The sequence below is a fragment of the Sinohyriopsis cumingii genome, chromosome 14, assembly GCF_028554795.1.
Source record: "Sinohyriopsis cumingii isolate HCF-2022 chromosome 14, ASM2855479v2, whole genome shotgun sequence".
NCBI lineage: Eukaryota > Metazoa > Mollusca > Bivalvia > Unionida > Unionidae > Sinohyriopsis > Sinohyriopsis cumingii.
Genome location: NC_142974.1, coordinates 3,393,310 through 3,537,488, shown reverse-complemented (window position 1 = coordinate 3,537,488; position 144,179 = coordinate 3,393,310). Strand labels below are relative to the sequence as shown.

At 35.0% G+C, this 144,179-nt stretch overlaps 2 protein-coding genes across 6 annotated transcripts; one reads left to right on the top strand and one right to left on the bottom strand.

Annotated features, from left to right (window-relative positions):
- Nucleotides 1–22,865: 22,865 nt before the first annotated feature.
- LOC149783108 (dual specificity protein kinase CLK2-like) lies at nt 22,866–109,169 on the bottom strand. Of its 5 annotated transcripts, none has more exons than XM_089931327.1 (15): nt 109,027–109,169; nt 101,763–101,872; nt 88,725–88,992; nt 73,472–73,577; nt 70,322–70,388; nt 64,616–64,732; nt 56,920–57,010; nt 56,325–56,400; nt 54,205–54,299; nt 50,777–50,906; nt 48,422–48,504; nt 47,508–47,587; nt 44,114–44,201; nt 32,249–32,631; nt 25,971–26,107 (listed from the first exon to the last, which is right to left on the bottom strand). In XM_089931327.1, exons 1-14 carry the CDS (start codon nt 109,117–109,119, stop codon nt 32,293–32,295), a joined length of 1,743 nt encoding a protein of 580 aa, XP_089787453.1. In that variant the 5' UTR covers nt 109,120–109,169; the 3' UTR covers nt 25,971–26,107; nt 32,249–32,292. The 5 variants fall into 5 exon arrangements, with proteins under 5 accessions (XP_089787455.1, XP_089787454.1, XP_089787453.1 ...); XM_089931326.1 differs by lacking the exon at nt 44,114–44,201 and adding an exon at nt 43,324–43,414; XM_089931329.1 differs by lacking the exon at nt 32,249–32,631 and having other exon boundaries at nt 22,866–26,107.
- A 167-nt stretch (nt 109,170–109,336) lies between these two features.
- On the top strand, nt 109,337–130,343 carry LOC149783107 (large ribosomal subunit protein mL53-like). Its single transcript, XM_089931331.1, has 3 exons — nt 109,337–109,495; nt 115,341–115,453; nt 129,682–130,343. The coding sequence occupies exons 1-3, from the start codon at nt 109,347–109,349 to the stop codon at nt 129,840–129,842; spliced, it is 423 nt and encodes a 140-aa protein (XP_089787457.1). The 5' UTR covers nt 109,337–109,346; the 3' UTR covers nt 129,843–130,343.
- Nucleotides 130,344–144,179: the final 13,836 nt, after the last annotated feature.

Below are 144,179 nucleotides of genomic sequence, written 5' to 3'. Positions count from 1 at the left end.
ACCAGGTCTTTGAATTAAGTGGTATGGCCAGGTCTTTGAATTAAGTGGTATGGCCAGGTCTTTGGATTAAGTGGGATGACCAGGTCTTTTCTTATTTAATATTTAAATCTCTCATTCATCACATCTTTAAGTACGCAACATTTTAGATAATTGTGTTGCGTGCAATGTAGCTGTATTTTACCAGTACATTCTCGTGTTTCTTTCGCCTTGGGATGAAGCCTATCGATTTTGTTCCTATTGTTCTTTTCTCCTTTTATTTCTTTTTTTTTTTTTTGCTGCTCTTTTGCAAATTTCGATCAGTATGTGTCATCTTTTGTCACAAAATCTCACATAAGATGTAAATCTCACATAATTTTAACAATCGTATCAATCCTTAGAATTATACGTGGCAGTATACAATCCTTAGAATTATACATGGCAGTATACAATCCTCAGAATTATACATGACAGTATACAATCCTTAGAATTATACATGACAGTATACAATCCTCAGAATTATACATGGCAGTATACAATCCTTAGAATTATACATGACAGTATACAATCCTTAGAATTATACATGACAGTATACAATCCTTAGAATTATACATGGCAATATACAATCCTTAGAATTATACATGACAGTATACAATCCTCAGAATTATACATGGCAGTATACAATCCTTAGAATTATACATGACAGTATACAATCCTTAGAATTATACATGACAGTATACAATCTTTAGAATTATACATGACAGTATACAATCTTTAGAATTATACATGACAGTATACAATCCTTAGAATTATACATGACAGTATACAATCCTTAGAATTATACATGACAGTATACAATCTTTAGAATTATACATGACAGTATACAATCTTTAGAATTATACATGACAGTATACAATCCTTAGAATTATACATGACAGTATAAAATCCTTAGAATTATACATGGCAGTAGGCAGTATACAATCCTAAGAATAATAACAACAGACTCTTTAAAAATTTCAAACTATCTTTATTTACCCGATATGTTAGGGCGTGATAACACAAATAAATGTACAAAAAACCCAGACGAACACAATATATCTAGTCGAATGTAAAATGAAACTTCGCTGTTAAGAATACATATCGAGATTCTTGATTTAAATATGAGACATATTTTGGCACTTTTGAATAATCACCCTTTATTTTACCGATTTCTGGTAATCCTACAAATATAGTTCAGACATCAAAACAAGTGAATGCACGTTTTGTAGGTATAAAACTGATGAGGCCTCACCATGTTATCCATCAACCCAGACTAGGTGACAAGGCACAGATCGCAAATTCACTCAGATCCAGACTACATGATAGTCACATTTACGTATTCACTCAGACTAGACTACATGATTGGCACATCTATGTATTCGCTCACATCTTTGTCTGGGTTCGAGTCTCAGGCTCGGCTAAAGGGGATACGTGAGAAAGCCTGTCAGTAGCTTCTCGTGGGTCGGTGATTCTTCCTGGGGTTTTCCAGGATTCTTCATCCACCAGTTATACTGACCGCCATGTATAGCCTATCTTGTGCTGAAAATGGAGTTAAACCATACAGCAACAACAACAACAATAACAAAAACAACAACAACAACGTATTCACTCAGGCTCAGACTACATGATAGACACATCACGTATTCACTCATACCCAGACTAGATGATAAAGCACAAGTTATTCACTCAGACCCAACATACATGACAGGCACATCTACGAATTCACTCAGAGCAAGACTACATGATTGGCACATCCAAGTATTCGCTCAGACCCAGACTAGATCATAAAGCAGACTACGTATTCACTCAGACCCAGACTACTTGATATGCACTTCTACGTATTCACTCATGCCCAGACTAGATGATAAAGCACAGACGACGTATTCACTCAGACCAAGACTACATGATAGGCACATCTACGTATTCACTCAGACCTAGACTTCATGATAGGCACAGACTACGTATTCACTCATACCCAGACTACATGATAAAGCACAGACTACGTATTCACTCAGACCCATAATACATGATAGCCACATCTACGTATTCAGTTAGACCCAGACTAGATGATAAAGCACAGACTACGTATTCACTCAGGCCCAGACTTCATGATAGACACAGACGACGTATTCACTCATACCCAGGCTACATGATAAAGCACAGACTACGTATTCACTCAGAACAAGACTAGATGGGGAAAAGGCAGAGACTACTTATTCACTCAGACCCAGTCAAGATGAAAAGGTATAGACTACGTATTCATTCACACCCAGACTACATGATAGGCACATCTACGTATTCACTCAGAACAAGACTACATGATAAAGCACACACTACTTATTCACTTAGACCCAGAATACATGACAGGCACAACTACATATTCACTCAGACACCGACTACATGACTGGCACATATACGTACTCCCTCTGGCCCAGACTAAATGATAAAGCACAGACTACGTATTCACTCAGACCCAGACTAGATGAAAAGGCACATCTACGTATTCACTCAAGCCAGACTATATGATTAGCACATCTATGTATTCGCTCAAGCCCAGACTACATGATAAGGACAGACTAACCAGACTACATGATAAAGCACAGACTACATATTCACTCAGACCAAGGCTAGATGGGAGAAAGGCATAGACTACGTATTCACCCAGTCCCAGTCTAGATGAAAAGGCATAGACTACGTATTCACCCAGTCCCAGTCTAGATGAAAAGGCATAGACTACTTATTCACTCAGACCCAGACTGGATGAAAAGATGTAGACTACGTATTCACTCAGACCCAGACTACGTGATAGATACATCTACGTATTCACACAGAACAAGACTACATGACAAGGTACAGACTACGTATTCACTCAGACCAATACTAGACGAAAAGGCATAGATTACGTATTCATTCAGTCACAGACTAGATGAAAAGACATGGACTACGTAGTCACTCAGTGCCAGACTACATGATAGGCATATATACGTATTCACTCAGAACTAGACTATATGATAAGGCATAGACTACGTACTCACTCAGGTCCAGACTAAATGTAAAGGCAATACTGCTACGACTATATGGTCTTAAAAGAAATAACAGAAAAGAGCGAATACCAACAAGTTTTGTAAAATGCAAAACATAATTTGTTTCCCTAAAATACAAAAAAGAGAAAATTTAAATAAAAAAAACTTATTGAGAATTCAATCCCAAATAATCTTAGAATTTTTAACACAAGTTCTAATAAATAAAGTTATGAATAAACTTTAGTGGTATTCCAAATAATTTCCAATGCTACAGGTATTGGTGTGCCTATATTGGCCTGTAGACCCTAATGTACAAATGTTCCTATGGCCTGAACTGTAAAGATGTGCCAACAGTCTTTTGATGAATCACAATAATGCAATCCGAGAAGTCTTTGTTTAAATTCACTAATATCTCTACGAATATTATAATAGATGGGCATTTGTATTTCCAGTGAATAAATAGTTAGAATAAGTAAATAAATTCCAACCCAAATGAAATACTGAACACAACAACATGACTGATTATGCTTCAAGATCTTACATTACGAATAAATAATTTCCCAGTAAACAGGATTATAAAGCCCTTTACTTGACTTAAGTCACAATTACCGCTTTCTAGAAACAGTAATACTACTTAATGGAAACTTCCATTCTAGAGGTTGCTGTTACTAATATTACAGACCGCTCCGGTGGCTTAGTGGTTAGTAATGTGATGTGATGTGATTTTGATTTTTAACGCAGCTTTAATAATTTTTCAGTCATATCGCTACGATGTCTGCAGTGTGGCAGTTTATAGTGATGTCTAGCACTGGGGCATCATGCCACAGATATGTAGCATGATGTTCCACCCAGTCGCATTATCCTGACACCAGGCCGACCAGTCCTAACACTCAGGGGCGTATTAACCATTAAGCAGACTAAGCACGTGCTTAGGGCACCAGGGCCAAAGGGGGCACCACAAAGTTGAGAAAAGGGTGAAAAGAAAAAAAAAAACGAATGAAGATTTGTAAAAAAATTGATAAAACTAGTGCAAATTGATCATAATGTTCTGTTTCTTGATCATGGTGCACCCTAGGGTTATCTTCCCTGGGTCAGCGTGGAAAGGAGGGGGGCACCAAGATTTGTCATTGCTTAGGGCACCAGTGAGCCTTAATCCGCCCCTGCTAACACTAACCTCTTAATGCTGAACGCCAAGCGAGGCAGCTGTAAGTACCATTTTTGTTAGTATCTGGTATGACTCGGCCGGGGATCGAACCCACTACCTTCCGCATCCGAGGCGGACGCTCTAACCACTAGGACACTGGAGCAGTGGATTAGTGGTTAGAGCGTACGAATCAGATGCGGATGTAGCGGGCTAGAACCCCGGCCAAGTCATACCAAAGAATGAGAATTGTATTTCCAACAATGGGTTGGATCAAAATAATAACGATAGTTAACCTCAACTATGTTCCGCTGATGTTATCAAAAGAAAACCTATTTTAAAAAATAATTATAAAAGGTAAAATAACATGCAAAAAGAAAAATACAGAAAACGAGAACTGTTCATAGTTTGTTAATAGACTAGAAGTAGATGATTTAGAATTTTCATAAAATATATTATTTATTGTATTTTGATTTTTCAACTTTACTTTTTTCTTTTTGTGAATGTCGTTTTCTTTATCGAGCTTCGAGGATTCGGCTCCAATATCCAGGAGGGTATTGTCACTATCGATTTTTTGATGAATTGTTTTATAAGGTTGGGATTGTAATTAAATTTGTATGATTGTAATAATTTCTGTATGATTGTAATAATTATTATATTGTGTAATTCAAAATTGTATTCCTTTAATGAAGTCTACCATTCTTTCCATTTCTTTATGTTTTGAAGTGGATGTTTGTTTTATTCCCGACCCCACCCCCACCCCCGCGGACAAGAATGGACTGAGTGGGTTTTGGATAATGCAAGAGTTATAGACCATTTATGAAAATGACATTTACTTACAACGTAGGACGGGTATTTTGAAAGTTTGGAATATTAAGTTGTAGTTTTTATGTTGTTTTGAACCTGTCAATATATCGAAACCCGATAAATAGATATAAAATGATCTGCACACGTGCACGAAGGGTCCGTCTATTCAATGGCAATGCGCTGCCTTTCAGACTTTCTGAAGGAGTACAGCATCTAAAGGTTGCCACATCCTGCATACAGCCCTGATTTGCTGCAAGTGAAGTTTTTAGGAAACTCCTGTTATCAAAGATTCCGTGACAGGCGGACTATTAGAAAGCTACCGTTCAGTTGGAAATGGTTTTCCAGTGTGTGAAAAACGTGCCGAAACGTGACAACAAAATGGTATTTAATAACTGGAAACTCAGAGTGAGCAAGCATGTAAAGGTGAATAGGGAGTAATTCTAGGAGATGCATACCAATTAGCTTGTGCATATTATTCAGTTTCGATGGAACAGAATATGACGCAATGGTCTTAAACTAAGAAATAGAAAAGACCCAGAAAACCAGCAAGCTGTGTCAAATTCAACAGATAATTTATTTCGCTATAATACAAAGTGAAATTTAATAAACTTACATTAGTGCGAATGAAATCCCAAAATAGTCCAAAAGACCTATCAATAATCTTAATGAATGAAGTTCTAATTAAATTCCAGTGGTGTTCGAAATAAGATCCAGCGCTGAAGGTGTTGATGTGCCTGATGTTTTGAATGTCCTAACGTACCAGTGACCTGAAGTGTGACGACTATGTGCTAACATTCTTCAAATTAATCACAATAATATAATCCAAGATATCCTTGTCAGAATCCACTATAATTCCATGAATATTCTTTACAAGTACTTTACATTTCCATTGAATAGATAATTTGAATATATAATTTCACCCCAATAAAAACTGAACGTAACAAAACAAATGAGTCTGCATCAAGATCTTACAGAAAGAATGAATAATAATTTTTCATGTAAACCAGATTATAAAGCCTTGACTTATATCATAATTAGCATTTCCTATGAATACTATGACTAAATGGTATTTCAACAAAGTAAAATCTATTACAAAAGTTATAATAATAAAGTATGGGGTAAAAATCAGTAGTCTAGGTATGGTTATGGGAATACCAATGTCTTTGACTCAGATCCAAATAAAATATGTTTACCTTTATCGGTAATGATCTTAATATTTGACCCACACTTCTAGGGAGATTAGTGTCTCCAGCTAGAAACTCAGTGAAATCGATTTTGGACAGAGTCAATTACAAATTACAATTAAACATAACACAATGATGGGACAAAAAGCTAACTCAAATACAAATTCAGTATATAAATAGCTGTATAATTTGTCGACGCATGTACTGCATAACGCTATTCGAACTACATACTGAATTTCAAATGATGCATTAGCACGTTTTTTTATCAGCATATACATCGCACACTAGCATGAACTGTAATATCAAATTGTTCAGTTCACTTTGACAGAAACAAAACCGTTCTGCTTATTTAACGACACTGTAGTGTTATTTAATCAAATTATATATATTGCACTATTCCAAAAAGATATGAATATAAGAAAATTCACCGTTCAATAACGAACACGAAGTTATGTGATCTTGTTGTTCATATAACAAAATAAAATTATGATAATCACGTTGTTCATATAACGTAATATACGTACGGATAAAACAATATAAAAAATATGAATTGGGGACACAACACAAGCATGTAATATACGTACGGATAAAACAATATAAAAAATATGAATCTGACACAACACAAGCATGTAATATACGTACGGATATAACAATATAAAAAATATGAATTTGGACACAACACAAGCATGTAATATACGTACGGATAAAACAATATAAAAAAATATGAATTTGGACACAACACAAGCACGTAATATACGTACGGATAAAATAATATAAAAAGTATGAATTTGGACACAACACAAGGAATAGTCTGACGAATACATGTCCTTATGGTCTTCCTAAAAGTTTGACAGAACCTCATATGTATGCCGATACAGGTCAGCGCATGACCTTGACCTAGCCGTTGGTTTCAATTTACGTAACTGAAATTCAGATGGATATATACATACAACTGAACAGTGTAAAACTCGATTTGTCAAGCCTAGCGTATTATGTATGGTACACGTACACAGCACAAAATACCTGGCTACACACAGAAACTGCTCAAACATAAGAAGGGCTATATGAAATTACATAATATCCATGTTCCTACAGTAACCCGTCTGCAAGAACAGTAGTCGAATGAAATTGTCCCAAAAAACACATAAAAACTAGAATGCTTTTCATCCTTTGTGTTATACATCATACTTCATTATACCCAACTTCTCCATTCAAATGAAATACGACTCCAACCTGAAACTGGCTATATCAAATCTGATAGCATTGAGTTATCAGAACTTCGTCTGGCTTCATGGAAATAGATAGTTCCCGAATGACGTCATCAGCAGCCATATGTTTTGGTAAGCTATCAGATTTACTGTCGAGTTTTTGTGGTGTTTGAAAGCTGAAATAAATTCATTGAATCTCCAGATACTGTTACAAAACCATACAAACAGAACGCGAAGAAGAAATTCTGTTAGTATCTATATCTGCAATTTAAAAGTTGATTTTGCCTCAGTGTACCTTGTCAAAAATGGTCAACTTTGGTGGTCGCGCATAGGAGAACTGCCTCGTTGCCCATCGTCCAGGTAAAATGGGCAGAATATCGTATGCTAGTAACCTTATCGGGAACATGTATTAAGTGAAAAATCCCTTAATCATCTAATCTAATAAACTAATCCATTATCAAAAACAGATGATAGAAAGAAAAGCTGCATTGCTATCGTAAGAAATGACGTTTCCTGTCAAAGCATACAGTCAATATAACTATACCGTAAGATTAGAGCTCCGTATACTGGGGCAAGACTGGTGCCACATACGAAAAGCATGGGTCAAGTAAATTCTGGCATTCACTTTTCCACGAGCCAAGGTAAGTCGGTCAACAGAGTGGGTACAACTTAGTATATGGAATAAGGTCACAATTAGTACTTCCAGTTCAGTTCCCACGAATGTAGTTCTAGTCTCTTTTTAGAACATTTTTTCCTCTCTCATTTTGGTGGTGATAGAAGAGTTATATTTGTTCATTTTTGGTAGGTATTTAAAGGTAATTGTTTATTCTTGAGAATATGAGCTCAGGGTGTGGTTTTCCATGTGTATTTCGGCGACAGAGCACAGTGAGTAATAAGACCTTGGTGATGATCCGGAAGTTGACAGTCCAGCCTCTCAAAAAAAATGCTGGTCAACCTTTGACAAGAACTTCACCGTGAAGTCATCTTTAAAGGTATTTTAGATTAACATATGATTTATACTGATTGTCACACAGTGGAAAGATCACTATTGAGAAACAACTGTAGAGAACATACAGCAAAATTAATTGTGTTCTATGTCCATATAGCAATTGTCTGAGAGAACTAAAATATACAACATGTGTAATGATGTACGCTTCAGTGGGACACATACTATATTTGCATTAAAGCCACAAGGTCGTCTTTACGTGTAAAAAGTAGTAATAATTCAGAATCTTGAAAGATATTGGACCTAATCATCGTTGGGTGCCATTAAAACTAGATAATATCGTCTTTACTTCACATTATGAGCCATATTATTTCTCCCTCGAACTGAGAAGCCCCGCCATTTTTTACATGCCTACCAATGTATCATTGTTGATTGGCGACGTCCACAGTTTGACTGATTCAAGTCGAAAGCTGGAACACAAGATTGGATGACGTCACTATTGTAAACAGAAGACGCCAATAACACGTATTGTTGGATAAAGTTGGTGGTCCTTATGTGACACGCTATTATCATTTTGTGCTTGATATGACGCAGTATTCTTCCTTGCATTTACGACTATTTTGTATTTAATGGCGTAACTAACGTACAAGTCCGTGTCGTATGCTTACTAAATAAGACGAACGAGTCCCTGTCGTACGCTTACTAAATAAGACGTACAAGTCCATGTCGTATGCTTACTAAATGATACGTACAAGTCCGTGTGGTACGCTTACTAAATAAGACGTACAAGTCCCTGTCGTATGCTTACTAAATGATACGTACAAGTCCGTGTGGTACACTTACTAAATAAGACGTACAAGTCCCTGTCGTATGCTTACTAAATAAAATGTACAAGTCCCTGTCGTATGCTTACTAAATAAGACGAACAAGTCCCTGTCGTATGCTTACCAAATAATGAAATGCGCAAATGGGATTGGATCTTCAGCACAAATACGCCCTTGAAGGTGTACCAGCCCCCCCCCCCCCCAGCTGATCACCAGTATTCTCCCGAGTCTTATTTTTTCTCTAATAGACGCGTTTCCTTATCAGATCCGCTTAAAATAGATGGCCTTCCTCTCAACACTTCCTCTCGAATCAATTTGTCCACAGAGTGACAAGATGCGAATGTTGCTGTTATTAGATTTGTCACTAGCCGAATTTGTTGAATGTATAGCATCACTACTTTTGGAGCACCCCTGTAAAATGAACGGAATTACGAGCTACTTTGGCAACTAAATTAAGAGGCGGGGCCTCCTAATTCTAAACTGAATATTTGGAGGTCATTTACACCTTACATCTTGATTATTTCAAAGAAAGGTTACAATCAGATATATCTTTGAACAAATATTTTCCTTCCTTCCAAACTTTGCTTAGATTGGAAGGATGGTGAAATTTATGAAAAACAGCGGCATTGGGGCATTAAAAGACAATTGTTACGAGTCTATGCTCTCAAAATAAGTAACGTAAAAGATTGAAAGACAACAAGCTTTGTAAAATTTAACAAATAATTTATTTCCATAAAATACAAAGTGAAAATGAGAATAAAAAAAAGAACTTAAGGTATTGCGAATTAAATCCCAAAGGAAGCCAAGAATTATAGACACAAGTCCTAATAATTTAAAGTCCTGAATAAAACTCAGTACAAGTCCCGAAGAAATCCAAAAACTGAAGGTGATGACGTGCCTGTTATTGCTTATAGAGTGTTAATGTGTCAACAGTATTTTGATGGAATCAAAGTAATATAATTCAAGGTTTGAATTCAGTATAAATTCTAGTGAATGTCTTTATCCAAGAATTTTATCGGAGCACTTTTGTTTTCCCAGGGAAAATAATCACTTGAATTCAATAATTTAAACAAAAAAGATTCCAACCCGAAACTTCTGGTCGCAACATATATTATACACATTGAAAGTGCTAAATGCTAAAGCACGAATGACCAAGTCCTCACAATCTCAAGATTATATAGTTTTCTACTTGACCTCAGGTCACAATTAGCATTTTCTGAAAAAAAAAATTACCTAATGGAAAATAATCTTCTAGAATGATCCTGATGTTTACAAAACAATAACCTGGATTATGTATAATTCACTTAGGAAACTTCAAAACTTTGACAAAAATCAATCAACATATTTACCTCTTCTATTAATAATGATGATCCCGATATTAAGGCCATACACAGAGAGAATAATTTAGAAATGTTTAGTTGTTTACAATGAGTAAATTAAAAATAAGTCAACTAGTGTCAAGCGGAAATTTACCAGGTTTTGGACAAGGTCAAGTCCAACATACAATGCTACATTACAATAGCATGTAATGAAATAAGAAATATAAAAAATAACTAACAAACAATGAAATAAAATATACTTAACACAATTTTAATGTTAGTTTTAGTACTAGTTGCTTCCCAGAAATTTGATGATGCGAGGGTATTGTTATGCCTATTGATAAGTTCTGAAAAATAACGTATAACATTACAGCTGCATCACCGTCATGACGGAGGATCATCAAGTAGTTGTCGAAACTCTGTCATGTTGTAGAAACAAGATGTCTACAACAGACTCATTTGTACAATACATATATTGATGTTGCATTATATTAATTCAGGTAAAATCATTGTGTTGTTCTTTTGTAGATGGATCTGAAGCATTTGATTATATTACAAGGGATACTGTATGGTACAAAATACTCAGGTTAGGAATAAAAGGTATTAGATTTAATAGTGTATATTCAGCGAATGCAAATGTCTAAAAGAGAGAGATTCCATAATACTTTGTCGGAAAAACGTTTTACGTGTAACTGACTGAAATTTTCCCTTTCTTATTTTCCATTCAAGTAAATGCATTTATAGTAGTGTTCAAGCAGTAGACATTTGTATTCGACAAATGTTTATGATTTTATACGGAGATGAGTTAGGTATATTTTCCGAGTCAAAACATAGATTCCAAAGGGCTTATGTCCTCTGAGTAGATAGTATAACTAGTGGCGCCTTAAAGTTAATGCAGAGAAAAAATAGTATTGTTTTCTGTAAGGGATGATCACCAGCAGATGATAATGTATTCTTCTATAAAGGTTTACAGTTAGAGGGTTTTAATAAATTTTTATTTCTTCGAATTGTTTTTACAACAGGGGATTCTTTCAGACATTCTTAACACACTTTAGGTGCAAAAGTTTCAAAGGCATTATTTGCAATGGATAAGTAATTATACCAGTTTTAGTGACAGTGGTCAGTGGACAAGTGGCGTGATAATAGTGGTTTTATTGGTTACTGATCTAAGTTCAAGTCTTCTTTCCCACATGACGTTCCTCTAGCATGGACGTCTCATGGTAACTCTGCTTGGAGGTGCACATTACAATCGCCCATGGGTCGTATACCATGTGAGGACAAAGTTATGGGTGGGTAGGTGGGTAGAAGGATTTGACCTAGAGCAGTAACAAAATTCTAAAACAGCTATTATCACACTACTATACGTGCAACTGCAGTTTATTAGCATAACTTGATTTTGGCTATCGATTTGGGATACATTTTTATTGCCTGGTTCATAGATACATCAGTGCTGTAGGAAATTAAACATTTTCCAACGCCTCCCGTAACAACTGGATAAACAGACATAGAAAATTAGCAGAGGTACATGGGAGTACTACGAGTGGATACACTTGCGTACTGATTATTAATTTAAAAAACTTTCTTGTACAGCGCACTAGTGTTCAGAACCTTTTTAAATTACCATCGTGCTTCTCACAGTTGGATGAGCGCTAAAAAAAGTATCGTAAATACCTGGCTTGGCAGTGATTTCAAATCTGCACAACAACGATAACAAAAAACAAATAAATAAATAAATAAATAAATAAATAAATAAATAAATAAATAAATAAATAAATACCAAGTTTTATTTAGTCTAAATCTGTGATTTTCATGACTGCTAGATTGGATGTACGGATTTACTGTTTCAGATGCATGCTGCACATTATGATGTGAAACACAAGAACTCTAGTTAGGCTTTGGATGAAAAGATGGTCTAGCATTTTTATTAGGATGTGTTTTCTTATGGCTATCCATTATCATCGTCGTCTTCATAATGATCATCGTCTTCTTCTTCTTCATCATCATCTTTTTTGTTGAAGCTGCTGATTTTATTCTTAATTTTGGTTCTATTCTAAAATCAGCTAACTACTTCTAAAACGTTCATTCTTTATTTTTTCGTTTCACTGTTCCTTTTTATATCACCGCTCCGGTGGCCCAGTGGTCAGAGCGTCCGCCTAGGATGCGGTAGGCCGTGGGATCGAACCACGGCCGAGTCATACCAAAGACATTTAAAAAATGGTACTAGCAGCTGCCTCGCTTGTCGCTCAGCATTTGGAGGTTAGTGTTAAAATTGATCAACACCGCCATTGTCGGTCCCAAGCGAGGGTGTAAAAGGAGGAGGGTTGGGCGTGGAGTTAGACACCCAACCCTGTAAAACCCAACTTGTTACAAGAAGGCCAACAGAAGAAAAACCAGAAACTGAAAGCCTGAGAGAGGAAGGGTCTTCTTCTAGAAGATTTATGATGCTATGTGGTGAAAGCCGCGAGTCCGAGGAAGCTATAAAGCAGACCACAGGAGAATTAACATCGCAACATGGAAGGTGAGGACAATGTATGAGGCAGGAAAAACATCACAGGTAGCAGCAGAGATGAGGAACTACAACCTATTCTACTGGGCATTAGTGAGAAAAGATGGACTAAATCTGGACAAAGAAGACTGATGACAGGAGAGATGCTATTGTATTCAGGACATGAGGAAGATAATGCGCCTCATACACAGGGGGTGGGGTCCTTGCTGTCAAAGCAAGCATATAATGCACTGATAGGATGGGAACCACATGGGCCCAGAATACTCACGGCAACGTTTAGGACCAAGAAGGAGAAAATAAAGATGAACGTCATACAGTCCTACGCTCCAACAAACGACGGTGAAAAACAAAATAAGGACCAGTTTTACAACAGACTACAGAATATAGCAGAGAACTTTCCAAACAAAGACATCAGCATCCTCATGGGTGACTTCAATGCCAAAGTTGAGCCAGACGACACACGATATGAACAAGCCATGGAGATCCACGGCCTGGGCGAGATGAACGAAAATGGAGAGAGATTCGCAGACCTGCACCGAACAACCTGGTCATTGGGGGTACCATCTTTCCCAACAAGAGAATCCACAAGAACACATGGATATCACCAGACCATGTGACAGAAAAACAGACTGACCACATCTGCATAGCCAAGAAGTTCAGAAGATCCCTGCAAGATGTGAGGGTGAAGAGGGGAGCAGAAGTGGCATCTGCCTAGCCAACGCAGATCTCCCCATAAGCTGCGACAATCCAACCAGAGACGATATCAGGAAAGCCATCACCCAGCTGAAGAACGGCAAGGCAGCTGGACCTGATGGCATCCCAGCAGAAGCCCTCAGAGCAGACTTAGATGCTTCAGTGGAAATGCTATACCACCTCTTTGAGAAGATCTGGGAGGAAGAAGAAATACCCACTGACTATAATGAGGGACACCTCATCAAGATCCCAAAAGAAAGGCGACCTCAGCAAATGCTCCAACTACAGAGGAATCACACTCTTATCAGTACCAGGGAAAGTCTTCAACCGGGTCCTCTTGGAGAGGATGAAGGATGCCGTTGACCCACAGTTACGAAATGAGCAAGCGGGCTTCCGGCAGAACAGATCGTGTACGGACCAAATAGCTACTCTTCGCATCATAGTCGAGCAATCGTTGGAGTGGGATTCTTCACTCTACATCAACTTTGTCAATTATGAGAAGGCATTCGACAGCGTGGACCGAGAGACACTCTGGAAACTTCTTCGCCACTACGGCATCCCAACCAAGCTGGTGAAACTGATCAAGAACATTTACATCGGAATGTCCTGTAGAGTCATTCATGCAGGACAGCACACATACAGCTTCCTAGTGCAGACTGGCGTGAGGCAAGGCTGCTTGCTGTCGCCGTTTCTCTTCCTTCTCTCCATCGAATGGATTATGAAGACGTCCACCAATGGGCGGAGAAATGGGATCCAGTGGACATTGTTGAGTCAACTTGAGGACCTGGACTTTGTCGATGACCTAGCACACGTGTCCCATAGTCAGCAGCAGGGTGGCACAGACGCAGATGTCAAGGCAATGGTCGGAAAGGGGAGAGCAGCTTTCATACAACTCACGAACATCTGGAGCTCCAAAGAAATTTCCTTGACTATCAAGATTAGACTGTTCAACTCCAAGATGAAGCCAGTCCTACTGTATGGAGCAGAAACCTGGAGAACCACCAAGTCGACCGTAAAGTTAAGACCTTCATCAACAGCTGCCTAAGAAAAATTCTCCAGATCCGCTGGCCAGACACCATCAGCAACACCATCCTGTGGCAGAGAACCTCCCAGATTCCGGTAGAGGACGAGATCAAAAAGAGAAGGTGGGATTGGATAGGACACACTCTACGTAAGCCGCCAACCAACATTATCAGACAGGCATTGAAATGGAACCCTCAAGGCAAGCGGAGAAGGAGACGACCAAGAAACACCTGGCGACGTGACCTTGAGGCGGACATCACTAAGATGAGTCACACCTGGAGTTAGCTTGAGGGGATGGCACAGGACAGAAACCTCTGGCGATCTTTTGTGGGCTGCCTATACCCCCGCAGGGGTGACGGGCAAAACTGTTAGGACTGGTCGGCCTGGTGTCATGATTCCGCAATGCTAGACATCACTATAAAATGCAACACTGTAGACATCGTAGCCATATGACTGAAAATTTGTTAAAGCTACATTAAAATTGCTATGCTTGATCTATCAGTGCAATACCTTCTGTCCAAACATTTAGGGTTGATGTGATGTGATGTGATATGATTTAGATTTTTAACGTAGCTTTAACAATTTTTCAGTCATATTTCTACGACGCCTGCAGCGTTGCAGTGATATCCTGCACTGGGGCATCATATCACGGACCTAACGCATCCTAGGCGGACGCTTTAACCACCAGTCCACCGGAGCGGTCGAATTTAGGGTTGAACACATCTTAAAGTGAACAATAAAATCCACCTAGGATGTAGTTATTTCGTATGACATTGGAGTAACGACTGGCCTTTTCAAGGGTCTCCGCGGAAGATCAGTCGCCTCACCGCTTTCTTATGCAACTGCTCCATTGCTCTCAGACCAAGAGCTGTCTGTGAATGATGCCTGTACCGCATCCTTTGTTGATGTGGTATCAGCTATCTTCTTAATCTTCGGCTATTCCGAGGGTGTCGACATAGCTTGTCCACTAAAGTTGATCTGTCATCTGGGTGCGATTCCTTCTTTCGACGACGCCCCTTGACTTCCTGGCTGTTTTCGCACTCCTATTCAGTCATCTTCCTCGCACTAAGTCGTTTCTCCAAATCTTCTCATTCTTTTGTTAAGCGCCTAAATTCATCGTCGAAAGAAATTGCTGTCTTCATGTTTATTTCGGGAGTCACCATCCAGTCGCCGCATTTTAACCCTTCGCAAGCCATAATAATTATTTCTGGTATTCAAGGACTTGTCCCACCGCTGGCACCAACTTCTAGACGCATTGATTCGGCTACTCTACCCCTAGTTAACCTCCTCGGGTTCTTTAGGATAGGTTTCCATATTGGTGTCATACGTCCTTGTATCTCTTTGAGGACTGGCCTTCCAGAGTGACAGATTTGTACACCAGCTGAATACCGTCGTATTCCTCGCTGTTTGTCGCCAACTGAATCATCGACTAGGTCGTCTTTTGAATCGCTGACTGGGCTATCTTCTTGATCGCAGACTGGGTAGTGCCCTGAGTCAATGACTGTCGTCTTTAGAGTCGCCGACTGGATCATTCTTTTGGGTCGCTGATTCGTCATCCACTCAACATCAACAGAGATGAATAGATCAAATTAATGAAGAGAAATCTTCAGTTACTATGTGTATTCTTGCAATGCCGTGATAACAAGATTTCCATGATTCTTGAACTTCTTCACGTAAAATTTTGTAACCTCAACGCTTTTTGGGGTTTGGGGTGGGTGTCTTGTCTCTGTTTTGTATTTGCCTTTGAAAAAGACACAAATGATGCTTCATCGAAACTGGCAATACAAGTTTTGTGGAACTGATCCTAAGGTCACATGGCCAAGCGAACATGTTTAAGATAGTATTGCCTTAGTGTCATCCTAATTATGAAGACCAAAAGCTGATTATATAAGAATACACTTCATGCCACTTTATAAACCCCGCCTCGGATGCGAAAGGTCGTTGGTTCGATCCCCGGTCGAGTCATACCAAAGAAACTTTAAAAAATGGTACTAACAGCTGCCTCGCTTGGCGCTCCGCATTAAGAGGTACGTATTAGGCCTTGTCGGCCTGGTGTCAGGACAATGTGACTGGGTGGGACATCATGCTACATGTCTGCGGCATGATGCCCCAGTGCTAGACATCACTATAAACTGTTAAGATTGCATACATCTTAGCGATATGACTGAAAAACTGTTAAAACTACGTTAAAAATCCAAATCACACACACACCACTTTACAAACCTGTCACACATTTAATAGTCCTATCTACAAATACGTTGACGCAGTCACACTTGACTATTAAGCAACGGGTGGTGCGTGGTCAAAGCTAGTGAAGACTTAAGACTTAAGCTATAGATCACGCAGAACAGTAATGATGGGAAAAGCAGAAATATGTAAAAGAGTGTCATGCACGTTTTTGTACCTTCATACCGAGTCCGATTCGGCTACCGTAGCGACGATGAGATAAGGAACCTCGACCAGCATAGCCCTGAGAATCACTAGGTCTTACTGATAACTAACTAGTTTTCATTAGAACGTGATTTTGGAAAGCTCCTGCTTGTGAGATACCAAGTCTGGAGCTTCTGCAGTTATTGATGGTAATTTGTTCCAAGTCCATATTGGGAAGAAGCTGCGCTTGAAACAATTTGTGGATGTACATAGCGGAATGAGTTCCTTTCTTTGCAGAGTTGCCTGGACCTTAGACCCCAAAATCAATAAGCTTCGTTCAACGCGCCAGTTACGATCAAATACTGGGTCAGGTTTGTTGATTTATTGATTGTTGCTGGCTCCGACACATTTTTTTACAGGCTGTATCTTGCTGAGAAAATGAAAGTTATATATGCCTTTCAAGACGACACACCTAGGCAGCCAAGACAAAAAAAAAGACTACTTCAATGAAATCTTTTAAATATCGATGCTTCTTAATGACTTTAACTCTTACAGTACTGATCGTACATATTCCAATCTTTATAGAATACAGAGTATAGTCATAACACAAAAAATGTACAGAATACAATGTATAGTCTTTGGTATGACTCAGCCGGGATTCGAACCAGCGACCTCCCGCATCCAAGGCGGATGCTCTAACCACTAGGTGACCGGAACAGTCCAATCAATAGTCTTAACATAAAAGTATGCAAAGTTTCATGAAGATATCTCTGAGGGTTCAGAAAACATTAGGTATATAAGTACATACAAAGGTGACAGTGGGCCAGACAAGTATATAAGAGAGTGACAGTGGGACAAATGCATAAGAGGGTGGGACATAAAAGTACATAAAACAGAGACAGTGGGACAGACAAGACAAGGATCCTCCTCATCTTTATCTGCTAAGAATATCAAAATAATATATTTGCAAACATCGTCATTTTATTAATCTCCGATCCAACCCTGTGATTCCCTGCAAAAATCACATGGAGTGATTACAGTAGTTCCTCCAGGTGAAAATCAAGTTGGCATAATAATGCAAATGTAACAAGCTTCCATTTTGTACATCTGAAATACCTGTTTTTTTTTCAGATTCAGCAGGTGTTTGAATGAAGGGAGATTCAGCCAAAGTCCATGCAGGTCTAATCTTAGCTCTCCCCCTTTTCCAAATATTTTTTTTGCTATAATTTTTACATGTTCTAGTTGCACCTCTGTAGCCCTGATCCATATGCATGGGAGTGTCACTCATTCAAGCTTGATTGTTTTCTAATACTTTCACCCCTTTTCTATATTCACGTCACACGTGTGATCTTCAAGTAGAGATGCACCAAAGATACCAAAGGCTGGGGATACTGTGACCATATATCCTACACATTCAAATTTTCAAAGGGACTACAAAAAATTTTAAAAATACTTTGTGCTGTCTGGACTGAAATGATTTGTAATTTTAACATTTTCATTACCATTTGTCATTTTGATTTTTATAGTGTCTACATGGATCCAAAAGTACATTCACACATGATGACAAAAAGGCCACCCATCGGACACAAAGTCAAGATTTGAGAGACATGGGCAGAAATCTGCAACTGACAGACACATGCCATTATTTTGCAGGAAATCTGCAACAGACACATGCCATTATTTTGCAAGAAATCTGCAACAGACAGACACATGCCATTATTTTGAGGAAATCTGCAACAGACAGACACAGAGTAAAACCCTTTTAATCTCAACCTCCTTAAACTATTCAATTAGTATACCTGTATAATGTTTGTGGATTTCACTCTGCAGATCTAGCTGAACCAAAATACATTCATCTAATTCCTATTGAACATTCTTCAGTTTCCCTGAAAAGTCTGGATAAATAAAATTCTACTGTACAATATGCTCAAAGTTAAATAACCATTTTCACCTAAATCAGACAAAACTACTAAACCACTGGGTCTATCACTAGAAACAATAAACTACTACTCTAATTCATAAAAATTTGTAACGTGTGGGTACAAAAATGCTGAACTACACATTAGTATGAAGATTATTTTTAAAAAATGGTCATTTTAAATTCTGACATGAAACCTTCAAATATTATATACTTTGCATAAAAAGAGCTGATGATTCTTGCTTTTATTTTAATCCATCTGTACAGGTCACAATCGTCCATGCAGCAAGCTGCAGCAGGTATTTGAGCAAGTCACTACTTTACTCATGATGTTACATTTAAATGTATTTCTACATGTGTGCTCTTACTAAAAAAAGGCCTGGCATCGTTATGCAAGTTTGATACCTGATGGATTCTAAACCAGCTGTCTTGGAACATCAAATCTTCTTCATTTTTAATCCATTTTAGTACAAAGTCTGAGTAAGCATTGTAAGCCTACGTAAATAGCAAAAGCTAGCTCCCTTTGGGACATGGTCGGGCCTCAAAAAGTGGACAAACTAGGGCAAAAGCAATTGATAAATGTTAACAATGATTAGGCTCCGAGATTGTTACCAGTAGAAAATGCACATATTTTCAAGGTGATGACCATGGATGTGCAAGTAGTCAGGTTTCCTCAGCACAACTTTATTACTGTCAGAAGAGTTCAAGAGGATGTCCAGCACTATGCTTATGTAATGTTGGTGCCTAACCTTAATTTCTATGTAATCTAACAATAAACAGTAAATTAATCCAACAGCTGGTAGATTTCTACATATTTAACACCATGTTCCCTGAGCAACCTAACAAATGATAAAGATTTATCGTAATAAAATTTCATGGACTTTACAGATCTAGAATTTAGAGGACACAAGATGCAGTAGCATAGTTAGACTGGTTTTCTTATCTTCAACATAAGAAAAGATAATAGGCACAATCCACCTTACAAATCGAAAACACCCAAGTGCTTGGAATGACTAAACATTTGGGGCAAGCACCCAAGTGATCATTAAAGCACATGTATCTCAATGGAGGAGATTTGCAAAATCCAAAAACTGCAGTCAAGCACTTCATAAATTTTACTTGCAACGAGTTCAATCAAGCATCAATTGTGCATTTTTTTACTCAATAGATGCTGAAAATTTCAGGGTTTTTTTTCTTCTTCCTTGACTGTGATCACAACTTGCGAAATAAAAGGCTTTTCCCAGTCAGAAACAAACCTATTATACCTCTCCCTCAAGATCCTCACTGGCCATCGAGAAAACTGCCCGGGGAGGGGGTGGGGGTGTAGTGAACTGTTCTGTTTAATGACCGAATACTAGTTTTAAAATCGTGTTGGGAATACTTGTCAATAAAGTGCTTTTTCTAAAAAAGTTATTCATGTTTATGTAAAAATGACAATTCATTTTCAAGATGCCGAAAATTATTCCAACTGCTTTCAAAAAGCCTTCATGTGTATGCAAAAACATCACTGCTTTATGTTCTCGAGTAGTCTGGTTCCCTGAACTGCATGTTCCTTGCATTACTCTCTACTATAATGGAATGAAGTGAAAGATGTACAAAAATCAGGAACCAGACTAATTACTGATTCAAATTCACAATCAAACAAGATACCTTTTAATATTAAAACCCCCACAACATTTACTGTGCAAAATAGCTGTGAAATGTTGAAATTTCTTCAAATTGTTTTATTAGTAAAATACTGATGCATGATTTCATTGCAAGTAATAGTGAAACTTCTTCTCAACGATGAGGAATCCTCCAAGTGCCGATTCAGAAATTATAACTACAAACTCGGAAGAAAGCTTCTCATTAATAAAACCAGAATTTTATTTCAAGTATTGCTTTTGATTGGTTGTCTTGCAATCTTTGGTCACATTTGTGAACGAGTATGCTAATTTAATGCAGCTTAATTACATTCACCAACAATGTTGTAACAGTGTTCGATTGAAATAAATAGACTTGACACTCGACCAGGGCTGCTAGCCCTTACGCAAGTTGGATTTGCAGCCTTTTAACTTTTCATCTAATCCACTCCATTTGAAGAAGAAAAAATTTAACGTGCTAATACAAGGTCAGATTTTTTTACTTCATTGTGTTATGATTTAATTCACATTTATTTTAATTGTCAGTTTTAAATTTGTTACTCTATTATATGCCATTATAATGTAAATGTATTCACTGGAGAAATTTTTCTAGAAAATTGGTTGACCTCAATCATTCTTTTCATAAACATAAGGTGTTGGCCTGGATGCTGACTTTGATTCAAAAATAGGAAACAAAGTTCTATTTTTATTTTAAAATAATTGGTTGTTGTCAAGGTCATGATGTGGCTTTGGGTTTAAGATGTAAACAATTTTTTTATTTTTTTATTTCTTAGAGAAAATTATAGGTCTAATCAAGGCCATATTCTGTGTACATGATATAAACATGATCACGTGACCCCCACTTCTGATTTTGCAACTTGGGGGAATTTCAAAACTGCGTCTTATAATACAAAATAACCTTTGTTTTAGAGAGAGAGAGATCTGTTTGGAGCTTTTTATACTGATGTCATGTTAGTTTGTTGTAGCCAGATTTTGAGATATAATTTTCTTCAGATCACTTGGATTTAAAAAGGATTTGTTACTAGGACTTTTGCAAAAATAATTCATGAATTATTTTTGGATTTGATTCTTGAAACTGTCAAGTTCTTTTCTTTTTTTTTTTCATTTTTACAGAATTTTTATAGGAAAATAATTTGTTAAATTTTAAAAAGTTTGTTGTTGTCACTCTTTCTGTGTTACTGTTTATTTGAGCCTAAACACATAACAATTGTAATAATACAGCAATTACTTGTGCAAATAAAGTATTAAAAAAACACCGCCAGCACTTAATTAGGTTCTCAAAGAAATGCTCACAGACACTACTGTTACAGTAGAATGACAAATTTCACATTTTATTACAAATTGGCACATTGTATTGATAATCATTATATTTAAACCGAACTAAAAGATAGAATACACAAATTTCATTTGATAAGAAAACTTCTTTAATTGGTAATTATTTATAAATTACTGCCTCAAATAGTGACATTGTCCTTGATTAAAATTTCACTGCATAGTTATTTACAGTGTACCAAGAATGCTGTTTGGACAGAAATTCTGAACTAAATATGTGACTTATTAAAGGCAATAATTTTATCATGTTCATTCATATTTCCAGGTCATATCAACTGTTTTCGATGATAAAAACGAGCAATATATCAAGGTTTCAGTTACCATTTTTTATTGTGATTTTTTTCATTTTCAACAAATACGGGCAAGGTTCTTGTTACTTTCTAGTAAATGAAATGGGATCTGCTATTCACCCCCCACCCATTATAAGTGGGTTTGTGAGTTATCAGGAGAGTGGTGTATTTATCTCCTCCCTCACCCCACCCCATTTGTGTGGAAAACCCCATTACTTTGTAAAATCTTTTATTTCATCAAATATTATATATATACTCCAATGGTCTACATACAATCCTGTAGTACTGCTCCACTTGTAGCAAAACAATCAAGGCAGTTATGGACTAAACATTTTTTGAAAAAATCTTGTGCAACAAATGTCCATTACATTTAATACCTGTATCTTTTATTTCTAGTTGCAGTAGCAAGAAGTTAGAAAAAAATGCCCAAAATAAAAAGTCAATCTGATTTACACAATAAACCAGACATCCATTTTTTTTTCTGAAAATGACAGAGATCAGAAGACAAACATGTTCATAAATAGATGCCTAAAGATCACTCAGGAGGTGCAAGTGACAATGACAAAACAAGATGCATTTGTGAAGTAAGAATTTTCTAAAATAATTAAAAAGAAAATACTGAATGGAGGCAGATTTATTTATTGTTTTGCACATAATTTTTACACACAGTGCCAACAGTACCTGAAAAAGTAACATTCTCTCAAAATCACATGCATACACATGAACAGAAAAAAATCTGAACTTGGGCTGTGGTAAAATCCATATCTTCTTTGACTTCAATGATCTAGAAAACTTTGTATCACACAATAAAGTGCATCAGATACATGCAAACCTAATGACAACAGATGGGCCATTACAAGTTGCTTGCTGGTGCTTACATTTAAAGGACTAGAATAATGGCCATGGTGATCAGAGTTAAAAACTGGTGATCAAAATATTTTACATTTGAATCCAAACATGGATCAACCCAAAAACAGTGGTGTGTCCTTAGGCAACACACTTCACTCCAATTACCCTGGAACTCAGCAACACATTTCTGATCAAACCAAACCAACTGAGTACTGTAAGCTACATTTGTAGCCAAAAGAGAATATAAAAAGGAAAATATTGCATGGCTAAAAATAATGTCAGCTCTTTACCAGAAGCTGTGAAGCTTTCAAGAAATGCCATGTCACAGTAATGATATTACCTGCTAAAATGCTTTATTCAGTTAATCAGGTATTAAGAATTATCAGTCACATAAAATCTCAAGGAGTCCTTGTCATTATTTCATTTATAGCATTCTGCAGCAATATATCAGTAAATAATAAACCATGTGGCATTTTATTATCTATATAAAATATCTTCCTTATGCAAACTTCGAAAAAGATATCCTGAGCAAAGCCACGGTTTGTCCTATACAAGACAATAAAGAACACAAAATGTATTTGATAAAAAATAATGCTTACAATAACAACACATTTTTATAATCCAGGGTCTAATCTTGGATGCAAAATTGCAAATTCATGCTTATTTCTAAACAAATTTTTTTAAATCACACTGAAATAGCAACCACTTGCAAGAAACTGCACTTTATATATCCATGCCTGGCTACTATTTATTCCTTAGATCCCGTTTTATATGCCAAATTTTTCTGCCCTTTTCCTCAAATGGAGGGTGGAATTCCCTCCAAATTTTTTAGTTCTAGAATAGACCCTGGTTTTCACAATGTACAGTGTACACATGTCAAGTTTACAAAAACCTATCTTCACTACCAGTAAAGGTATCATTATTCCTTTCACATACCAACACTAAATTTTAATATAATATAATCACATGTACTATTTTAATAGTTTCACACTTCAATTTTCATTATCATATACCAACAATAAACTGTAATGATTTTAATATAATCACATAAACTACTGACATAAATAGTTCCATGCTTTGATTCTATGGCAACATGGAACAGATCTATGACTGACTTTTTATTTTTCAAAATAATACAGAAGGCCACAAGCTATACCCAAAATTTAAGTTTTAATCATTTACATTTTCTTTCCAAGTCATTATTTCAGCATGAACAATTGGTATGATAACTTGTTTCAGACAAAGTATTCCTTTACAAGTCTTTCAAAAATAAATATCATACACAAAATCTGTGATACTGGTGAAAATATTTTTTGATTAATAAAAAGAGAATAAATATTCATGTCAATACTATAAAACCTAACACAGGGGAAAATGAACTTTTTTAAATGAACACTAATATTCAGTCACACACGCATACAAATCAATAATTAGATCTATCACTCGATCCAATACCAGGCAGTTTGTTGATTTCGAATTCTCATGAGAAGTTGGACGGTATGATAATGATGAAAATGAATATGTGGATGTAGCCAAGTGTCAAATAACGTGTCAAGAAAGAACAGCAGACAGTTATCATAAAAGTAGCCAAACTACTCAGTAACAAGCTGCATGCAAAGACCGACTTTGGTAAAATGCAGATGATACTGGCTAATTTGATTTCAGAGAATAGGCCCCTCTAATCCAGCAGATTAAAAGACTTCTTCCCTTTAATCCTTTTAAAAAAAATCTATTGCTGTTTTATTGTAAGCTTGACCAAGCTAAGAAACTTGTAGATTTTAGCTTACCACTTTCAAAGATCCTGCTGTTAATATGACAGTTTACCTATGACTGTTTAAGATAGAATCAATCTATCCAGCAATGTCCCAACAGACAGATCTGGATATAAAATCTTGAAACCTAAATTTCCATTGCAAATGAATCTTCTTCACGACTCAACAATAATTCAAACAAATGAGTGTCTAATGAAGACTACAAAATAAAATAAGCTACAAGGATGATAAATGACAATTAAACAATCCCACAGATAGACAAATCAGCTTTAGATGTAGTTCAGTATCATATATGAAGACCTAAACAAAAACACAATTATTTTTGACAATAGATTTCTAGCAGACTTGCCACAGATGCCCAGGTACCAGATCCAGATTTCCAAAGGAGGCCAAGATAAGAATTATATCTTCCTTGTCCACATTACTTACTAAGAAACTTGTGGCTTCAAGACACATTTAAGTTGGTTTCAAAAGCAAAGAGCATTTTTGTGTGAGCATGTGTGTGCGTGTGTACTTTTACAGTACCCAAATACCTAAATCAGAAAGGACAACCTGAATATATTTTCTATTAGTTTCTTTTCGCTTTTTGAACGTCATATAATGTCACATGTTGTTCAACTGACCTCTAATGTTAATAATACACTAAATATATTAATGGAACATTAATTTACAATCCCATCAATGACAATGCAATACAAATAATGACAAATTAAACATAACGGGCAGTGCCATGTAACAGAATCCCCGCCCCCCCCCTTCATTCATCAAGGTAAAAATTGACACCCTTAAACTGTTTTTAAATAATCATGCAGCTGATTAACTTTTACACGACTGAACATTACAAATGCTTAATTACTCGATTCTCCTCACCAGGCTGAATGTGAAAAAATCCGAGCAATAAACTAGCTTTCTTGCAAGGCAGTAATCTATTCCAAAAAGAAGCCACACATTTCTTTCCAGTCTGCAAGCAAGTCTTGAAAAAGTTAAAACTGGACAATTAAAATTCGAAGTCAAGCTGAAATTTACTGCTGCTGTAGTCATCTGCTGAGACTGTGAGAGCGTTCTCGATCGCTGTCCTTTTTGTCTGTATCCTGTTTTTCTTGTCGTCGTGAAAACTGACTAATGAAGGGGTGCCGTAGAGCTTCCTGGAGATTGATGCGTTCTTTGGGGTCATACTCAAGCATTTTGCTGATGAGATCAAACAGGTCACGGTGGGATTCACTTTCAGGCACTTTTAGATAACGCTGTGAAAGAAACAAGAAACCTTCTAAATCACTATGGTTATACAATTTTCTTGAGCTATGCAACCTCTAGATTTGTACTCTTCTGATGTTATGAATATCAATTTGCTTTGGATGCTTTTAATGTAGACACTTTGCAAATGGCTGTTTCAGGAACAGTTTGCTACTTAAAAGAGATCTATCAATTGATACAAATCCTAGGAAACTGATGAGCTAAAACACACATTTAGGATACAAATCCCAGTAAACTGACGAGCTAAAATACATATTTAGCTTTCTAAGTGGTCACCTGATATTCCACATGCCTACAAGTTCTTTGTAGCTTCTGCCACTTCAATCATTGTACTCATTATCATAAATATGTACCCTGTTTCCATGGTCTTGTACCCTGTTTCCATGGTCTTTCAGTCATGAACAAAGTAAGAAAAAAGATGACTTTCAAAGCACCTCACTCACCCATATGCAATGGTAAAGCATTACTCAATTATTTTATTAATACCAATGTTTAATTATTTTAATACAAATGGTAGTTTCAGTGCACACACACGTTTTAATACCAATGGTATTTATAACGTTTATATATATATATATATATATATATATATATATATATATATATATATATATATATATATATATGACATTTTTTTTAAGGATGAGAAACAATGGAAATTTACAAATTACAATTTACACCCAAAATTTCATCAGAGTTATGCCCTAATGCAACGATACTACAATAACAAAAGTCGTGTTCTACCTACCAAGGAATATTTTATCCATTTATAACACTGAAGACACAATAAAACTAGATGCAATCCAATAAAATCTGGAAACATCTAAAAACGTAACAACATTAAAATTTAAGGACATTAAATGTCAATTACTATTTAGTCATGAAAAAATCAATATATGGATCATTGTTTCATTAGACCCTGTTCTACAATGTATATCAATATGACAGACCCTGTTCCACACTGTATATCAATATGACAGACCCTGTTCCACACTGTTTATCAATATGACAGACCCTGTTCCACACTGTTTATCAATATGACATACCCTGTTCCACACTGTATATCAATGTGACAGACCCTGTTCCACACTGTATATCAATATGACAGACCCTGTTCCACACTGTTTATCAATATGACAGACCCTGTTCCACACTGTTTATCAATATGACAGACCCTGTTCCACACTGTATATCAATGTGACAGACCCTGTTCCACACTGTATATCAATATGACAGACCCTGTTCCACACTGTATATCAATATGACAGACCCTGTTCCACACTGTATATCAATATGACAGACCCTGTTCCACACTGTATATCAATATGACAGACCCTGTTCCACACTGTATATCAATATGACAGACCCTGTTCCACACTGTATATCAATATGACAGACCCTGTTCCACACTGTATATCAATATGACAGACCCTGTTCCACACTGTATATCAATATGACAGACCCTGTTCCACACTGTATATTAATGTGACAGACCCTGTTCCACACTGTATATCAATATGACAGACCCTGTTCCACACTGTTTATCAATATGACAGACCCTGTTCCACACTGTATATTAATGTGACAGACCCTGTTCCACACTGTATATTAATGTGACAGTAATTTAATGTATGTTTTTTGTTGTTGCTCATATTTACTTTTCACTATTCTACTGAGCAAACTGAACACGAACGTAGTATTATTACTAAATACATCGCATACATACACACAACTATGTACTCAATACACTGCATTAACACAACTATGTACTCAATACACTGCATACACACAACTATGTACTCAATACATTGAATAAACACAACTATATTAAATACATTGCATACACAGAACTATGCACTCAATACATTGCATACACGTAACTATGTACTAACTACATTGCATACACACAACTATGTATTAAATTCATTGCATAAACACAACTATGTATTAAATACATAGCATACACACAACTATGTACTCAATACATTGTATGAATATACCTGCAGAATAAACAACAATCAGCAGATCAGTCCCCCATTTTAATCACATCAGTTGAATTTGACACTTGTCTGAAGATGACCAATTTCATGCTAGTGGGCTAAAGGGTACAAGTGTTCTGGGTTAGTATGTTCCAGTTAAACATTTTCTGTATAGATGTGTTCAGGTTATATTCTTGGCAGATTTGTTCAGGGTTAGATGTGTTCAGTTAAACATTTTCTGGATAGACAAGTTCAGGTTAAATGTGTTCCAGGTAGACCTGTTCAGGTTAAATGTGTTCTGGGTAGATCTGCTCAGGTTGATTTAGACATTTTTAGGAGTACATTTCCTTTGTCCTCTAGTTTTTCAAATGAACAATAAATCAGACCAAGACAGATCAATCCAGAGGTTAGAACTTCTTCATGTAAGCAGCTGGCACAAAAAGTTTCCTTTTAATGACAATTTAGCCTTTCCCAGTATGTGCTTTAAAAAAATCAAGGGGCTGCCTCCCTTGATCACAATGATTAAGGTGCTTTAAGTCTTGTACATAATGGTCAGAATCTGGTCAACAGAGGACACTGCAAGATCATGCAGGTCCACAAATGGTAGATTGATTATACTTGTAGTTTTCCATTCTTAGACCACTGTGACAAAGACATTGTTATAACTTGTATATGGAAAAGATCCAATCTAAAAGCTTTGTTTGCAGTCTCAAATGTATTAACACTCGTATCAAATTTGTCAAAATTTCTACAGTTGTCTGTCTTTATAACCATCAATCAAGATAACTGCAACCTAATTACAGCTGTTTTATACATGCAAGAAAATCAAGCACTAGAAATGAAAAGCTTGCCCAATCAACATAATTACCGCAGTAGAAACGAGGAGGGTTTTGTCAAAAATGGATGGAAGCAAATGTCATCTTTCATTGAGAAATATACCTTCTGGCTCAATATTTTTTTCTTCTGTAAATGACAAATTCAATTATACCCATCAAGATATAATTTTTTGCAGGTATGTTTTACCCGATGCACAAGAATGTTATAGCCAAGAACTATTAATGATTCAAGTCCTTTATGTCAGCATAAAACTATCCCAGTGATTAAATATATTGCTAAGAAATGCATGTTGCAGTTTTAAATATATGAATGAGGTAAACTTGTAAACCATTGGCATTAATGAGGTAAACCTGTAAATCATTGGCATGAATGAGGTAAACCTATAAATCATTGGCATGAATGAGATAAACCTGTAAATCATTGACATGAATGCAGTAAACTTGTAAAACCATTGGCATGAATGAGGTAAACCTGTAAAACCATTGGCATGAATGACGTAAACCTGTAAAACCATTGGCATGAATGAGGTAAACCTGTAAAACCATTGGCATGAATGAGGTAAACCTGTAAATCATTGGCATGAGGTAAACTTGTAAATCATTGGCATGAATGAGATAAACCTGTAAATCATTGGCATGAATGAGATAAACTTGTAAAACCATTGGCATGAATGAGGTAAACCTGTAAAACCATTGCCATGAGTGAGGTAAACCTGTAAAACCAGTGGCATGAGGTAAACTTGTAAACCATTGGCGTGAATGAGGTAAACCTGTAAACCACTGACATAAATGAGGTAAACCTGTAAAACCATTGGCATGAATGAGGTAAACCTGTAAAGCCAGTGACATGAATGTGGTAAACCTGTAAACCACTGACATGAATGCGGTAAACCTGTAAACTAAATACATAATTGGTGTTTTAGGTATATGAATGAGGTAAACCTGTAAACCATTGCCATGAATGCAGTAAACCTATAAACCTAAGACATAATTGCCATTGTAAGTATATAAGGTAAACCTGTGAACACAATACATAACTGATGTTTTAAGTATATGAATGAGGTAAACCTGTGAACCAATGACATGTGGCATGCTTAATGATTTACTAAAATGTACGGCACAAACTTGAGCTGCATCCTTTTCATCATTTAAGTTTTAGAAAGTGACACCGCAAAATTTTAAGTAAAAGTTAAATTTTACCAAACACTAACCAACTAGCCAGAGAGAGAAAGACAGAGTGAGAATGAGAGATGGAAAGACACAAACAACTTTCAAGAAATGCTAATGCAAAATAATGCTACTATTTTGTGAATACATAGCTACAATTTATATCCATTTTGTGCATCCATAGTGACGATTTATATCCATTTTGTACATGCATAACCACAGGTATCAATTTCATGCATGAAAAGACCTAACTCTTCTGTTATGGGGTTGCTGTTTAAATCGGAGTCTGAGTACAAGCAAATGTAAGACAATCAAGTATTCATCTTTGCAAGTATTTACTAGTGGAATTTCAATAAATAAATATCCTTGACAAAATTAAATTTAGTTAGAAAAATATTACAGGGAGAACATTGCAGAACCTTTTCACATATTTAATGTGTAATTTCAAAGATGAAAAAAAATCCCACCACTAATTCTTGCTATAAAACCTTGGTTTGGGTCATACTTCTATGTACATCTAGCATTATATAAATAATTGATGGAAAGGGAAATTACTCTTACAGTATTTCTTCAGTTACTTGAATGCAAGAACCAGACCCTCTGGTTTTCTGGAATTCCACCTGCATCAAGGAAATTATGATGTCTAATAACAGTAAATTTCCACTAATATGAACTTTTATTCAGGTTAAAAAGAATCAGACCAAAAACAAATAGGTTAAAAATTTGGGAAGAAAGTTATACCATCTAACTGCCATCTACAATGAAAGAAATTAAGATAAATATAATTGTGGTAAATGTGGTTTCTATGCATCATCTGCTCGTATTACGTTTATTACAATGTTTGAAACAAATGTGTTCAGTCTTTTGGGGTGTTTTGTTTAAAACTGTTATAAATGAAATCAACATCACCATACTATTAATATTATATCCTCTTAACCTACCTGCTTATACATATTTTATTTAGGTTGATGGGATGGCCTACCAGGTCATCAACTAGGGAAACCTATCAACTGACTGGTAAGTTGGAACACCTATGTCTAAGGGTTGTACAATTTGTATCAACTGACTTGTAAGTTGGAACACCTATGTCTAAGAGTTGTACAATTTGTTTCAACATACACATCTTTCACAGTGACATCAAAGCATGCGACTTCCAATCCAGTTTGTACTGCATCACACCTTTAGGTTTACCTTATCCCAAACCTCCTTGTACATTAACATTGATTTCTGCCATATGTATTTCTCAGAATTTACAAAAAATGACTTTCCAAAAGGAATCTGGATGCATGAGGATCCAAATCAAGTGAACAACTGCCATTTAAAGGTATGACAGAAATTTGCTTAAATGCAAAATGCAGATACCCTACTTTTACGAGACAGAGTTGTACTGAACAATATCTACATGCCAATGATCTAAATGTAAAACATAAGTGATTGAAGTATGCAACAGTGACCTACATTTGGTAATATCTTGTATTTCATAACAGTGACCTACATTTGGTAATATCTTGTATTGTATTTCATAACAGTGACCTACATTTGGTAATATCTTGTATTAAACATTATTCATCTACAAAGTTTCATAATGCTGCGACCAATAATGCTCAAGAATCTGACACAAAACATGACTGAATTCACTAAAGCATAAAATATATAGGTTATTACATCGAATTTTGGTAGAGGGATGTACTCGGCAAAATGAACTACATGCAAAACTTGGCCATGGAGTATAAAAAACCAGTGACCCATTCTTGGTTGATACATATCTACAAAATAGTGTGGATCTGGGACATGCTAGAAACTGATATAAATACAGAAGGTTTGACCAAAGGATGAACAGACAGAGGGACCCCAAAATATGCTACTTCCATATAGACAGTAGGGCACAAAAAGTTTTAATTAGAAGGCAGCACAGACTTGATGTAAAAATAGCTAACAAAGAATCTGGTGCATGAAATAGGAGCAAAAAAGAAGCATTAGGAAACAAACATCGTGCACAGTGGAGAAGTTAACTAAAAGAATGTAAAGCAATGCAAAGCAACTGTGGATACAGCCTTGGATAAAATGAAATTAAATGCAAACTTAAACACCAAACTCTAAAGAAAGTGTTAAGAGTTCTTTCTGAATAAGGTGATAGAAGGCAAATCACCTGGTAATAGTATCGGCATCAGTTTGACCTTCTTCAGCAAAGGTTCATTCGTTATCAGAACTTGTGGTATCATTAATTTGCCTAACATCGGAACCACATGAGCTTGCCTCGCCGACTAGGGGTTCGTGAACAATGTTAGCTTTGGAAGCTTCGTGGAAACATTCGGGGGTGGTTCCATTTGGCGTGGGGTTAGGGTAGTGACTGCTAGAGGTTGGTTTGGAATCAGGGACCGAATCCAACTTCTCTTCTGTACAGTTAGGCATGAAGAATGAGTGTTGCAAAGCCTCTTTAAGGGTTATTCGTTCCGAAGGGAGAAATTCCAACATTTTTTCAATCAAGTCAAAAAGTTGCAGGTGGTCCGTGCCCTTATCCCTTAGATAGTGCTGAAAGTGTAGCAAAATAATACGGATCAGGTTTCAGCACACCCAAAACTTGAAAGAAAGTAAAGACAAATAAAGCTGCATCGATTTTAAAAGCCAATCACATGCAAAAAACTAGGAATTTACAATACCTGATGAAATGGCTATCACTAAATATGTAATAACGAGATTCTGCTTCATAAATTGTTATAAACAAAACCAAACTGCCAAGTTCCCCTTGATGTAATTTTCTATTTCAGTAACATACTTCTTCCATTCCAGGCTCCATTTCATGTTATATGATGTGATGGACAGGAAATCTGGCCTCTAAATTTGTTTAAAAACAGTTACCAAATTAAGGCCATTCATAGCAAATCTTTCGGTGGTAAAGCGGAGTGAGTGGTAGTACTGATACTGGTGCCTCTACTTCATAGACAGGGTCACGATCTTGTAGCTTGGTGGGTGGGTGTTGTCAACACTGACAGACAATATTAATTTATTCTTTAATACCTAATGTTAGTTAATACTGAATGACGATTGGTATCATTCACCGAGTATATTTGATATTCCCATATAAATTGATCATCCTTTTAACTCTAATTTCACGATGTTATTATTCCAGGAATGCATGTGTAACTTTCCTAGGTATTAGAATCACTTCCAATTTTGGGCATATCTGGAATACTCTCGTCGTTATCTCTAATAATAGTTATGGGTCGCTTACAACATGATTCATTTTAAAGCTAAAACATACATTCATATTGCAAATTTTGACCAACTGAGACTGGGTTATATAGGTTTTTAGTTCAAATTTTTAAATTAGGTGTAGTTTTGTTGCTATCAGTAGCAGACTATCGTTTCCACTGCAAGCGTGTGCTTGCAGAATGTTTCCCTGCGGTCGCTACTCTGTGAACGGCAGAATTTTCCCTGCCAAGTGCAGAATTCTGCAGAATTTCGCAGAAGGCATAAAAGGCTTGTCAGCATCTCTACAGGGGCCTGTTCGGGTTTCCGAGCATCATGTTAAGAGCTTACAGAGCATGAGAAAATCTTACTTAGGAAGTGTGCAAGGAAAAGTTAACTCTTTTGCTTATTACTTTCCGCAAAATAGAATTCATAGTCGTTTCACTATATCTACGTAAATAAATGCCAAGAAATAATGTTTCTTGTATAGTAAATTTTGGATAGCTCTAAAACTAAGTCATAAAATCTACATCTACATACTAAAACCTTCAATGACCTTTATGGCAATTTCAGCTTAAATATTTGCTTATTAGTTAATAGCATTCCAATGGTATTTTCATGATCCTGTGAGGTCAAGTCAAGTGTTTCTTGCAGACCTTGTTTGAATAATGTTTATTACAAATGAATATCAAATTCTAATAATAATAATAGTAAGTGCATATTTGAATATAGAGCAAATGAGTGTTTCTCAAAGCTCTCTCCAATAGCTATTTGTTAGATTGTAAAGTGTTGTGTGTCTCTCAAGGCTCTGTTTGAAATTAACTTGTATGAGTTTAATGAAAGTCAATGTTTCAAAGTTGTTGTGGGGTTTAACGCCATTTTTTCAGCACACGATAGGATATACATGGCGGCCAGTGTTAATGGTGGAGGAAGAACCCGGGAAAACCCCGTGAAGAACCACTGACCCACAAGAAGCTACTGGCAAGCTTTCTCACATACCCACATTGGCCGAATCCGAGACTTGAACCCATGCAGACAGAGGTGAGATGGCAGTGATCCGTAACGGAGCGTGCTTTAGACCACTCAGTGCCCCCAATGTTTCAAAGTCTATAAGCAAACCATTATTTTAAAATAACATCTGAACACAAAACTTTGACACTGATAAATGTAAATATCAACTTCTGTCACAAAAGATGTTACTGAATTTGCTTGTGTTGTTCCAACTGCATACAACCACTGTGATGTAAAATAATCAATGAGTTTTTTGGAAGTGAGTCTTGTAACTTTTAATATAAGTCTGTGACTTAATAAATCACATGTAACTTAAATTGGAGTCTGCATTTCATCACTAGTCCCATTCTTATTCAAAGGATTCCCCACTTCATCAGAGAATCTGAGTTATGGTCTAAGTTTTACTCTAATGAGAGTTTATCGGCCATAGAGAACATAGGGAGTCATTGAGTGCTCACCAGAAGTTTGATGCTACCCTGTAACAATGAAATTCGTGTCAATTTGTAAACAATCATGCCAAAAAAAAAAAAGCCATCATGCACAAACATCATGCATCATATTCACATTTATGTTCAATTCCTCATTATTTACAAAATCAGACTAATTCATTTTTGTTCATCGTTATCTCCCAAAATGTTTAGCTCCAGAATGGATTCTGAAGACCACTTGGGTAACCATTTGAAATCTGAATATGGTTATTTTAGCAGGTGGTCTTTATATTCAGGTTTAAAGCATTTATGCATAAATCAGACCATTTGAATGTGATCTTTACTAGAAGGTTGTCTTGTCATTCAGTTACTGAAGTAGGTTTGACTGGATATAATTAAAGAAAATCTGTCTTGGCACAGATGATTTTGCATGGCCAGACTGATTTAAGTGTGGTTTATTATTCAGACCGATTTAAGTGTGGTTTATTAGTCAGACCGATTTAAGTGTGGTTTATTAGTCAGACCGATTTAAGTGTGGTTTATTAGTCAGACCAATTTAAGTGTGGTTTATTAGGCACACTGAGAGCAAGATACACAAATTTTTATACTGACCTTCAAATACACATACCTTTAATTAAGTGGCTGTCAAAATGAACTTTTTTTAAAGGAACAAATTATTTTAAACACGTGAAGTCTTATCAAGCTATAATTTCTGAACTCTCAATCTATTCTTGTACAAGAATACTTGTCTACTGAATTGATGACCACAATTATTGGCACTCCTGCGTTTTTGTGTGGAATGAAAGCAGTACAAAGCTGAGATGTGCACATAAGCGCAAGCAGAAGAGTAATTTTAAACAAAGAAATCTCAATCTGAAACCAAATACATGAATACATACATGCCAACCCCCAAAAGATATAAGCATAATTTTTGCTAATGTAGCAAAAGAGCATGAAAAGTGTAACATATATATATATACATATATTATTAGTACTAATATTAGTACCCATAGTTTGAGGCTACGGCATCGTAGCAAATATATTATATGCCATAGTTAACATCCACTGTATGCCCTAGTTAACATACACTGTATGCCCTAATTAACATACAATGTATGCCATAGTTAACATACACTGTATGCCATAGTTAACATCCACTGTATGAAAAATGCATTTATTTTCACTACTAACCTGGATCTGCAGATCAAAAATTCGGCAAAATCCATTTGGATTACAACCAGAATACAAACAAAAAAAAATACTGAAAAATTATTCATATTCAATATTCACTAATCTATGTGTCTAACTGTTGCTAAATGATTAAGTCCACAAATGCATCATTCTCATATATGTGTTCTTCTTTACAAACTTGTAAAGTGGTGCTGATTTGTTCTTTTCCTGATCAGACAAGTTTTTAAGTTTAAATCGACCCATCTACTCTAAGAATGTTTTTCCACAAGTCAAACGCTTCGTTTGCTTCATATCTAGCACCATTTTCTTTAAAAGTACAAACTAACTTTATTACCAATATAATGAATCAGCGAGACTAAGTATTTTCTTGGGAACGGGTCATATACAATAAAAAATGGGGAATGTACATGTCGATCATTGATTGACAAATTAGCTCTTGTACTAGTTTTAAAAGGCAGTCTTTTTTTAAAGAATAATCTTAAATTTTTATTAGTATTAGAAATGATAATATAAATGAAAAAAAACCCCACTATTTCTGTATATATTTTTATATGAATTTTTGAAAAGCATAATACATGTACAGCTGAATATAATATGTAATTTGGTGAAGAAAAACGATTATGGCAAAAGCATAATGATTATGTATGGGAATGCGGTATACAGAAAAGTACTGACAGAAAAGATATTTAGTGGAAAAGTAAACTAAACTGCAAAACAGCAAGATCTGCCATTGAAAGGAGTTGAATGGCTTATCTCAATGACAGAGCAACATGCTGCAAACTGTACAAGTACTCCCTCATTATAATGGTGTAAACGTCAAGACAAATGTGAATTATACGGAGATATTGATATATAATAATGCACATAATACCAGTATAAAATAATGACACAGCCTTATTATGGCAAAAGCATAATGACTGGCATGTATGGGAATGCGGTATACAGAAAAGTACTGACAGAAAAGATATTTAGTGGAAAAGTAAACTAAACTGCAAAACAGCAAGATCTGCCATTGAAAGGAGTTGAATGGCTTATCTCAATGACAAAGCAACATGCTGCAAACTGTACAAGTACTCCCTCATTATAATGGTGTAAACGTCAAGACAAATGTGAATTATACGGAGATATTGATATATAATAATGCACATAATACCAGTATAAAATAATGACACAGCCTTATTGTGATGCATCTCCGGATGTGATGTATGCAACAAACATCCTACTGCAAACAGTCATATATGCCAACAGCTAACCGTTTTTAAACAGCATTGACAGATCTGCCTGTAGGCAGTTTTGACTTTAGCCTGTTTCGGGAGGGCACTGAATCCTTCCTTATCTAGATAGTACACTGTCTCCTCTTTGTGCTACCAGTCTTAAACTTACTTAAGTTACTTACATTTAGTACAAACAAGTGTGCTTTACACGTGTAAAAAAAGGGACATTACCACACTTACATTATTCTGAAAGGCAACCAGCACCCTGCCCTGACCAATAGTCTTGGGAAAACACCAATGTACAATGACAGAAACAGTGCTCATTTCTGTCATGTTTTCTCAAACTCTGCTTTACAGACATGGGTTGTGTAATAAATAAAAGATTGATATCAATCCTGTGTCAAAAATAAATTAACTTTGTCAGGAAATTACAGTTCGATCACAATGACAAAACATAATTTTCAGGGAGATTTCAATTATTTCAGGCAGGATTTCAACACAGAAATTTTAATTGTACTTCTTGCAAAATGCTGTATATGAATCACTTTGAGAAAGGCAAGGAAACTCCTGGCTATAAGTAGCTTGGAAAGATTGTCCTAATCTTTTTCATATTTATAGACATCGTAGAATAGGTCACTGAATACAAGATTAACTTTGCAACAACTTTAACATGCTTTTAAAGAACTTCTGCACACTTTCAGTATTACTCTCTGTAGAGTTTTTAATAGTTTTTTCTTTAACTCATTCAGCCCCCGAGGTTTTTGTCGTCTTTGCCTGAAATGTGCGTAGGAAATACATTTGGGGGGCTATTTCTGAATACATCGTAATGCATTGGCTTTCAACAAATTTTCCATGAGACTAATGCCTAGTTGTATTAGAAACATCATTTTCCATTGGTTATTTTGCTTGCGCATGAGCAGAAGGGTAAAAGTTGGATTATTTGTTTTTGCCTAATGGACCCATCATTTTTGTATGGAGACCGCAATTTATTCCAAATGCCCACCTTATCCTAGTTTTTGAAAAGGTTCACCTGTCTGTGTGCAGTTAAGACCGGTATGCCTTACATGCGAGGACAAAATAGGTTTTCCATCTGTATTTTGTAGTGCAACTAGAACTTCCAGTTTATTTGGTATCATTTTATAACTATATCTGTCAGCTGTTTTTCAAATACCACCCACACTGGTGTATCTTAAATCACCTTGATGCTGCAGAGCTCGGAAGTAGGGTACAGCCTCATCACACCAACAGACAGAATCGGGGCTGAATCAGTTAAAGGAAACACATTATTTGGGAGGGGGTTTGGGGGGATGATAAGACAATTTTTTTTTTTAAATGTGGGTGTGTGGGAGGAATGGTCCGATTTCTTGAGTCTCCAGCGGGAGGATTGGCAGGTCTGACAGGACAAAAGCAAGAGTTCTGTAGAATATTCTATACCAAATATCGTCAAGAAGAGGGAGCATAAAAAAGCAAGAGTTCTGTAGAATACCAAATATCGTCAAGAAGAGGGAGCATAAAAAAGCAAGAGTTCTGTAGAATATTCTATACCAAATATCGTCAAGAAGAGGGAGCATAAAAAAGCAGGTTGCCGTAAACACCTTTTGCTTATGATGAACAGTAACCTTCCTGATGATTCCATCCATCAGATTTTAGGACAAGTCAGAATTTAGGACTAGTCAGATTTTAGGACTAGTCAGTGTCAGAAAAACCTACGGTAAAATCAGAATCTTGAATTGGACGTCTGTGCCAACAAAGCTGTTGCAAAATGATACCCATGTCTTCCTTGTTGGCAAGTAAAGAGGTTGAATGGGGATATATTAGAACAAGCTCTGGTGAATATACATTACTTGGTAACAGAAGCATACATTCCAAAAGTAATTACATGAAATTCAGTATTCTCCATACTGGAATTGGTGCCAGACTATTACGAACAAATCACAGAAATGCAGCTAAGGAAGACATAGATATAAGCAAGATAAATATAAGGAAGACACAGATATAAGGAAGATAAATATAAGGAAGACCTAGATATAAGCAAGACATAAATATAAGGAAGACATAGATATAAGCAAGATAAATATAAGGAAGACAGATATAAGCAAGACATAAATATAAGGAAGACATAGATATAAGATAAATATAAGGAAGACAAGATATAAGCAAGATAAATATAAGGAAGACAGATATAAGCAAGACATAAATATAAGGAAGATATAGATATAAGCAAGATAAATATAAGGAAGACATAGATATAAGGAAGATAAATAAAAGGAGGACATAGATATAAGCAAGACATAAATATAAGGAAGACAGATATAAGCAAGATAAATATAAGACAGATATAAGCAAGATAAATATAAGGAAGACATAGATATAAGCAAGACAAATATAAGGAAAACAGATATAAGCAAGATAAATATAAGGAAGACATATAAGCAAGATAAATATAAGGAAGACATAGATATAAGCAAGACAAATATAAGGAAGACAGATATAAGCAAGATAAATATAAGGAAGACATAGATATATGCAAGATAAATATAAGGAAGACATAGATATAAGGAAGATAAATATAAGGAAGACACAGATATAAGCAAGACATAAATATAAGGAAGACATAGATATAAGCAAGATAAACATAAGGAAGACATAGATATAAGCAAGACATAAATATAAGGAAGACAGAGATATAAACAAGACATACATATAAGGAAGACATAGATATAAGCAAGACATAAATATAAGGAAGACATAGATATAAGCAAGATAAATATAAAAATTATTCTCAGCCGACAGAAATTTACTAATGTAACACTGTGACTGACAGTAACCAAGGATTTGTACATCATGTTTAGCTTGACAGAAATTTACTAATGTAACACTGTGACTGACAGTAACCAAGGATTTGTACATCATGTCTAGCTTGACAGAAATTTACTAATGTAACACTGTGACTGACAGTAACCAAGGATTTGTACATCATGTTTAGCTTGACAGAAATTTACTAATGTAACACAGCGACTGACAGTAACCAAGGATTTGTTCATCATGTCTAGCTTCCGTCAAGACAGACTCGAACATTACTAATATTGCCTTTTTCTACTCCAGACGGAAATAGCTTTCATGATGTAATAACAATGTAAACTGACAACGTTAATCTAATTTTCACACTGGATTGATATCAATCTTTTATTTATTACACAACCCATGTAAAGCAGTTTGAGAAAACCAGACAGAACTGTGCACTGAGTTTTTAAGCATATTCCAACAGATACACCTCTCCCTCAGTAACATGGTCAACTGAGTTTATAAGCATATTCCAACAAATACACCTCTCCCTCAGTAACATGGTCAACTGAGTTTATAAGCATATTCCAACAAATACACCTCTCCCTCAGTAACATGGTCAACGCTTACAATTGCATGGGCAAGCATGGATCACATTTTTTCCTCTCTAGATGATCTTCAATAAATTAGACCCTAGCCAGGTTCAAACAACCTGAATTTGCATTTTATTTTTTTATTTTGCTGTATAAAAACTCTGAAAGTTTTGATGATTTATAGTTGCCTTTTCTTATAAACCAGACTTAATTCCCAAGTAATATTTTCTAAGGCAAATCAAAGCAGGTGACAATGAATTACAAGTCCAACACTCCACCAACTAAGTGACCATGACTGCCACAAAAAACATATATCATGAGTGACATTAATACAAAAAGTTTTATGTGATTAGAAACAACTTTCAATATTCTTTCTCTCAAGATATTTATTTACAAGTGTAAAAATAATCTCAAAAAAGGCTCAAATACCAAGCCAAAGAAAACAATAACAAGAACATTGAGTGCCTAGTAATAAGTCCTACAACTAAGCTAAACACTTGAACATGAAATTAATTTTTCACATATTCATAAAACAAGCAGAGACCAAAAATACAAAACAAGCAGAGACCAAAAATACAGACGAAAACAAGCAGACCAAAAATACAGACAAAACAAGCAGAGACCAAAAACACAGACAAAACAAGCAGAGACCATGCCAAAAACATGGACAAAATAAGCAGAGACCATGCCAAAAACAATGACAAAATAAGCAGAGACCATGCCAAACACACAGACAAAACAAGCATTTTCTCATTACACTGAAAAACTATTCAAACAATCTATAAACATGTCACACTGTTGAACAGCATTGTGATACATCCTTCTATAAACATGTCGCACTGTTGAATGGCATTGTGATACATATTATTAACATGTCACACCGTCGAATGGTATTGTGATACATCGTTCTATAAACATGCCACACTGTTGAATGGTATTGCGAGACATCATTCTATAAACTACAGTAGCAGAGTAGAACGAATGGATTTCATTCAGCTTTGGTCGTTTTGAGTACAATAACCAAGCGATCAATTTCTGATTCAGTTCTGTGACTATCTTGTGGCTTTAGGACTTGGGCAACCCTGGCAAGACAGCTTTTTTATCAGGATAAACTGGTAAAAATCTATGTTATACACTAATAAATGATAAGCAATCTCAAACGTATCAGTTCAACAAATCTTTTAAAATTACCTTAAACACTGGTCTTATAATTCAACATCATGCTCAATAATGTACAAAAATAATTTTTTGACAGTTTAAAGAAAACAAAAGAAAGGAGTTAATAATGGGCACATGTGGTTGAATAGGAGCAAAATATGCAACATAAAATTTGATAGTTCATTTGTTTCTGGTAAACTATATAGTCAACATTTAGACATGCAAACTCCTACTGATATGTATAAAAAAATGACCCCCCCCCCCCAACAGATTCTAACAATAATTGGAATGCTTCTGTTTGGAATAACTGTAGTATATGGGTTTTTTTTGGTAGAGATGTTCTCCTCGCTGGCCATTCATTTCAAGATCTTTCTTCGATCTTCTCATCTCAATTAGTTCAGTAAGCTGACATGATTTCCAGCTGGTCGGTGCTTTGCAACTGAAGCATCACCAACAGAAAGGCAGAGATTGCTTCAAGTGAATTTCTTTTGTGATACATGTGTTTAGATTTCTATTATTATCATGCATTAAGGGTTTCCATAAACTGAAAACTGATGTTCAAGTTTTGGTTTGCTCAATTTGAATTTGACAGAAGTGATAACAATTGTGTAATTTTGAAGAAAAATATCAAAATGATTTGGTTAAAACTGGATTTAAAATCATGAAAATAATTGCTGAAGAATGAACTTCCCTAACCAAAGGTAAAGAAACATTTCTAATGTTTCATTCAAGTAGTAAAAGTTTAAAACTAACATTTCAAATTGAACCTCTGCAATATATACCTTAGATGCTGTGTTCATTTTGTGCTAATGATTAATCACAAAATAATCTGGACTACAACTCAGAGTCCCACTTGAAGGGAAGGCATAAATACAACTTTGGTAAAACTTTTCTCATGCAATGTTATTTTTGCTGTTTAACATTAAATAAAAGCTCAAATGTGTACATATTAACATGTCTGTGATCAGTGCCTTACGGTATTTCAGCTTCTGCTATATTTTAATTTGTAAAAAAAAATAGTACATTAGAATTGGGATGAGTCTTGTATTTTACAATTTGAGATTTGACTGTCCCAAATATCTTTTTACAGACTTGACTATTTGTGACAGTAACAGCAATATTAACATCACCAAATCATCAAATACAAGACTTCTCTCCTAATACAGTCAGCTTTTGCAATATACACCAACTACCAGCTAAATTACCATCTACTATTCTACTAATACACTTGGCTTTTTCAACATAAACAAGTTGCCACCCAATTAGTCACTATTCTCCTAATTTACTCCGCTTTTTTCAATATACACCAGCAGCCAGCTAAATTGCAGTCTGCTATTCTAATTCATAGTTGGCTTTCTCAATATACATCAGCAACCATCTAAATTACAGTCAACAATTCTAGCTATCTACTTTTACAACACTGTCACATACTTTTTTAAATTGCTGAACTGAATCAGCCTTGTACTTTCAATTTTGAGCTGGCTGCTGCAATAAGGAGGCCACACTGTGCACCAATATTGGCAAAAATATATATGGAATTTTCCAGAAGTGTTTATCCAAGGACAACTTCATAATACAGAACTAGGTCCCCTTCTGTAGAGGTTAGACTTGGTAAATGTTAATGGCTCAGTAACTAGACCAAGGTGAGCATCCTACCTTGAAAGGTTTACAATTTTCCCTCACATATCGGCCCGCTGAATTCTTCTCATCCCAGTCAAGGCGACCATGGTAGAAATACTTGGTTTTTCTTCACAAAAAAAGATACAAACCAAAATGAGACATCCATGCAGTTTTTAAGCCATGCAATGACTGTACATTTAACGACACAAGATTGTTAGTAATACATGCTATAATGTTGATGTCTGCTCAACAAAACTTTCAAAGGCTTAGTTAGAAATCTCCAGCTGTAAGATGTACAATAGTGTACAAGATCATGAAACCTTGTCCATTCTGAGTCATACTGTATTTTTTTTTTCATCTAAAAGCTGGAGTTTATTAAATGATGCGAGATCATATCACCTAGAAAAAGGCAATTCTTTGAATACCAAATAAACTGGTGTTGTTTTCCCCTGAACTTTAATTATGCCCAAATTTTGGGAAAATGCGGCTGGAAAAAGAATTTTGGGGGCCATCTTAAAAACAAATAGTAAAAAAAAAAAATTAATAAAAATTCAAAATATACAAAACCCAACGTTAATGGCTTCTGAATTTTTAATAATTACTATAAATCTTTCTTTACTGCAGTCCTCAAACAATGATTAAATATTCTTTAATACACCGAAAGTATGAACAGACATCAAACTGAGCCATGCCACTGTCAAACAAAAACTAAAAATGAGATTACAGTGTTTATGCAGGTAATGTATAAAAGAACAGACAGTGTAATTTAGCCAAGACTACTCAGTGACATGGACAAATGGCCACTGGCATGGGATGCATTACTTACGTAGAGGGGCCGACAGTTCTCGCGAACATAGCGCCCTGCTGACGATGTTGGATCCCAGTCCAGGCGTCCATGCCAGAAGAAACTGGTTCTTCAAAGTTGAGAGAATGAGGATGATTTGATATATGTAAAACTATTTTTTATTTTCATACATTTCTTTTGATATATTTTTGTACTGTTCAACCAAAAATAGATGGCAGAGATAAAGATAATATTTCAAGTTTGCTTCTGAATCTGAGAAACTAAACGTTTTTTAACATACATTTATTTCTAATTAATGAGATTCCATTCGATCATCAAATCAATATTTCTTAGTAGTCTAAGTTTCTTTAGAACTGGCATTTAGTCCATTTCTTCAATATGTATCAAGGTGTATATCCAAGTTTCTTTAAAAAAAGGCATTTAATTAAAGTATTGTGTATATCTATATAATCAAACAGTAAATCCAAGTTTCTTTAAAAAAGGCATTTAATCAAAGTATTGTGTATATATAATCAAACATTAAATCCTTTAAAAAGGGCATTTAGTTGATTTATTCAGTATGTATCAAGCAGTACATCAAAGCTTGATTAAAATGGACATTTAATCCATTTTTTTAATGATTAAAGGCACTTTAAAAAATATGGATCAATCACTGAATATGCCTGCGTTTATATTTATGAGGTACCAATAATTATGGACATAAAGGCACAGAGAAGCTCTTTTTTTTGCAAACTTGTCAACATCCTGTATTAAATGATCAATGGATTATAGTGATTGCAGGACAGAAAGAACATTGACGTCATGGAAATTTTGAAATGAAGATCACACTGTTATTCAGTATAATTGTTTTTCGCCAAATTCTATACTGAATATCAGGGTGCACAGTCTACATTAGTACATGTTATACATAACGAAACATGGTACATACCAAGTTGTGTAATTGCAAAGAAATGATTTTGTTGGAGAAAACAAAATCAACGTAAAATTTAACCAAATATACTGAAATCTGAAATATAGGTTATAGTAACAAATTTGTACGGAACGTTTTACTACAATGACAGATCTAAATATCAATTTATGTGACTCTTACAACAAAAGTATTTGAGAAAACAACCGAACCCCAGATACTACAGAGAAAAACACATTAACATATCTTACTCAAATTGACTAGACATGTGAAACCCAATCCATGCAACCAAAGATCTTAATCTAAAGCAAGTTGTTCAAATAAAATACCTGATTAAACTTTTGTCTAGAGATCTGCACTAACCAAAAGAACTGTGCTCAGTGCAAAAAGGCAAAAGGTAAAAATCACTGACAACCAAAAAAACAGGTCAGTCACCATTTTGACTCCATAGAAAATAGTGCAAGACACAATAGGCTAAATGCAGACATTAACCAAAATCACAGGGAAAAATTTTAAAAGGAAAGTTTTAGAATCAAGTGGTCAGATCAGCACCAACTTGTATGATTTTAAGGAAAATTGTGAAAATGGTCTAAACCTAATTTGAATCTTGAATCCAGACAGAGATATCTAAAAGTGAGATTTGCCTTAAACCTGGCCAAACATTATCAGTGCCAAGTGTTTGACACAGTTGCCCCTCCATGTAATGCTATAAGGAATGACCATATCTTTTGTAACCTGGAAAAAGGAAGCATCTGTTACAACAGGAATTTCAAGTGTTCATCTAACATTAAATTTAAAGAGAAAAAGTGAAATGTCTGCCACAAATTCTTTGCAGTGAGTAGCATTTTGTATTACTAAACAAATTTCAGACATTTCATGTCAAATTAACAAGACACTGAATTTCTGTTTATTATAAAATACTTAGAAATTTCCACTGCTTTTGCATGGCCATGTCTTAGAGCAAAATAAGGATGACTTAGAAACAGATCCTTAGTTAACTGATCGAATCAGACAAAATCTAGTTCTATTACATGGCCATTTCTAAGTTCTGTGAGAAGTCATCCAAATACAGCACACATCGAATAAAACAAAGCTCAAGGGACCAAAAAAGGCAGTTATATCTGAATGTCTTTATAAATGAGAAAATAGATCAAACAGGAAGGGATGTTCTAAAAATCCGATAATTTGTTACCTCTGACTTCTTTCTAAATAGAATTCAGAATGCGTGTGTTTTGGATTTTGAACATGGCTTCATCAATTTCATTCATACCTCAATTATGTCTCTTGTGTGGCATTTTACAGTGATGTCTAGCATCATGCCACAGACATATAGCATCATGTTCCACCCAGTGACATTACCCTGACACCAGGCCAACCAATCCTAATACTAACCTCTTAATGCTGAGCGCCAAGAGAGGCAGCTGCTAGTACCATGTTTTAGAAGTCTTTGGTAGGATTCAGCTGGGGCTCGAACCTAACACCTCCCAGATCTGAGGTGTACGCTCTAACCACATAGGACACCAAAGCAAAATTCATTGCATTTCAAATTTGTAAAAATACAAATGTTCCCATCCTTAAGAGTTACAACACAGGATTTTAATTATGTTACATCATGATGATGATGATGAAGGGGAAAACTTCATGCAATAAAAATATATTCATAATAAAGAAAGTAACCTCAGTACCTGTCACAATGAAATTATGAATTAAATATTAGTTTCTCTTGACATTACAGTCTACTTTGTTAAAAATCCAAATTTTGATACAACTTCGTACTAATTTTAACCAGCAAGGTAATGATGATTTCAAAGCGATATATACGCATACACAAAAAATACTGTTCATTCAAATAGATGATTGTATACATTAAATTCATTCTAGATACAAAAATATCTAATTAATGCATACATCTAATCTAAAGCAATACTCATATTATTTCTACAGTATAGTTTGCAATTAAACCTATATATAAAATTAAACACATTTTAAAGGAACAATAAAATGAAGCAAAGGGCTACAAAATCTGTAATAAAATGTTAAATCAAGACAAAATTAAGAAAAAAACATTTCATGTTCATTTCGGTGAAACAACAATCTGTCCATAATTTTACTTTAAAATTTTCAAGCGAAGTGTTATTTAAAAAATATGGCCACACAATAGTTCTTGATAACAAATTTCTTCTGAAATTCTTGAGCAATAAAAAAAAAAAGTATACTAAATGCAAAATTCTAACCTTGTTTGATTTACAAATATTTTAAGAAAAAAAAAAATCAATGGTCAATCTGATCAGCTTAAAGTAACAAAGCAAAAAGTAAAATCAGTTGACCTGACCTTGTTTGTTTTTTTTATTTAACTTTAAATATTAATTTTTTGCATCCTTAACACATACCTTACCATTTTAATGAACAAACTTAAACGACTCCCAGAATTTTAAATAATGTGGAGCCATCATCTTGAAATCAATCCTACTTTATCTTCCGAGTCAGCCTTTCCAATTAGAAACTTACTTGGTCTTCTTGGCCATTCTGTATGGAATAGTACCAAGAATCCTCTCCATCATTGCCAAGTGTTCCTTGTTGTCATGTGTCTACAATTAAAAAAAAAACAAACAAAAACAGATGAAAATTTAATATCATAAAATATAAAGTTTTGAAGTTAGTTCCTGTGGTGCACATACTGGATGTGAGATTGGCACCATTTTCATTTAGGACAAAGTAGATATCACAAGAAGTCTTTTGGTCAAACCCTACACCGTAATGATTATCCATTCAAAGAAGCAGTGACAACAAGATTTTCACAACAGCCTTCATTGCAGCCATACTGGATATATGCCTGGCAGCATTTTCAATTAGGATCAACTAGATATCGTAATATTGCTGACATAGCCATCAAATAAATGTGATAAATAAATTTTAATTAATAAAGATAAAACTTTCAGATGTTTATTATTTTCACAGTGACAGTCTTATGACACTGACTATGACATATGCATTAGAACCGAATGTAACTGCATGTCTACCTTTTTTCAAATTCAGCAAGTATTTGAAAAAGTGCTTACAATAAATGAATAATCAGTGAAATTATTTCATTGATCCATTGCAAAAAGCTTTTAGTGAATTATAACTATACTTGCTCATTTTTTAAAAGGGGATTCAGTCAATTTGGTGGGAATATGCATACACTTCTGATTGCAGAAATGAGACAGGAACTACCTGGTAATCTTGAAGATAAATATATATTTATAGTACTACCTTACCAATGTGTCAGGTATGAAAAGCAACTGACTTAAAATGTGATTTTTAAAAACATGGCACCTTTACATTGTAAACAATGCTAATACTATCATCACGGGAAAACATGCAACTCTGTCTCACTGTTCTTGACAGTAAAGTCAAAATCCAACAAGATTAACACTACTTACCTGAAATAATGTGAAGCCTGTGTAAAGTTCAAACATGATACATCCAATACTCCAGACATCACAAGGTTGTGACCATCCCAATTCTGTAAGAGAAATTTTAGTCCTGTAAATGTCTAGTGATTTTCAATGTTGGAAATCATGATGAAAATTCAGAAAAAAATTCTGGCATTTCTCATACACAGTTTAATATCGTTTCAAACTGTTGTTATCCTATTATTGGCTTTATACAACATGAAGCAGGTCATTTCAAATTGTTTAGGTATCATTATGGTTAATCCACATCAGGCTATGGTATTTAATCTGTACTTCTGTCTGACCCCAAAACTGACAGGGCTCTTGCTTATCCCAAGCCAGCCACAAAGTTTAGTAAATGCAGATGCTGGATGTTGTAAGGAAATGAAAAAACCTAATGGACGGACATACATTTTCTGTGACTTGTGATCTCAATCCATGACCAAAAAGGACAAAATGTATTGAGGAATTAATTGTCTTAGCTTCCAAAGCCAAAAATTAGAGGAAATCGGGAAATATAAGCGAAAGAAAAAAATCAAACCAAAACCTTCGAACAATTTTTTTTAGACTAACTCTGACCTAAAGGTAAGCAAGAAGGAAACAGAATTAATGGTCCAAGTATGACAAGACATATTGCATTTGTAAATAAATGCAAATAAAAACATTAACCAAAACAAATTGTTCACGATGATGCCCAACAGCCATCATATATGTAAGTAGTTCTTCATTCCCATCAACATGGCAGGCATTTGCACAAAACTGAAAGGCCTTTATGACAAAACCTTTTTGTCAAATTTAGAGAATTCTCTTGAGCTGTTTTGGTAACAAGTCTCAGCAATCATATCTAAAAGTGTGTAAAGTATAATTTGAGAACAATTTACATGCTGTCATGCTAAGATGTCTTCTGCCATGTTTCGTCTAAGTCTGTTTAGCAATTTTTTTAGAAACAGTTTAATAATTTTTTCCATAATGAAATGACTCACGTGTACAAACATGAAAATCTTTAAACCAAAGTGTCTTCCCTTTAAACTGGTGAAATAGGTTCAAAGGTTCTTAAGAAGTTAAAAATAACAAATGCTGAGGACAGTCACAAGACCATACCATAAGTCTTATGGCCTTGTATGGTAAAATACACATGGTCGTATGGCTTTGAAAGGCAAAAATTAATTTCTGATATTGGGCTCTCATATAATATTCAATGTTAATTCATTTTTAAGTAAAAACATGGCTTGGGCTCTCATACAATATTCAGTGGTAATTCAGACACTTTAAGTAAAAACATGGCTTGGGCTCTCATACAATATTCAATGTTAATTCATTTTTAAGTAAAAACATGGCTTGGGGTCTCATACAATATTCAATGTTAATTCAGACACTTTAAGTAAAAACATGGCTTGGGCTCTCATACAGTATTCAATGGTAATTCATTTTTAAGTAAAACATGGCTTGGGCTCTCATACAATATTCAATGTTAATTCATTTTTAAGTAAAAACATGGCTTGGGCTCCCATACAATATTCAATGTTAATTCAGACACTTTAAGTAAAAACATGGCTTGGGCTCTCATACAATATTCAATGGTAATTCATTTTTAAGTAAACACATGGCTTGGGTTCTCATACAATATTCAATGTTAATTCATTTTTAAGTAAAAACATGGCTTGGGCTCTCATACAATATTCAGTGTTAATTCAGACACTTTAAGTAAAAACATGGCTTGGGCTCTCATACAATATTCAATGTTAATTCATTTTTAAGTAAAAACATGGCTTGGGCTCTAATACAATATTCAATGGTAATTCATTTTTAAGTAAAAACATGGCTTGGGCTCTCATACAATATTCAATGGTAATTCATTTTTAAGTAAACACATGGCTTGGGCTCTCATACAATATTCAATGGTAATTCATTTTTAAGTAAAAACAGGGCTTGGGCTCTCATACAATATTCAATGTTAATTCATTTTTAAGTAAACACATGGCTTGGGCTCTCATACAATATTCAATATTAATTCATTTTTAAGTAAAAACAGGGCTTGGGCTCTCATACAATATTCAATGTTAATTCATTTTTAAGTAAAAACAGGGCTTGGGCTCTCATACAATATTCAATGTTAATTCAGACACTTTAAGTAAAAACAGGGCATGGGCTCTCATACAATATTCAATGTTAATTCAGACATTTTAAGTAAAAACATGGCTTGGGCTCTCATACAATATTCAATGTTAATTCAAACATTTTAAGTAAAACTGGGACTTGGGTCCTTGTACAATATTCAACGTTAATTCAGACTTGGAAATCTTACACAGAATGTACAAGATTATGATGGTGTGGATTACTCACCCAATATGACCTCTGGTGATCTGTAATGCCTGGTGGAGACTATTGTACTGTGGTGCTCATGGTCAAATGTAGCTGACCCAAAATCTATCAACCGAATGTCTGTTTTCTTCACTTTCCTCTCATCTCTCTTCTAAAAGAACAGAAAATCAATGGCAACAAGAGGCCTGAGAAGGGACTAATGCTCTACTTGTACATGACACCACCACTCATGTACAATTTTAATTATTGCTTTTATAAGTCACAGTTTGGGCATAGAGAGTGTAATCTATATATGCCTGAATTACAGAAATATGAAGAAGATACATTTATTTTTGTTACCAACTTGTATCTGCAGCTGGTCAAAATGGGCAAAAGCCATATGGAATAGAAGCATAATACAAACACATAATATACTGAAAAATTATTTATATTCAGCAATCACTTCAATATGTCTACATGTGCAAACTGGAATTTTACAATGAACATGACAATGTGCTCAGCATGCAGCTTTACATTACTCCCACATTCTTCTTCGAAAGTTTGTCAAGTGGTGTTGATTTGTCCTTTTTTTCTGATCTGACATATTTTGAAGATTAAAAAGATCCATCTGCTGTAACATTTTCCGTCATATAACATCCCCAACTTTTGCGTCATATAACATTCACAACTTTTGCGTCATATAGTGTCCACAACTTCTGCGTCATATAACATCCAAAACTTGCACCAAAAAGCATTTGGCTTAAGTAAAGACAGGTCCACTAACTATCCACTAACTTTAGAAGTACAGACTGGTCTACTAACTAGCTAATCAATATAATGAATGTTTAGGCAAAGTTCATATTTGAAGAAGCCCATTCGTTTTCTTGGAAATGGGTCATATACAGTTACTATAAATAGCAAATAAGTACTCTCATGCTATTCTTAGGCTACATTCATCTTTATAATAATATTCTCAAATTTATATGAGTGGAATTAAACAGGTGATAATAAAAATGACGTAAAAAGTTTATATTACTTTTTTAAAAAATTATTTTAAGAAAAAAGTATAATCATTAAAGAGGCAAGCATAAAGGTTGACATCCATGTCTAATCTGCAAAAAGACTTTCAGGTATTATGAATCAGACCATTTCTTCCTTTTAACTGCTGATTACTAGATTTTCAAATCAGCCGCTGCGGTGAACATACTGATGTCAGATTGGCACAATTCTCATTTAGGATAAAGTACACATAAGAAGATTTTCGTCAAAACCCCCATGTCGTAACAATCATCCAAACAGGGGAACTAACGACAACTAGGTTTTCATGAAGGCTATCATGGCAGAAATATTGGATGTACAACTGGCACCATGTTTTTTTTTTTATAGAATCAACAAGGTACAAGATGAAGTTTTTTGGTGAAAACTAAATGGTGATAAAACCATCCATTTGGGAGATGAGATAACATTATTTTCAAGACAGCCACTGTGGTGGTCATATTGTCATTTTCATTTCGGACCAAGCAGACACCACAAGAATATTTCTGATGACTCCAACCTACCCAAGTCAAAATGACTTTCCCTTTCAAAGGAGTGGCTAAAACAAGATTGTCTAAATGGCTACATCTTGGATGTCAACTCTGAACCATATTAATTTAAGATGAGCAAAATATTATCTGAAGTCTTTTCGTGAAAACCATATTATATGACCATTCATTCAGAAGAAGTTGTTGTTGTTGTTGTAGGGTTTAACGCCATTTTTCAGCACATGATAGGCTATACATGGCGGCCAGTATTAATGGTGGAGGAAGAACCCGGGAAAACACCGGAAAGAACCACCGACCCTCGAGAAGCTACTGGCAAGCTTTCTCACATACCCACATTGGCTGAATCCGAGACTCGAACCTACGCAGACAGATGTGAGATGGCAGTGATCCGTAACGGAGAGCGCTTTAGACCACTCGGCCACTCGGGGCCCCCATTCAGAAGAAGTAGTGAAACACGATTTTCATGATGGCCACTGTAGCAGCCATATTAGACCCCAGATCAGCACCATTTTCATTTTGCTTCTAGTGTGTGTGTGTGTATGTATGTATGTATGTATGTATGTATATATATATATATATATATAAAAAATAATAAAAATTCATTTATGTGAAAAACTTGTGTCATTATGACTGTTCAGGAGGAGCAGCAATAGCAAGTGTTTCAAGATGGCTGCTGTACTGACCAGATTTGTGTATCAGATTGGCACTATTTTCATTTAGGACTATGCAGATATCACAAGTTGTTAGCCATATTAGTTGTCAGATCAGCTCCATGTTCATTGATGAACAACCGGATATCACAAGCCATATTAGTTGTCAGATCAGCTCCATGTTCACTGATGAACAACCAGATATCACAAGTCATATTAGTTGTCAGATCAGCTCCATGTTCATTGGTGAACAACTGGATATCACAAGTCATATTAGTTGTCAGATCAGCTCCATGTTCATTGGTGAACAACCGGATATCACAAGTCATATTAGTTGTCAGATCAGCTCCATGTTCACTGGTGAACAACTGGATATCACAAGTCATATTAGTTGTCAGATCAGCTCCATGTTCATTGATGAACAACTGGATATCACAAGTCTTTTGCTCAAAACCCTACACCAACATAACTTTGTTTAGGAGGAGTTGGGATAATAAAAAAAATTTCAAGAGGAGTTGGGATAATAAAAAAAAATTTCAAGAGTTGGGATAATAAAAAAAAATTTCAAGACAGATGCTGTGGTGGCCATAATGGATGTACAAGCAGCGCAATATCAAAGTGAATTAAAAATTTCAGGTCATTATCTCATGCAGATCCAATCTGACTGACCAAATTTCCTGCTATAATTGCTTACACGCATATAATGTTCCAAAACAGTAACAACTTACTGATATTTTTAAGTAAAATAACTCTCATCATATCATGATATAATAAACATTAATATCATTATTACTCATTATGCATAACTTTTTAACATTATTTCTGTTTTATAAAATCTCATTGATCTTGGTGACGGTTCTCTCATTTTATCAAAACAGACACGCATTATTACTCCATCTCCAAAATGTGATCATGGGTGGTTTTTAGGTTGTTGCTGTTCAAAATGTCTATTTTTCTATTAACTTGGAAGAATGCAGATTGTATTTACAGCAATAATAATGGTTAATGTTTCAAACCCCATAAAAATGTTGCATTTAAAAAATAATTCATTCAAGAAATTTATAAAAATAACTTAAATTCTGTTTCCATTTTTCACAACCTGCAAAAAAATGCTGAAAAGCTAACATTTTAACAAGACAATGAAAAGGATTTTCAAGGAAAAATCAAATCAAATTGTTAAAACTGGATTCTTTAAAAATCAACAACATGGAAAACTCCACTTATATGGTAACTTAATTCTGGAAAATTTTAACAACAAATCTTCATAAAGACTCACCTTCTTTGCATTGTATGTTATATCAAAGTCTGAATCGACAAATAAAATATTTTCTGGCTTGAGGTCTGTGTGTGTCAACTGGTTTTCATGGAGGACTGAAAACAAATATGAATTTTAGGCTATTGCAATGCAGCATATAAGGAAATGAAAGTGAAACTTTTTTTGTTTTTTTCAAATACATTACACCGTAAATTATTTGACACAGATGAATATCAAAATTGAAAACAAAAGCCACGTTAAAAGAATATTCCTGACTGTTTTGATCACAAAATAACTTCCTCGTCATCAATTTATTGATTCTATATAAAAAGACAGTATCAATAGCTTTATGTTGGTAAAAAGCTCAAAAAAATATCAGAAGTCAAAAAACAAAAAAGACTTAAAACTTAAAAACAAATAAAGAGTTAGAACTTTGCCTGCAAAGAAATGCCACAAATTAAGCAGAAAAATATACCCATTAGCTTTGCAAAACTGAATTTATTATTGAAGGTATCTATTTTTGTGCTTTTCAAAAATCTGAGAGCATGGAATGGATCTAGATGTTGGTTCTATTGTTTTCATGAAAAATAACTGTTCATTGGGTCCTTCAATTCATGGCCAATATAAACAATGTAAACCACGAAAATCGGTATCCTGCAAAAAAATTGCCAAAGAATCAATTTGCACTAGTTCTAGAGAATATAAAGCATACCTACCACACATTTCTCAAATAAACAGTTTTGTTCAGTACTTTATTTTAAAAGTGAACTCAATGTGCATAAAAAGATTAGAAAATCATGCAAAAGGAACACAAGAAAAAGAATTAAATTGATATATGCCCATATTGAAGACTCTCCTTCAACTGAAATTGCCCTCAAATTTATGTTCCTTTTCTAAATACCACCCTTACTAGTGTGAAATAGAACTGTTGTAAAAATAGAAATGTGAAATAGAACTGTTGTAAAAATCCAAATCTGAACATAAAAATAGGAATGTTTCAAATCTGTATAAAATAGGAACGTTTCGAATCTGTATCCAACAATTTAAGTTTCAAAATTAAAAACAAAATTAAGTATTTATTCAATGCTGATGATTTGCACGTCTGTAGCACATGCTATCCACTATGGCACAATCCTCATCTACTCCAAATCTTAAGATTCTTGAGGGAATAAAGGCACTATGCTGAGTTGATTTCTCACTAACCAATATTCTACTGCTTTTGTGCTTAGGTACACTTTCACAAAAGAATTAAAAATTTTGTGGTCCAGACATACTAGTGTTCAAACTGCTATCTGTTGAAAAGCATTTTACAGCACCCCACCCCCACTGTAACGCGCTTTGCTATAACTCTAGACATAAATGGTGGTAATTTTTTCTTCAATGTCTGATAGAAAAAGTTTCGATCTAATGTACTAGACTCGAGTTGGACATTACTCGTTTTTACAGTCAGTGTAAGTGATTAGCTACTAATGAGATACTGTATTCCAAACAGCTCACAAGAAAAAAAACATTTGTCTTATAACTGTCAATGACAAGAATGATTAGGTCTCAAAAAACATAAAATAATACAATATTTCAAGTAGGGAATACACATAATGTAAGTGAACAATGAACATTCTACTCAGATTTGTACTTTTTGTTAACAAAAATGAAGTCCAATAAATGTAATTGTGTCCTTTCCAACTTTTATTCACAAGAATCTGAATAATCCTTTTTATTCTTCTGTGTTGATTATTAACACTTCTTTTAGAAGCTCATTTTCCCTTTCGTCTTAAACACGCTGTGCTTTCTGGATGCTATTTTAAAAAAATTCTATAATCAAGTCTGATCATGCAGATGCTTTGCATAAACAAACATGTGCAGTTTAACGCATCTGGGGTGCTACTGTAAAGCTAGTCCAGTTCCCCGACACATTTCACTAATCCAATTATGAAACCCAGATCCAAATCAAAGATGGATGAACCGATTATCCATATTTTTTGGCAATTATCATTTTTCCGTAGGTTCTGCTTGTATGCCACAAGTCCGTTTTTTAAGGGTAATTTTCATTAAGACTTATGGCAAAATCGCAAGAGTTGGCAGGTCTGTAATCAACAAATAATCTTATATGAAATTTAAAAAACTTGAGAATTAATACTTACAATTAACAGCGTAACAGAGCTGGTAGGAAATGTGCCGCACTTGTTCAATTGGATATGGAAGGTAGTTATTTTCTTTCTGCAATACACGTAAATTAATTCTAATCTTCTACGACAGGATGTATACATGTAAAATAAGTATAAATTCTAATCTTCTACGACAGGATATAGATATGTATATGCACATCAGTATAATATTGGTTATGTAATGCTAGTTAAAAGTAAAGTTATAACAATGTTAAAACAAGAGATGGCAAAAACAAACTCCAGGAAGATAAAACCTTCCAAATAAATATAAACATATAGTCCTACAAGAAAATAAGTGTTAGATTTCTTTAAAAGGTAATAAAAGATAATGATATAAATATAGTTTAAAATTATAAACCAATGCATAAATCTGGTCATTATACTGAGGGAAAAAAGTGCTATAATAACAACATAATCCACCCTACAATTCATCTGAAAATATTTCATTCAGAGTTATCTTTATCACCTGGAGTATTTATATAATTTGAAACTGAAAGCAAGATAAGGATATTTATGCTCATTACAAAATCAAGACCACACATTATATAAGCCTGCAGATGCCTCTACTTACCAGAAAATCAAAAACACTCAGTCCCAGCATTTCAAATGCGATACAAATGTGCCCATGATAGTCGAACCAATCTAACATCTGAACACATAGACTGTAAATAAGAAGAAAAAGAAAAATGAAATTGACAGTTGGACCAGTTTAACATCCGAACACTCCCACTCCCCAAAGTGACATATCTTGTACACTAGAACAAAACCTTGTTCGGATGTTGAGAAGAGTGATATGAAAGGCAAATTATACGCCTGCCCCATTTAATAGTCTTGGAAACAAGATACACACCAATTTCATTCTGGACCAACTAGACATAATAACAAGTCTTGAAGTAAAAGCCCATCTTGATGCGACCACACATTCATAACGACTTTCCAGGTGGCCACCACAATGGTGTTAATATTTAATGTTTCATTGGCATCATTTTCTTTTAAATTGTTGGACCATCTAGACACCTGAAGTCTTCTGGTGAAAACACAATACCAATTTGACTGTCTAGTTTGCTAATTGGCCATACTGGATGTCATAGTAATTTAGGATCAACCAGGTATCACCAGGTAACTTATGAAAACCTCGTGTCAGTATATCATGAATTTAGAACGAGTAGCCAAACGGGATTTTTAAGATGGCCTCCACAGTGGCCATATTGTGCTTCAGATCAGGATCTCTTTTATTTCACTGTAACGAGTCTTTGAGTGAAAATCCACTTATGATACGACTAAGAAGAAATAGCAATAATAAGATTTTGACTGATATAGCTGTCATATAGACAGTATTTGGGATCAACTGGACATCACGGAAAGTCATTTCATGAAAAGTATGTCCATTGACCATCCACGAGTAGGAGCAATAAGATGATTTTCAATGATGGACACCATGATGAAATTGTCACTATTTGTATTTAGGACCACAAAATTACAAAGCCACAGTAAGTCATAAAGTGTAATGACTTTCTTTTGTTGTTTATTATTATTATAAAATGGCTGTTTTAAGCAGCAGCTGTAAACATATTAAATTCTTACTACTCAGCAATCACATATCTCAAGTCAGGCTGGCAAAAGAATCAACAAGGAAATCCTGCATGGACCTAGTTGCTCTCTCCTCTGATGATATTTTTCACTAGTATTGTTTATATAAAACAGCCACAGATATCTGTCACATATCAGACTGTCTATTCCTAAAAACTAACTGGTTATTCTTAATACAATGATGTTATAGATTGGTGAGGCTGATTATTCTTTATCGTCCAGATATACAAAACTGTAAAAATCAATCTTCAATTATAAAAACAACAAAAGGCCCTCAAAAGGACTGATTCTCTAGTGGCAAAAAAAAATTCCCCAAAATTTAATACCATTTGGTCTTATAAAATGCAGTGCTGAAACTCCACTGATATTTTTGAGCAAAGACAAAGAGTTTCAAAGCATCCACTGGTCAACTGCTGTGTCAACCACATCACATAGGTACCATTTTCACTTCAGACCAAGCAGAGGTCTATCAATGAAAACCCACTCCGTATTGACCATCCAATCAGGAGGAGTAGCAATAAAAAGATTTTCAAGATGGCTGATGTGGTTGCCATACTGAACATCAGATTGGCACCATCATTTAGGACCAACTCTACATCACAAGAAGTCTTTCAGTGAAAAACCTACACTGGTATGATCATAAATTCAGAAGAAGTAGTGAAAACAAGATGGCAGCTGTAGTGGCCATACTGATTGTCCTAACAGCATCATTTTCACAAAGAACCATGTAGACCATGGGATGAATTAGTCAAGATTGAAGGCAATCCAAATAGACCATGGGATAAATTAGTCAAAACTAAAGGCAGTCCAAGCAGACCATGGGATGAATTAGTCAAGACTGAAGGCAATCCAAGCAGACCATGGGATGAATTAGTCAAGATTGAAGGCAGTCCTACAAGTTGTTTAGGAAAAGTAGCAATAAGAAACTTGTTTTAATGGATGGATGGACAGACAACTGACCATCCCACAAGCTCTTCTGGTCTATGACCAGTAGAACTAAAAAGAACCTATATTTAGCTTATAGGTCACTTGTATTCATTTATAAACAGCATATAAGTGACTATTCACTTAGCTTGTACTTCCAGAAGCTAAGAATAAATAAACTTGAAATCACAATAAAACTTCTAACTAAAATTTATTGAAAAAGCACTAGTTACTTCTTTGAATGTCAAATTGGCATTTAGGAACAACTTTCAGCCCAGATATTGAATGTCAAATTGGCATTTAGGAACAACTGGATATCATCTAAGTCTTTTTTGAAAAATATTGATAATGGATATATGTTGTTGTTGTTGGGTTTAATGCCATTTTTCAGCGCACGATAGTCTATGCATGGCGGCCAGTATTAATGGTGGAGGAAGAGCCTGGGAAAACCCTGGGAAGAACCACCGACCCACGAGAAGCTACTGGTAAGCTTTCTCACATACTCACATTGGCCAAATCCTAGATTATAACCCACGCAAACAGACGTGAGATGGCAGTGATCCGTAACGGAAAGCGCTTTAGACCACTCTGCCACTCGGGGCCCCTTGGATATATGTATAATTTATTATATTATGTACCTTATGATAATACTCCTAATAAGTACAACTTCCCAATTATGTGTGTTCCATGTCCTATACAAACCTATTGAATTTATTAAGAATTTTAGTTTTTGGTTAAACAAACCCATACAAATATCAACAGTCCGAATCTCAGTTGCTGATCACACAATGCATTAAAATATTTATAGTGAGAATTTTGGTGTTCAAAGAAGACCATAGTACTAATTTGCTCATTTCCATACCATTTCCCTATCACTGTCAAAGGACAAATTGGTAATTTATTTTAAGTCTTACAAAACAATCTTTTTTTTTGTAATGGAGGCATGAAGTACAAAATACATTTGAGGAAGGGCTGTTTTTCTCTTGGTAATGATTATCTATGCATGCTTTCATATGGTAAAGTTGAACAAGGCACTTGAAATCCCATCATGAGCTACATATAGTTACAAGCACATTCTGGAAATGTGATCACAAATTCAAGCAGGAATCTCTTTGTTATCATCTAGTGCCAAGTAAGCCCACTCCCTTACATATAGCATCACCAGTGAGGCAGCTGAATACAGAGATACAGACTGATCTAACTTAAAGGTTGACCACAGTGATACATCTGCTCAGTACATAATCATTTGGCAAACAGCCATTTTGCTTACTGTTATGTTCTATACAGAAGAGTCAGAGGGAAAGAGAAACAAATAAAGAATTAGTGAATAATTCTCCTGTTCATTCATCACATACAAATATTGTAATAGGTGATATACTTATTTTACAAATGGAAATTAATGTCTCATTATAACAATACTAAAGAAAAACATTTTCAGTAAGTACCATTATGTGCATCTAAAGTTCAAAACAATATTCAAAATAATAAAGGTCTCCTTTAAAATGGGCTGATAAAGAAAAGAATGGACAAGTACCATGGCAGTGATAAAGCTGATGAATTTGAAAGCATATTTCGTATAGAGTGGTAGTGATACAGCTGATGAATTTGAAAGCATATTTCGTATAGAGTTGCAGTGATACAGCTGATGAATTTGAAAGCATATTTTGTATAGAGTGGTAGTGATACAGCTGATGAATTTGAAAGCATATTTTGTATAGAGTTGTAGTGATACAGCTGATGAATTTGAAAGCATATTTTGTATAGAGTGGCAGTGATACAGCTGATGAATTTGAAAGCATATTTCGTAGAGTGGTAGTGATACAGCTGATGAATTTGAAAGCATATTTTGTATAGAGTGGTAGTGATACAGCTGATGAATTTGAAAGTATATTTTGTATAGAGTGGTAGTGATACAGCTGATGAATTTGAAAGCATATTTCGTATAGAGTGGTTGTGATACAGCTGATGAATTTGAAAGCATATTTCGTATAGAGTGGTTGTGATACAGCTGATGAATTTGAAAGCATATTTCATATAGAGTGGTAGTGATACAGCTGATGAATTTGAAAGCATATTTCGTATAGAGTGGTAGTGATACAGCTGATGAATTTGAAAGCATATTTTGTACAGAGTTGTAGTGATACAGCTGATGAATTTGAAAGCATATTTTGTATAGAGTGGTAGTGATACAGCTGATGAATTTGAAACCATATTTTGTTCTCTAAATACTGAAGCTCGTTTGCAAATGAAACTTTAAAGTATTCTGTACTATAAATCATAAAGAAATTAAATGGATATTAATTCTGCGAAATTCATGAAAAGAATAGTTCCACTGTTGATTGAAATTTATGTTAATTGGACCCTGAATCCAAGGCTAATGTGACAGTACTAAAAATAACTTCTCTTATACACAATAACAAGGCATTAACCCACTGTACACATTGCTTTTTGGAATTTCCACCCAACTCTATTGGCAAAGACGTTCCGAAGGACTGATGGACAGTCTGAAGGTATCATAATATGTCTGACATGACAATAAAGAAAAATGTTTCCATGAAGCACAAATGCTCCTCCATAATGGTCTATATGTAAAGATTAAGCCAATGGATAGACACTGGATAAATATACATAGCTAATACCATATATCCCTTTCACATCCACACATGGACAAATATACATAGCTAATACCATATATCCCTTTCACATACACACATGGACATAAAGATAATATATAGGAATACATTTTCCCAAACATCTCATCTGTAGGTGAAATTACTTCACTGATTATTCATTCATATATCAGCTGTTAATTATTCCCATACAGCTATATATATATAAAAATGCAAATGCCAACTTTGAGTTGTCAAGTTTCAATAACATTCATCTAGATCACTACATTTAGAATCTTTATTATTTTTGCCATAGGACACGTTTAATAGCACAATCACAATTAAGATTTGCCAAAATTACCTAATTAGCCTCATTTTCATTTAGACTCAGTCACCACAAAAAGCCTTAGAGTGAAACCCCATGACTAGATGCCTTTCCATTTATAAGTAATAATAAAAAGATTTGAAAGATAGCAGCCATGGTGACTGCTTTGAATGTCTGATTGGACCACTGTTACACTTCAATTCCCATAATTGTGTGATCCCATAGTTTTACCTTGTACACCGCCTTAGTACAATTTTTCATTAGAGAAGTTCTGAAAACTAAAACACCTGTTCTTTAGTAGATGTTTATCCACATCTGTATTGGTGCTAGTGATGGCAAAAGCTGTCAAGGTGATGAAAACTGCAAAATGGCAATGAATATCCATTTTAAAACTATGGATCTGGCAATGACAACATTCAAGATTTGTGGTTGACTGAGGCAGTTAGAATAAATGCTGGGAGTATGTAGTGAACACTAAATGGTGGAAAGAGGCAGTTATAATAAATGCTGGGAGTGAACACTAAATAACGGAAAGAGGCAGTTATAATAAATGCTGGAGTACAGAGTGAACACCAAATGACAGAAAAAGGCAGTTATAATAAATGCTGGGAGTGAACACTAAATGGTGGAAATAGGCAGTTATAATATATGCTGGGAGTACAGAGTGAACACTAAATGATGGAAAAAGGCAGTTATAATAAATGCTGGGAATGAACACTAAATGACGGAAAGAGGTAGTTATAATAAATGCTGGAGTAAAGTGAAAACTAAATGATGGAAAAAGGCAGTTATAATAAATGCTGGTAGTGAACACTAAATGACAGACAGAGGCAGTTACAATAAATGCTGGGAGTACAGAGTGAACACTAAATGATGGAAAAAGGCAGTTGTAATAAATGCTGGGAGTGAACACTAAATGACACAAAGAGGCAGAACAGAAATTCCATGTTTCTGTTCATTTCAGGTTAATGAGATTTTCATTCCCGCCAACTTTTCACAAGTTACCTGAGCACATATTAAAATGTTTGGTGCAATAACATCAACGTCCAAGGAAAATATGATAGTCCTGTGCCATGACAAATTTGTTAAAACAAGTAAGATCTCATTTTTTAAAAGGCAATAATGCTGAAATTTTGTATTACAGTTTTCAAAATCAGTGACGTCTATATATTACATGCCATAATTACAAGACACCATGAGAAATGTACATTTATTTTTGTTACTGACCTTGATCTGCCCCTGGTTAAAAGTCTTGTCACAATTTTGCAAAATCCATGTGGATTAGTACCATAATACAAACACGAAACATACTGGCAAATTATTTATACACAGCATTGTCTTGAAATAATCTATATGTCTAACTTGCACTGAATTATCACGACCACAAATTCTGCAATGAGCATGAAGACATCCTCAGTCTGAATGTTGTACTACATCAAGCTCAGTCTGAATGTTGTACTACATCAAGCTCAGTCTGAATGTACTACATCAAGCTCAGTCTGAATGTTGTACTATATCAAACTCAGTCTGAATGTTGTACTACATCAAGCTCAGTCTGAATGTTGTATTATATCAAACTCAGTCTGAATGTTGTACTACATCAAACTCAGTCTGAATGTTGTACTACATCAAGCTCAGTCTGAATGTTGTACTACATCAAACTCAGTCTGAATGTTGTACTAAATCAAGCTCAGTCTGAATGTTGTACATCAAACTCAGTCTGAATGTTGTACTACATCAAGCTCAGTCTGAATGTTGTAATACATCAAGCTCAGTCTGAATGTTGTACTATATCAAGCTCAGTCTGTCTGAATGTTGTAATACATCAAGCTCAGTCTGAATGTTGTACTATATCAAGCTCAGTCTGAATGTTGTACTACATCAAGCTCAGTCTGAATGTTGTACTATATCAAGCTCAGTCTGAATGTTGTACTACATCAAGCTCAGTCTGAATGTTGTACTACATCAAGCTCAGTCTGAATGTTGTACTACATCAAGCTCAGTCTGAATGTTGTATTATATCAAGCTCAGTCTGAATGTTGTACTACATCAAGCTCTTATTTCAAATTTGTAAAGTGTTATTGATCTGTCCTTTTCCAATATAACATGTTTTAAATTATAAGAAATCTGCTGCAACATTTTTCAGTCATATAACATCTAAAAGCCACATTGGTAAAGCCTGTTTCTCTTAACAGCTGGTGCCATTTTCTTGTATTGACTGGTACAATAACTAAATGCTTTATTACTTGAACGACCTTGTGAGCTTTATTTTCAAACTGAAAAAACCAGTCCGTTTCCCTGGAATTGTGTCATATACAGCTGCTATAAAAAGAAAAAAAGGAAAGCACATGAAGGTCGGGGTGGACAAATGTACTTGTACCCTTTTCTTTTGCAGCAGTCTTCTTTTCAAAATATTTTGAAATTTACGAGTGGGATAAAAGAAATGATAATAAAAAAATAAAAAACATCTTTTAATTGCTTTGGGTTTTATTAATCTTCCAAACAAGCATAATCCATATAGAGGCAGGCTTAAGACATAATTAGGTGAAAAACAAAGCATAATGGTTGGCATGTAAGCATACCATATCTAAGGAAACTTTGCAGTTTATGCTTCATGTAAGCTTACTGTATCTAAGGAAACGGCATGCAGTGTATGCCTCCTGTAAGCGGTCTATGTAAGAAAACAGCATGCAGTTTATGCCTCCTGTAAGCGTACTCAATGTAAGGAAATGGCATGCAGTTTATGCTTCCTGTAAGCATACTCAATGTATGGAAACGGCATGCAGTTTACGCTTACATAAAAATGACTAGCTACTTACTATTTGCCATGTGGGTCTTTCTCTCGTACTTTCTCTAAAACATTTATTTCTAGTTTGGCGGCTTCCCGGTACTTTTCTATATTTTTGATGATCTTGAGTGCCAATCTCTCATCCTTCCTAGAAAAAAAATGCAAGATCAATTACATTTTAATCTTAATAAATGATAAACAAATACACCAGGTTTAAATGGGATGCCCCATTACAAGAACATCTAAAATTGCTTCAAAAAATTCAACAGAATGTACTTAAATAATTTATATTTTTCTTGCTTACACCCCCCATTTTCAGAATAAATGCTGACATCAGAATTAATTCTGCTGCTGTTGTGGTTACTATGAATGAAAACAAGTGTTTCTTCAACAAAATAAATTCTTACTTTACTGAAAAAAGTTAAGGTATATAACTGTTTTAACTTCAGTCATTATGTGACTGTTTTGCTTAATTTTAATAATTATCATAGGTACCATTACCCAGGTGTAATAAACTTATATTCATGCTGCCTTATGAAAAGCTAGATATATTCTGCATGGGGTCCACAAATAACCAAAAGATCTTGATGGCTGAAGACACACACAGCTTGTAGGAGACAGAAAATTAAAGTCCAAGGCGACAATTCCCCAGTAAATGAAAAACAAATAACCAAACTTTTGAAAACTGAGAAAACAGGATTCGGAAATAAAGGCCCTGGAAACAAGGACTTGCAAGCTATAACACAGAGTTAGCAGTAAAAAGAAATGTCACTCAAAGTTTAGCTTACTAGTTTTATATCCAATGCCTTGGCAATACATTATGAAACTTCCAAATGCACAATATTTGTAACCCTGAAAAAAGACAACAAGAAGAGTCCTTCCATGGGTCAGATGCTCCGAAAACAATTTCCAGAATTCAAGAAAAGACCTATTTCTTTTTTTTAAGCTGCAGAGTGTTGAAACCATTTCTAATCTGCAAGATTTTCAACTTGTGGTGACCATACTGAAATGTCAGAGCTTAATCCTTAAAACGCAATAATAAGTTTTCTTAAAAAATCATCAAGATTTCCAAGTTGGCTGAAATAGCCGCCATATTTGACATCAGACTGGCATCATTATCATTAGACCAAAATAAATGAACTCTTCACTAAATCATACAAGTGTTAGCAAAAATAGTACAGCTTCCCATCAGATGCATGTGTGTTTGCAGCAATACTCTGTCCCTGCTGCCTCTGGCAGAGATGGGAAACCCACAAATGCATCTCATATTAAGGCTTTCAAACTGCAAACATCCGGTCTCATTAAAAATATTCGGCAATAAAAGTAGCCTTTACATAATATTATGCAAGTATTCTATCAGCAGGTTTATGCCCTATAAGACAACTACCACTGAAAACAAGGACAACTGTAGAAAGTAAATAAAATGTCAACCTTCATTTATTTTTTGATGATTCTGATGAAAGTTTAGAAGGATCTGAAAGTGACGACATTATAGATAACATTGAATTTTAATTATCAGATTCAAGATAAAGGATCAGACATTAGTACAAGTCCTGTTACTACACCAGATTTATCTGAAGCTGAGGATGAAACACGTGACAATCTTGGAAGGTTGGAACACGCGTGGCCAGTGGGCAACTTTACCGCAGATTCAGGGGCAACATTTCACTTTGATGAAAATTCAAAGGAGATCAATTTTATTTTTTTACAATTTTCCCCAAAATATGAATGCCAGTCACTGGTAGCTGAAACGAACAGATAAGCCAATAAAACAAATTATTGGGAAGCCTGACCCCAATAGGATCTATATGTGAACATCAACATTATTTTCTGCGGATTATACTTGGTGATGGAAATAAGTGGCACAAAACTTTGGGAGTGTTTTTAATTCTATTTCTCATTAAATTGATAGTTTGCATGGGTCGAGATTGATGTAGAAAATGTAGACAGAATGGGCACTAACTCTAGTTGTACACACTCAGGCAGCCATTATGTTGATTTGAGGTTCATAGTAACAGAAGATGAAAAGTTAAGTCTTATAGTGAGAACCCCATGTTGATTAGGACCATCCATCCAAATGGATTTATGCGATGGCCATATTGGATGTCTTGACAGTAAGTTTTTTTCATTAAATAAGTCTTCCAATGTTGATATGACTTTCCATTCATTAACAGAAATAACATCTTAAAGACGGCTACTAAGGCATCAATACTGGACATCAGGGTCCATATTCACTGATGGCCAACTAGGCATCAGCTGAAATCTTTTAGCGATTTGACCATCCATTCAAACGTAGCTACAATAAGATTTTCATATGGCTTCATGCTTACCATACTGGATGTTTGGAAACGACCATTTTCCTTAAGAACCAACCAGACTATGAGATGAATGTGTCAAGTTTCATGGCAATACTCCTAAGAACCAACCAGACTATGAGATGAATGTGTCAAGTTTCATGGCAATACTCGTAAGAACCAACCAGACTATGAAATGAATGTGTCAAGTTTCATGGCAATACTTCAAATAGTAAGTGTATCAATAACAAACATCAGACAATGGCCATCTCAGCAGTTCTTCACGTCAGAGCTATTAAAGGAAGAAAGGAATGAAGGCAGAATGGACAAGATAGAGAAAACAAGGATTCAATTTACAGTAAGCATATCAGATACTTAACCTAATGACAAATTTATATCCAAATCAAGATAAATAACTTTATTATGCCCGTTGCATTTAAAATCAGTTATGCTAAAAATATGCATATCTTTGAAGAGCTTCCATGCTTGTATTCCTATATCCCCCAACTATTTATCAGTTCCTGCTGCACACAGAGAGCTATCATATCCGGTGTAATTATCTTCCATGCCAATAGTTTAATGTGACATTTACTGATAACTTCCACAGCAGTAAGAACTCTGATGTTTACCATTTCCAATTTTTTTCTATTTTGAACTTAGAAATGTGTAGAAGCTCTTATGCATGCCACCAGTAAAATGTGCAATCTTTTACAATGGAGACCATACACGTCTACAAGAGCCATGCTGTTCTTGTGTCTACAAAAACTGAATTTGCAAGTTAGGTTTGGTCAAAAACATTGTCCCTGGGTGGGTTTGTATCTGTGTTGTTTTTATTACTTTTAATGATACACGTAAGATGTTACTGGTTACAACATGCCCTGGAAAAGGAAGCTAAGTGCCTTTTCCAAAGACACCAAAGTAACTGACCCAGGAAATGTAAGTCAAGAGCCTTTCCCAAGGTCACACCAAAGCAGCCAATTCAGAAAATATGAGCGAAGTGTCTTTTGTATGAAAACACCAAAGTAGCAAACTCAGAAAAATTGGTTGCATAACAAACATTTTACGATATTGAGAAAAGTATTAGCTCCGTCTATTTTTAAAGAGAATACTGATCAACTCTGGGTTTTTCAACTTCCTATTCTGTACTGGTCATCTGTGGCTTTTCCAGCTTCCTATTCTGTACTGATCAAATGTGGCTTTTCCAACTTCCTATTCTGTACTGATCAACTGTGGGTTTTCCAACTTCCTATTCTATACTGATCAACTGTGGGTTTTCCACCTTCCTATTCTATACTGATCAACTGTGGGTTTTCCAACTTCCTATTCTATAGTGACTTAAGTGCTGATAATGTATCAAATAGGATCTACGGTGAACAAATCAAGGCATAACTTGTAAAAATAATGCAAGATTGTTGCACATTAGGTTCATTTACTTGCAATATTTTTAAAAACAACACAAACTAGTGCAAATTCAATGTCCTGGAATATTGCATGCACACACACACAAAGACTAGCCCAACTACATGTATTTCTGCAAGTATTTCTGTCACTAACTCCCTGGTAGAAAATTTTTTTTACAGGGTTGATACAGGGTATAATAGAAGTCAAGGACCTTTCAAGGACATTATCCAATTTTTTCAATGCCCAGTACACTTTAGGTATATTTATCAATGGCCATTTAAAGGATTAGTGAGAATGTTGTGATTTCCTGACAAGGGGCTTCCTAATACTAATGCAATAGGCTTGAGACTTTATAACAGAGAATATTTAAAAAATCTTTAGAGAATAACAACTTTATTTCTATGATGAAAAAAATGAATGCAGATCTTTATATGAAGGGAACAAAAACAACTATAGATTACACATCATATTTGATGTACACTAGGTTCAACAGTTCTTTAAACTCTAACTACACTACTACTACTTTTATGACAGTCACAGATCACCAAATGAAGAACAAAATACAATGGAAGGATAAAAAGTAGACAAAGTAGAATAGTTACAAACTTTTCTTTAAATTCTGCACTCAACATATAATTTGCACACATGCCCACACTACAACCACTGACTTTTTAAGCAGCAATGTGACGCTGATAAAGTCAATAATAGACTTCCGAATTTTAGATCATATGCCGAAAATCAGAAGCTTGGATGTACAATAATGACCATTTTTGTATATATATATTTCATTATTTTTTGTTTTGAGGGGTTGAACAGCTGATTCACCATGATTTAAAGTACAAAGATGTACTGCTGCCGCAGAAAATAAATTGATGAAGAAGAATGATCACTGGAAAAGATTTGCTCATTTTTTATACTCTATAATCAGGTGAACGTGCAATCATACATATCTGATTGGTCACTTACGTAAACTACCCAATTGCAGAAAGTTTTATTTAGATTACACGACATAATGGGATGAAAAGAAACTTTCATACATTTGTTTGTCAATTAATTTGTTATATTTCAAGGACAGAGGCTTATTTTCAAGGACTTTTCAAGGTAGTGGCAAGATTTCTGGCATACCCGCATTGGTTGGGTCTGCAACTTGAACCCATGCTGAGGTGAAATGGCAGTGATCGGTAAAGGCAGGTGCTTTAGACTACCAAGTTAAACAGTCCATACTACCAACACATCTGGGTGAAACCTTAAAGAAACAAGACTCTCTAATGTTTCTCTTTTGTCAACACATCAACACTTTCATGTTTTTTTCTTCATCTTGGACTGAATGCATATGAGCTTGTATTATACGTGTCCATTAGCCTGTGTGTGATAGTGGCCAACTTTAGCCTGTGTGATAGTGGCCAACTTTAGCTTGTGTGATAGTGGCCAACTTTAGCCTGTGTGATAGTGGCCAACTTCAGCCAAAGAAATATGTCAAGTTTAATGAATCAAACCAATCACAACTGTTGTTGCATACAATATTGGCTTGCAGAATTTTTGCTATACAAATATCCAATGTAGAAAGTTTTGACACAGTATGAATAACAATGGATATAACCATAATGATGTAAACTCAGCCAAACATACAATATAAACAAGTTTATGATCAGGGGTTGCCTCCTAGAAAGCTAATGTACAACTTGAGTCCGAGATAAAAAAGAAAATTAATTAGATTTTATCCAAAGATCTCAAACAGATGAATTAAGTAATTACAATGGTGTGACACTTTCCATTATCATAATTGATAGCAAGTTGATAGCAATGTGTGCAATCAGGACCAATCATTTTTATTACGGCAATCTTGGATGCATATCTAAGAGGCAACCAGAACAATCGGACTTTGAAATCTACCAGGCAACTAGAACAATCTGGTGTATAATCAAACTGAACAACCACGGATTTTGAAAACTTTTCTACCTTTGTTAGCTATTATAAGTCTCCTGGTCCATTTATTTGTCTTTGATTAACCTGGAATGCAATTAATTTCAAGAACTGCTCACCTCTGATTATCTTTCACTGATACACATTTCCCAAAAGTTCCCTCTCCAAGAGTTTGAATAACTTCATCTGAAAAAGGAACACTCTTAGTCAACATGCCACCTGCAAAATGCATTTATTTTTAAGAAAAAAAAAAAGAGATGGCTAATTCTTAAATCAAAGGTAATCATAAAGCAATGCACATGTCTACAATGAGCCAAAAGTACATCAGAAAGGAGACTATCCATTTCACTTGTTATAAATTTTACATGCAAGGTTCCATTTCATTACAAGTGATCTCCTGTACAGACCATCTCAAGCTGACAGCATATTTTTTTTTCCATCTTAAATCCACTTTCTTAACATCTGATTTTAAATATCACCTCCATAATTAATTATTATTTCATTTTAAATACCATTTTTCCTTGTTCCATTAGTTTCATTTAGAGTGGTATCGGACAGTACTTAACATTCAAGGCTCAGCAAAAACATGGCTTTCATGATGGAAGTATACTGGATAAATGGAACACATCTTGGACCAATACTTTCAAATAATTTTCTTTAACTACGACTGCCATCAATAATATGCAATCTTTTTAAGAAAAAAAACTTTAGACAATATGAAAGTCTGACAGAAAGGCTATATTGCCATGTACCAATTTTATTCAACTTTTTAACCTCAGAGATATAATTTCATTGACTGAAGACCAGTTCTTTCCATTTAACAATTGTCGCCATAAGGGCAGTATGTCTCTAATATCTTGCATGTGAATTTGTACTTATTCTGCATATCTTTTCAAGAGAAGAGCTTTTAAATGTACATTTAAATGCAACCTATTCTTTTTTGCAAGATATAAAACCTATGGAGACACCTGGTACACGATGAACTGATCCCTTGCTAGTGCTACCGACGATGGAGAAAACAGCTATTTTCTGAAAATTGTATTGTTCTTTTAGGAAAAACATCGCATGTTAATACTATGCTTCGACAAGGTACTCTGAGTGTTGATATTCATAGAAAACAATTTAAGTCTTATTATTAACCAATTTCATGCCAGAAAATGTAGTTCATTTTTTGGGTTACTTTTGAATCAGAATTATGCTGGGTCCAGTCTTGAGGCATATGGGTCCCAACAGTTAAATAATGTTACACTATGAATACACTATAGTGCATATTATTCTGTGCAGTGCTTGGTTATAACAGTCAACACATTTCTCGTCACATTTATTACTTCTATCTTTTCATCTACATGGTTCATTCATACCTCTTGTAATTCAACAGAGGTCAAGTCCACTTGACTTCTGGTGGGTGAAAATAACAAAGTCCACTTGACTTTTTTACTTTTGGTGGGTGAAAATGGAAAAAGGTCAAAAACATAGGTCCTGAACCTTGGATATGAGGATTATTTAGAACCTGACCAGACAATCAAAAAATGATTGCTGGTTAAACCAAGGGTCAAAGTTCAAACAATGAAAGAGTTTATTTAATGTTGTTTTTCTTTGTTCATCATGGAATAACCTGCCAGTTGCTGAATCACACAGCAAGTAACGCCAAGAGGGTGTTATGTAAGCTGTGTGAGTTTGCAAGTGACAGTTTATACCACAATAAACTCTGAACAAGACAATATTAAACTCTTATAATTACAATTCTTTCTAATTCTACACTTTAAATTTTATTTGGATTTTTAAAAAAGAGATTTCCTATCAGTTCTAAAGCCTTATTTAATTTTTTGAGTTCTATTTCAGGTCGCTTTGTAGCTATTTATAGATCTGGGCATTCTCCATCTGTGATGTAAAAGCTACATTCAACTCTAAATAATTCAACCAATGGTGGGCAATCATAATTCAACCAATGGTAGGCAGTCCAAGATTTTGACTATTGCACAGCAAGGTCTTAATATTTTATCTAACTTGTCATGTGTTTTGAGTAGAAGTTCAATATTCAAAACAAAGGATTTGTTGTTTTGTTTGACATACAAATGACTCATGGATTTGATGCTTTCATCAGTTGACTGTGACATGGCTGAATAATTATTTGCCCAGACATGCGAGTAATCAATGTTTGTTTCTTTATATATACTTTTGTTTTCACTAACATTTAGGATACCTGCAGGGGCCACTTACAAATGAAATTAAGAGTATTGGTAAAAGGTTAAGGTCAAACAGTGCAAAACACTGACCCTGACAGTTACGATGGGGGAATAGCAGGACCCATTTCCCACCCACCCCACATCATAACTATCAGAGTTGGCATCTTCCACTGAAGGACCATGTCCAACTGTTATGTCAGTTTTTGAATTCCCTTCCTTCCAATTCCTTTATTTTGTAAATTTATCTGTAATGAGCTGCAGTGCAAGTGCTGTAGTCCAAACGTTTTTGGCAGATTTTGAATTTCAGCCTTTTATTTTCAAATCTTTTCAAAGAATTGTTTGATTTCAGCAAAACTGTTAGATTTCTATTTTGATTCTGTCATGTGAAATTATTCAAATTTCTAAATAAAATATAAACCCACCGTTTAGGCATGCAGTGTGTATGCCCTCTGATTCAGTGTTGACATTAATTACTTTGACCATGACTATTTATAGAAGTTAGTAGAAAGTAGTTTTCATTACTCTTTATGGAGAAATAAATACAACTGGGCCTGATCACATGGTTATGTTCTTACCAGTGGAAATCTTCCCTAAAGTTACCAACTTATTCAACTGCAATTATACTATACAAGTGCATTTGAAAAGTGTGCATTTTTGGCAGTGTAAAAAATCCTCACTTATGCATTTTTCCCATTTTGTTCCAGCTAAGCATGGGAATAAATAATAAAAACTTGCCATCATGAAAGTCACATTTCAAAGCTTTATCACAGGGACGTATATATTTATATATCTTTCAATATTAGATGCAGCTAGATGTCCATGAATGATATTCAACTTCAATGTAGAGCATGTGTAAATGTAGACGATATGACCTGTTTAAGTTACCTTCATATTTTATTGCAAAAATGCTACAGCTCTGCAAGTCTACCAATGCTTAAATATTGCAATGGTGTAAAAACTGAGGTAGGGGGAACATCATATAGTAAACTAAGAAATAAACATCTAATGTATACAACAAGACATGTATCAAGTGATCATAAATACTAATTAGAAGTAGCCTAAACGTTACGAAATGGTGAGTACATCGGGCTTGAAGTATGTCCCCCGCCTGATAGATCAGGTGACCCTCTTCGTCATCCTCTACACTTGGCGCCCTCTCACTGTGACTGATGGTTGCATCTCTCCGGTCCTGTGGTGTTGAATTTCAAGCCAACCCATCAACATCGCCATCATCAACGACATCATCGTAACAATCACCATATCACCAGCACAGATTAATTCGGCCCAGATTGAGTTTCGGATCAATGCGGCAGATGACGCGGCATATTTCAAGCCACAGGTTCAGTTCAGGGCACATATGTGATAAGATAACAGGGAAGGCAAGGCCAAGTAAAGATATTGTCAAAAAAACAAATGTTAAATATAGATCAAAACAGTGTATGCATACAAATTTTTAACCACCCTGACACTATATATCCAATTTTTTATTGCGAAATCCTAACTCACCCATGGTGCCAAATAAACACCATATATAATACACTTTATTAAAGAGTGTCATAATAAACCTAAGATGAGACCAAAACTATAAAAAATAATGGCCAAAGCTAAAATAGTATCTCTAATATGCTTGTACAGTCATAACTTACCAACGGTGGAAATCCATAATTATTAATTGATTAGTTTTCTTGCATTTTTCAGACATTTACAGAGTGCTAGATATATTTAATTTCTACCTTAGATTTACCCAGGAAAAAAAGCATTGGAAAAGAAAGATTCTGGTAGCAGATCATTTTTTGCTCTAGAAATGCCAACCCTAAATTAAATAGTACCCGATAATGAATAGTATGATGACAACATTAAATGATGCTTAAGCACGATGTATTCAAGAGTGAAGACAGAGTTATACAGATTTTAAAAGTAACTGCCAGCTGTACTTGAATAATGAGCCGGGTGGGTGGAGAGGAGAAATGGATGTTTTGGAGAGTTGGTCAGGGAGATGTGGGCTTTCTAATATTCTTTCACAATCAACATTTTACCTTGATGGGCTGTCTCGAGCACATTAATTTTATTTCACATATCTGAGAGCATTTAGAAATTAGTACAATGTATACTTATGATTGTCTATGCCAGCTGATATTATCTGTGAACTTCCTTCCCATTACTAATGAATGCAAACAAAAGTATTATTCATCAAGTAAAACATGACAAATAATGTTCTTCACTTATTAATTTACTCAGAAGGAAGCGACATCAACACTGGATTCCTCAACAATGATTATGACTTCATTTCCATATCTTCCTCTCACTTTCAAGAACACAAGAACCCACTTTCCTTATTTTGCTCAAACTCAGTGTAATTTAGTTTTGCAATTGCAGGTTTTGTGCCAATTTAAGACCTGGCAACCCTAAAACTATCAGACGTTTTTCCATAAGAACGAAATATCATGAATAGCTATTGTCAAGTTGGAAAACCTGCATTCAAAAAGACAGATGCAACAAAGGAAAACATCATGTTCAACTAAAAAGTCTGCAAAGTACACAATGAACTTAATTACCTACAGTACAGATTCACAAACTGCAGTTCCAAACCTATGGAACTCAATGGCTTTCTTTCATTCACTCAACATGGTGTAGTCATCCGCTTTTATTTCTTTCAATTTCATATAGCAATGGAAATCATCTCTCCTGCCACGACATAATCAAACCAACACATGCTGTCCAATAAATACAAATGTTGCCCTTCCTGCCCCCTCCCCCATCTGAATATTCCTTTTGATTCTAATGTATTATTAAAACATTTTAGGAGGCTTATTGTCCTTTTCATCTTGAACATAAATCGTGTGTAGCACACCATTTAAAGAAAATCTGTACAAAACAGATTGATCTAGATATTTTGCATGAAATATGTACAGCTAAAAGCGTGGAGGTATTTCTGTCAGGTTAGTCTGGTTCCCCAACCAACTCCACTAAATCTAATATTAAAACCCAGATCCTAATCAAACACGGAAAAGCCACTATACAGATTTTACTGCAGCAATCACATATCTGCAAGTTTTGCTTCTTAATCCACAAGTCCATATTTTAAGATGTATGGCCAAATCATATGGGAAGACAGGTCTGCAATTTCCAAAAACCAAGCCAAGAAAATTGACAGAAGGTGCCAAAACTGTACATTATATCTACAAGCTTTACCTCCTTTTCTTTCTCAATTCCCTCCTGTAATTATAAGCCTCTCCTCATTATCAGGGGGTGGGGTAGGAAATATATTACCTAAATCTTGAACAGGCCTTGAACTATCAAATTAGATGAAAATTCAAGACTTCCATGGAATTCACATCAATACAAAACTCATCTATGATAGTGAAACAATGACACAACTGATCTCACCAATCAACCAAATCATGGATACTTGCATTGTCTCTATAAGAAAAGGAAAACTTCAGTGCTCCAGACAAGATTACAATAGCATTTTCTTCCATCTAAAGTGCTAAAATACCATCATTTCTCTCAAGACAAATAGTTAACCATTGATTAAAGAAGCTACTCTCCAGTGAGAACACATTCTGTTATAATGTGATTCCCAATTTAACAAGGCACAGCAGTATACTGTATAAATTAATGACCTCAACATTCAAAATTATTTTAAATTATTTTGTGAACCTTGTACTCTAGCTTCATGATAGTGCTTTACATTCACCTGAATTAAGGACAAAGTTGATGCATTCGACTATCTGTCTCTATTTTAGAAGTGATCTCACAAACAGTACTATCAATTCCAACATGCATGTATTTCCCAAAATTTAACACTGACCATGTTCATGGCAGAAGAAATACGACTCGCAACTAAATGCTACAAATTATTATTTTTTTGCTTTGCATATTATGAATGAATAAGGTAAATTTACTTATCAAGACTTCTAGATGGTAAAATATCTGACCATGGCCAATACACAATGGTGGTCATCATGGTACCTTGAGCCGAGTTGACCTTATCTGCAGTATCCTAACTTTGTACCAAGCTATAAAGCTATGAATGGAAGTAATCCATTACAACAAAATCTAGGTAAAATTAGGACCAAAAAATGTAACCATTTCCATCAAAGAGTTTATCTATCCAATCACTGGGAATAGAATATCTCTTGAACAATCAGTAATAAAAATTATCTACCAAAATTCATCTAAGGTTCAAAGCAGACGACCATGTTCTGTCTTGCTATGTAAGTGGATGGCACAGGAACACAAGTAGATGTTTAGTGCCAAGGTAACTAATGACATTCCCAAGGATATAACAAGCTAGGTGAACGGTCAGGTTTGAACCTGCAACCTGTTGGTTGCAAACTGAACACACCAACTACTGCAGCTCCTACCACAATTGGTCACCTCTTATGACATGCAGGGAAGTACATCAGGTGTATTCTACATCCTCAGGCCCATAGAGGGCATCAGGCGTATTCTATATCCCCAGGCCCTGAGAAGGCATCTGGTGTATTCTATATCCCCAGGCCCATAGAGGGCATCAGGCATATTATATACCCCCAGAAAAGACAAGTGTTATGACTGAAGATGCTCTAACTGCATTGAGTGAAAAACTAGACAGATTACAGCAGTCAATGTACAAGAGAGGATAACAAAGGGTGCTCCTCAAGAGTCTGCTAGCAGACAACATTAAATTGACATACTTGAGTGGTGAGTGTGTATTAGCCTAATGTATTTCCTCCAGCCACAAGTGAATACACAGTCGACACACAGTTATAACTGTCTGAATCATGGTGTATGTATATGTATGTATTTTGTCTTTCCTACGTATAAGATTCTCGATTTGTGGCATGTGTAGTGCTCAGTTTGAAAAATGGTGGAAATTTGATCTTAATTACTAGAACACTGAGAATTTCCCATTACAACAATCAGATTTGACCTTATCAGCAAAGTTCATAGACTGAAAATTATCTCACCCACATAATCATAACCACTGAACTGAAAATTAATCCAAACTTATTTGACATGTTTATATGAATGTAAATGTGTTTAACATTTCCCTCAAATGAATTTAATGAAGTTGTGACTTGTAATATGACTCAATTAAATGATAGTGTAGCTGTCAATAGATAAAGAATGACAATAGTAGCTGTCAATAGCTAAAGAATGACAATAATCTAAAGCATATGCAACACAAGAGAAAAACTGTAAAACAGATTGGCTTAACCCACCAGAAAAAAAATCCCATATGCCTTGAGCTGTCCATTTTGTATTTTTTTCTGCTCACCCCTACCCCCTGAAGAACAATGCCCAGATGTTATGTGCATTGTTAACTATATAAATTGGTGTGAAATTATCTGTATAATACTTTGGTATCAGGTGTCAGAGAATGAGCCCTAGTTCCTATCGACCATGTATGCATGTATGTATGGAAATAACATTAGATCAATCTCTTAGGCAATCCTTCCCACTGCATCCTACATAAAGATTACAAACCATGTGTATATGAATGATTACATTCTCAAGATAGTTACTGATAGATTTATTTCTGAGTATTTTTAAGTTTTTATATATACATATATTACACATTCAAATATATAGGAAATCCAATACAACAATTCTTTCCTAAACAAGTTTATTATATATTGGAATAAATCCAATGAACTAGATCACATTGAACTGAACTATTTCTGGTATTACATACCTGAATTTCAGTTAATTTGTCCCCATTTTCACCTTCCCCATTATACTTCCCTTGTCCTGCCTGATGTGTGGTTAATTCAGTAACAGGCATGGCTCTCCATTCCTTGGTTCCAGCAGCAGATATAACATCAACTCTCATCTTACCCCCCTCACTACATCCAAAACGGGCCTTTAGGGGCCAGCTAACTACAGCATTAAGGCAAGAAGAATAACTCCTATACAAGTGAGCCTATGGTAGTTGAAATATTGGTAAACACGTTCAATCTGGATTAAAAACTTCCACAATATGGTGTATCCGACCACCCAAACAAAGAACTATGTAGTCTGTTTGCAACCCTTATACTCTATACAAAAATCCAACATTAGCCAGGAAAATGGAATTATGCTGATGATGGTGATGATGACGAAGACGGGCTATTTCACAATCAAAATATCTCTGGAGTTTCCATGTAAATATAATACAGTCTACATCCCTCCTCTACCACCAAATTTTACAGGTGCTTGTCTATCCCAATGCCGGCACCAATTTCTGCCTGTAGATATGGCAGCATTGGGGAAGACTGGGGATGATGCCAAACTTTTGGAATTCCTCCAGATTCTGCAGAGAGGAATCTAAACAGAACATAGTGTATGTCAGACAGCCCCCTCCACAGGCCAACATAAGCTCCAATCAAATGTAAGATGTGCCTGCTCCAGGCAGCAGGTTCTCTCCTATATCTGTAAAGACTTAGTTAGAACTTCTCCAATGTCTGTTATCTATCTTTATCTACATCATGTATATACTTCCAGAGTAGTGGTGATGGTGATGTAGGCAGGCAGGCAGCTGGCAGTGCCAGGCAACCAGTAGTTAAGTAGGGCTCCTACCCCATCCCAAACCTCAAGACTGGCTGGCTTACAGCAGCTATTTCACCAGTCATCACTGATCAAATATAATTCTTCCCCAAACTGGTCTTAATGTACATGTGTGCTTGTGTAGAAAACTCCACTTCCATGAGCTAAAAATAGCAACAGCAGCAGCACTGCTAAATAGCTAATAGGTCCACATGAAAATGACTGTGATATATCTGCATGGACCAGAGAAACTAGGATTTGCGAATGCAATGTACCTGCAATAAATTTGGTGAATTTCTTGCTTTCTGCTCAACATCAGCACCGTGAAAAAGGCTGCTGTCAAAACTGAAGTCTAATTCCAAATACTAAATCCCTTGTGCATACAACTGATCAATATCTGGTAGTGGCAAATACCAGGAGTGAAACAACAGCCCAAAATGAAGGCCTATTATGAACCATAAACATTACCAACTCACACAACTTCATGAAAATATTGTTCTATTTTACTTGTGCCTAACATATAAATTGCAAGAAACATTTGTCTCTCAAAACACCTTTCTTACTAATTATCATTAAGAGACTTTTCTTGAAAATCTGTGATAGCAATAATATGTATCAGCCAGAAACAGTCCAATCTCCAGAAACTAGAAAACTATATACTGTAGTTTCTTTTTCTGAAATTTCATGAAGCATTATTTGAAGAAATAGCAATTCATCAGCACCTCTACTCTAGTGACAGTGCATTTCCATTCTCATTCCCTCTGTTCAAACTATTCCACATATAAATTCAAAACAACTGTTTAACTTTTAAGAATGTTAAGAAACTAATATGTTCATACACCACAGATGCACTTGTCAAAATAATTAATCTAAGGGATTACAGTCTAAGTAACAACTGCATGACATAAATCATACATAAAGCCTCATTCAACAAATGTCATAATATATCTAGTCCTCTTACTGTTAAACGTTCCAATAGCTCCAAAAGACTGCCTTAACAAAATGGCAAAAATCAAACCTTACATATCTGACTTCTTAATGAGACGCTTCATACCCATCAAGTCCTTCAAAAGTTACGGAGTGGAAAGAAAATTGAATTTTTATCATGCCCTGCCTGCACTTTTTCCCCAAGAGACAGCTATTGTCCAAAGTCTATGAAACTACATCACAGTGTGCAAAAAACAACTATACAAAGATACATTATGTCTAGCTGGTTGGTTGGTTCAATGACACTGGAAGGGAACATACAATTGTCATTAAAAATATTGTCATTTCAGGTAAATCAATATGTATCAGAACAAAAATCAAGTAAACATTTGGTAGAACTCACAAAAAGGAAGTTTAAAAAGCAGGCCAACAGGGTACAGTATCTGGGGATCTCAATGATTTGAGGCCCTTTTGTATTTTTAGGAGGCAAAGATTTACTGGACTTAACTAGAGAAATGGTGAGCCAATTTGCACGTACACCTCAAACATTCTACCATTTCTGTCATGATTCAGACAAGCCTACATTTAAAAATGTACACAATTAAGAATTCATACGGGTATCTGGGTACTCGCCCATTGATAATAACCTGAGCAATAGGGTACAGGTTTACTGGATACAAGTTTTCTGCCATTGCTTGTTGCGTAAGCAGCACTGACTTTGTTTTCAAGTTGACAATACTTTGGACTGAGCTTTTACTGTTCAAAGAAGTGGTCTGCCTCTTCCAGGAAATAACTGACCCGAATCCCAGGTTTTCCCACATGACAACTCTTTGACTGAGCCACCAGTGTGGTACAGTGGCAAGTAACAGAGGCTGGTTATTTGATCCTGACGCCAGTGTTGTAGAGGCAAGTAGAGAGGCTGGTTATTTGATCCTGAGGTGTTCAGTTGCAACCTTGAATAGATTTCTTTGTATGATGAAAGTATTTCTTACAAAAGCTCATGCTGAGTCTCTAAATAAGCATCCACATATAGCAGTTAGGCCAAAGAGTCGGACAATATTTATGATGATTACACCGCAACATTTACTAGATGACGATGGAAGATTTCAGAACTTTGTCTGATAATGAGGATGAATTCTTTTGACTTTTTATCAGATCCCATTAGGTAGTGATATTTATAGGACACTGAGATTATTTTTTTTTGAAATTTGACTTAACTTCAGGTTTGTAAACATTTAATTTCCCTATGATTGAGTGTCCTGGACTTAACAAAAGGATTGGTGGGTTCCCAGTATAATTTCTCCATCAAAAAATGCAAAAAAAAAATGTTACTGAATAGAAATGTCATGTTCCATATATTGCCAGCATCTTCTTTTGAGAAAGCAGAGATCAGTCTATATGCACATGTTCAGGTGACAAACATGTACAAAGATTCATGGGGCTCTATTGAAAAATGTGTGACTAGATGTGTTCAGTTTCCTGATGTGCACTACATAAGCAACCTTTGTTTTTTCTGCCATGTAATACCAAAACCTTGCCAACAATAATTGTTTTTTTGTATCCAGAGTCAAAAGATTGTTCAATCCCATGAATCCAGTAGCAATATCCTACCAATACTACAAGAATCCAGGAGTAATATCCTACTAATACTACAAGAATCCAGGAGTAATATCCTACTAATACTACAAGAATCCAGGAGTAATATCCTACCAATACTACAAGAATCCAGAAGTAATATCCTACTAATACTACAAGAATCCAGGAGTAATATCCTACTAATACTACATGAATCCAGGAGTAATATCCTACTAATACTACATGAATCCAGGAGTAATATCCTACCAATACTACATGAATCCAGGAGTAATATCCTACCAATACTACATGAATCCAGAAACAATATCCTACCAATACTACATGAATCCAAAAACAATATCCTACCAATACTACATGAATCCAGGAGTAATATCCTACCAATACTACATGAATCCAGGAGTAATATCCTACCAATACTACATGAATCCAGGAGTAATATCCTACCAATACTACATGAATCCAGGAGTAATATCCTACCAATACTACATGAATCCAGGAGTAATATCCTACCAATACTACATGAATCCAAAAACAATATCCTACCAATACTACATGAATCCAAAAACAATATCCTACCAATACTAACTCAATATCTGCAACAATCAGGGGGATACATGTAGATGATCATGAGAAAGTGGAATGAAAAAGCTATCCCATTTTTTTAAAATCATGTGAAGTGATGAACTGCAATATATATAGAAAAACTTCATGATAAAACAGAGATACATGCAAGTTTATGTTTGATAAAACAGCAAACCAGGTGCAACAACAGATCATGTAAAGAATTCACTTAACATATCTCCATAATCTGCAGGATGCTTCCTCATTCAATGCAATGTACTTAAGATATGGCTATAAAATATTCCACTCATTGGCTTATACATACACCTGTGACTGAGGAAGGAACACAAAAAAATCTTTTTACAACATGATCATGTGATTCAAAGGGCTTCCATGCTTCCACGAAAGTAAAATTCAAAGACTGATTTAATATTGACAAATTGTATACAAAATGAAGACGGATACAAACCCAAAAACTGAAATACCTGATATCGGCATAAGCTAATCAGGCCAGAAACACTCTCGACTTGACATAATTCTTGGAATTTTGTCTCCATTTCACACGACGAAGGCAACCATATCTCCCGCCATAGGACATACTCAATTTGACATGTGATGTCCAATAAACATAATTGTGTCCCTTCCTGCTTTTAATCAGAAGAATCTGAATATTCATTTTCATCCTTCTGTGCTGATTATTAACACATTTTAAGAGGCTTAATCATTTTCCATTTTGTTGTCAAAATGCATCTCGCTTGCTGGATGCCATTTTTTTTTTTACAAATTCTTTTAATCAAGTCTGATGATGTAGAAGCTTTACATGAATATGAACAGTTTAAAGTGTCTGAAGTACTACTGTAAAGTTAGTCTGGTTGGCAGACTATTTCCACTAATTCTAACATGAAACCCAAATCCAAATCAAACACACATGAACCATTATCCGGATTTTTTTGGCAACAATTATTTTCCTGTAGTTTTTGCTTTTCTTCCGTAAGTCCATATTTTAATGGTTATTTTCGTAATACTTATGGAAAAATCGTACAGATTGGCAGATCTGAAGCTCTATCAATTTTCAGAGACTTTTCAAGTACTTGAAACCACAAAGGTAAATTTTCAATCTCCTTGAATTTAAAAAGCCATAACCCAGTACATTCAAGGTTTTCAAGAATAAGAATAAGAACCTGGATTAGACAATTGGCATTTTAACCTCATTCAGTATTACTCTGTTGAACAGAAGTACTATTCACTTTTCCATGGAGAAAACCGAACAGAAGAGCACAATGTTGTTATTAAACATTTTTCAAACATATAACTTCAGAATAAACGCCCAGTATGTCAATCACATTTTTAGCCCACCCCAATCAGACTCATCAACATACCACTTTTTTATGGGTTATGTGTGGAGATGTTACCTCTGGGTGAGTGTGGGTGTGTTTAACTTGGATTTTTAACGTAGCTTTTAAAAAAAAATCAGTCATATCACTACAATGTCTGTAGTGTGGCAGTTTATAGTGACTTCCCACCCAGCCGCGTTATCCTGACACCAGGCCAACCAGTCCTAACACTAATCTCTTAATGCTGAGTGCCAAGCGAGTCAGCTGTTCATTTATTTAAGCTAGAACTCCAACTCACAAAATCATTATCAGCCCCTTCTTGTAAAACCTGCTGACATAAAATTCATCCATGAAACGTGCAATGCATGCGAACGAATGTTTCCTTGAACTGGTGGTACAGCAATATAGTCTGTGCTACGGATCAAGCTAACTCAGAGGGCAGTCGTACAGAGTTCTCACAATCTGATTCACAATCCATTTAGGAATCCTCCTTGATCCAACCAGTTTTTGGCGGATATCCAATGGTTTTCACCTACTAGATTCAGTGTGGACTCTGGAATTTTTAGTGCCAAATATTTGGGAAATCATACAATTACAAATTAATTTTCAGATGTCTGTTTTGGATGGATGCAAAGAAATTACATTCAGTTTTGATCTGAAAAAGAAAATTTGAAAAATAATTCTTTGTGGGTAGTCAGCTATTCAATAACCATGGTAACCACAAATGAGTCGACATCAAGAGCAGCTCTCCAGAGTTGAACAGACACATGAAGGTCACAGTAACCCATCAGTGTATCAGATGTTAAAAGAAATCCAAATCCTTCACAGGAAGTTATCCATGTGGATCAGACTCAAATCCCTCACATGAAGTTATCCATGTGGATCAGACTACCAAATCCCTCACAGGAAGTTATCCATATGGATCAGACTACCAAATCCCTCACAGGAAGTTATCCATATGGATCAGACTCAAATCCCTCACAGGAAGTTATTCATGTGGATCAGACAATCAAAAATTCTCCAAAAAAAAAAAAAGCAATTCCAGAGTAAATGCAAGACTGGGAAACAGATGTGAACTATTAGTATGTGCACGACAACAGGAAGAAAAGTGTACAAGGTGAAATGGCAGGATTATTTAAAACAACCCAGGAACACGAACATCTACTTGACCTCTGAAGCTAGGATTTCCAAAATTATACACATGAAAAGAAAAAGTAACAATACAAGAAAAGTTCTGAAAAATGACATTCATTCCGAGTAAGGATGGTCCTGGATTTCAAACAATCAGTGTAACGTAACTGATCCAATCTTGTGTAATGATGAACTTTTTTCTTCGCAGACTACCCTACCACAATTTGTTTGGAACAATCATTATATAACACTTTCAAAATCCAAATCTGTCAAAAGAAATAGCTTTGTATGAATACCTGAAACCTTTGTGCAAACAACAGTATCATACCTCTGAGCAGGGTTTATTTTTGTTGATTGTAATTTCAGCATCTGTATAGTACATGATTAGCGAATAACATGATCTTACATACATTCATGTGCAATTTTGGATTTAAAAAAGTGAACATTAATTCAGTCATTATTTTCAATAATATTCAGGATACTGTAATGTAATTTTACCATATTAATTCTTCTGTAATTGTGAACCAAAACTTATTCCATAATTAGAATCCATGCTGTCCAGATTTAAAGTAGTATTTTACCACAATCATGAATTATTTTACTTGTAAAAGGTTTGTGTTTCTGTGTGTAGCCTGACTTATTTTATAATCAAATTTATCAAAAAGTTTTGGAGACAAAATTGTAGAAAATAAGGGTGGAAATATTGTAGGGATCTAAGAGCTTCAATATTTTAAAGTCTTGTACAAGTCACACTGATTAGAAATCTGCAGTTTCTGTGGTACAAAACACAAAGAGAATCGCTGCAGCACACTCACACATAAACCTCTAAGGACATAATCCTGTGTTCAAATTCCATGATAGTCATTTTCTTTACTGCAAACAGCATGTACATGTATGCGTGATTATGTATATTAATTAAATGGCTATTTACAGTACTTAACATAACATAAACTTGAAAAACTCAAATGATATTAGGGACAACACGGTACAGCAGCCTTAATTAGCAATAGTAACATATATGGTGAAGATTGTTCATTATGTTCTTGGATTCAATGCTTCGTCTTTTACAACATTGGTCTAAAATCCCCAATTAATATGTATTCCAAAGATTGTGTTATAACATTCCCCAATTAATACGTATTCCAAAGATTGTGTTATAACATTCCCCAATTAATATGTATTCCAAAGATTGTTATAACATTCATTTGATACAACAATTAGTTATTGTATTTGATTTGTGGTCCACCTGAGAAAATGAGCTCAATTATGTTTTTATCACCTTGCATGCAAAAGCAAGATAAACAGCGGTTGTCAGTACTAAAGACAAGGCCAGTCTAATTTCAGATCTGACCCCTCCTGTCTTACAAGTGAAATACCAAGTAGGCTTGATGAGAAAAAGTCTAATTTGCCTGAGAAAATTTTAATGACACGGATGAAATACCGTATTTTCAAGTTGCTGAAAGACGTAAATTATTAATATGTAAGCCCCTTACCCTTATGAAGACTGACCATCAAACTTCTATCGAAAGAGGGCAGCACTAATTATCAGTGGTACTGGATAAGTGAAAGGTAGCAATAAAACATCTAGCCAAAAGGTACAAGTACATTTGCTCTATGTAATTCTCCATGTAGCCCATCATAGTTTAGATGACAAAAATTCCAAATAAAAGTATTACATGAACAAAAGTGGACTCATAATCTATTAAGCTACACTATATCCATGACTAATCTGTTTGCTGTTGTGTACAGATGTTTTACACCAGTCATGCGACAAAAGGCCAAAACAAAACTTCAAATCTAAATATCAGCTGGCATAGAGTCAAGCTATTCCCCAAAAGACAATAAAAATAATGGTAGAAAAGTAACATATTGTTTTGTAATGTATTAATCTCTTAGACCATGTATGAATATTGCAAATGACTGCTTTCAAGAATTTACTCTGCCATTACAAGTTTAGCATCATGCAGAATAAGGTTACACTAAGGACAAACTATTACACTTGGGAAAGTTATTTTAGTTTTCATCATCTCAGTGCTGCACTTTGGATACAATGTCATGGAAGTATCTGATATACCTCTGTCTACCTATAATGAAGATATGGAAATTTGTTAAAAATGGGGGTGGGGGTGGGGGGGGGGGGGCAGGCTTGGCAGTTTGGTGGAGGATGTCTCCTGGCTAACTCAATGGGACAATGACAGTTTGGGTTGTGGGAGAATGGCAGTTTAGGGTTGTGGGAGAATGGCAGTTTAGGGTGATATGTCCCCTGGCTAACTCAATGTTAATATAATAATGCTTACCCACGAGTAAAGGACCTAATTATTTATGTATATGACCTTAGAAAAATACAGGTCAATTATAACTTTCTTCAGCAGATTCTAACGTACAAGATTACTTTTTAATTGGCTCCATGAAAACTGTTCTAAGAAGCATTCTCAAAGATGAGCAAACAGCAAAACAGTTTGGACGTATCTAGTTCTAAACATTGCAAAAATGGATAAAATAGGATAGGATGTTTTGCAATTATTTAATTACAGCAGTGTTTAATTAATACTTACCCAGTGTTAAGATGATTCAAAATAATAAAAAAACATGGTAAAAAGGTATTCCCTGTATGTAATTCCTCAATTGTTGCAACTGTTACCAAATGAATGGGGTTAAACATTTTCATGTCTGGGATTAAAGGATTCTATATATATATATATGGACATTCTTTCAAGTTTCACTCCCACCCCACCCATTCTTAACAAAAGTACTTTATACAGAACTAATTCAACCTTTTTCCAATATACTCTCAAAGCTGCTCAAGATTACAATACACCTCGGGAAACAACCTATAAATGAATGCATTTCAGTATTAAAAAATTTAGTCTTTTAAAAGCTGTAAAACAAAACCTTAACCCTGTAGAAAACACTGCCATAAAGAAAGTGAACAATACCGTATTTCATGTAGCTTTTCGCACATGAAAAAATAATTATTAATTTCAGTGTACCAAATTATATGTAAAACAAATAATTGTCATTTTGCAGTTCTGACCATGTATGAAAAAAGAAAGGGATTGTACCTGAACAAATTCTATGGAACATGCTACTCGACAACCTAACGGTACAAACATACAAAGTAAACATATTTTTTCTCATTCTGCTCTCAACTCAAGAATATATTACAATAAAAACAAAAGTACTCAAAAAGATTTTTGTTGTTATTAGTGAACATGAGAGAGAGAGAGAGGGTTATGTCTCAGTGTGAAAGCTCTTCGTCGTTTAGAGCATATGTAGCTGTTATATTGTGTGACGTTGGCAAAATGATCGTCCTACATGTAAGACGTATCACAGGTCATTGTGTTTTAGTGCAAACAAAAGTTAAAACACAAATATCAGAGTTGAGGTCTTACTAGCAAAATGATTAAGATGGTTTGGAAATGTATTATTCAAGGATATAATTTTTTGTCAAGAAATTAAGTGCAACTTGTACTTTTACAGCAGCAATGATCTTATTATAAAATTGCAATAAAAAAATAAACTGGAAACTGTTTTAGTTAATGCACATAAGTGTGTGTGTGCACAAGAGAGAAATTTTTTTCAGTGTACAAGACCATATTTATTCACAGCAGTTTTTATTTGTAGCTTTTGCAAACAGAAAATAAGACATTAAGAAAATATCAAAAGACTTCCAAACTCATTTTAAAAATGCAGGTGGTGTTTTGTTTCGGTGAGACTTTATAAGGAGAACTAATTAAAGATAATATTTAAAGGTATGGTCTGTGAAGTCCTTTGTCCATTTGTTAATAAAGACCAGTAGATAATGTAATGAAAATAAGATAGCTTACGCACTAATCATCGTATTTTCTTACCAACAATTAGTTATTTATTTTTGCAAAAAAATAAAATGGCAATACAGTATTATCTATTTTGCAAACGTAAATCTTCTTAGTAGAAATTATGTCCGAATTTTTGTTTATACATTTAAATAATTATGATTTTGATAACTGAATTATGTATGAAAAATTAAATGGTACGAAGAAAAAAAAACATGAAATACGGTACACCTCACCATAAGACAAAGTTATCATGACATCCACTATACTCTCTGTTTGTGATCTTCTCAAGATTTAAAGCAACAAAATTCTCATAACTAGGACATGACTGTAACAAACCCAGTGGTCATGTATAATCTTGAGCTAGATGATAGAAGAACATAGAAAAAGTTAAACTCTGCACTAATACCTTTCACTGGCGGTAGACTTTTTTTGTCTGTCCACCCTCGGAATAATACTCACCCGACTTGAGCTAGAACTATAAGTAGACCTTCTTTTGTGCCTGTAACTCCGTCGATGCCGCCTGCTGTACTTATGCCGCCTTCGGCTGGAGCTGTGGCTGTTGTGTCTGGAATGGTAGTGACTGCTGTTGTCTGACTCACAGTATTTGTGGCTACGACTGCGATGGCCCCTTCTTTCTGGTGTTGCAGAGCGCTCACGATAGCTACCATTTGAGTAGTCATCATCATAATCATCTCTATAGCGCCTCCTGGAATGATGGCTTTCTCGGCTAAGATGAACATGAAAATGAGAAGAATATTAGACTTGTATGCAAACTTGACTATTTGATTTAATCCCTTTAAATCTAATGTTATTAATGTACTTGTAGAACTGCTAATTAACACATTAAGGAAAACATAAGTATTTTTTTCAGAGGAAACAACTACTGGCAGACTAATTTCCTAACCTGTCAATCTGCTTGCAAAGTATCTTAGTATTTCAATCGGGAGAGCCAACAAAAGATTTTATTTGAGTACTCACACTGTGTAGATCAGCCTGTGGGTACTGTGTGAAAACAACTAGTTTTGATCAGACATTACTAAAATTGCTTTGTTCTTGCTAAAAGTTCATTAATTTTGCTTTTAATGAATTTGTGCAATAATTTTGAAAAAATTAAAACAATTGTTTCACATGAAAAACTTTAATTACCTACAAGGATGGGTGGGGCTTATAGCAATTTTTTAAAAAGCAATGGACTTATAAACAACTTTTCCACCTTTTCCAAGAAGAAAAACACAAACACAACCTATTGGTAAACAGCTTCATATATAACCAAGGTTCAACTTATAATAAATAATAAACACTACAAAAGTAGAAACCTGTAGCTCATCAACTCGGAAAGTAGCTGACAATGCAAATTAAGACTGAATCATCATCTCAGCTGTTAAGCAAAAGGGACATAACCTTATCAGAATTTGCTTGATCAAGTGTAATTTTTTGGTTGCCTCCCTTATTACAAAACATGTTTCCAAATAATTTATATTTTAGAATCACGTGAGGGTTTTGGAAAATAAAATTGGGGTGGTGGTGTACCAACTTATTTCGAAAATAAGAGGGTGGGGATTAACAAAAAAACACCAGTATTTAGAATTTTTTGCGGGTGGGGGTGGTGTTCAGTCAGTATGGCCAGGAGAGTTTGTATAGTAAGCAGTCTGAAACTAAAGCTGACATTTACAAAGCATTTTGAACCGAATTTTGATAAATGGATTGTGTACGAAAAATGCATGAAATATGTACATGTTTGAGCTTTCAAAATGATGTCAGTTCCAGTTCTGATTACATGCATGACCGACTCAGTTCAAAGCTCAATTTCATTAACTCATTCAGATCTGATTTCATCGGTAGGCGTGATCCGGTTTCTGCATTCAATGGCCAATCCTGCCTGTAATTGTGATGAATGTGTTAGATACAACGTCTCTGATTGGTTACAAATGTTTTTATTCTCCAAGAACTAAACAATTATTAAACCAATCAAAAATGATTTTACTTTCATTTGTGGAAATCTGAATTGTTCAGAAGCCAAAAGTTACTGTTTGAGAGTAGTTTCACTACATGCATTTTATTCATGAAAAATCATAATTGATGGCGGACGTAAGAGTGATTTTTGATGAGAGCAAAATGAGAAGTTTCTCGGGTTTGATCTTGAAAATTTTGAGCAAGCTGAGGAAAGATATGCTCAGCAGTTGGATATTTTGCGAGATTTAGATTCGGACATATAAATTTCTGAGACTGAATTTTCAGAAGATGAGGATGTTGACAGCGATGATTATAGAGTTCTTGCAGATAAACGTTGCACATAATTTTGTAAATAGTGTATAAATTGTGAAAGACTTTGACAAATAGGAAGAAAAAAAAACACATCACTGTATAGACAAATTCATTTGTATTCATTGGTGAAAATTTCATGGATTTTAATTGGATATAAGAAGAGAAATTGAGGTAAGAGTGAATGCATGTCCATGATATTTTAAAATTTTTCAAACAGGTAAAAACTCTGGGACACAATCAGCTAAACACAGTTTAGCGCTTCTGGGGATACTGATAACAGTGCTAGGGCTGAATGGTTTAAAGCTGTATCAGCTAAAATTTGTTCTTTTCTTTTCTTCTTTTTTACATGTTTCTGGCTCCAATAATTTGATGTAATTTACATCTTTAAAAAAAGCTGCCATCACTATCATCAGCCAGCAGATCTATTTGCTGGATTGAATCATCTTATATGAACCGTGCTAGAAATGTAAACTTCCTTGATGAATGGTTCAAACTACCACAGAATGTCTTGTCCAGAACCCAATGTGACAATTAAACTGAGTGAAAAGAAAGAGTGTTAATGATGTCATGTGAAAGTGAACAACACAAATTTAAGACTTTTTCCAGACTTTTTAGTAGGTTTTTAATTTTTCCATATCTTTTCATGGCATGGAAAAGCAATTTTCAAATTTAAGACTTTTGCAGAATTCCAGACATGTAGACCTGAGCAGGAATAATTATCACATCCCACCCAGCAAAACTATCATGATACCAGGCCAACCAGTCCAAACACTAACCTCTTAACACTGATCACTAAGTGCGTTAGCTGCTAGTTGCATTTGTACAAGTCTTTGGTACGACTCAACCAGGGTTAGAGCCAGTGACCTCCTGCATCCAAGGCAGACACTAACAACTAAGGCCACTGGAGTGGTTTCTACTTTTAGTAATTGTGGTGATATCTGACAGTGGGACAGGATCACTTGTACAAATCTGAAAGGTCCTTACAACAAAATATTTCAAATAGCAGCCACATTTAATAACAGCTTAGTGTCATTTTTTACAAACTTGACTGCCTTCTGCCTGGATACTTGACTGCCTTGTCTTGATACATTATACCAAATCATGTTCAGCTGTTTTTAAGAAGTCATTTATAAAGATTATTTTATTTCACCAACAGTGACCACACTTGATGGCATTGAGGATGTTTTCTACCAATCTGCCATTATGATAACTATCAAGATTTGTCTAATTCAATACAGCAATTCTGGAAAAGATATCATTTAAAATTCTTCTACTTTTAGTAATGGCAGCCATAACTGATGTGTCAGCACGATTTATTGCTATGGGTTTAATACCATTTTTCAGCACATGATGGGCTAAACATGGCTGCTGGTATTTGTGGTGATGGAAAAATCTATGGATTAACCAATCAAATAAGGGATGCAAGCTTTCTCCCGTATTAGCCAAGCATGAAACTTGAGTCCAAGCGGAGAGGTATGATGTCAGTGATCTGCAAAGGCGAACGCCATAAATCACTCAGCCACCAAAGGCCCCTTTTATGCATGGAGGATATCTGATAAATATTATCAGATTATGCTCAGAAATATTAAAGAAGTCATTTCATGTGTTGATTTTATTCTTAGAAAAAAGTGGCCATATTTAATGGCGGATCAACATCAACTGTAGATATTATATGTAGATATAATTTAATGGTTGTTCTATTGTATTTCAAGTTTTCTACGTTCATTTAGGCTGCAGATTTTTGTCCTACAAGTCTAAACAGTTTTCAGTAAGATGAAACAAAATATCATATACTGCTATTGTCAAGTTTGGAAAAGTAGTAAAAAAAAAGTTCAGTATTCAAAACATGCAGCGATGGTAAACATTTGCAGAAACTTCAGTTAAACATTACAGTCAACTCAAAAGTTTGTAAAGTACATACACACCATATTTACCACTAGTACAGTTGCAGAAACTTCTGTTCAACCTCTCAATAACTTGTTCATATTTCTCAACTTGATGTAAATCTAGGAATTTATTTTCCATTTCACATGACAATGGCAATCATATCTTCCACCACAAGACATACTAAAACTGACACGTACTTAATGTCCAAATGTAACTGTGTCCTTCCTGCAGATTGTTGACACTTTTTAAGAGGCTTATTTTCCATTCTGTTGTCAACATAAATTGCTTACTGGACACCATTTTACAAAATTCAACAATGAACCGTTTGATCATGCATATGCTTTGCACGAAGAAAAAAATATGTGCAGTTTAACTCCACTAATCTAATACGAAATCCAGATTTAGAACGAAGTATTCAGTTAAACTGATATTTTATGGAGTCCCGAGGCCCCACCCACTGAATTTTATAGGGTTTTTTGAAGATGTTAAAGGGTCCTACTTTATAGTTTCTACAGTAAGTTGTGAATGTCTGTGTGTGTGTTTGTGTGTGTGAGAGAGGTCTCACTAGAATTTTTGTGAAAATAAGGAGTTCCACTAACAAAAATTGACCTCTCCTCTCACAAGCATGTTGGGTATACATGTGGATAAATATCCATTATAATGCCCGGAAAAAAAGTCAAAAAAACCTTGTCAGTTTTACTTATTTGTAATTCTTTAAATATTCACATAATAAAATTGATATCCCATCAGTCAATTTGGGAACACACTACACAAGGCCATTATTTAGATAGTAATATGAAGCAAAAATATCAGGTGATGCGTCTTAATTATAGAACTGGATGATTGTGAATTTAATTTGAAGGTTTGCAATGAGCATTCATGTGCTCAACCCCCTGGGTGCTGTATTACATTACTCATTACTCTCATATTCTTCTGAATCTTTTAAAGTTTGTAAAACGGTGTTGATTTGTTCATTTTCTGATCTGACACGTTTTGAAGTTTGCAAAGATCCATCTGCTCTATCATTTCTTGTCATGTAAGATCACAAGTCACACCGTAAAGTATCTTGCTTATAGTCTGGTGCCATTTTCTATAAAACCATAGACTGGTCCGCTACTTAATTTTATTATAAATTTAATGAATCTGTGAGGCTAAGTTCAAACTGATGAAACACGTCTGGTTCTTTGGAAATAAAATAGGTCAAATATAGTTGGTATAAATTGAAAACAAGGTAAATATCTTACTCAGCAGATTCCCCAATTTATACAGGTGGCATTAAAGAGATGAAACTAAAAATGATAAACACAACTCTTGACTGATTTATACTTATTTATTTCAATGTACCAAAACAACATAATCCATATAATGAAGATAAAACATAAGAAAAAAGGCATGATCATTACGACAAAAGCATAATGTCTGGCATGCATGCACTTAACCCACAAAATACTTATCCAGATTTGCAAACGGCAATTTGTCCAAGTCTTGACGTGAAAGCAACAATGGTAGTTATATCAGTGTATCCCAAGGGGAGTAAAATTGAGGGTAAAAAAGAAACTTGGTGTCAGAACTGGGGGTCAAATAAAAATGTACTGATAAATTTTCATCTGACCCGCATTTTTTCATGTTGAATGAGGATACTGCAACTTGTACAACATACTCTCTTTCTCTAGAAATAACAAATAAACATGCACAATTAACAGATAAATACATTGTCCACTTAAAGAATAATTTTATTAATTCATTTTTCTTTTAAAGTCATACAACTTTTTGTAGCAATATTATAGACGAACACATTACATATAAGCCAATACAAAAAGCCAAATAAATCTTTTTAACCAAATGGCAGTTAATTTACTGCCCGTCACAAAATGTTTACTATCATTGGTTTCATTGTACTTCATCCTAGAACACATTTATCCAAAACTCAAAGAAGCTAATGATTCATCTTCTTTCTAGTAAATCACACTTGAACTTTAAGATCTTTCTTTTATTGCAGCAAAGTTAAAAACCAACAAAATCTTCAATGACCCCCAGACTGTGTAAACCAAATAACGCATTTGTTTCTGCAAGTTAGTGACAATCATAAAAAACTGCTCCTGGTGCAACGTATGACCATACTATCCCTTTACCTCATGCAAGCGCCTTTGGACACCTCTACTCTATTCACATGGAAGCGCCTTTTGATGTCTGCTGTAAACATTGGCATAGCTGCCAACCTTCCAGGCTCACAATTAGTGAAAATGGGGATAAAAAGTTGTGAATTTGGACAAGAATTCGTGAAAAATACCATGACAATAACTCCATCCACTCTGACCATCAATACTACACTATATCAAGTTCGCAATATAAAACTAAAACACTACATATATGCAGAAATATTTATTTATCAAGACATGATACCGTGGCAGACTTGAACTTCCTCAACTGCGCGATCATAAATTTGTTTTCTAAACAGTTCAGACTTCTTGCCTGCTGGTTGATCTTGGTGACTAAAATTACTGACAAATTTTCTGCAGCTAAGAAGGTCCTAAAGTCTTATTTTTCCTCACTTCTACGTGTTTTTTTGCAACCGACGTGCTTCCTCACATCATCTCTGCGATGGCACACTGAGTGTAAAAAGCATTATGAATATCAATGTTTAATGTCTGAATGCACGGCCAATTTTTGATATATTCCAAATTAAACTTCACTTTTTGAGTAATACATTTCTTTTTCCTTGGTGGTTAAGACATTTTCAAGATCTTACATGCGATGCTGAACGGTAACTCAAATCAGTGTTGGTGACGCATGCGCAGAGCAAAATTCCGGTCAGGCCCCAGTTTTTCTCAAAAGCATTTGTAAAACTACTCATACATATAGATTAAAAAAGGCTAAAATGCTTGCTACCGTGCGAACTGTACTAATCGGCTGTAGATCTACTAATATCGCGACCAGCAGTATCGGACCGTTTCAGCAACTGCAAATATCACGACTAGTGCTTAACGGGAAATTGGTTATTTTATTAAAGATTTAAAATAACTGAGTATTGGAGAATTCGTGAATTTTTCGTTTTCAACGTGAATCCACGAATCGATGAAAAATTCGTGAAATTCACACCAAATTTGTGAGGGTTGGCAGCTATGCATCAGCCATTTTAAGCCATCTGCGAATGACAATTATGTCAGATCATGGGGTCACTGTTTATGCTCTGGTCGATATCTGCTATTAAAAGCTGTTGTTGTTGTAGGGTTTAACGCCATTTGCAGCACAAAATAGGCTATTTAAGGTAACTGGTTCGTAATTCCACTCTCCAAAATGGAGGTCACAGATTTCATTCAGTAGTTACGAAGTTTTCACGATTAGAATCACAACTATGAAAGATTCATTAACTTAGGTAAAGGCTCTGATATTGATGTAGGCAGCAATTAGTTTTTATAATTATCAAATTCAGATGACTTTGTGATGTAGACGCAGACAAAAAACTTGTAAATTTCGAGCATGAGAAATGGCAGCTATGGTTGGTCACGCGGTCTCACTGACTTGATGGTGAACGAGTTCTCTCAAGATTTTAAAGCACATAAAAAATTCTTCCGTGAAAAATAATTACAAAGCTATAACAATCGGACTTAACTCTTAAATTTTTCCACACATTATAGATGTGTACCAAAACTGTAAAATGGTTAAAATTGCTGTTAAACGTAACATATACTACACTGCTTAATAGTTAACAGGCAGGTAAAGGGTTAAATAACAGAATAATCATTTGAAAAACTAACAAACTTACCAAACAATTTCTACGTGACTTGAATAATTTCACAATATATATTGTCACAGGAATTTGTTCTCCAATACTATTGGTGCTCAAGTTATTTCATATGGATGTCAGTGTACACATCGTAATTAAGTCAAAATAATTTGTCAATTTTTGCAGCAAATATATTATACTTCTCTCTTTCATAACAAATCTGTAAAACAAAGACCCAAGTATGTCAACTATATACAAATAATCCCATACATCCACTTTTTTCTTTCCTCCAGTGGACACATGTTGATATTCCAGTTGAGCTCTTTTTGCCACTTTGGCAAAGATTTGTTTGCCTTCCTTTTTAAACGACTTCTTTGGCTCAATGTGCAATCGTTTCTTTTCCTTCTCAATGAGAGCCTTTTCCTACAGCTGTTCTCTTGTGCAAGAAATCTTTCTTCTTACAGTAATTAACTGCACTTTACTAGATGCCTTCTAAGCTTCAATTTTTTCGTATGCAGCTTCTTTTATAGGTGACGTTCCAAAATCTTCAAACTGTGATTTACCTAGAGCAGAGGTCACAAAATGCCAGTCCTCTAGCATTCAGTTTTCTTATAAACTGACCAACAAAATTTCCGTTGACTTTTTGCTCCAGCCATTCCCATATCTATATGTTTTTTTAAAACCTTTATCTAAACTTCTCTTGTCATGGTCTCTCTCAACAACTCGGGACGCCATTTTTTTTGCTGCAAGCACGATTCTTCTTTCCATAGCCATCAGTTTCCATTACATGAAGATTCATTGGATGAATTTAAACATTTTACCAATCAGAATACTCTTTACAAGAGTCGTGGGCTAACTAATATATGAAACGAGTACATTACAAGGGTCAATGTGGAATGGGACCGAACAGACCATTTTTTAAAAACCGGATCGGAGATGATAAAAAACAATGGATTTCCGCTTTAAAAAGGAGAAAAATCATGTTTGTAATATGCTGTCCAATACAAAAAAAAACATCTAACTAGATGATGTAATTAGTACATTTTGAGATGAAGCGATATTTTAGGGATTTTTTTTTATTACAATAAGGACTGGATGAGAGAAACATGGACTCCATGCAAAGTCAGGGGAGTAATAAATAAATACATGACTGAGTGAAAAATGAAGGAACGGTGCTGGTGTGCTATCAATCTTAGGCTCTGAACCAATTTTAAATGAAGTCACCTCATCTGTCCCCAAAATATGGAAAACTGCAAAAGTAACTCCTATTCACAAATCTGGTTCTAAGGATGATGCTGATAACTACCGACCAATTTCAATACTACCAAACTTGTCAAAATTGATTGAAAAACATGTCCATGACTCATTCATGTCATATTTAACCAAACACTTGCTGTTACACCCTAATCAATCAGGCTTTAGACAGAACCATTCCTGTGAGACTGCCTTGATCTCCCTAACTGATAAATGGCTTCAAGCACTTGACCAAGGTAGAATAATAGGAACTGTATTTGTAGATTTCAGGAAAGCTTTTGACATGGTGGATCATGAAATCCTTTTGAAGAAACTGAAAATCTACCAGTGTGATGAAAGAACAATTAGATGGTTTACTTCATACTTAAATGAGAGAACACAACATGTTTACATAAATAATGTTCTGTCTGAACCTGAAACAATTAGATATGGAGTACCACAAGGCTCAATTCTAGGTCCACTACTACTCATTTTATTTATTAATGACCTACCACTTTTACTAAGAGACTCAATATCATCTACAGATCTCTATGCAGATGACACAACATTGTCAGACATCCAAAACACAAAGCATGAGCTCGAAATTTCTTTACAGAATGCACTAAACAAACTGGAAAACTGGTGCACATGTAATGGCATGGTGGTAAATACTGGTAAAACTAAAATATTACTTATCTCAACACGGCAAAGAAGGACAAATCTTGATAGTGATGAACTATGTCTGACATGGAAGGATACAAATCTGCAAATAGTCTGTCATGATAGGCTACTTGGTGTTCTGGTAGATAATAACCTATCATGGACTGAACATATCAAACATACCAGTAAAAAAGTCAATTCAAGTTTATGGCTTCTCAGTAGGATAAGACATTTTCTCCCTGAAAGGCACAGGAAACTATTTTATAACAGTTACATACAACCCTATTTGGACTACTGTAGTACAGTATGGGGTAATTCAAATGATAAAAACATAGCAAAGCTGGCACATCTTCAAAAAAGATCATTTGGGCTAATATCAATCCAGAAAGAAAGCAAGGAAATTTTAGCTGGTAGGTTAAAAATATTACCTATTAAAGACCGAATCTGTTTGAGAAAAGCCAAATTAATGTACAGGATATCTCAGAATAGTGCTCCTGAATATTTACAATCACTATTCCAGTATAGGCTACCTGGTAATACTCCCCACCTGCGATCCATGTCTACCAAACAGTATAAAATTCCCAAACCAAATAAGGAGTTATTTTAAAAAAGTTTCCAATACTCTGGAACTCGGCTCTGGAATAGAATTCCAGCTGAGATTAGAAATGCCTACTCTATTTCCTTCTTCCAAACCCAATATATCCAGTGGCTTCAGAGACGCAGCTCAAATAAATAAATTCCTTTGTATGAGGGCCTCAAGGTAGATTAGTTTTTAGCTAATTGTGTTACCCTCTTTAAATAAGGTCATTATTATTATTATTATTATTACTTGAAAAGGCAAAAAACCAGCTTAACTGCTTCAAACATAATCCTTAACAGGTTTTGTAACTCGCTAAATATTCTTGCAAGCCCACAAGACCAGCAACCTGAAAATGCTACTTGTTATCATACAGGGATTGCACTGGGCTTAGGCAATGTCGCAAATTGTGATTCTTCCCCCCTTTTCACCACAAAATATACCATCTGACGATCTTTTTGCCGACATTTTTGGCTGTTAAAAACTGTATATACAGTCTTAGGTTAGGAGTTGAGAAATTCAAAGGCATCTTGACAGTAAGCTGCAAACTTGTATATAAAATTGCACTGGAATCTATTGTTACATAAACAAATCCTTTGTTCATATTGACAAACCACCCTAACACTGCATTGTTATATCATAATCCGCTTATGCTAATGTCTGGCCTTAGTACTCATGCTGTAATATAACCCAAACAGCCATGCTACCTGATTAGCTACAATCAACCACCTCTGAAGGCAGGAACAGGGATGACTACAATCTACCACACGATGGCAATTTTGTTCCTTTTTAAAAAATGTACCAGAAAAAAGTTTTAATTAAACTTCAAAGAAAACTGATTACCTTGTAAGCATTGATCCTTCTGTGTGTGTGTGTGTGTGTCTATATATATATATATATATATATATATATATATATATATATATATATATATATATATATATTTATATACACACACACACACTAAGCAAATGAAAAAAATTCTCTCTCTGTCAATGTTTTACAATTATTTGATGTTGCCACAGCAATAACAAACAGGCATTTGTTTGGTCCTTCAAAAAGTGCCTTTAGCAGTGCCTTCAATTACACATGAACCTTCATCAAAGCAAGCTGAAGACATTTGATCAAAGAAAGAGGGCAACAAAACTTAAAAGCACGTTTTCATTTTTCATAGTTTTTGGAACATTTATTGTACTGTGATAGCTTCTGTTCACACAAAAAAGTTCATGCTTACAATCGCTACCAATGGCAGTTTAGAACAATTAAAATTCTAAAATCTTGAAATGATAGATATCTGGCCATTGAGATAAATGAAGGTGGGACCTCTCGCAAGAATATGAAACTTTTTAATTTTTTCACGTTTTCATTTTCCTATGAACAGTCATCCTGTTGGTAGCCTCTGCATCATGGCATATGTCTCTGGCTGACAAAAATGTAAGCCAATTTAAGTACACGTACATGTAGCATATAAACAAATATACAGCCATGTGCCACTAGGATATTTTCATATGCATTTGTATTATTTAACACATTGTGGAGTGTACTGTCAATATACAAGTGTAATTCGAACTAGTTATCTTCATTTAATCCATTATTTGTCTGTGTAAATTCTAGTACCTGATGACAAGTCATCCCTTAAAGATTTTACTTATATGCAAATTTCAATTTATTTGCAGCCCCCCTCCCATTAAACATCCGCTTATGTCGACAATATTACCTTGGTCCAAATGATGAGATAAATTACAAGTACTGTGTTATGAAAATGGCAACATTTTTTGAAAACTGATAACAAAATACTGAGGTTGGTGATCGTCTGGGCTACAACTTGATCATCCTCAAACATGTCCTCCTACAAGAGAAATGGCTGCCACGGACTTGTTTTAAATGCTGATAAACAATGCAGAGCAGCCCTTGGTAATGTTACTGACAGGACCTTTAATTAGATTTAAAGTTGGAGGGTGACCTGCCAAACTAAGCTGGTGGTTTAGTGGACCAGGGGTACAGGTTTTGTTTTTAAAGTAGCCAGATGCAAAGTAAAAGTAGCCAGGTAAATCACCCAGCTCTAGGCTGATAAGGAAAGCCCTGTAATTAAAGTAGCCTGGTAAATCACCCAGCTCAAGGCTGATAAGGAAAGCCCTGTAATTAAGGTAGCCAGGTAAATCACCCAGCTCAAGGCTGATAAGGAAAGCCCTGTAATTAAAGTAGCCAGGTAAATCACCCAGCTCAAGGCTGATAAGGAAAGCCCTGTAATTAAAGTAGCCAGGTAAATCACCCAGCTCAAGGCTGATAAGGAAAGCCATGTACCTATACAATTAAAACAAGAAAATTAAAGAAAACACAAAATAAGATTTATATCATGTTACAGTTTATATGGAAAGTTGTTCAAATGCTGAAATTCTGATTACAGTTCTCCGATGAGGTTTATTGGATTTTCTAGACTAATTTAAGCCTCCTTATGTAACGTGTACACAGTGTACAACTTTTGAATTTAAGCAGATAGGTACAAATGGACGCCCCATACCATTTTTATGATAAGTTCTTTTAACAAACATAAATTTGTTGAGGGGATCAAGACAATCTAAGAGAATTTTGAAATCCAACTGTTTTTAAACATTGTTTTCATTTGCAAATCATATTCCTCTAAACAGATTTTTCCCCAGACATTTTCAGTTTTTAGTGGCTTCATGGTATTGATACCTCATCCTGACAACGGGATCTGGAAGCAGCATGTCTCATCAGACATCACACTGATGCAGATAAGCTTTCAAGTGCAGTTGCAAGTGTCTACTGTAGGCAGAATTGAGCTATTTCCTTTCTGATCTAACCCTGCATATCACATGGCTATGCTCCAGATTTGCAAGAGGTGATCAGAAACTTATTTTTCACATGCCCTCTATTTTGTCTTTTAAAATGATAAAATAATTAATTTGTAAATTAAACTTGCCCGATTAAAAAAAAATCCAACCAGTCAGATAAACTGCTTGTTTTTTGTTCCTATCTGCCATGAAATTTGCTGGCATCAAGATGGCAGGCTATCGGCAAGTTTGCACCATGATTATTAAGATCTTTTTAAAATGTGTTTATATGGTTTTTTTATACAGACAAATGTCGTTTTGGGGCATACAAGAACAGAAAATAAATACCATACCTTCTGGAATGTGACCGACTGCTGCTCCTCCTCCTTTTCCTCCTCCTGTACTCATCCTCATAAGAGGAATCTCGACTTTGTGAACGTGGTCTTCTGTTAGATCTTGGCATCTGTGAAAGACAGGAATATTCATCATTTGAAATATTTGCATGGACATGAAAAATGTATACCGTTGCATACATCAGAAATGAATGAAAATTTTCAAATTTTCTTTGTAAATTTTATAACGACTGCTATGCCATGGTTCTGTATACTATACTATTCTCAATATAGCATGGTTCCTGATATATCAGTATGACAAGGCTAACTGCATTCAGTTGGTGGTTGTGGACCCAGATTACTGTTATAATAAGGCAAAGCTTTATCAGAAGTCTCGCTAGGATTTTAAAACTAGGAGTCCAGGACTCCCATTTTGGTAAAAATAGGAGTCCCACCATCAAAAGTTGCAGTCCCTTCTTTCCTACAGATTCAACACAGACGTGAGTGCATCTATTTTTAGATGGAGAGGTTTTCATAATGTAATCACTCACTATAATATAGCTTCATTACAACAGCCCATTGAAAGGATCACAAATTTAAGGTTTATTTATTTGTATGTGTACCTGTAGAAAATTTTAGCCAAATAAATAGTATCTGATTTGCTGTTTTTTCCCCGCATTTTCGCAAATACATATCAAGTCAAAAAACAGTCTATACCTTAAAGCGCATCTCGCAAATTACACAACATAGCATTGTCCCATACATTTCTGACCTACATAATTTGCATTTTAAAGTTAAATCTTTAATAAAATAATACCTAGGCTTTGGTTTCAATGATCTGTATATTTTTTTCTGAATATATTTGCCCGATGATTTAAGAAAACAGACAATTTAATAAACTGGTACATCCCAGACTTAGCGATGTCAGCCATTATTTCCCGTTAGGCCTACTGGTTCACTTACTTTCAAACTAATTTTATGACGAAATAGTGTATAAGAGGCAGTTAATATATATCCAGATCACTGATTCTGATCTTAAAACACAAGTTTGTATGTTGTTATCATCAAAGGATAGCATGCAGGAAATTGATAGTTGCTACCTTAGTCAGAAAAGGGTTAATGGTCAATCAGCTATCAAAACATAATACTTGTGAATGGGCAAGAGTTTGTTTGTCAGTGTAATTGATATAAAAACTAGGCTTAACTAATGATGCCTTTATGAATACATTTTGCTACAATATTAGAACTAACAGGAATAAGGCGAGTGGCATTAAAAAAAAAGAGGGTAAGGTCAGTAAATGTACCTCTTAAATAATCACAGGGCGAAGTCATTTTCGCTTTCCTAACAGAAGGCGGCGAAGTTTACATTTTTAGACAACTTGGCACCCACTTATGAATGGCATTTTGTCTAAGTCTCAACATGTCTAGATTTTGAGGTCACGTGCACTGCTTATTCTGCTACATTCGGAAATGAACACAACAACGAAAGCTAAAGTTGTTTATTTGATGTACTTTTATAAATGACCACATACACATCTCTGGGTCTTTCTGCCTCTGAATTCAATCACTGTAAATATCAGTACATCTTTCACCCGGCCACCAGTCAAAGCCTTTGAACTTGCCACCCAGCTATTGCATCATGTTGTTTTTTTATGTACTCTTATAAAATGGCAACATGTACATCAAGGGGTCTTTCCGTCACTGAATTCTGTCACTGTAAATATCAGCACAGCTAACTGATCAACACATTTTCCCACAAAGCAGGACTGGCAAGTCTTTGAATTTTGCTGCACACATATTACATGTGTAAGGAGGACTACCACCTTAGTGATTGTCGGCGTCCCAGATCAAAAATTGGTGTCCAAATACACGTAATTAAGCGTTTCCGAGATCTATGCTTATATCAGAAGCAATCAATGACAAATTTCTTTTAAAACATAAATATGAAAAGAAAATCAAAAACAAATATTCATAATTTGCAACATAAGTAATATCTGCCTGATCTCCTAGTGTTCCGCCAAATATGACTTCATTGGGGCCAGTGAACCCCACGTGTTTAAAATTTGGGCCATTTTTAAAAATGTGGGATCAACAATATAACTCATTTTTGCATATATTGTTATCTGTTGAAGTACATATGCTTGTAACAAAAAATAAGTGCAAACATATGTTAGTTTTCATTTAATCGTTAATATATACACCATGCTGAATGACAGATGATTCTCAAGGCCTGCTTTACATGATTATAATCAGTGATCATGCAATGCAATACATACCACATACATTTAAAATATCAAATATAAAATCATCTATAAGCAGCCAAGCTGTTGCAATAAAGTCACACAGAATCAATTTTTTTGTCTTTTGACTTAGCATCTTTGTCAGTCCTAATGACTAATGAGCATCCAATGATGTGTACACTGTCTAAAAAGCAAGATAAATAGACAACCAGCAAATTTCATGAACTTCTTTGATTTTCCGAGTTGGTCTGTTAACCAAAGCCTGTATGCCTGATAGACTTGTACTACAACTGGATGAGGCTTTCAAAAAGTAGAATATTCCTGTCAGTACACTCTGCTAATCAACCCAAAAAAGGACTACATCTGCTCCCCATGATGTAACAAGTGCAAGTATATGAGCTATATAGGATTTTACTAGGACCTACCAGCAAATGTTGCAGTCCCCTCCCATAAGCATATTGGGCATACCTGAAGTGCCTGAATGTCCAGATGAGATGAACCAGTAGTTGTCACAGAGTTACATTTTCAAAATTATTTACACCACTGACATATAGCTATTGCATGTCCATTACAGACGGACTAAATTTTGTCAATTCAAGGAAAGGCTTTTATTCCCAACACTATTCCAGGCATCACATACTTGTATATCCATTAGAGTCAGGCTGAATTTTGTCAATTCAATAAACATTAAGCCAGGCATCACATATGCTTTTATTCACAAGAATCTGAATATTCCTTTCTATTATTAACACTTTTCTATATGCTTATTTTCCTTTTCATCTTAATCATGCAGATGCTTTGCATGAACAAATAGGTGCAGTTTAAAGCATATGGGGTGCTGTTGTAAAGTTGGTCTGGTTCCCTACCCTAATTTCATTAATTCCAAGTAAAACACTGATGAACCAATTATCCAGATTTTTTGCAACGATCATTTTCCTGTAGTGTTTACTAGCAAGCCGTAAGTACATATTTTAAGGCTAATTTTCATACAGCAAAATCTTAAAGAGTTTGCAGGGTTGTATATTGTCTTGGCAGAAACTATACATTGCAATTAATTAGAAGTTAAATTATTGTCATTACAGACAGTTAAATATTTTATTCAATGGCCCAACAACATGCAATTTCTTGTAGTTTCCAGATAAATCTCTGACAAAGTTCAAAAGACTTGCAATCATCCTTTAATTATCAACTAAAACAAAGTTCCTCACCAATGACATTTATGACCACTCAGGTCTGAACAGATGATGTGCAGATATCAGATGTGGATTAATAAGGGTCGTTGTAAATATCTTGAAAATGTTTAATACTTTGTTACTTTTTAGTCTTGTGCAAGAAACGAGACAAAATAAAGTTACTTTTTCTAAAGACAGTTGATTATATATACCTTTTCATAATTACAGTAGTCTTGATCTATCAAATTTAATAATGTGCTGTTTCTGTGCTCACTTCAAGCCATATGGCCCGAATTTAAAATGAAAAGACACAAGTGCTAAAAATATAAATTGGAAAGACTGATGCCCAGTCTCTCCCTTACTTTAGATAAGTGCCTCCTGTATTCTAAGTTAGGTGTCAACAAAAGGAACCTATTTTTGCCAGAGAAAACTTTCACTGCACTGATGAAATGCAGAAATTCATTTTCATGATGCTGAATGACTAGTAAATTATTAATGTCATTCTCCATATATGCCTCTTACACTTACAGATTGCCAAAGTTACTAGTACTCACATGGCTTTAAAATACATACGGTTCTATGTGCATTACAGAAACCAGCCAGAACCAGTCAAGTGGGTACTGGAACTGTTCCAGCAATTGTGGCCACATAATGGGATTAAGGCTAATTAACCCTTTACCTCATAGAGCTTAGTGACAAAGTGCAGCACGCTATAAATAGAACACCTGTTACCTAGCAGACCGCATCCGCATAGGCATGCCTGTGAATTGTTAAGCAATGTAGTGGTGTTACGTTTAACAGCAGTTTTAACCATTTTACGTTTTAGGCAGACATTTATTATATGTGGAAAAATTGAAGAGTAAAGTCCGATTGTTATAGCTGTGTAATTATTTTTCACAGAAGAATATTTTATGTGCTATAAAATCGAGAGAGAACTCATTCACCGTCATGTCAGTGAGGCCGCGTGACCGACCGTAGCTGCCATTTCATATACTCAAAATTTACACGTTTTTCATCTGCGTCTACATCACTAAGTCATCTGAATTTGATAATCAATAAAAAAACTAATTGCTGCTTGCATAAATATCATAGCCTTTACCAAGGTTATTGAATCTTTCGTGTTTGAGATTCTACTCGTGAAAACTTCGTTAAGTACTGAATGAAATCCTGCCTGTGAACTGTTAAGCAATTTAGTGTATGTTACATTTAACAACAATTTTAACCATTTTACATTTTTGATACTCGAAATTTACAAGGTTTTCGTGTGCGTCTATATCACTAAGTCATCTGAATTTGATAATTTATAAAAACTAATTGCTGCCTACATCAGTATCAGAGACTTTACCTAATTTATTGAATCTTTCGTGGTTGTTATTCTAATCGTGAAAACTTCGTACGTACTGAATGAAATCCGCGGCTGCCATTTTGGAGAGTGGAGATTACAACCCAGTTACTTTAAATAGCAGATATCGACCAGTGCATGAATAGCGACCACGTGATCTGACGTAATTGTCATTCGCAGAAATGAATGTAGTATGTAATGGGGGGGTTTTCCCCGAAGGTGGCGCCACGAAAACTAGCTCAAAATGGCTGATGTTTACCGCAGGCGTCAAAAGGCGCTTCTATGCGAATGGAGTAGAAGCGTCCAAAGACGCTTGTATGAGGTAAAGGGGTATGTGAACATGAAAACCTGTCAATTGATTACGTTATTGATGTATTTAGACCAACCGTTTTTAGGTCAACAATAAAGGGTTCAAAAGTGGTATTCATGGGTTTTGAATCTTTGGCAAAGCTGACATATAAAGGAAACAAAGACTATAAATAATTTCCATAAAACAAATGAGTATTTTTATTTTTTTGAAGTTCTTGTTTAACTGCTATGGTGTTTTAAGTCGAATGAATAGGAATTTAGCTTTCCTTAACACATTAACCCCTGGCAACGAGTTGACATGGCAGGAGGTAGTAACCTACTGCCGAACTCTGTAGCGTCATGGTTATGCAAGATACACTAAAGTGTGTGGTATTATAGAAAGGAAGACAGATGTAGCTCTACAATGATACCTAATAATCTTGAATTTCTAGTTACACTACAAAATACATACGGAAAAACCTCATTTTTCTACCCAAAATTCACCCATGGTCGGAATCCAATTTCGTTTCTGGATTTTAGACTTTTTGGTCTCAGATCTAAGGTAAACCGGTATGAACTGCAGACAGACAGATGAACCTTTGCAAAAAGTAGGATAAGATGGGCATTTGGAATAAAGAGTGGTCTCGATACAAAAATAATGGGTCTGTTTATCACCCGAAAAAAATAAGAGCTCCAACTCCAACTTTTACCCTTCTGCTCATACGCAAGCCAAATAGCCAATGAAAAATGATGTTTTTAACAACTAGGCAGTATGATATTGGAAGATCACCTGAAGTTGGTGTTTTCAGATGTATTCAGAAATAGCTTTCAAAATGTGTTTCCTACTCGAATTTCAGGCAAAAACAACAAAATCCTCCAGGGGTTAATGTGTTAAGCTAACCAATCCACACTTAAGAATTTAATGAACATAAACAATATTGATCCACTAAGGCCACTGTTAGAGCAATTTGTCCATGGACGACCTAAGAACATGGAGAAAACCGCTTGTGATTTTCCAGATTGAAATAGATACACATGTCAATTTAATATGATTCAGACTTTTATCTTTTTATATCTGACGTGTAGCAATTGCAGCTGCATGTGACAAAATAATTAGAAAAGGGGGCACATTGGTCCTGAAAAAATGTTTGGACTTGCTGAATTTGACTGTACAAAGACTGTACATCTTTTTTTATGTCACCTGCCCTGGGTCTGTGTAAAGGAAAATATCTCTGAACACTAGATAAAAACTTGAGATACTTAGATCCATATGATACCATAGACATGTTACCTGAATTTTTTTTAACTACAAATGACCACAACATTTGGATTTGGGTTTGGTTTTTCGTTTAAAACTAAATAAAATGTTAGTAAGGCAATTTTATAAAAATTTTGTTGGGAAATTTAAACAGTCTGACCAAAAATGTTGGGAAATGGAGAATTTTAAAAACTAGGTCGTCCATGGACAGGGATAAAAGCCCGTTTTCTGGCCCAGAGTACCATAAACAAAACGTGTGATATGCTTTGCAAAGAACACCAAGTTATTCACCTCACCAAATAATGTTGGTCACTGTAAGGAAACCAATAATTTTGCCGATTACATAAAACAAACTCAATTTATTTACATATATATCACAGCCCTTTCTCTAACCAAATTTCATCAAATAAATAACGGAAACTCCTAGATGATCAGTGCGACTGTTCTGCAATTTGTTTTTACTGCACTTGAATGATTTAAGACCTTTGGTTCAAATCATTCTCTATAAACCAATTTTGTAGATATCATACTAATCTCACCTCTTTATAATTTGTCCAATGACTTTCATAAAAAAAATTACTTGCTTTTTAGTAGGATTTAATTGCAATTCTTACATGTTTGGCTTGGAAACCATCGTATCGAAATCTGGGAGAAGTACAGCTAACCAGCCGCAACCAGTTCAACAAGTCGGTTTGTTTGCTTACAATGTTATTTTTTTAAAAAGGCGACCATATGTTCCATATTAAAAGACAGGTGTATTTTCAGAGTTTTACAAAATTATATTATTTATCAGAAATATTTAACGTAATTATTTAGGGCAACATATTTAATCAAGTCCCATAGAAATGGCGCCCATAAAGCAATGGTGTCACTCCTTCACACGTATTACTTTGCGAATATTGTCATCTTTAACTTCCATAAAAATCGACTAATTATTCTTTATATTGTAAAATCAATTTCGATCATTCCATAAATCAAAACTTACGGTCATAGATCTACTTTTTCCCGCAGTTCCCCACAAAAAATCTAAATTGAAATGACTTCGGCACCTCGACACAAATGTAGATATTGCATCCATTAGGTGCTTTAAATCCTGATTGGACAGGTTCGTGGCCACGTGACATGCATTCCTTCGTTTAAGACAAAGAAAAATAATAGAAGAAAGGGTGCAATTAATGTTTTCCTTGCTTGTGGGACTTTAAAGTGCAGTATACAATTATTTCTTTTCAATAGAAGAAAAAATAAATATACACATGATTAAAATCGGCCCAAGAATTGCAATCAGTCACATGACTTCTGTTTTCAATGATATATGATGCCTTAACCTACACTCTAAAAATGTCATTAAAAATTAAACAGGCTGTTGGGACACTACTTCAGGCTACTCATCTCCGTGCGATAAAGAATGTTAAATTTTATTTTGATCCATATGGAAATAACACTCGATCTATCAGGTGAATTATAGTCAGAATTCCAGGCTGCATGTGAACACTCGTTTTACCCCCACCCCCTTGCTTCCAGTATCAACCTGGTCATTGATGAAGGCGATCGATTGAAAAACTATGAATATGTGGTACATATAAACAAATCAGTTTTCGATGCCTATTTTTTTTAAATCGAAATTTATTTAACATGGTTGTGTTCCTTAGCCACAGCTCCGGATATGGTTTTTCCAGATTTAAAAAAACAATTGAGTACGAAGAATTTAAAAATAAAATATTTGTATTATATTTTTTAAATAAACTCACTTTCCATGATTTCTAATATATATTATTTTGTCACTTTTAATTGATCTCATGGTCTTTCATTCAGCAATGTGCTTATTCCCTACATGGTTTATAGAAATATTCTGAACATCAACTTTAAGAATAAATTGACCTTTTCGGTGTTCCTGATTCTTCTGAAGTCTTATTATGCATATTAAGAAAGTGCCCCTGTAATGTTTGCCAGAAGTTTGTTATTCTTGACTCGAACACAAGTTGAAACTGCATGTTGCTGCTAAAGCCAATAGTGCATATCGTACAGTTCAAGTGTATTTTTGGAATTCTATGCATGTGGTGGGGAATTTAATTCCTCAACTATTCACTCTGTGATAATGCTCCACAACAATTTAATAAAATACTGGTGCACTGATGGCATCTCCGCTGGAGTGGTTGTTCTGCATTAATATTTGACATTTGAACATCCAATCAATGAAGACCACCTATTGAAAGATAGACAAGTCATGAGTAATTCACATTTGAATACCATTTCACCAATCAGTGATCTTTATTTTGATCAAATATATGAACCATAGAAATTCATCTGAAAAGTCTTGAATATATTTTTTTGCATTTAAAAAACTTGCACACTGACTTAAAGAGAGGCCCACCTTATTGAGCTTCTGTTGAGCAGTGTATATTTCTCATGTTTAAATATAAAAAGTAATCCTCTGAGGTATGGACAGTAAAATTCCAGAATGCATCAGCTTCATTTTTTAAAAAGCACCAAAACCCCACTGAATTTACACTTAAATGAAAACCACATGTTAAGTCTTTAAGGAGTAATGACCCTGTTACAAGACTGAATATACATGTACACAACGACTAACTAGTTCAATTCTGAATGCACCTGTGCTGTGTGGGACTGACCATTTAATGGTATGGAGCAAAATTATTATTTCTGGCTGTGGGATTTTTTCTCATTTGATTCAGTATGAGATAAGTTTGCAGGAGTCTGATGTTTTATCAATAAAGTATGATAAAATGTCTGACAACATGAAATCACCTTATAGGTACTTTAAATTAACACAAGAAGTGTAAGTGTGACCCCAACCATCTGCTCAATTTGATTTTTGTCTTATTGCTTCACAATCATAGAAGACTGAAAAAGCTATACGTATCCTTTAAAAAGACAGTAACGTACCAACGCATCACTCTCGGACGACTGTCGCATGAACCTAATATGGTGAATTAACCTTTATTTTCACCATTATGGTCACAAAGGTTTTCTACAGGACTCCATCAGGTCGAAGTAGCCAGTTCTACCACCTGATGAATAACACTTTGAAAGTAATTTCACAAAATAAAATGTTTATTTTCCCTTTTACTTCAGATGGTATCATATGATAATTTTATATAACTTTCATGAATATAAATATCTACTTAAAGTTAGGATGGTAGAAAATACGGTTGATGATGTCATCACACTTAAAATATTAAAGCTAGGACCTGGTAGTAGCAAAAGACAACATATACTCTGTGCCATGATTGCTACAAGTATTAGACCATAACGTTTGTATACTCTGTGCCATGATTGCTACAAGCATTAGACCATAATGTTTGTATACTCTGTGCCATGATTGCTACAAGTATTAGACCATAATGTTTGTATACTCTGTGCCATGATTGCTACAAGTATTAGACCATAACGTTTGTATACTCTGTGCCATGATTGCTACAAGCATTAGACCATAACGTTTGTATACTCTGTGCCATGATTGCTACAAGCATTAGACCATAATGTTTGTATACTCTGTGCCATGATTGCTACAAGCATTAGACCATAACGTTTGTATACTCTGTGCCATGATTGCTACAAGCATTAGACCATAACGTTTGTATACTCTGTGCCATGATTGCTACAAGCATTAGACCATAACGTTTGTATACTCTGTGCCATGATTGCTACAAGCATTAGACCATAATGTTTGTATACTCTGTGCCATGATTGCTACAAGCATTAGACCATAACGTTTGTATACTCTGTGCCATGATTGCTACAAGTATTAGACCATAACGTTTGTATACTCTGTGCCATGATTGCTACAAGCATTAGACCATAATGTTTGTATACTCTGTGCCATGATTGCTACAAGCATTAGACCATAATGTTTGTATACTCTGTGCCATGATTGCTACAAGTATTAGACCATAATGTTTGTATACTCTGTGCCATGATTGCTACAAGCATTAGACCATAATGTTTGTATACTCTGTGCCATGATTGCTACAAGCATTAGACCATAATGTTTGTATACTCTGTGCCATGATTGCTACAAGCATTAGACCATAATGTTTGTATACTCTGTGCCATGATTGCTACAAGCATTAGACCATAATGTTTGTATACTCTGTGCCATGATTGCTACAAGCATTAGACCATAATGTTTGTATACTCTGTGCCATGATTGCTACAAGTATTAGACCATAACGTTTGTATACTCTGTGCCATGATTGCTACAAGCATTAGACCATAACATTTGTATACTCTGTGCCATGATTGCTACAAGCATTAGACCATAACGTTTGTATATTGCAGGGTAGAATCTGGTGAAATTGTCTACTTCCAAGATTTCATTGTACTGTATTGATAAAATGTGGTTTGTTTCAAGTAAAGCAAGGAATGGCTAAGTGTTCTTTTTTATACCACAAATCAGAATAAGATAATAGTTTTTACTCTCTCTCCCTTTTAGAAACTTAAAACGGTCTCTCCTTAATAACAACTTGGCTTCAGCAGATATTCAGCAGAAATCAAGGCAGTGACCATTGTAAACACCAAGGCAGTGACCATTGTAAACACTTTTATCAAATGTTATCACCAGAAGATGTCAAGTTCAGCTAGGGAAAGGTGCGTTTCTATCATGTATGACTTGTTGATTTGGAATCATATCTATTTCATGTACTTCATTAGAAGTAGGAAATGTGTATAATCATCTGATAATGATGAAGAAAAATTGGCATCTTTCCCTCTCAGCCTCTAAAGAGCATACTTGCAGGGGACATGCACAGTAAGCCACGCTCATTTGATAGAGATCATGTCTGCTCTCATCAACAACTCCATGAGAAAGCATGGTGTGCAGAGCAGTTCTCCACTAGCTGCCATGGCAACTCCAGGACACTTGGAGAGATGGTGGAAGGTCTTTTTCCTAATCCCTTCCACTCTCCACCACCACCGCATTACATGCAGTTCCAAAAATACACAAGCTGAACCCTATTCATTACGTTGTTCTTGTACATGTATATATGCATTGGTCTTAATTCACAATTTAGTCAACAATAGCAATTTTTAGATTTTGTCAGAATCATATATTTTTGGTAAGTTTTTATGACTTTGCAATAAAATCAGTTACCATAAAGAAATTAAGAATAACACACTGAATATTTTCACAATTCTACTTAAGTTTACAAAGTCTTCATTCTCGTTTTAGCTTTTTATATTGCACAGTGTTTCCACTACTTCATATTGCACAGTGTTTCCACTACTTCATATTGCACAGTGTTTCCACCACTTTTTCATTTCAGAATGTGAGAATGTGAGTGTACATTTTAGAAATCTAAACATTAAATTTTGGAAGTCCCAAATTTGTGATATTTTCTTCATAATTCAGACCATTATTTTGTGCAGTATTTCACATTTCATGAATAATATGTTTCTAAACAGGAATGTTACAGAATGATTTTGTTTATCAATCACATGAAGAGATTTCACAACTTAATTATACATGAATTAATGGACTTCACTTCTGGTTCAGACAATGATACTTTGCTAATTAGTGTTTCATTGACCAATACATAGTAAAATCAGCTATTAGCATACTTGATACAAAAATAATTTAAGACAGATAACTTACTCCTTACAATTCCTACCAGCAGAAGTGTGTGAAATCTAAAACACTATATGATTTCTATTACATGCAAACAACTAAACAGAACAAATTCATTTAATTCATGGGTCATTTAGCATTTGAGACAAAATGCATGCAAGTAATTAACTTCTGAACTCATGAAAAATTAAAGTATGAATATAAATCAAATAAATGCAACAAGTAATTAAACTTACATCAGTGAACATACATTATATGCAGTTGAGACTAAACCTTGTGTTTTATTCAAGACTTGCACCTTCTTATGAAGTCAAATCTTTCTCCTTTCATGTCCCTCACTTTCTGACACATGTTCGTAGACAATTTAAAAAGAAATCTTGTTTCCCAGAACTAATTTCTGACTCACCTTAAAAACTTTGATTAGTTTCATAAGGGGAATTTCTTAAAAACCTGAATTCCATCTGGAAAACACCCTCTACTCATTTAGCTTGGCCAGTCATGATTACTTCTTTATCTGCCAGAAATTGTATCACTCATATCGAAGTCAGAATAATCCTCTCTAGACCACCTTTATTAGTAATTGTCCTGGAAAATATGATTTTATGACACCTGTGTCAAATGCCCCAAGACTTCCTAAAACCTTTCCCTAGTTTGTCTCAACTCTTATCATTTACTGCTATTGACCTTGCGTTAAAATTGCCCCCTAGAGGTCTCCAGCTGTTAACCAAACAAGTCCTAGTTAAGATTCACTAGTGCTTCCAAACAAGAGAGGTCAACCATTGCTAGCTACCGTATTTATTGTGAGTTAGCCCATGTGTTAATCTTAATGTTTACATGTCATACTGACCACGACAGAATGTACCATGAGATTTTTCTAAAATTTTTTGCATCCTTACACGCACAAGGTTTAAATTTTAATGATCGGAAAGAGCTTGTTCAGCATCTTTATATTGACAAGGATGAGTCTTAAAATTATCAGAATGACATTTTTGTGATGGTAATTCCCAGGAATTTTCTTGTTGGCATGGTGATTACATTTGATGATGAACATTTACCCAAAAAAATAGCATTGTCTGAAAAGCTTCCTTAACATTTGGATCAGTAGAGAGTAATTCACCATCATTTTCGTGCAAATAAGAGAAGATCATGCACAGTTCAATAACATTTTCACTCGTATGTAATTTATATGGATCAGTCAAAAGCATGCACAATTCAGTATCATTTTCACTCGTATATAATTTATAGAAGGCATACATAATTTAGTATCATTTTTATGCATATAAGTGGAGAGTACATATAATTCAGTTAATATGGACCAGTCAAAAGCATGCACAACTCAATAACATTTTCACTCGTATGTAATTTATATGGATCAGTCAGAATTGTGCACAACTCAAAAACATTTTCACTCGTATGTAATTTATATGGATCAGTGGAAAGCATGCACAACTCAATAACATTTTCACTCGTATGTAATTTATATGGATCAGTGGAGAGCATGCACATTTTTACCCATGGGTAATTGCAAACAACTTACACCTCATTGGTGAACTACAATAGTATAAAATATCTAATTTGTATGAATTAAAAGCTTTTTCTACCTGGTGAGCCATTTTTCAGCTCGATTTATTACAGTAGTAACATTTGGCAGCATAAAGTTGCTTCATGCTACTTCAAATTTAGTCTGATTTGGATCTTTCTTTTTTTCCCTTCAGAGATATGGTATTTCACATGCATTCTCCCAGGATATTGGAAACAAATCAGAACTGCTCCATGAAGGTCAATGTGAAGTCTGACAAGTCTGAACCCAGAATTGACATTACTTTTGGTGAGTATCAGAAACCATTGGATGCCATCAAGTGGTGGCAGAGTGCTAGATAAGCAACTTATTTACATATTTTACACATCAGGCAAATTTGCTCTAGACACGGACTGAAGAATCTTTTAATGCTTTCAAATTACTGAAAGAAATGTAATGTAAAGCATTTACTCCTGAGGTGTCAGCGTAATGTTCCTAAGTACATAAGTACATCATTACTGTAAGAATACAGTAGTACTTCATTGCAATGAGAATACAATAGTACTTCATTACAATGAGAATGCAATAGTAATTCATTACCGTAAGAATACAGTAGTACTTCATTACAATGAGAATACAATAATAATTCATTACTGTAAGAATACAGTAGTACTTCATTACAATGAGAATGCAGTAGTAATTCATTACTGTAAGAAGACAGTAGTACTTCATTACAGTGAGAATACAATAGTACTTCATTACAATGAGAATGCAATAGTAATTCATTACTGTAAGAATACAGTAGTACTTCATTACAGTGAGAATGCAATAGTACTTCATTACAATGAGAATGCAATAGTAATTCATTACTGTAAGAATACAGTAGTACTTCATTACAGTGAGAATACAATAGTACTTCATTACAATGAGAATGCAATAGTAATTCATTACTGTAAGAATACAGTAGTACTTCATTACAGTGAGAATACAATAGTACTTCATTACAATGAGAATGCAATAGTAATTCATTACTGTAAGAATACAGTAGTACTTCATTGCAATGAGAATACAATAGTACTTCATTACAATGAGAATGCAATAGTAATTCATTACTGTAAGAATACAGTAGTACTTCATTACAATGAGAATACAATAGTACTTCATTACAATGAGAATACAATAGTACTTCATTACAATGAGAATGTAATAGTAATTCATTACTGTAAGAATACAGTAGTACTTCATTACAGTGAGAATACAATAGTACTTCATTACTGTGACAATGTAATAGTAATTCATTACTGTAAGAATACAGTAATACTTCATTACAATGAGAATACAGTAGTACTTCATTACAATCAGAATGCAATACAGTAGTCCCCCTCTTATAAGGCCACCCCTAATGCAGCAGGGAAGTGGCCTTATAATGCGGGTGGCCTTTCTAGAGGGGGATGACAAATGTGAATAGTAAATACATATGAAACAATTCAGAAGTACATTTAATTTTAAATATTTAATATTTTGATTAAAAAATCACATGCATGATGTGAAATAAATGTAAAACAAACTTTGTCATCATTTTCAAAAGAATGCTATGAATAACCATTGATAAAGTTTTAAAACTGTCTTTATAATTATGGTTTTAAAACTGTCGTTATAATTATGTTACAGTTCACATCATCTGTCACTTTGTTGGCAAGTCTAAAAAACAAACCAGTCTCGTCATATTAAAAATATCCATGCTGTCATATCTCCTGCATATATCGTTTAGTCTTTTGTTCCAATCTTCGACAACTTCATTAACATCTGCTGATTCGCCGCTAATGACAGAACACTTGATATTTTGTCGCACTTGAAATCTGTGCAACCATCCGTTACTTGTGGTAAAGTCATCATATTCCAATTCAACTGACAAACTTTTTGCTTTTTCTTGTCTTTCAAATCAGGATACAAACGTCTCCTGGCTCAAACAATCTTCCTTTCTCCGTCCATTTCACCTTTCCACTTCTGCAGAATTGTTTCATTATCTTTCACGATATTGTTTATCTTAGTCTTCCTGGCATTAGTTTTCTGCAAGGATCCTCGACGAACCCCCCCACCCCCACCCCCCGGTCAGTTGAATTACTTTCACATTCTCCTCTAAACTGAGAATTTTTATTTTCCTCGATGACATGTTGATCTTTTTGCAGTAAGTTTTTCATGTTGCCAACTACAATACTGATAAAACAATTTTGTATGCATCCAAACAAATTGCCGTGTGTTTTTAAAGGAAGTGATCTTGTCACGTGATTCGTTAGTTGCAGTCTGGTACCCTATTGTTTGTATACATTTTTTTTACACTAAGTGAGAGAAGCCAAAACGGCTTTGATATGTACCATTAACATCACGCAGATTTGACCTCGTGGCCGCTAGGATTCGTAATTTTGACAATTATTGTCAGTAGTAATAGCCACTGATTACCAAAGTGAACAAGCTCAACATCTTACTAAGGGAAGCCATAAAGGCTATTAAACCATTTTCCTGCTGACTTGGGTATTGTACATCGATACTGCCACTTCTCAGCTGTTACTACTGTTCTATAATTGTAATCTTAACAGTTATCAGAGTGACTAAACCGGACATCTTATGATAACACAGCAGTAAGGCTAATTGGATTACATGTACGCACCCTTTTTTATGGATTAAAATTTGAGTCTTTCTCAGTTTTTATGGAATAAATTTGGTATCTCGTGAGGCGTAAATGATATAATATTAACCTTAGTGGTAAATGTACTTTACTCAACACCTCTTTCAGTAACGAAAACCTGACATCGGGAAACAGAAATCGGATTACTTAACACACGTTATGAATAAAATACTGTTTCTGGATACATATTCAAATAAAATGCGGCCGCTTGTGAGGGGTAAATTTTATAATTTTGCACTAATATGCTGGTCGCGTTAGCCGGGTGGCCTTTCGCGAGGGGTACTTTTGAACACAAACTCGTCGGTGCCAACGGATTCTGGCCGTAAGGAGCGGGTGGCCGCTGGTCAGGGGGGCCGTTCAAGAGGGGGACTACTGTAGTAATTCATTACTGTAAGAATACAGTAGTACTTCATTACAATGAGAATGCAATAGTACTTCATTACAGTGAGAATGCAATAGTAATTCATTACTGTAAGAATACAGTAGTACTTCATTACAATGAGAATACAATAGTACTTCATTACTGTGACAATGTAATAGTAATTCATTACTGTAAGAATACAGTAGTACTTCATTACAGTGAGAATACAATAGTACTTCATTACTGTGACAATGTAATAGTAATTCATTATTGTAAGAATACAGTAGTACTTCATTACAATGAGAATACAATAGTACTTCATTACAGTGAGAATACAATAGTACTTCATTACTGTGAGAATGCAATAGTAATTCATTACTGTGAGAATACAATAGTACTTCATTACTGTGAGAATGCAATAGTACTTCATTACTGTGAGAATGCAATAGTAATTCATTACTGTGAGAATACAATAGTACTTCATTACTGTGAGAATGCAATAGTACTTCATTACTGTGAGAATGCAATAGTAATTCATTACTGTGAGAATACAATAGTACTTCATTACTGTGAGAAATAGAATAGTACTTCACTACAATGAGAATATAATAGTACTTCATTGCTATGAGAATAAAATAGTACTTCATTACTGTGAGAATACAATAGTACTGTATTAGTGCGAGAATACAATAGTACTTCATTACTGTAAAAATGGGGGCCCCGAGTGGCCGAGTGGTCTAAAGCGCTCTCCGTTATGGATCACTGCCATCTCACCTCTGTCTGCATGGGTTCGAGTCTTGGATTCGGGCAATGTGGGTATGTGAGAAAGCTTGCCAGTAGCTTCTCGAGGGTCGGTGGTTCTTTCTGGGGATTTCCCAGGTTCTTCCTCCACCGTTAATACTGGCCGCCATGTATAGCCTATCGTGTGCTGAAAAATGGCGTTAAACAACAACAACAACAACAACAACTACTACTGTGAAAATGCAATAGTACTTCATTACTGTCAGAATACTCACTTAAATAGAGCCATATAATCAAAACCACCCTAATTAATCTTTGTCACCTAGCCATTTGAGCATTTCAAAAGTCCAATAGACATTAATGTTAATATCAACTAAATCACTGTACATTAATTCAAATCCAAGTGACAGTAATGCTAATATCAACCAAATCACTGTACGTTAATTCAAATCCAAGTGACAGTAATGCTAATATCAACCAAATCACTGTACGTCAATTCAGATCCAAGTGACAGTAATGTTAATATCAACTAAGTCACTGTACGTTTAATTCAAATCCATGTGACAGTAATGCTAATATCAACTAAATCACTGTACATTTAATTCAAATCCAAGTGACAGTAATGCTAATATCAACCAAATCACTGTATGTTAATTCAAATCCAAGTGACAGTAATGCTGATATCAACCAAATCACTGTACATTTAATTCAAATCCAAGTGACAGTAATGCTAATATCAGCTAAATCACTGTACCTATGTTCTAAGACCAACAAATCAGGCAACAGTAATAGAATGAAAATTCCCTTTGTAGCTGCCCAGTGTGTGAGGCAATAGTGATAAAACAAAATTCCTTAGTGTCCCATATAGCTGCCCAGTCTATAAGGCAAGAGTGATAAAATAAAAATTCCCTATTGTCCCATGTAGCTGCCTAGTGTCCCATATAGCTGCCCAGTCTGTGAGGCAACAGTGATAAAATAAAAATTCTCTAGTGTCCCATGTAGCTACCCAGTCTATAAGACAACAGTGATAAAATACAGATTCCCTAGTGTCCCATATAGTTGCCCAGTATATAAGGTAACAGTGATAAAATAAAACTTTCCTAGTGTCCCATGTAGGTGCCCAATCTGTAAGGCAACAGTGATAAAATAAACATTTCCTAGTGTCCTTGTAGCTGTTCAGTCTATAAGGCAACATTAATAAAATAAAAAAATTCATGTATCTGCCCAGTCTTTAAGGCAACAGTGATAAAGTACAAATTCCCAAGTGTCCCATGTAGCTGCCCAGTCTATAAGGCAAGAGTGATAAAATAAAAATGCCATAGTGTCCCATGTAGCATCCCAGTCTATAAGGCAAGAGTGATAAAATAATAATCCCCTAGTGTCCCTTGTAGCATCCCAGTCTATAAGGTAACAGTGATAAAATAAAAATTCCCATGTGTTCTATGTAGCGGCCCAGTCTATGAGGCAACAGTGATAATAAAAATTCCCTAGTGTCATATATAGCTGCCCAGTCTATAAGGCAACAGTGATAATAAAAATTCCCTAGTGTCCCATGTAGCTGCCCAGTCTATAAGGCAAGAGTGATAAAATAAAAATTCCCTTGTGTCCCTTGTAGCTGCCTTGTGTTTTGTAGTGGCCCCGTCTAGGAGGCAACAGTGATAAAATAAAACTGGTGTTGGGTCAGGTCTATTAGTGCATACAATTTACTAGATGCATATGAGGCTTTTTCTGAAAATTTATTTTAATTATTTTCAGCTAATCACTGAATTTTAATTACAGTAATTAATATGCCATAACATATATGTTAGTTCCATAGCTCAATAAATAATTGGTTTGATGTGACCTAAAATCAAATTTTACTCTCATAATAATCACTGGTATTCATAGTCAACTTTTTGGAAAAGCACATTTTTCTCATCACTGATATTTTGAAGATCTTGAGGATTTTTTTTAAGATTACAGAGCTTGCAGTAATGATATTTACCACAAAAGAATAGAGGTTTCACAGTCTGAAACTTCTTAATATATCCAGAAAGAATTATTTAGTTTCTTGTCCGGATACATATCCAAAAGAAGTATTTGAGATCCTATCCAATAGAAGTATTGGGGTCCTATCCATTAAAAATATTTGGGATCCTATCCAAAAGAAGTGTTTGAGATCCTATCCAATAGAAGTATTTAGGATCCTATTGAAATGGAAGTACTTAGGTTTCTGTGTGGATATTGTTATGTATATTTAATTTATTTGTTTGTCTGTTAGTTTTATTTTTTTTTATTTCATATCATGTTATTGTAATTTAACATTGTTTGCTGGACTTGACCTAGTCAAAAACTGAGTTCATTTCTGCTCAACCTGATAGACTTCTATTTTCTTTTTTTAAATTTCATTTATGTAAACAACTAATTATAACTTCATTATTCTCTATGTGTATGAGCTTATTTTCAGGATTATTATTCAGGTAAACAATAAGGCATAAATATGTTGGTGAAGGTCAGGGTTTTGGATTTTATAGGCTAAGTGGATTTTACAGGTTATTGTGTTGTAAATAAACAAGACTCATTAGATCATTCTAGAAGGTTATTTTCCATTGGGTGTTTTTAGAAAATGCTACCTGATATCAAGCAGAAAGCTATAATATCTTAGGATTTTACCAGTTGTGCTTTAACATCTTGCACTTTAAGTTGTATTATGTTGTGACCAGTTTGGGCTGAATTTTATTTTCTTCAAATTATTGAATTCAAGTGATTATTTTCTCAGGAAATATAAAAGTGCTTTGACAAAATTATTGGATAAAGACATCCATTGGAATTTATACCGAATTCAAACCTGGGATAATATCCAATATGTTACCCCTATCTGCACCCCACCCTATCTACACTACACCCTATCTACACCTTATCTGCATCCTATCTACACCCTATCTACACCCTATCTACATTCCACCCTATCTACACCCCACCCTATCTACACCCCACCTTTTCTACACCCCACCCTATCTACACCCCACCCTATCTACACCCCACCCTATCTATACCCCATCCTATCTACACCCCACCCTATCTACACCCCACCTTATCTACACCCCACCCTATCTACACCCTATCTACACCCCACACTATCTACACCCTATCTACACCTTATCAGATCAATAAGATTTTTCAGTGCTTTGGATCTGTGAATTTCACTGAATGCTGTAGCAAACCATTGCATCAAAATCATATTCAGGTTGTTCAGATTTGAACACGGTTCCTTCATGATCGAGACAAGGGGAACATACAACTGGAATGGACTCATAAATAAGCAGTTTTCCACTGTCATTCCATGTTTGTACATCATTTTGGCCCCTCTCTGGTACATCATTTTGGCCCCTCTCTGGTACATAGTCCTACTTTTGATATTAAACTTACAAAGTATCCTTCTGAAGTCAATTGCCTCCACCATTGTTTGGCCGATGTACAATGCACCACTGTTACATGCTGTTGGTTAGTTGGCATTACATACTAAGGGATGCAACTCATGAAATCCATATGATGTTCCTTGGACAAAAGAGTGAAATATCTGATCAAAGTTGCCTGCCCTGTCTAGTATTGCTTTTAGTTTACATTAAAGTTGGGGCCCTGAGTGGCCAAGTGGTCTAAAGTGCTCACCATTATGGATCACTGCCATCTCACCTCTGTCTGCATGGGTTAGAATCTCAGGCTCGGCTAACATGGGTATGTGAGAAAGCCTGCCACTAGCTTCTCATAGGTCAGTGGTTCTTCCCAGGGTTTTTTAGGGTTCTTCCTCCACCAGTTATACTGGCCGCCATGTATAGCCTATCTTGTGCTGAAAAATGGTGTTAAACCCAACAACAACAACAACAACATTAAATTTGTCTGGCCTGTCTACTATTGCTTTTAGCTTACATTAAAGTTGCCTGACATGTCTATTATTGCTTTCAGTTTACATTAAATTTGCCTACCATGCCTGCTATTGCTTTTAGCTTACATTAAATTTGCCTGCCATGGATACTATTGCTTTTAGCTTACATTAAAGTTGCTTGCCATCTATACTAGTGCTTTTAGCTTACATTAAAGTTGCCTGGCATGTCCACTATTGCTTTTAGCTTACATTAAAGTTGCCTGCCATGACTACTATTACTTTTAGCTTACATTAAATTTGCCTGCGTTGTCTACTATTATTTTAGCTTACATTTAAGTTGCCTGCCATGTCTACTATTGCTTTTAGCTTACATTTAAGTTAGCTGCCATGTCTACTATTATTTTAGCTTACATTTAAGTTGCCTGCCATGTCTACTATTACTTTTAGCTTACATTAAAGTTGCCTGCCATGTCTGCTATTGCTTTTAGCTTACATTTAAGTTAGCTGCCATGTCTATTATTATTTTAGCTTACATTTAAGTTGCCTGCCATGTCTACTATTACTTTTAGCTTACATTAAAGTTGCCTGTTATGTCTACTGTTGCTTTTAGCTTACATTAAAGTTGCCTGCTATGACTACTATTGCTTTGAGTTTACATTACATTGACCTGGCCAGACTGCTATTGCTTTTAGCTTACATTACATGACCTGGCCTGACTACTATTGCTTTTAGCTTGCATTAAAGTTGCCTGGCATGTATACTGTTGTTCTTAGCTTACTTTAAAGTTTCCTGGCACGTCTGCTGTAACTTTTAGCTTACAGTTACCTGTCATTGTCTGCCATTACCTGTAGCATACCTTGCAATAACATCAAATTGCTGCCATTAATTTTAGCTTGTTTGGCAATAAGATCAGATGTTTGACATTGCCTTGAGCTTGCCTGGCAATAATATCAGGTGGCTGCCATTGCCTGTAGCTTACCTAGCAATAAGATCAAGTGGCTGCCTATGCCTTGGCCTTGCTTGGTAATAAGATGAAGTGGATGCTGTTGCTTTGAGCTGGTCTGGCAATAAAATCAAGTTGCTGCCATTGTCTTGCACTTGCCAGGTAATAAGATCACACGAGCTTATGAATTGGTCCTGCTTCAATTGTGGATCATCCTTGAGTCATCCATCAACATTTGCTTTTTAAACTTTCTTCTCAATAACCACTGTGAAAATTTCAGTTAAGTTGAATACCCTGGAAAAGAGAGTTTTAGTTTCATTAAAAGTATGCTCATCTGCTGTCAGATATGGTCACTGATAATGGCATCAAGGGCTTTCAGTTTTATCTGCTCTCAGATATGGACACTGGTAATGGCATCAAGGGCTTTCAGTTTTATCTGCTGTCAGATATGGACACTGGTAATGATATCAAGGACTTTCATTTTTATCTGCTGTCAGATATGGACTCTGGTAATGCTATCAAGGACTTTAAATTTTATCTGCTATCAGATATGGACATGGTAATGGTATCAAGGGCGTTTAGTTTTATCTGCTGTCAGATATGGATGCTAGTAATGATATCAAGGGCTTTCAGTTTTATCTGCTGTCAGATATGGATGCTAGTAATGATATCAAGGGCATTTAGTTTTATCTGCTGTCAGATATGGATGCTAGTAATGATATCAAGGGCTTTCAGTTTTATCTGCTGTCAGATATGGACACTGGTAATGATATCAAGGACTTTCAGTTTTATCTGCTGTCAGATATGGACACTGGTAATGGCATCATGGACTTTCAATTTTATCTGACATCAGATATGGACACTGGTAATGGCATCAAGGGCTTTCATTTTTGTCTGCTGTCAGATATGGACACTGGTAATGGCATCAAGGGCTTTCATTTTTATCTGCTGTCGGATATGGACACTGATAATGGCATCAAGGGCTTTCATTTTTATCTGCTGTCAGATATGGAAACTGGTAATGGCATCAAGGACTTTCAAATTTATCTGCTATCAGATATGGACACTGGTAATGGCATCATGGACTTTAAATTTTATCTGACGTCAGATATGGACACTGATAATGGCATCAAGGGCTTTCATTTTTATCTGCTGTCAGATATGGACACTGGTAATGGCATCAAGGGCTTTCATTTTTATCCGCTGTCAGATATGGATGCTGGTAATGCTGTCAAGGGCTTTCAGTTTTATCTGCTATAAGATATGGAAACTGGTAATGGCATCAAGGACATTCATTTCTATTAGCTATCAGATATGGAAACTGGTAATGGCATCAAGGGCTTTCAGTTTTATCTGCTGTCAGATATGGACACTGGTAATGGCATCAATGGCTTTCAGTTTTATCTGCTATCATATATGGACACTGGTAATGGCATCAAGGGCTTTCATTTTTATCTGCTGTCAGATATAGATGTTGTTATGAAAATAGTAAACTCTAAACAACTTCTTTAAAAGCACAGAACGTGACCAAGTATGGCAGGATCTTGGCCTGTAGAGCTCTTAATAACCTGGTATTTTATGGTGTCCGACTGTATGTTACCAAGTTGGTTTTGATATATTAACTTGAATTGTCAACCATCTACAGTTACCAAACTTTTAAATTGTGGACAGCTTGGGTAATTAAGAACTATGGCTCAAAGGTTCAAATGTCATGCTGACTGTAAATGAAAGAAGAAAAATTGTTTCCACACAATGGCTTGAGGCAGCCACCATGTACAGTTACCAAACTTGATGGATAATTTTCACTTTGGAAGAATCCATTCAGTTGCCAGGTCAGAGATTAAAGTCCAAGGCCACTGTGACTAATACAAGAAAACTAGGTTTCTACACAACAGTTTGCAAATCTTTTTGCATAGCTTCCACTTGAGCTAAGGAAAAACCTTTTTGATTTCAGGGTTGAAAGGTTAAAGATCATGGCTTTTGTAACTGAAAGAACTATTATGTATATTAAATTTGTTTTGTGTAATTGAGCTTTGCCCATAGATAAAGATTGAAGTTAGGGCCTACCTGGCTAATGACATTTTTGTGTGTAATTTCATAGCTAATTTTTGTGTGTAGATTATATTTTAAGATATTTATTACTTGTAGGTAAACATGTATAATTAGATCTAAGATTTGGACATTAGTTTTCACCTGTGGAATTCCTGGTCTGCCTGATGTTTTTTGTGTTCTTTATTAAGGTTTGTTTGATGGACTTGATCTTGTTTGCAACTTAGAATGTTCTAGAAATGAACTTTGGTCCCTCATATTAGGTTTTTATTTTAAGGTTGTGTACTTCAGAAATACTCATTCCTGTTGTAATATCTAAGGTGAAACCAGTCTGTTAGTTGTGTTAAGTTAATATTTGAAAGAATTTAGACCAAAATATAGTGTTTCCTATTGCACTGGTTTTAAAATTAGGATATGTAGGTAGGGATATTTTTAACATTATATATATATTATAATGATCAGTGAATATAATGTCCTTCGTGCTTCAAATAAATGGGGGACAATCTTTTTTACCCTGGGGATAAAAGGTGCTATGGACAACAACAAAAAACAGGAATGGTTGGCTGACCAGAAGCACATGTTTTTTGCCTTGTATATTTAAATTAGTCATTGGGATTACAAAGTGGTCATTAACACTTAGCACAAAATCACTATTTTGGGAGTATTGATAATTCTTTTAGAGACATTTTGGATTATATATTTAAATTAGTCATTGGGATTACAAAGTGGTCATTAATACTTAGCACAAAATCACTATTTTGGGATTATTGTGAATTCATTTAGAGACATTTTGGATTATGTATTTAAATTAGTCATTGGGATTACAAAGTGGTCATTAACACTTAGCATAAAATCACTATTTTTGGATTATTGTTAATTCATTTAGAGACATTTTGGATTATATCATTATGATACGTCAAGGCTGTTAGCAATCACACTTTGATTCTATTGGTATACCAGCACATTCAAGATTAGAATTCATTTGGAACTGGAACTCATTTTGAATGCTCTACACTTAAGGAATTTTTATTGAACTTTTAACACAGTTTTGGATTTAATGCTCAATACTGTAAATTCTTTTTAATTTTGTGTTCTTGGGAAATAAATCGTTTATTCAGTTTTACTAAACTTATTTTGTTTTCACTCATTTCTGTTACTTATTTTAAGATCATAGAGTAATAACAAAAGGAAATTGGTTTCTAACAGTAGCTTGAGTTTCCACCGTCTATAGATACCAAACATTGTTGATGGCATATAACATTTTTTCAGAAGGACATCTGTTCATAATATATCTATTGACATTAATTAATGACTTTTTAACCATTTATTATTACATTTGCTGCAAAAGGTTTGTTGATTGGTCTTTATTGGCAGTTTCAATACATGCTGTGAAAGGAGGCAGGGTAAATAGTCTATTACCCTTGCAATGAAAGGGGTTGGTAAAGAGGTATTACCCTTTCAGAGAATTGTTGTTCTAAGGTCTAATGCCACTTTTCAACACAAGATAGGCTATGCATGGCAGCCAGTATAAATAGTGATGGAAGAACCCAGGAAAACCCCAGAAAGAACCACCGACCCACAAGAAGCTAATGGCAAGCTTTCTCACATACCCACATTGGCCAAGCCCAAGACTCAAACCCATGGAGATAAAGATGAGATGGCAGTAATCCATAACAGTGAGCACTTTAGACCATTCAGACAGTTGGGCCCCACCCTTTCAGAGAAAGGATGTGGGGTAAAGAATTTATGACTATGTTGTGAACAGAGGTAGGGTAGTCTATTACCCTTGCTGTGACAGGAGGTGGGGTAAAGATTCTGTTAGCCTTGCTGTGACAGGAGGTGATGTAAAGAGTCTTTTAACATATTGTAAAATTGGAGGGGGAAATAAAGATTATATTACCATTGTAGTGAAAGGAGTTGGGGTAAATAGTCTGTTATCCTTGCTGTGAAATGGGGTTGTGTAAAGAGTATGTTACCCTTGCTGTGAAATGGAGTTGTGTAAAGAGTATGTTACCCTTGCTTTGAAATGGGGTTGTGTAAATAGTCTGTTACCCTTGCTGTGAAATGGGGTTGTGTAAAGAGTATGTTACCCTTGCTGTGAAATGGGGTTGTGTAAATAGTCTATTACCCTTGCTGTGAAATGGGGTTGTGTAAAGAGTATGTTACCCTTGCTGTGAAATGGGGTTGTGTAAAGAGTCAATTAACCTTGCTGTGAAATGGGGTTGTGTAAAGAGTCTATTACCCTTGCTGTGAAATGGGGTTGTGTAAATAGTCTGTTACCCTTGCTGTGAAATGGGGTTGTGTAAAGAGTATGTTACCTTTGCTGTGAAATGGGGTTGTGTAAATAGTCTATTGCCCTTGCTGTGAAATGGGGTTGTGTAAAGAGTCTGTTACCCTTGCTGTGAAATGGGGTTGTGTAAAGAGTCTATTACCCTTGCTGTGAAATGGGGTTGTGTAAATAGTCTGTTACCCTTGCTGTGAAATGGGGTTGTGTAAAGAGTCTATTGTCTATTACCCTTGCTGTGAAATGGTGTTGTATAAAGAGTCTGTTATCCTTGCTGTGAAATGGGGTTGTGTAAAGAGCCTATTACCCTTGCTGTGAAATGGTGTTGTGTAAGGAGTCCATTACCCTGGCTGTGAAATGGGGTTGTATAAAGAGTCTGTTACCCTTGCTGTGAAATGGGGTTGTGTAAAGAGTCTATTACCCTTGCTGTGAAATGGTGTTGTGTAAGGAGTCTATTACCCTGGCTGTGAAATGGGGTTGTGTAAAGAGTATATTACCCTTGTAATGAAAGTACCTGGGATAAAGGACCATGCAGTAAAAGGGGCTGGCATCAAGATCATGTTACGTGTTTGAAATTCTTCACACTGTTAAATATATAAATGCATATTTCACCTGGCAGGGTTCACAATGCTAGACTTGCCTAGGTTATAACAGCATGGACCTTAATGTTAACTCCAAGCATCTGGATTATAACAGCATGGACCTTAATATTATCTCCAAGCATCTGGGTTATAACATGGTCATTAATGTTAACTCCAAGCATCTGGGTTATAACAGCATGGACCTTAATGTTAACTCCAAGCATCTGGGTTATAACATGGTCATTAATGTTAACTCCAAGCATCTGGGTTATAACAGCATGGACCTTAATGTTAACTCCAAGCATCTGGGTTATAACATGGTCATTAATGTTAACTCCAAGCATCTGGGTTATAACAGCATGGACCTTAATTTTAACTCCAAACATCTGGGTTTTAACAGCATGGAACTTAATGTTATCTCCAAGCATCTATGTTATAACATGGTCATTAATGTTATCTCCAAGCATCTGGGTTATAACAGCATGGAACTTAATGTTATCTCCAAGCATCTATGTTATAACATGGTCAATAATGTTATCTCCAAACATCTGGGTTATAACAGCATGGAACTTAATGTTATCTCCAAGCATCTATGTTATAACATGGTTATTAATGTTATCTCCAAGCATCTGGGTTATAACAGCATGGAATTTAATGTTAACTCCAAGCATTTGTGTTATAACAGCATGGAATTTAATGTTAACTCCAAGCATTTGTGTTATAACAGCATGGAATTTAATGTTAACTCCAAGCATTTGTGTTATAACAGCATGGACCTTAATGTTAACTCCAAGCATTTGGGTTATAACAGCATGGACCTTAATGTTAACTCCAAGCATTTGGGTTATAACAGCATGAACCATAATGTTAACTCCTTGCATCTGGGTTATAACATGGTCATTAATGTTATCTCCAAGCATCTGGGTTATAGCATGGTCATTAATGTTATCTCCAAGCAGATGAATGAAAATTTCCATGGTCTTGATACTATCCAATAAAATCAATTCACATCCTTTTTTTCTTTTTTCAGTTGATGGTCACAAAGTTATATTCAAGACCGAGTATTTGACAACATTAGATATCCTTCAGCGATTAGAGATTTTCAATGCAGAAAAAGACCCAAAGAAAGATGATAATGCTGCAGAAGCAGTTTCAACAACCAAAAAGGGAAAAGTAGCCAGAAAAAAATAATACTAGTTTGTAATAGGAAGTAAAGATTCAAAATTTGTACTTAGACAAGCTGATGTTAAGAAAAAATAGGTCTGTGAGAGGAGCAGTAGGAGCTGAAATATGTATGGAGAGAAATATAAACTATAGTTTTGAAAATGAGCTAGGTTTGCAGCTTACCACAGGACTGTCATATTCATGTGCATTGGAGTCAATGGAAATTAACTCCAGTATTTTTAGTTATCTTGCTGCTAAATATTAAGCCCCTTCCACCTATTTTTTCTTATAACATATCTTTTATTCACACTCAATCAACGTATTTTGATTTTCTACAGTGCCTCATAATTTTAAAAAGCAAAAACCTTGACAACATATGCTGCCTATACAAGACTGTTAAGAGTTGCCATATTTTTGCATTGATATCATGTGGAAAACTATGATTTCTTTAAGTTTGCTATCATATATCATTATTCTTTTGTTGATATCAAGGGATGGATATAGTAAAATAAACTATTGTCAAATCTGGTAAGATGTTCTGTTTTGAAATTAATAGTTTCCCCTTGAGCTAAAACATGGCATTTGCTAAAATATAAAACATGGCATTTGCTAAAATATAAAATATAAATTGTTAAAATGAATACAGATAGTTTAATTCTTAATTTTATTTCATTACTGCTGAGGAAAGGGAAATGCAAAAATCCCACCACCCACCCACTCATTTTGTTTCACAACTTAATTACAAATAATTTAATTACCAAAGTTATAAAATGAAAGTATTATGAATTGAATCCAAAATAATCAGAAAATTTCTATTCATATAAAAAAACACTAATGTTCTGAACGAATTTCAGATCTTGAATGTATATATCACAATGGCATTGTCCAGAACCCCTTGGAATAATTTAAAATAGTCCCAGAATAATCTTTTGGTCCAATGAACACTTTCATAATTTTAGTGAATAATCCTAACAGATTTCTCCTGTCAAATTATCTAAAAACAACATTAAACACATCTGCAGACTGATTTTAACATTAAGAATCCAAACTAGGAATGAAATCCAAAATAGGAATGAACTGATTGCTTGGTTCTAAACTTATATAATCCAAGAGTCTGTTATGACTATATATTGTAATATCTACTGTTATTCTCTACCGTTTGTTATCCTTTCTTCACCTCAACCATTATTTTATAGCCCGAGACTGAAAAAAGAAAAATTACGTCAATAGGTCTAAACCTTTGTTTAGTATTAAACAACAAGAAGTCACAAATCCACGTCAGAGATTTTAAAACCAGAATGATCATTTGTAGAAGAAAAATTTCCGGATCTGAAGATATCATTAACGTTTAAATAGTGTAAGGCTATGCTTGACAGAAATCCATTCATATTGAATATAATGTAATGAAAACTTTTGACACTGTATCTTTTGGGAGTTCATGCTGCCAAAAATCCAGACCAATGTAACCTAGTTCATGTTGATAAGAATCAAGGCTGGTGTAAGATAGTGAATAAAGTTTGTTCCAGTGAAAGCACAAGAATTTATCATTTATAGGCTGTGCAAGCTATCTATCACTCAACTGTCTGAAATTATTTTACAATGCTTCCATTTTGCCTCTTTTAAAGTACAACTGCAAAATTCGGGGTAGATTAACTGATAGTAATGTTGAAAAGATCCACAAACTTTGAGAAAGGACAACAAGAATTATGCTGCCATTTGATACGCCATCCAAATGTTTATTATGTAAATTGAAATGGTCGAGTCTTTATTGATGTTCAAGGTAAAGAATGAACTTTGACCACAATACCTGCATTGTTCGCTTTATTTTACGCCAAAAGTAACAATACCAAAGTCCTCGGTGTAGATCGATCATCAAAGATCATTTTAGACACCGATTCTAAAACAAATACTTAAGAAAGAAGTAGCAGTTTTCAAACTCTTGTCATGTTCATTTGAATGAACTACTCAGGACCATTAGACCAATCTTGTCATGTTCATTTGAATGAACTACTCAAGACCATTAGACCAATCTACATGTTTTCAAAAATAATTGAATATCAATTACCTTGAAAGGCACTTTCTTTTGTAAATATTAAAATGTATGCACTCCAATTTGATGTTTGTGCATATCATTTGATGCCAGTCCAATTTATTATGTTCGTGTGTGTGATATGTATTCCAGTTTCTTGTGTTTATGTGTATCATATGTATTCCAGTTTGTTGTGTTCGTGCTTATCATATGTATTCCAGTTTGTTGTGTTTGTGCTTATCATATGTATTCCAGTTTGTTGTGTTCGTGCTTATCATATGTATTCCAGTTTGTTGTGTTCGTGTTTATCATATGTATTCCAGTTTGTTGTGTTCGTGCTTATCATATGTATTCCAGTTTGTTGTGTTCGTGTGTATGATATGTATTCCAGTTTGTTGTGTTCGTGTGTGTGATATGTATTCCAGTTTGTTGTGTTCGTGCTTATCATATGTATTCCAGTTTGTTGTGTTCGTGTGTATGATATGTATTCCAGTTTTGTTGTGTTCGTGCTTATCATATGTATTCCAGTTTGTTGTGTTTGTGTGTATGATATGTATTCCAGTTTGTTGTGTTCGTGCTTATCATATGTATTCCAGTTTCTTGTGTTCGTGTGTATGATATGTATTCCAGTTTGTTGTGTTCGTGTGTGTGATATGTATTCCAGTTTGTTGTGTTCGTGCTTATCATATGTATTCCAGTTTCTTGTGTTCGTGTGTATGATATGTATTCCAGTTTGTTGTGTTCGTGTGTGTGATATGTATTCCAGTTTGTTGTGTTCGTGCTTATCATATGTATTCCAGTTTGTTGTGTTCGTGTGTATGATATGTATTCCAGTTTGTTGTGTTCGTGCTTATCATGTATTCCAGTTTGTTGTGTTCATGTGTATGATATGTATTCCAGTTTGTTGTGTTCATGTGTGTGATATGTAATCCAGTTTCTTGTGTTCGTGTGTGTGATATGTATTCCAGTTTGTTGTGTTCGTGTGTATGATATGTATTCCAGTTTGTTGTGTTCGTGCTTATCATATGTATTCCAGTTTCTTGTGTTTGTGTGTATGATATGTATTCCAGTTTCTTGTGTTTGTGTGTATGATATGTATTCCAGTTTCTTGTGTTCGTGTGTGTGATATGTATTCCAGTTTGTTGTGTTCGTGCTTATCATATGTATTCCAGTTTGTTGTGTTCATGTGTATGATATGTATTCCAGTTTCTTGTGTTCGTGTGTGTGATATGTATTCCAGTTTGTTGTGTTCATGTCTGTATGATATGTATTCCAGTTTGTTGTGTTTGTGTGTGTGATATGTATTCCAGTTTGTTGTGTTTGTGTGTATGATATGTATTCCAGTTTGTTGTGTTCGTGCTTATCATATGTATTCCAGTTTCTTGTGTTCGTGTGTATGATATGTATTCCAGTTTGTTGTGTTCGTGTGTGTGATATGTATTCCAGTTTGTTGTGTTCATGTGTATGATATGTATTCCAGTTTGTTGTGTTCGTGCTTATCATATGTATTCCAGTTTCTTGTGTTCGTGCTTATCATATGTATTCCAGTTTGTTGTGTTCATGTGTATGATATGTATTCCAGTTTGTTGTGTTCGTGTGTATGATATGTATTCCAGTTTGTTGTGTTCATGTGTATGATATGTATTCCAGTTTGTTGTGTTCGTGCTTATCATATGTATTCCAGTTTGTTGTGTTCGTGCTTATCATATGTATTCCAGTTTGTTGTGTTCATGTGTATGATATGTATTCCAGTTTGTTGTGTTCGTGTGTATGATATGTATTCCAGTTTGTTGTGTTCGTGTGTGTGATATGTATTCCAGTTTGTTGTGTTCATGTGTATGATATGTATTCCAGTTTGTTGTGTTCGTGCTTATCATATGTATTCCAGTTTCTTGTGTTCGTGCTTATCATATGTATTCCAGTGTGTTGTGTTCATGTGTATGATATGTATTCCAGTTTCTTGTGTTCGTGTGTATGATATGTATTCCAGTTTGTTGTGTTCATGTGTATGATATGTATTCCAGTTTGTTGTGTTCATGCTTATCATATGTATTCCAGTTTGTTGTGTTCGTGCTTATCATGTGTATTCCAGTTTGTTGTGTTCGTGCATATCATATGTATTCCAGTTTGTTGTGTTCATGTGTATGATATGTATTCCAGTTTGTTGTGTTCATGTGTATGATATGTATTCCAGTTTGTTGTGTTCATGTGTATGATATGTATTCCAGTTTGTTGTGTTCATGTGTATGATATGTATTCCAGTTTGTTGTGTTTGTGTGTGTGATATGTATTCCAGTTTGTTGTGTTCATGTGTATGATATGTATTCCAGTTTGTTGTGTTCATGTGTATGATATGTATTCCAGTTTGTTGTGTTCATGTGTATGATATGTATTCCAGTTTGTTGTGTTCATGTGTATGATATGTATTCCAGTTTGTTGTGTTCATGTGTATGATATGTATTCCAGTTTGTTGTGTTTGTGTGTGTGATATGTATTCCAGTTTGTTGTGTTCATGTGTATGATATGTATTCCAGTTTGTTGTGTTCATGTGTATGATATGTATTCCAGTTTGTTGTGTTCATGTGTATGATATGTATTCCAGTTTGTTGTGTTTGTGTGTGTGATATGTATTCCAGTTTGTTGTGTTCATGTGTATGATATGTATTCCAGTTTGTTGTGATCATGTATATGATATGTATTCCAGTTTGTTGTGTTCATGTGTATGATATGTATTCCAGTTTCTTGTGTTCATGTGTATGATATGTATTCCAGTTTGTTGTGTTCGTGTGTATGATATGTATTCCAGTTTCTTGTGTTCGTGCTTATCATATGTATTCCAGTTTGTTGTGTTCGTGCTTATCATATGTATTCCAGTTTCTTGTGTTCGTGCTTATCATATGTATTCCAGTTTGTTGTGTTTGTGTGTATGATATGTATTCCAGTTTGTTGTGTTCATGTGTATGATATGTATTCCAGTTTGTTGTGTTCGTGCTTATCATATGTATTCCAGTTTGTTGTGTTCATGTGTATGATATGTATTCCAGTTTGTTGTGTTCGTGCTTATCATATGTATTCCAGTTTCTTGTGTTCGTGCTTATCATATGTATTCCAGTTTGTTGTGTTCATGTGTATGATATGTATTCCAGTTTGTTGTGTTCATGTGTATGATATGTATTCCAGTTTCTTGTGTTCATGTGTATGATATGTATTCCAGTTTGTTGTGTTCGTGCTTATCATATGTATTCCAGTTTGTTGTGTTCATGTGTATGATATGTATTCCAGTTTGTTGTGTTCGTGCTTATCATATGTATTCCAGTTTCTTGTGTTTGTGTGTATGATATGTATTCCAGTTTGTTGTGTTCGTGCTTATCATATGTATTCCAGTTTGTTGTGTTCATGTGTATGATATGTATTCCAGTTTGTTGTGTTCGTGCTTATCATATGTATTCCAGTTTCTTGTGTTCGTGTGTATGATATGTATTCCAGTTTCTTGTGTTCATGTGTATGATATGTATTCCAGTTTGTTGTGTTCGTGTGTATGATATGTATTCCAGTTTGTTGTGTTCATGTGTGTGATATGTATTCCAGTTTCTTGTGTTCGTGTGTATGATATGTATTCCAGTTTGTTGTGTTCGTGTGTGTGATATGTATTCCAGTTTCTTGTGTTCGTGTGTGTGATATGTATTCCAGTTTCTTGTGTTCGTGTGTGTGATATGTATTCCAGTTTATCTTGTGTTCATGTGTATGATATGTATTCCAGTTTGTTGTGTTCGTGTGTATGATATGTATTCCAGTTTGTTGTGTTCGTGTGTGTGATATGTATTCCAGTTTCTTGTGTTCGTGTGTATGATGTGTATTCCAGTTTCTTGTGTTCGTGTGTATGATATGTATTCCAGTTTGTTGTGTTCGTGCTTATCATATGTATTCCAGTTTGTTGTGTTCGTGCTTATCATATGTATTCCAGTTTGTTGTGTTCGTGTGTATGATATGTATTCCAGTTTGTTGTGTTCGTGTGTGTGATATGTATTCCAGTTTCTTGTGTTCGTGTGTGTGATATGTATTCCAGTTTCTTGTGTTCGTGTGTGTGATATGTATTCCAGTTTCTTGTGTTCGTGTGTATGATATGTATTCCAGTTTCTTGTGTTCGTGCTTATCATATGTATTCCAGTTTGTTGTGTTCGTGCTTATCATATGTATTCCAGTTTCTTGTGTTCGTGCTTATCATATGTATTCCAGTTTGTTGTGTTCGTGTGTATGATATGTATTCCAGTTTGTTGTGTTCGTGTGTGTGATATGTATTCCAGTTTGTTGTGTTCGTGCTTATCATATGTATTCCAGTTTATCTTGTGTTCGTGTGTGTGATATGTATTCCAGTTTGTTGTGTTCATGTGTGTGATATGTATTCCAGTTTGTTGTGTTCGTGTGTATGATATGTATTCCAGTTTGTTGTGTTCATGCTTATCATATGTATTCCAGTTTATCTTGTGTTCGTGTGTGTGATATGTATTCCAGTTTGTTGTGTTCGTGTGTGTGATATGTATTCCAGTTTCTTGTGTTCGTGTGTATGATATGTATTCCAGTTTGTTGTGTTCGTGCTTATCATATGTATTCCAGTTTGTTGTGTTCGTGCTTATCATATGTATTCCAGTTTGTTGTGTTCGTGCTTATCATATGTATTCCAGTTTGTTGTGTTCGTGTGTATGATATGTATTCCAGTTTGTTGTGTTCGTGTGTGTGATATGTATTCCAGTTTGTTGTGTTCGTGCTTATCATATGTATTCCAGTTTGTTGTGTTCGTGTGTATGATATGTATTCCAGTTCGTTGTGTTCGTGTGTGTGATATGTATTCCAGTTTGTTGTGTTCGTGCTTATCATATGTATTCCAGTTTGTTGTGTTCGTGTGTGTGATATGTATTCCAGTTTGTTGTGTTCGTGCTTATCATATGTATTCCAGTTTGTTGTGTTCGTGCTTATCATATGTATTCCAGTTTGTTGTGTTCGTGCTTATCATATGTATTCCAGTTTGTTGTGTTCGTGTGTATGATATGTATTCCAGTTTGTTGTGTTCGTGCTTATCATATGTATTCCAGTTTCTTGTGTTTGTGTGTGTGATATGTATTCCAGTTTGTTGTGTTCGTGTGTGTGATATGTATTCCAGTTTCTTGTGTTCGTGTGTATGATATGTATTCCAGTTTGTTGTGTTCGTGCTTATCATATGTATTCCAGTTTGTTGTGTTCGTGCTTATCATATGTATTCCAGTTTGTTGTGTTCGTGCTTATCATATGTATTCCAGTTTGTTGTGTTCGTGTGTATGATATGTATTCCAGTTTGTTGTGTTCGTGCTTATCATATGTATTCCAGTTTGTTGTGTTCGTGCTTATCATATGTATTCCAGTTTGTTGTGTTCGTGCTTATCATATGTATTCCAGTTTCTTGTGTTCGTGTGTGTGATATGTATTCCAGTTTCTTGTGTTCGTGTGTATGATATGTATTCCAGTTTGTTGTGTTCGTGCTTATCATATGTATTCCAGTTTGTTGTGTTCGTGCTTATCATATGTATTCCAGTTTGTTGTGTTCGTGCTTATCATATGTATTCCAGTTTGTTGTGTTCATGCTTATCATATGTATTCCAGTTTGTTGTGTTCGTGTGTGTGATATGTATTCCAGTTTCTTGTGTTCGTGTGTATGATATGTATTCCAGTTTCTTGTGTTCGTGTGTGTGATATGTATTCCAGTTTCTTGTGTTCGTGTGTATGATATGTATTCCAGTTTGTTGTGTTCGTGCTTATCATATGTATTCCAGTTTGTTGTGTTCATGTGTATGATATGTATTCCAGTTTGTTGTGTTCATGTGTGTGATATGTATTCCAGTTTCTTGTGTTCGTGTGTGTGATATGTATTCCAGTTTGTTGTGTTCGTGTGTATGATATGTATTCCAGTTTGTTGTGTTCGTGTGTGTGATATGTATTCCAGTTTCTTGTGTTCGTGTGTATGATATGTATTCCAGTTTCTTGTGTTCGTGTGTGTGATATGTATTCCAGTTTCTTGTGTTCGTGTGTATGATATGTATTCCAGTTTGTTGTGTTCGTGTGTGTGATATGTATTCCAGTTTCTTGTGTTCGTGTGTGTGATATGTATTCCAGTTTCTTGTGTTCGTGTGTGTGATATGTATTCCAGTTTATCTTGTGTTCATGTGTATGATATGTATTCCAGTTTGTTGTGTTCGTGTGTGTGATATGTATTCCAGTTTGTTGTGTTCGTGTGTGTGATATGTATTCCAGTTTCTTGTGTTCGTGTGTATGATATGTATTCCAGTTTGTTGTGTTCGTGTTTGTGATATGTATTCCAGTTTCTTGTGTTCGTGTGTGTGATATGTATTCCAGTTTCTTGTGTTCATGTGTATGATATGTATTCCAGTTTGTTGTGTTCGTGTGTATGATATGTATTCCAGTTTGCTGTGTTCATGTGTGTGATATGTATTCCAGTTTCTTGTGTTCGTGTGTATGATATGTATTCCAGTTTGTTGTGTTCGTGTGTGTGATATGTATTCCAGTTTCTTGTGTTCGTGCTTATCATATGTATTCCAGTTTCTTGTGTTCGTGTGTATGATATGTATTCCAGTTTGTTGTGTTCGTGTGTGTGATATGTATTCCAGTTTGTTGTGTTCGTGCTTATCATATGTATTCCAGTTTGTTGTGTTCGTGTGTATGATATGTATTCCAGTTTGTTGTGTTCGTGCTTATCATGTATTCCAGTTTGTTGTGTTCATGTGTATGATATGTATTCCAGTTTGTTGTGTTCATGTGTGTGATATGTATTCCAGTTTCTTGTGTTCGTGTGTGTGATATGTATTCCAGTTTGTTGTGTTCGTGTGTATGATATGTATTCCAGTTTGTTGTGTTCGTGCTTATCATATGTATTCCAGTTTCTTGTGTTTGTGTGTATGATATGTATTCCAGTTTCTTGTGTTTGTGTGTATGATATGTATTCCAGTTTCTTGTGTTCGTGTGTGTGATATGTATTCCAGTTTGTTGTGTTCGTGCTTATCATATGTATTCCAGTTTGTTGTGTTCATGTGTATGATATGTATTCCAGTTTCTTGTGTTCGTGTGTGTGATATGTATTCCAGTTTGTTGTGTTCATGTGTGTATGATATGTATTCCAGTTTGTTGTGTTTGTGTGTGTGATATGTATTCCAGTTTGTTGTGTTTGTGTGTATGATATGTATTCCAGTTTGTTGTGTTCGTGCTTATCATATGTATTCCAGTTTCTTGTGTTCGTGTGTATGATATGTATTCCAGTTTGTTGTGTTCGTGTGTGTGATATGTATTCCAGTTTGTTGTGTTCATGTGTATGATATGTATTCCAGTTTGTTGTGTTCGTGCTTATCATATGTATTCCAGTTTCTTGTGTTCGTGCTTATCATATGTATTCCAGTTTGTTGTGTTCATGTGTATGATATGTATTCCAGTTTGTTGTGTTCGTGTGTATGATATGTATTCCAGTTTGTTGTGTTCATGTGTATGATATGTATTCCAGTTTGTTGTGTTCGTGCTTATCATATGTATTCCAGTTTGTTGTGTTCATGTGTATGATATGTATTCCAGTTTGTTGTGTTCGTGCTTATCATATGTATTCCAGTTTCTTGTGTTCGTGCTTATCATATGTATTCCAGTTTGTTGTGTTCATGTGTATGATATGTATTCCAGTTTGTTGTGTTCGTGTGTATGATATGTATTCCAGTTTGTTGTGTTCATGTGTATGATATGTATTCCAGTTTGTTGTGTTCGTGCTTATCATATGTATTCCAGTTTGTTGTGTTCGTGCTTATCATGTGTATTCCAGTTTGTTGTGTTCGTGCTTATCATATGTATTCCAGTTTGTTGTGTTCATGTGTATGATATGTATTCCAGTTTGTTGTGTTCATGTGTATGATATGTATTCCAGTTTGTTGTGTTCATGTGTATGATATGTATTCCAGTTTGTTGTGTTCATGTGTATGATATGTATTCCAGTTTGTTGTGTTTGTGTGTGTGATATGTATTCCAGTTTGTTGTGTTCATGTGTATGATATGTATTCCAGTTTGTTGTGTTCATGTGTATGATATGTATTCCAGTTTGTTGTGTTCATGTGTATGATATGTATTCCAGTTTGTTGTGTTCATGTGTATGATATGTATTCCAGTTTGTTGTGTTCATGTGTATGATATGTATTCCAGTTTGTTGTGTTTGTGTGTGTGATATGTATTCCAGTTTGTTGTGTTCATGTGTATGATATGTATTCCAGTTTGTTGTGTTCATGTGTATGATATGTATTCCAGTTTGTTGTGTTCATGTGTATGATATGTATTCCAGTTTGTTGTGTTTGTGTGTGTGATATGTATTCCAGTTTGTTGTGTTCATGTGTATGATATGTATTCCAGTTTGTTGTGATCATGTATATGATATGTATTCCAGTTTGTTGTGTTCATGTGTATGATATGTATTCCAGTTTCTTGTGTTCATGTGTATGATATGTATTCCAGTTTGTTGTGTTCGTGTGTATGATATGTATTCCAGTTTCTTGTGTTCGTGCTTATCATATGTATTCCAGTTTGTTGTGTTCGTTCTTATCATATGTATTCCAGTTTCTTGTGTTCGTGCTTATCATATGTATTCCAGTTTGTTGTGTTTGTGTGTATGATATGTATTCCAGTTTGTTGTGTTCATGTGTATGATATGTATTCCAGTTTGTTGTGTTCGTGCTTATCATATGTATTCCAGTTTGTTGTGTTCATGTGTATGATATGTATTCCAGTTTCTTGTGTTCGTGCTTATCATATGTATTCCAGTTTCTTGTGTTCGTGCTTATCATATGTATTCCAGTTTGTTGTGTTCATGTGTATGATATGTATTCCAGTTTGTTGTGTTCATGTGTATGATATGTATTCCAGTTTCTTGTGTTCATGTGTATGATATGTATTCCAGTTTGTTGTGTTCGTGCTTATCATATGTATTCCAGTTTGTTGTGTTCATGTGTATGATATGTATTCCAGTTTGTTGTGTTCGTGCTTATCATATGTATTCCAGTTTCTTGTGTTTGTGTGTATGATATGTATTCCAGTTTGTTGTGTTCGTGCTTATCATATGTATTCCAGTTTGTTGTGTTCATGTGTATGATATGTATTCCAGTTTGTTGTGTTCGTGCTTATCATATGTATTCCAGTTTCTTGTGTTCGTGTGTATGATATGTATTCCAGTTTCTTGTGTTCATGTGTATGATATGTATTCCAGTTTGTTGTGTTCGTGTGTATGATATGTATTCCAGTTTGTTGTGTTCATGTGTGTGATATGTATTCCAGTTTCTTGTGTTCGTGTGTATGATATGTATTCCAGTTTGTTGTGTTCGTGTGTGTGATATGTATTCCAGTTTCTTGTGTTCGTGTGTGTGATATGTATTCCAGTTTCTTGTGTTCGTGTGTGTGATATGTATTCCAGTTTATCTTGTGTTCATGTGTATGATATGTATTCCAGTTTGTTGTGTTCGTGTGTATGATATGTATTCCAGTTTGTTGTGTTCGTGTGTGTGATATGTATTCCAGTTTCTTGTGTTCGTGTGTATGATGTGTATTCCAGTTTCTTGTGTTCGTGTGTATGATATGTATTCCAGTTTGTTGTGTTCGTGCTTATCATATGTATTCCAGTTTGTTGTGTTCGTGCTTATCATATGTATTCCAGTTTGTTGTGTTCGTGTGTATGATATGTATTCCAGTTTGTTGTGTTCGTGTGTGTGATATGTATTCCAGTTTCTTGTGTTCGTGTGTGTGATATGTATTCCAGTTTCTTGTGTTCGTGTGTGTGATATGTATTCCAGTTTCTTGTGTTCGTGTGTATGATATGTATTCCAGTTTCTTGTGTTCGTGCTTATCATATGTATTCCAGTTTGTTGTGTTCGTGCTTATCATATGTATTCCAGTTTCTTGTGTTCGTGCTTATCATATGTATTCCAGTTTGTTGTGTTCGTGTGTATGATATGTATTCCAGTTTGTTGTGTTCGTGTGTGTGATATGTATTCCAGTTTGTTGTGTTCGTGCTTATCATATGTATTCCAGTTTATCTTGTGTTCGTGTGTGTGATATGTATTCCAGTTTGTTGTGTTCATGTGTGTGATATGTATTCCAGTTTGTTGTGTTCGTGTGTATGATATGTATTCCAGTTTGTTGTGTTCATGCTTATCATATGTATTCCAGTTTATCTTGTGTTCGTGTGTGTGATATGTATTCCAGTTTGTTGTGTTCGTGTGTGTGATATGTATTCCAGTTTCTTGTGTTCGTGTGTATGATATGTATTCCAGTTTGTTGTGTTCGTGCTTATCATATGTATTCCAGTTTGTTGTGTTCGTGCTTATCATATGTATTCCAGTTTGTTGTGTTCGTGCTTATCATATGTATTCCAGTTTGTTGTGTTCGTGTGTATGATATGTATTCCAGTTTGTTGTGTTCGTGTGTGTGATATGTATTCCAGTTTGTTGTGTTCGTGCTTATCATATGTATTCCAGTTTGTTGTGTTCGTGTGTATGATATGTATTCCAGTTCGTTGTGTTCGTGTGTGTGATATGTATTCCAGTTTGTTGTGTTCGTGCTTATCATATGTATTCCAGTTTGTTGTGTTCGTGTGTGTGATATGTATTCCAGTTTGTTGTGTTCGTGCTTATCATATGTATTCCAGTTTGTTGTGTTCGTGCTTATCATATGTATTCCAGTTTGTTGTGTTCGTGCTTATCATATGTATTCCAGTTTGTTGTGTTCGTGTGTATGATATGTATTCCAGTTTGTTGTGTTCGTGCTTATCATATGTATTCCAGTTTCTTGTGTTCGTGTGTGTGATATGTATTCCAGTTTGTTGTGTTCGTGTGTGTGATATGTATTCCAGTTTCTTGTGTTCGTGTGTATGATATGTATTCCAGTTTGTTGTGTTCGTGCTTATCATATGTATTCCAGTTTGTTGTGTTCGTGCTTATCATATGTATTCCAGTTTGTTGTGTTCGTGCTTATCATATGTATTCCAGTTTGTTGTGTTCGTGTGTATGATATGTATTCCAGTTTGTTGTGTTCGTGCTTATCATATGTATTCCAGTTTGTTGTGTTCGTGCTTATCATATGTATTCCAGTTTGTTGTGTTCGTGCTTATCATATGTATTCCAGTTTCTTGTGTTCGTGTGTGTGATATGTATTCCAGTTTCTTGTGTTCGTGTGTATGATATGTATTCCAGTTTGTTGTGTTCGTGCTTATCATATGTATTCCAGTTTGTTGTGTTCGTGCTTATCATATGTATTCCAGTTTGTTGTGTTCGTGCTTATCATATGTATTCCAGTTTGTTGTGTTCATGCTTATCATATGTATTCCAGTTTGTTGTGTTCGTGTGTGTGATATGTATTCCAGTTTCTTGTGTTCGTGTGTATGATATGTATTCCAGTTTCTTGTGTTCGTGTGTGTGATATGTATTCCAGTTTCTTGTGTTCGTGTGTATGATATGTATTCCAGTTTGTTGTGTTCGTGCTTATCATATGTATTCCAGTTTGTTGTGTTCATGTGTATGATATGTATTCCAGTTTGTTGTGTTCATGTGTGTGATATGTATTCCAGTTTCTTGTGTTCGTGTGTGTGATATGTATTCCAGTTTGTTGTGTTCGTGTGTATGATATGTATTCCAGTTTGTTGTGTTCGTGTGCGTGATATGTATTCCAGTTTCTTGTGTTCGTGTGTATGATATGTATTCCAGTTTCTTGTGTTCGTGTGTGTGATATGTATTCCAGTTTCTTGTGTTCGTGTGTATGATATGTATTCCAGTTTGTTGTGTTCGTGTGTGTGATATGTATTCCAGTTTCTTGTGTTCGTGTGTGTGATATGTATTCCAGTTTCTTGTGTTCGTGTGTGTGATATGTATTCCAGTTTATCTTGTGTTCATGTGTATGATATGTATTCCAGTTTGTTGTGTTCGTGTGTGTGATATGTATTCCAGTTTGTTGTGTTCGTGTGTGTGATATGTATTCCAGTTTCTTGTGTTCGTGTGTATGATATGTATTCCAGTTTGTTGTGTTCGTGTTTGTGATATGTATTCCAGTTTCTTGTGTTCGTGTGTGTGATATGTATTCCAGTTTCTTGTGTTCATGTGTATGATATGTATTCCAGTTTGTTGTGTTCGTGTGTATGATATGTATTCCAGTTTGTTGTGTTCATGTGTGTGATATGTATTCCAGTTTCTTGTGTTCGTGTGTATGATATGTATTCCAGTTTGTTGTGTTCGTGTGTGTGATATGTATTCCAGTTTCTTGTGTTCGTGTGTGTGATATGT

What these genes read in the sequence shown, in the direction of transcription:
- LOC149783108 (XM_089931326.1), bottom strand. Translation starts at nt 109,119, where the DNA reads ATGGATGCAATATCTACATTTGTGTCGAGGTGCCGAAGTCATTTCAAT. An exon ending in GGACATACTTCAAGCCCGAT is followed by an intron (nt 70,389 to 73,471) that starts GTACTCACCATT and finishes TTCCTTTTTCAG; the next exon opens with ATGAAGTTATTCAAACTCTT. An exon ending in ATCACCAGAGGTCATATTGG is followed by an intron (nt 48,505 to 50,776) that starts GTGAGTAATCCA and finishes TTTCTCTTACAG; the next exon opens with AATTGGGATGGTCACAACCT.
- LOC149783107 (XM_089931331.1), top strand. Translation starts at nt 109,347, where the DNA reads ATGATATATGATGCCTTAACCTACACTCTAAAAATGTCATTAAAAATT. An exon ending in AATAACACTCGATCTATCAG is followed by an intron (nt 109,496 to 115,340) that starts GTGAATTATAGT and finishes TTTTCCCTTCAG; the next exon opens with AGATATGGTATTTCACATGC. An exon ending in CAGAATTGACATTACTTTTG is followed by an intron (nt 115,454 to 129,681) that starts GTGAGTATCAGA and finishes TTCTTTTTTCAG; the next exon opens with TTGATGGTCACAAAGTTATA.